Source organism: Drosophila hydei, unplaced genomic scaffold, assembly GCF_003285905.1.
Source record: "Drosophila hydei strain 15085-1641.00,03,60 unplaced genomic scaffold, DhydRS2 tig00008130-arrow-arrow-pilon, whole genome shotgun sequence".
Classification (NCBI taxonomy): Eukaryota; Metazoa; Arthropoda; class Insecta; order Diptera; family Drosophilidae; genus Drosophila; species Drosophila hydei.
The window spans coordinates 1,137,826-1,277,945 of NW_022045839.1; the positions used below are offsets into that span (position 1 = coordinate 1,137,826).

A 140,120-nucleotide genomic window follows, 5' to 3' on the forward strand; every position below is an offset into this window, starting at 1 on the left:
GGCAAGTGCAGTGTGCCCGACTAGCCGCTACCCTGACTTGTTAGTATATACAAGATTAAGTCGTTTTGGTTTGACTTTTTAACAATCATAAAAATTAAATTAATTTAAATATTTTCTAAATATTTTCTTCATTGAGTTTTGGCTTCAAGCTTTGCTCTATATTTACGTTTTGCTTGGAGTTCCCAGTTTTTCGGCTTATAAACAAAATTTTTATTATATTTTAAAAATTCTTAAAATAATTTTATATACAAAATAATTCAAAATGTATACTAATAATTCACAATTGCTTTGAAATCAAGATTTTGTAGTCCCTTGACTGAAGCTACTTGAACTAAATCATTTTTTTTAAGCTTATATTATCTAGATTGATTTTGCATTTGTTTTTATTTAAATTTATTTATCTATGTTTAAATTTCACTAGATTTTATATTTGATTTTTATTTTCTTTATTTAAATTAATTTATTCTTATAAAAAAGTCATATTTTTATATAATTTTCAGGCTATTTGTATGCCAATATATATTTCAATACTTTTCTTAAATGAATGGAAATAAGAATTTGTGCATTCACTAAGTAACCAATATACCCCATTTAATGCACATTCATGTGCTCAGTGTATAAAGAAATGAACAACGGCTTCATGAAAGAAAATCAATTGAATGTAATTTAATACACACTCCACGCATATTAGGGTCTTCCTCTTCGCATGTGTGTGCGAGCTCTAACGAGCTATATTTGACTTGAGAACTGGCTGTGAACTTCTGTATGCCTATTCAAAAACATGAAATTATCGTGACAATCAACAGGGCTGCTCCATGAAGCGGAACGAACTACCCGAACGCAGCGTGAGAGAGAGAGAGAGAGAGAGAGAGAGAGAGGAAGAGTGTGAGAGCTAGAGCGAAGGAGTTCCTAAAGACTCCTAATTATGATCGCAAATTGGCTGTCAATATAACAGGCACACAGCAGCACTTGACAGTAGCTGACAACTTCATTAAGATTCTTAAAATACTATAAATTTCAGATCGCGTCCACAAGTAACTGTAACTCTATTACCATTGCTGTTCACCTGGTAATCTAACGTCACTTGGCGTGAAAAATTCTCACGCTCATTTTTGTGTGTGTTTTGTTTGTTGTAACCGCGCAGCTGGGCCTAGATTCAGCTGGCTCTAAGGCAGGCCCTACCTACACACAGACACACAGAGTCCGTTACATTCCGCCCATTTCCGTTAAACATAGCCAGCAAACATGTCGAGGATCAGCTAAAGAATCTTCATCGTGGGAATTTAGCTCTACAATTTTATCTGTTCGCCTGTTGAGAATTTCAGATTGTTTCATCAAAATTCCCACAGAAACCAAAAAGTTCACATGGTTATTATGCTGGGAACAAACCTATTTGATGCCTGCACAGATCCTTACCTGCAGCAGCTCTTAGAGAAAATACATTTCTTTTTATTTGCGTTCTTTCATTGATCTTCAAATCGCTTTTTTCACACGCTCATCATAATTAGGAAGAAAACAAAGTGCGTTGGTCGTGCCTGACTAGGAGATACCATGCAATGGCTGATTATGATGATAATGATAATTATGATGGGTATGATATTAATAAAGATGATGGGAGGGAATGATAATGATGTAATAATGATGCTGATGTCATTAAACAGGAAAGGTCATGATGATGATGATGGTGATGATAATGATGATAGTAATGATGATGATAATGATGATGGTGATGATAATGATAATGATGATGATAATGATAATGATGATGATAATGATGATAGTAATGATGATGATAATGATAGCGAAAATAATTGTGATGATAATTATCATAATCTATGATGATGATGCCAATTAAAAGATGCTAATAATGATAATGATGATAATTCTCATAATGATCGTATTCATACTAATGAAAACTATGATAATGTACTAATATTGATGAAGATGATGATGATAATTATAATGAAAAATATATTAAGAATAATAATGAAAATAATGATAATGATGATATGGAAAAGGTAATGATAATGATGACAGGGAACATGATTATAGTTTAAGTAGTAGCTCAGAGGACGTGAATTTCTCATACCCTCTGCCTAGTATACCCTGTTGAGCATACTCACTGGAGTCAAGGTATGAAAAGAAATTATACCTGTGATCGCTTGCTCCTACCTTTACCTTATGACATTCCAGTCCATTGGTTATACGGCTTCAACTGTTTTTTTTTAACTATTCGGATGAAGACACTTTCATCCCTTCTTTGCCCTGGTTTTGTGGCTTCTTGAGATGTTTCTTAGCACTCCAACTGGCAATGCTGTTCGCCTGCTACCAATGAAGACGTTGCAAAGCAGATTGTATCTTGTAAGGAAGCCAACCAAAAGGTGGTTGCTGGTTGCCAGGTGTGGAGTAACGTGGCAGTAGCTGCTGCTGTTGCTGTTGCCCTAGTAACCACCAAGACATTTTTGTGCTTGAACAATACCTCAAAGGAGGGTTGAAATTTTCATTGGGTTTCTTAAGAGAAGCACTTCCAACTCAACAGATGGTGGTGGTTTTTATCTATCAGGTATATCAGTTAATACAGGTAAATATCCTGGCTGGGTAGCAACCTGCTGGCCCTGCTGTTCGCCTGTGGTTGTGTTTAATTATATTATTGATGCTTTTCTGATTTCATTTGCATATAAACGATCGAAAATTATAGCAATTATATGTTTGCCTTAGCCTTGCTGCTTACCTGTTATCAATATATACATAACTTTGGTATGTTTTCAGCTCGTTTCCCACGCTATGCAGCCTGAAGAAAAAAATCTCCGATCTGTTAAGATCTTCCTTGAAGACATGATTCTAATATCATGGTATTGGTGCCTTCTGCTCACCTAGTAGATAATTGCTCGTGTGTGAAACAACCCTAATTTGGGCTCTGTGATAAAGAATACTGTAAATTTAGAAGACATTGTTTAGTTTAGTTTAGTTTAGTTTAGTTTAGTTTAGTTTAGTTTACTATTTAGACATCCTTAATTCTTGAACCTAAATGCAGGCATCGATTGATAGAAGACTACTTAAGTTAAGAATTCTTTCAGTATTAAGTATTAAAATCATTTAATTTTTGTTAAATGTATTTCAATTCAATACAAAAAATATAAAATAAAAATATTTATTTAATAACAATTTAAAACACATGACTCAGCTGACTAAACAATATATTAATTTTTAGATTAAATGAGTACGCGCTTGCTGCCTAAGAATAAAAGCATATAAATAGTACTTACATAAATAAACATGAATAACAAGCAGAAAAGATAAGCGTGAGCTAAGCCTTCAAAGAAAAGAAGTTGAGAATTATCACATATATTTCAATTAAATTATCAACTTGATCACCTGATGGCAACAGCATCCAAAAGCAAGTGAGAAATTTCTAGTCAGAGGTACCTAACCAAACCAAGTTCCCTGGGCAAGGTTGCAAGCCTCAACTAAAGTAGCAGCTGAGAATTTAAACAAAATTCCATCGCAATTGAGATTCTTTAAATAGACTTGTTTAATAACAATGTTTCACTTAACGGACTTTAATTAAATTTAAAGCATATAATCTACATATTCTATTGGAGTACTTGTCCGTCTAGTTGAAATGCAAACTCTTTCACATATTGACTCTATATCCAATAGAAATGGAATTTAAAGAATTTGGGCTAATTTGAAGCCGCTTTTCCTGGACTCTACTACTCTAGCTTTTAAGACGTATGTCCTGATTTCCCATTTTCTCAAAGTGTTCAGGCCATAAGAGGGCAATACTCTTTAGTCAACAAAAGCTTTTTATATACTTTATATACTTCTATAAACTATATACATGTGTTAATCTCTGGGTGTTATACCCGAGCATAAGTTCATAAATTCCAAGTCTTAAGCTACAATAACGACTCAGATAAAAGCATTTACTTCTTATTATATGTAGTAATTTCCACGCTTAACTGAGATTTTACCATATCTACAATGTTCATAGCTCTTGCGCTATGCCTTGCTTTAATGCTGACATTGCCAGCAACCAATATACTCTGTTCTTTCCATCGTGAACGAGAATAAACATCATTTTGCAATCATATTACTTTATTATTTAGGCAAAATTGTTGTAGTACAATATTATATATATTTATATATATTATATACATTTATATATATATATATATAAATATATATATATATATATATATATATATATATTAGTTAATTAAGATATTTCTCAAGCCAGCTTCACATATTACATCCTTAATTCTTGAACTTCATCTCCATGCATCCGATCTTACTATCCAAGCCGAAGAAGGGATTCTTGATGGTGGCGTTAAGAAAGTCGTTTTGGGTGAAGTTGATGACCATGTGATTTCTGCAACTGGTGGTGCAGGCCACTGAGGCGCAGGTCAGTTGATTTTGAATGCAATCATCGATGACACGCAAAGCTGCGCCCACTTTAGCCGCAGAATCATAGATCGTGCCAAATGCACACTCCCATGCCTGGTTAATGCGTATGTCCGCAGCGCACTTTGCCTGTTGTATATACGTGTTGAAATTCTTCTGATTGCTTATGGTATAGGTGTTAACTGTATCTATCTGTAAGTTAAAGTGAAAGTACCAAGTCATAAATTTAAACATATAGATATGTACATATGTATTGCATATGGGCATGCATACGTAATTTTGCATGTGTGTGACGAGCAAAAGAAACAGATGGCAAAATATACCAAGGATCATTACATAATATATAAGTTAGAGCGAGATGACGATAGGTCAGCTGTATTTACAAGTTATTTATAGCTTAATCGGTTTAGCTAACACAGTGAAGTGAGAACAAGAAGCTTATTGGGAGTTATGTTAGTTAGAGTGAGATGGCACAATAATAGTGCAAGGAGGTGAATATTGCAACCCACCATGGTCAGTTGTAAATGCATTGCAGTCGCAAAGTTAGCAAATTGAAAAACTTTGTTAATTACACAATCGTATTATAGCATTCAACTCACCGCTTGTTTAATACAAACTGTATAGTTCGTTAGCGAATCGGGATATCGTTTTAGACAGTCGGCCAGTAAATTCTTTAAGCTGTTAGCATAGTAGCTCTTTAGAGAGTTATAAGTGTTTTGTGCATTCGTCAAAATGCTGTTGATGTTGCTTTCAGCTGTACTCGCGCAAGCGTTGAGGGTCTTTCGCACTGTGGCTATGTCTGGAATGTTTTTGCTTTGATTCTGTACACATTCCTTGTGCCACGAGTCGATTAACTCAATTGGAGTTAGACGCTCTTTCGCCTCCGTCAGCCTCACTTCCAACTGATCTGTCTGGATGCTAATTGCGCGCAGGCTGCCTGTGTAGACTAATCGAATGTTGGCCAATTCAGTCTCACACTGTTTAAGCTTAGCATCATATTGCCTCTGGTTTCCCACTATATAGTCCTCCAGGTAGACCGTAAGGTTCGTCGCAGACAAGGCACCATAAGGACCAAGGCAGACCAGTAATGTGAACAGCAGTACAGCGTTTTGCATCTTCTCGGCAGTTGAACTTAATACTGAGTGTAGCTTGGGGATTTCTGTGTGCTTTTATTATAAAGATGTAGAAAGCGCGCTGCTTTTATCAGGGATGTCGAGTGCTTCCCCAACAACAGACGCAATCAGTGGAACTTTAACATTTCTCAAAATTAGTTTGCAAATTATCAGTATTTGCTTAATTTTACTTTCTGTTTATATACATAATATATTTTCATGAATGCACTTTGAAAACATTAAAAAGATTCGTATATGAACCATATATAAATATTTGCATTTTGGCTTTAATTGGGTTTCCAGTTAAAAGCACACAATTTGGACTTTAAATAGAAGGAAAAAGCTTTTGCACATAAAATTATAAACTAAAGTCAATAATGTAATTAAAGAGATCTGGCGGCAAGCTGGCGTTATTTAGTATAAATGCGAGCATATGATAACGCTGTCGTAGCAGATGTGCTGAATCTTTGGGCTGTCGGTTGCGCGTGAAGACGCCTTTTTTATTGCCACCTACGCGCGTATAGGCTAAAGAGTAGAACATAGTGTTGTTATTTATATAATTCACTTACTATTTAAGAGAATAACTTACTCTGCTCCGTCTTGAAGTCCGCAAAATTCCAGACAAATTCGCCGATGAACCATTTCAGCTTGCGCAATTTGTCAAACGCCTGGAAATGCTTTGATAACATCGTCTTCTGATATTCCTCCGACCAAATAAATGTTGGCAGCTGTTTAGAAAATATCAGTAAACTTCCACTCCTCTATGCTGTGTATTCTTATGTGTGCTTACCGTATGATAGCCCTCAAGGGTATCGGCGCCATACTCGAACAAAATGACTGGCTTTTCATACAGATTTCGCCAGCTCACGGCCTCGTCCACTATTGGCCTTATGATCATGTCAGTGCGTCCAGGATTGTGATACCAGGAATTGTAACGATTAAAGCCAATAATATCCAAAAATTCAGACATCATGCACATAGATGGTTCAGCCACATTGGAAGCAGCAGTTATTGGACGCCCTTGTGCGATGCTACGTGTATAGTTTGCCAATTCACTATCAAGAGAGGGAAGTTTATAACTCAAGTGTACTAGATTATGCAAAATTTAGGCATAGACTTACTCGAAATATTTTTTAGCTATTGGCTTCTGTGTACGTGGCTCGTTGGCTATAGACCAGGCAACTACTGACGCATGATTGCGATCGCGATGTATAAGCTGCTCCAAATAAGACATGTGGTTCTGCAACAGCGGGAGCCCGAATAAATCTGTATTAACACTGGCGCACTCATCAATGATCATAATGCCATGTTCATCAGCAAATTGCATTGATTCCTCCGAGTAGGGATAGTGGGACGTGCGATAGGCATTCGCTCCTACCCACTGAAGCAGACTAAAGTCTCGCGTAAGCAAGGCGTTGTCCAGGCCCTTACCGCGAATCTGAGAGGTTATTATTACCACTAAGATATTACAAGTAAATTTTAAAAGTATCTTACATCGGAGTCTTCGTGTTTTCCAAAACCACGAAAGTAAACCGGTTGGTTATTAATGTATATTCCGTCTTTGTCCCAGCTGAGACTACGAATACCAACTGGTAGCTGATAGCTATCTAACAGCAGCCCACTCTCTGCCAACAGATTGAGTTGCAGAGTATACATATAGCCGGGCTCCGGATGCATTAGATAGGGCCACCAAGGCTTTACGTTTGGTATTAGCAAAGTGCCATTGAGGTAATTCCGATTTAGCTGGTGGGCTACAACATTGTGATCTCTATCAAGCAGTTGGACTAATATGGTGCTCTTGAAGTCCTGCTCATGCTCATTACCAATCCACAATTTATAGTCAATGCGACCCATTTGCTTGTTCACCTGTGTTTTCAGCTCAATGTCTCTGATGTAATTTTGTGGCGTTGTATACAGCTGTACAGAGCGATGTATGCCGGCGTAGTTGAAAAAGTCAAATGTGTATGTTTGTATAAGGACGTGGCCAGTGTCATCCGACTGCTTAATCACTTCACCCTGGGGTATGCTGGAGTTGTTGAGTCGATTGTCAACCATGATTGTAATGCGATTCTCCTTGCCATATTTGACCAATCCTCCGATTTCCACTTCAAAGGGCAAATGGCCAAAGCTGTGGTTCAACGCTCGCTGACCATTGATCCAAACGAAACACCCGTAGTGAATGCTACCAAAGCGCAACCAGGTGCGTGTCCCGTTTGTATTCCAACGGCTGGGCACAAAGAAGTGACGCTCATACCAAACTGTACCCACATGGTCGCGCAGTTCTTCGTCTACGGTCACATCGTTATATGATGCCGGCACAGGTACTTTGATTATTTTATAACCCGTAGATTGGAGATTTCGACTATACCACCTTTCGTATATGCCCTGCAGTGGATCGCTGGAATTGCTGCGAACCAGTTGCCATATACCATCCAGAGAGTTTACCTCTCGCGTCTCAGATGCTCGGGGAAAAAGCAATCCCACTGTGGGTGTCGGTCGAAGTACTTCGGAATAGGAATAAACCTCCTCATCGTATAGCTCGTATCCAAATTCCAACTGGCTTTTTAGATTATCATCAGGCTGAGACAATATCGTATCCAAGATGCACACGCAGAGTAATGTTATAACAATACTTAATATTTTTTTTTGCATTGTGATGTAAATTATGTTTGCCGTCGTATAATTGAATATCTAACACCCGCATTGCCTCATCACTCTGTGTTTTTTGTGTATAAACGCCCTCTTTTAAGCGATAACAAACTTTCCAATAGGTGGCAATGCCTGGGTTACAAACAACGAAAGTTAACGAAAAAGTTTAAATGAAACAAATAAAAACATACCATATAACTGTGAATGATTCACATTTTGGCTGACAGTGTTTAATTGCTCGATAACAAACGATGATTTTCATTTGAATACATATCGTCCATGTTAACAGCCGGCCTATCGAAAACAAACGAAATTCATCGATAAAATTTACCAAATGATTGCAAAAATCAGCTGTTCCTGTTTACAAATTATGATTTGCAAATAAAAGCAATCAAACTAATTAATCTGAGACAAAAACAAAAACTGTTTATTACAAAAATTATAAGGCTTATGCTACTGAAATGCGTTTAAGTTCAGTTCCAGGAAAACATTAATTACAAAATCGGTATAAATAGCTAAAATACTTATTTTTTCCATGGACTTAAATATATGTATATAAAATATTGTACTGTCTTGTTGTCTTGTCAGCTTAAGTGTCTTATAGTCGACGATGATGTACTCATAAATCTGTTGAATCATGCTTGAAATTGGACCCACCAACGTCAACAATGTAGGTGAACAGGTCACTTGGTATATTGCACTGATCCACCTCGCGCCCCAAAGCAAAGTATCGCTGACGTAACAGGTGAGCCGCCGCTTTTGGCTGCCGGGCACGAGTGAAGACGCCTTTCTTATTGCCGCCGACACGCGTGTAGGCTGAAAAGATAGTCAAACTTTTAATATGGCACTACCATGGTAATCCTTGGTAACTGCTACCCACATTGCGCTGTCTTAAAGTCGGCAAAGTTCCAGACGAACTCTCCAATAAACCATTTTTTGCGCCGCAAAGCATCGAAGGCTTTGAAGTGGCGCGATAAAACCTCTGTCTGGAACTCCTCAGACCAAACATAGGCCGGTTGCTGAAAGCACATAAATTAAGTTTGCAAATTCGCATTCATCAATCATTTCTCTATATTACCAGATGCAGACCCTCCAGTGTATCGGCTCCGTATTCCGACATAATAACCGGCTTGCCATACTTCTTATTCCATCCAGTTGCTTCACTAATCACACGCTCTGTGACCATATCCAATCGACCTGTGTTGCTATACCACGCGTTGTAGCGATTAAAGCTAATTATGTCTAAATGGCGGCCCTGCTTATGACATTAGCATGAAACAAATGTAATTCAATCATTGTGCTTAGCCCACTTACCGCTTTGTCGTCATTCGAGGGCACTGCGATAGCGGCTGTAATTGGTCTTGTACTATCCAAGGAACGTGTGTAGTTGGCCACGAATCTATAGACAGCGCACAGGTTATAGATCTATAGATCAACTAATTGCTAGAATTCATTCACTCACTGGAAATATGTATCGGCATTCACTTGGCCTGTGCGCGGCTCATTGGCAATGGACCACATCACGACACTGGGATGATTGCGATCGCGATGTACCAGCTGCTCCAGCGAGGATTTGTGGCGGTCTAGCAAAGCCTGATTGAAGTTCCTGCAGAAGTTCAATTAATCATTATTATATATTCCAGAATAGTTCTTATAATAATTACTCTGTATCGACGCTGGGGCATTCGTCGATAATCATGATGCCATGCTGATCGGCGAACTGCATGGACTCCTCCGAGTAAGGGTAATGCGAGGTGCGATAAGCATTGGCGCCAATCCATTTAAGCAAATTAAAGTCACGCGCCATCAGCGCATTGTCCAGACCCTTTCCACGCACATCCGCATCCTCGTGCCGTCCAAAGCCGCGGAAATAAATCGGCTTGCCATTGATGAGAAACGACGTATTGGTCCAGCTGAGCGTACGTATGCCCACATTCAGACGATAGACATCCAGCAGCTGCTCCTTGGCTGCATACAGTTGAATCTCCAGCTCGTATAGATAGCCCGGACTCGAATGCATCAGATATGGCCACCAGGGCTTCACATTCTCCACTTGCAACGAGCCCACCAGCTTGCTGTCCGACGTCACATTGGCAACCTGCACGCCCTCTCGATTGTAGATCTGCAGTCGTGCGAAGAGGGTATTCTCCGCTTCATTGGCAGCTGTACCATTCACTGTGATGCTGTAGTCCACGGTGCCCACTGAAAAACAAAAATATTATCGTTTTCACGAGTCTATATTTTAACTTGATAACAGGATACCAAACCATCTTCAATTCAGTGACTTATCTGCCAGAATTAAGGATGTTTTCTAGCTGAGCATTCGCTAATGGATATCAGATCATTGCTCAGGCATATAGAACATAATTCACTCTATCTAACTCTTTATCTAACAAAGTGTGGGGTATATCCTAGTCGGATACTCTCAGTTGCTTTTAGTTTTCTTACCGCTGTTATTCGGGGACAGATTCGTTTTGATCTCCACTTCCTCAATGAACGTTTTGGGCGTCGTATACAGATGGACGGATCGATGTATACCCGCATAATTGAAGAAATCAAATGTATAGCTTTGTATGATAGCAACGCCACCATCGTTGGCCACCTCCGAGATTTTGCCCTGCGGCACCGTCGTCTGTATCAACGCATTGTCGCACATAACCGTGATGCGATTCTCTGCGCCATATTTAAGTAAGTGCGTGACCTCCGTCTCAAAGGGCAAATGTCCCATCTCATGCTTAACAGCCATCCGTCCATTGACCCACTGCCGATATATATATACAGATACATATATAGAGTATATTTATTTAGCGCTTGACTTACCACGAAGGCTTCATAGTGCACACTGCCGAAGCGCAACCAAACCCGTTGATCCTGTCCCCAGGAGCGTGGCACGAAAAACTTTCGGTCATACCAAACGGTGCCCACATGATCGCGTAATGCCTGCTCCGTGGTGATATCGTTGTACGAAGCCGGCACTGGCATGGGAATGGTGGGCATACTTTTGCTCAGGTCATCCTTGAACCAGCCATCACGTACACCCTGCGTCGGATTCGTCTCATCCGAGCGCACAAAGTTCCAGATGCCATCGAGCGTGCGCACTTCCCGCGTCTCCGACTCACGTGGATAAAGCATGCCTCGCGATGTTTCGATCTCCTTGTTTAGTATGATGAGTGCTAAAGTGAATTTCAGAATATAACAGACGAGAAACAGTGAGGACAGTGAAAAAGCTGAAAGTAAAGAGGAAGACACCCAGAACGATTAATCATTGCCAAAGAGTACAACAACAACAAAAGAAGATAAGCAGAATATGCCATACACTTTTATTCTCGTCATTGATAAGATATATCCGTTTCGACTAATAGCCTAAAAATGTTCCACATAATTATATATGGAATATACAGACATATGAGACCAACTTGCTAGCAAGTTCGTTCCAATGCCAATGCCAATGACAACTTTTAGCTTTGTTTCATTCTTCATTTCTTACAGTCAAATATACTCACATTTGCATTTGTTATGTTGAAAATCAGTGGGCGAAACGTAACGGAAATTAAATGGAATCCAATATTAATTGTCAAGTCTTATAAGAATGTAAATGAATGCATTGAATGTGCGTGTCCATGTGGCGTATACTTAACAAAAGCCAAACAGAATGTTGCAAACAATGCAAATTGAAGAGCGCATTAAAGCCAAGCCGCTGAAAGCTTTTAAAACATTTCAACAGGTGTAGCCAGAGAACAGCTGTTCGCTCTCTCTCTCTCTCTGTCTCTCCTCCACACGCACACACACACTCACACACGCTCGCATTCACGCTCTTGCACACATTTGATTATTTTCTTTTTAATAACAGCAGAATTTGCATTTGGAGCATTTTGTTGAAGACAATTGAAGCACGTGCAGCATAACAACAACATTAAATTAGTCAAAACAAACATTTAAATATTTTCCTCAAGCCCATAATAGTACAACTGTTCTATGCCGATGATCTGATTTATGCGAGCTTTGTTTTTGCTGCCCTCGCGCTCGCTCGCCCGCCAGAAGCAAACTGACAAGCTCAGTCATGAGTCCCAACGTTGGCGGCGTGCACTTCTTTTATTTTTATCTTCTCTAATATGCTTATCGGCGGACAAACACAAAAGCACAAAACTATTGGAAAAAAAGCTGCGCTGGAAAGCGTGCAGCAATTTGACAGTTAATTTTTTGAAAACATGGCGCTAGAAGACTGGAAAGCATAAAATGATTTACCAGTTTATTTTGCCAGTTTATTTATATCTCATATCACTTATAAGAATTTTTTCTTATTGCTTAACTTGATATTAGTTTAATTTAGCTCCAGTATTGTTTCTATAAGTTAAGTTTCGTGACCTACTAGGGTATTCGCTAGCCTACTATACACTTACACATGTCTTAAGTTCTGTGAGCTTAGTAAGCCGCAACTTCGGCCAGCTAACTGCAGCTCGAGCTCCACTGCAACTCCTTTTTAAAGACAGAGTCGTCACTGCTTAAAATGCATGGCATTCCCAAATAATTTGCATACGCTATAAAATGCTTGGCACAAGCAATTCACTTTTGCATGCCAGCCTTATCTTTTTGAGGGCTCTAAGTTAATTAAACCAGCAAAGGCAACAACAACTTACCCCAGATTTCAAATTTGCGACACTTTAGGTTTATCGTCAAATGCATTGTTCTACTGAACTGCAGCGTGTGATTGGTCAATGCGAACTGAATTTAAATAAGTTGTGCGCCCGGTAAATGTTGGATGGTCAGCTGTTTGATGGACTGACTGACTGCGTACGGATCACAAATGCCCATAGCCGTAGTCGTTGGCGTAGCCATAGCCGTAGCTCGACGTGAGCCAGTTTCTTGCGGCTTCTATAATAAGTTAGTCAAACAAATCCGCCGAAACGCTCAACGGATGTCATTAAGCAAGGTAATTGTGGGACACAGTGCAGCTACATAAAGGTCGCCCTCAGTGCTCCCGCTTTACCGGTGCTCACTAGGTTTAGGCGCATAGACGGGAAGCTCACGCACGGCACACACACACTCACACACACGCACACAGCCTGCTGAGTCGCAGTCGGAGCGACAGTTCTCAATGCATTGAATGTGCCCCTAATAAGGCCTCACACACATACAGACGATAAGCTGTTCGCTCCAAATCCCAAAGTGTGTTCGCCATGCGGGGGGGTCAACGACAAAGAAATCCACGATAACAATCGAAACATGAAACAAGTAAGAAAGCGCTAGTTGGCGTGCCCGACTAGGAGATATCCTGGTTACATTCTAAAAAAAAAAAACAAATAAAAACCGTCATTAGGCTACCAAGATTAGAACCAACATCGCCCAAGTAACGCGCATAAAGTCTACCAACAGCGCCAGAATTTAGAAAAATTTGGAGCTGGTATCCAAAATTTAACAAAAATCAAAATTGCATAAAATATACATAAAACTAAATACACAATTTGGAGGCTCTAGCGCTTAAGCCGTATGAGATATAATTTAATACTGCATTTCGATCCTGTTTTTGATTATTATTTGAAACAAACTTGATTTACGCATGCTATACACAAAAATTTGAAGTTTATAGCTCTTATAGAAGCTGACACCGATGCGTTCAGACATACGGACAGACACACGGACAGGCCTCAATCGACTCAGCTTGTCGTCCTGATCAAGCATAATTACTTTATGAGGTCTGCCACGCCTGTTTCTGCCTGTTGCACACATTTTAACCAAACCTTTATACCCAGATTTCCCATCTTCAATGGGATCAGGGTATAAAAAGTGTAAAGAAATCACGCTTAAGACTGGAACTATAAAGTTATAATTAATATAAGTAATTAAAATTTTACATTGTCATTAATCATGAGCAAAACTTCTTGAAGAACCTTTCACATTATTTGCAAGATTATTCACAATTATCTAACGTCATTGTTCTAAAGAAATGAATATGCAAATGTGTAAATATATCTAAAAATGTATAAATAAATATGTATGTATATTTATATTAAAATGCTTTGATTATAGATTAGTTAATTATTATATGTGTTTATTTTGTTGTTTGTTTGTCAAATATTTATTGAAAAAAATAGTTAAACAGGTCTAGCTAACAACGCTTGAATATCAAATATTAATATTGACTATGATACTTTACCCATTTTCACTTTTATTGCTCGGGTGCTTTCTAAAACTTTGGGCTTTCGTCAAGTTTCTTGCAATGTAATGTTATAATTTCCGTTACAACTTCAATTTACTTATGTGACTTCTCATTATTGGTCTAATTAGGTTTGATCACAACGCATTTAATTAGTTTAACACTTTGTCACAGATCCCCCGCCGGTCAAATACGAAAGAAACTACGCACATATAAACAATCAGGCAATCACTCCCGCACGCACACACACACGCACGCGCGCTCACGCATACGCAGCAAATTGAGCACTACGATAACGACAAGCGAGGCTAGCGTACGCAGACCGACTGATTTAAGAGCTTGGATTTGACTTGCGATGATGGGCTTACGCCTCTTGTCATTCTAAGCTCTCTACGCGCATATGCATGTGCACGTATTGCATGGCGTACGACTATGTTTAGTGTTGCATTTCACGGCCATAGCTAACAAAAACAAATATTTAATTTTTTTTAAAGTGAACTACTTAATGCTAAAACGAACATTTAAAAGTTTTTATTTTTCTTTCATTTAAATAAGCCTAACACCAAAATCTAGTTAAGCAACGGCTTACATTTTAAATACGTAAACAGGGCTGTATGCAAAAACAATAACAATAAAATGTAAACAAAATCAGCTGGTGGCTCTTGGTCTAGCAACAACATACCATAATTATCGAAGAAATCGATATATTGGCGCAGCTTACATATTCAAAAAAATTCAAGACAGTGGTGGCAATACTATTGCAGTATGTAAGAAAAATCAGCTGTATGGATTAGTGGTTTTTGGGTCTGGCAGCTCGATATATCGCAAGATTATAATTATCGATGACATCGATATATTTATTCAATACTTTTAATAAATCATGTATTGCTCAATGTATGGATAAAAGCAGAACAACTTAATAATTATAGAAGTGAAGCAAGGCTGCAACATGTCCCTGGCGTTTGACGTGGGCAATACTAGCGGCAGTACTGCTTATCAAAGCTTATCACAAGATTCAAGCGATAAATTAAAATCCTTACCAGCGCCAGCATCCACACATCTGAGAAGCAACATGAGCATGGCTTGGATGCGACAATGTCGCCTTTATAAGTTTATAATGCTTATATTGTTGCTCTTGATACTACTACCCTTGCTGGCGCATCGCAAGTTGCTTAATGTGAGTTTAAATTCAATTTGATTAAAATGAAGTAACTAAACAATAACTGAGCAGGCCGAACTGGATGCGCCGCCAACAGATGTGCATCGCTCTCGACCTCTGCTGGATGCTTATGAGGATTTCAATGCGATGCGGGCCAGTGATCTGAAGATGCGCATCGAAGAAATGCTCAGAATCAAGGTAAGTACAAGACAGCAATAGACAACTCGATAAACATATCAAACCCGTTGTAGAGCACCGTGTCCGTGGAGCTGCGCGAATTGGAATCTCGACGTCAAAAGCTGCAGTCGGACATCAGTCAGTACAATCAGAAGCTTGAGGAACTCAAGCAGGAGTTGTTACGCGAGCAAACAGAACTCGAGCGCCTAAAGATCTCTGTGGAGCAGGCGCAAGTGGCGCAACGGGAAGCCGTACAACGTAACACTCCAGAATTGGCTCTGCCACGCACTTTGACGCCCAGTTCGCTGCCTCGCAAAATGAATGGGATAAGCGAGGGAGTTGCAGCTGCCTGCGAGATGCATAATTGCTTCGATCACTCACGATGTAGCCTTACGTCCGGTTTTCCCGTCTATCTATACGATCCGGATATTTACAATGTGCAGCGACCCGGTTACGATATCGATGGATTTTTAAAGACGACCATAAAACAGACTTTAGGCTACAATGCGCATATTGTGCGCGATGCAAAACAGGCCTGCATCTACCTTGTCCTGGTGGGCGAGGCTCTCTTAGAGCAGGATTTGCTGCGCAACAATCGATACGCTGCTCAGGAGGAGATCGCGCAACAGCCTCAGATTCTGTCCAATTCGTTGGCTGCCAACAGTTCACCCATCGAATTGGAAAAACTATACAAGTTGCCCTATTGGGGCGGCGATGGAAGGAATCACGTGCTATTGAATCTGGCGCGTCGCGATTTGAATTCGGCGCGTACCAATCCGCTGCTGCAGCAAAATACGATGCGAGCGATTATCGTGCAGAGCTCGTTTGAACGGGATCAGTTTCGGCCCAATTATGATCTGATTGTGCCACCTATTCTTGGTCCGCCGGGTGGCGATGTTTGGCAGGAGTGTGCCAGCATGGTGCCGGCGCGTCGCAAATACTTGCTCACTTTTCAGGGTGAGCTGCGACCCACACAATCAGCGCTTCAGCCATTAGATGACTTTATAATGGAGCACCTTAAGGATATGTCACGAAGCTCAACACAGGATCAGTTTTTGCTGCAATTCCAATGTGTGCCCGCCACAGAGCAACAGGAGTCGGGTTCCTTGGGCGACTGGACCCTGTGTGGGTCCGACAGCTCACGCAAACAGCTGCTCAAGGACTCAACATACGTGCTCATACTTCCGCCATTGGGTCAACGGGTAAGCTCGACGCTAATGCTGGCACGTCTCTATGAAGCATTGCGTTCGGGCGCTGTGCCTGTAATCCTAGGTGCTGATGAATTGCGTCTGCCGTATGCCGAGACCATTGACTGGCGACGTGCTGCTCTGCTGCTGCCAAAAGCTCGCATAACGGAGCTACATTTCCTGTTGCGCGCCGTGCAGGATGCAGATTTGCTGCTATTGCGTCGTCAAGGACGGCTCATTTGGGAGCGATATCTGAGCTCGGTGCAGGCCACAGTAGACACGGTTATAGCCAGCATGCGAGATCGACTGGGCATACCACCACGCCCGGTGCCGCCAATTGTTGCCCAGAGCGTCTTCAATAGCACGTTTATACCGCTGAAATCTGAGCCGCTTGTTGGCATGGACACAGAGCCGGAGGAATCACTGGGTCCGATTGAGCCACCCTATCCCAGTCCATCGTTTCGTCGCAACTATACAATACTGCGCATACAATCGAAAGAAGCGTGGAACGATTGGATGGATCCATTTTTCCTCTATCCGCAACTGCCCTTCGATCCGGCTTTGCCATCTGAAGCAAAGTTCATGGGCTCCCACACAGGCTTTCGGCCCATTGGCAAAGGAATTGGCGGAGCTGGCAAGGAATTTAGTGAAGCACTTGGTGGCAATTATCCACGCGAGCAATTCACCATTGTCATACTCACGTATGAGCGGGAGCAGGTGCTCATGGAGTCACTGGGTCGCCTCTATGGCCTGCCCTATCTGCATAAAGTGGTTGTCGTTTGGAACTCGCCCAAGCTACCGCTGGACGATCTGCGTTGGCCAGACATTGGAGTGCCCGTCGCCGTGGTGCGTGCACCACGCAATTCGCTGAACAATCGCTTTCTGCCCTTTGATGTTATCGAAACAGAGGCGGTACTGTCTGTGGATGACGATGCTCATTTGCGGCACGATGAAATTCTCTTTGGCTTTCGTGTATGGCGAGAGCATCGCGACCGAGTGGTCGGCTTCCCCGGTCGCTACCACGCCTGGGATCTGAGCAGCAACAACATGTGGCACTACAACTCCAACTACAGCTGCGAGCTGAGCATGGTGCTGACAGGAGCTGCGTTCATACACAAGTATTATATGTTCCTGTACTCGTATCAATTGCCGCAGGCCATACGCGACAAGGTGGATGAGTATATGAATTGTGAGGATATCGCTATGAATTTTCTTGTATCCCATTTAACGCGTCGACCGCCTGTAAAAGTCACCTCACGCTGGACCTTCCGGTGTCCCGGCTGCCCGGTCTCCCTTAGCGAGGACGACACCCACTTCCAGGAGCGGCACAAATGCATCAATTTCTTTAGCCAAGTCTTTGGCTATACGCCGCTGCTGAACACCCAATATAGGGCTGACTCCATACTCTTCAAGACGCGTATTCCGCACGATAAGCAGAAGTGCTTTAAGTACATCTAGTTTCAGTTCAGACGCCGCATATCATCATTCAACGGACGTACTTATACAGACTCTTTTCTTTAGCTAGTAAGCATATAGTTGTGGCTAAGATAGCTTAGACCAAATTGTGAGATTATCGAAGTGGTATATGTAAATACGTTTATATAGCTGCCATAATTACAGAATTTTTGAAGCGAACAGAATTTGTCCAGAGAGTTTTCGAAGACTTCTTAATTACGTTAAGTTCATTTGACTTTGTATATAGCATCGTATTAGATTTAATTGCTTATTTTTAGCCAATTTGTTATTGTACAATTTGAGTAACATAAAAATAATTTTATAAACAATTGACACACGTCCGGCGAGAGATCCCAAAACAAAAATCTTTTTATTTGGAGTAAATGCACCCATAATTTATATAGACTTTACTTTTTATATATGTATATAATATATATATATATATATATATATATATATATATATATATATATATTTGAATTTTCACAAATAATTTCAGATAATGCTGATTAGTAAATTAATAGAATAGTTTTAATATGTATAAATAAAAGAGAATGTTAGAAAACCTTTTCTGCTGGCAACCGAAGTTCAACAAAAGATTAGTGATTAGTGATTAGATTAATTAAACCTTCTCTGTTCTTAATTTATATATATATATATGTATATTTAGCAAGAGCTATTACATTAATTAATAGGTATATAATGTGATATACGCGTGTGTATATAATGGAGATGCCGTTAAAACGCGCGAGTTTCCGAGTTGAGACCTTTAAAGCGTTTATGAGGGAAATTATTTCTGTTGTTTTTTTTTTTGAAGGTTTTCGTTTTCTTTTTGTGTTTAGTTTAGTTATATATCACAATACAAATAAGGAGAGCAAAACCAACAAAAACTACAGCGCAACAAAATAAGGTAAGGTTACATTTTAGACTTTACAACATAGGCATAATTTTTACATACTAGAATTACATATAAACTATTCCAATTTTGGTATCGACAAAAATGACTTTCCCTCTCATTTGATTGACGACAGACTTGTAACTGCTGATTGATTGATTGTTTGATTTTGGTTAGATTTGGTTAACTAATTGGTTCGATGGCTAGTTGTCCTGCAGGCTAAGCTTTAGCGCCTGCTCGATCATCTCCTGTTCGCGCTGCCGCTCCAGCTCGTATTTCTGCTGATCCTGCTGGGAGAGACGCATGGCCATGGCCAAATCGGAGTCCATATAACGGAAGCCACCATCATCGTCGTCCTCGGAGACGGGCGAACCGCTCGCATTGCCCCGTGCGCCCATCAGCGATTCGTGCAGCACGCTGTGAACATACAAACAGAGGAGACACACACACACAAAAGCTTGGGTAAAATGATAGCTAGCAATACGTTGAAGGTGGAATGTGGCTGGAATAAGGGAATTCTATTTGAAGATCTTTTTCATATAGCTAAGATCATTTTTGAACTGCGCGCCCGCCGAGGCAGAGCGACTGCGCTGCTGCGGCTCTAAGGTAGGAGCAGGCGGGGCCAGGTGCGAACTGTGCAAAGGTGAAGGTGAGTGGCGACCGTAGAGTTGATTAGGTGCGAGCAAGGTGCGCTTATTTGAACAGGAGCGGGCATTACTAGCATTACGTAACGCTCGTTAAAATCAGACTGTCATAAATCGAAAAAGATGGTTAAGAATCGCTTACCGCTGCAGCTGCTCGTCGTCCTCGGGCAGCAGCTCGGTGCCGACAGCGTTCTGACCGCGTAGCACCTCCCAGATGTCCACCTTGTCGGTATCATTGTCCAGGCCACAGGCGCCGCCGGCGCCGCTCGTCTCGGCCAAGCTCTGCTCGATGGCATACTGCAGCATGTCATCCTCATCAAGGGGTATTTGACGGCGCGAGTCACCGTCACGATTGACATAATTACTAGGTATGTCAAAGCAGCGATCGTCCACCAGGCAGGTGGTGCGATCCTCCTCCTGTAGCGTGGCCACGTACTCCACCGGCGTGGTCATAGCGAACACATTGCCAAACGTAATGCAGGCATTGAGGACATGGAAGAGCGGTATCTCTACCTTGACCGGAAAACCAGAAGGCAGTTGCATTGTTATAAAGTCTTTCAATTTGGACACATGCGGACTGGCCATTGTGGACATGAGATCCAATATGGGAAGCACTTGTTCCTGGAGACGGATGGGATGCTCTTCGGCCAGCCAGAGATTGGCCTTGAAGCGTTGCACCTTTGTGCTTAAGTTTTTTGGTTTGCCTACATCGCGACCCTGCAGATCAACCTCGGCACTAAAGTATTCCTCGGGCGTGACCTGTAGTGAGTGGGGTGTGCTTGCACCCGAACAGCATGCGGAACTACCATTGCTCTCAGCATGAGCTGTAACTGTGGGTGAGGCACGATCACCATTCACACTGGGGGCGATCAAGGGAGCTGCCTCTGATGTCTGCGAAGGAGTTCAAAAATGAATATTTGCTATCTCTTTGTCGTTGGTCTATGTGACTTACGCGATCTTTGATTGCAGCTGGCACATCCGTTGGAGGCACGTAATCTTCATCGGCAATGCCCAATAAGCTGTGAAGTGGCGTGCGCGCCGTTTTATTCTGTATGAAAGGAGATATAATTTCGATATATATATAGTCTACTTGGATACGGAGTTCAGAGTATCTCTTAGTTGGGCACTCCACACTAGAGCACACTTACTTCTTTCATTGTTACCTTGATTTGCTCTTCGCTGAGATGATCCATTCGCGTCTTTGTGACAAACTCCACGTTGCTGGCGCCATACACTTTGCAATTATAGCCATTGATAACCTCCGACTTTTCGCTACGCCAGCCCCAAATGCCTGATTTGTTCCGCTCGAAACTGATCTTTTCCATTTCGATGTTGTTGGTGATGACGGGAGCCGCAAGGCGAGCACGAACGGTGCCAATTGGTGGTGGAATGGCCACAATGTCACCGATATCGCTGCTCATCTGCTCCACCATCACCTCGTGGGTGTCATGATCGATTTCGATCATCGTTGCCGTTTCCTCTACGAAAGCACATAGCGTTAAATATGTATGTAATATAATTATACGATAACATTAGCACTCACTGCCGCCTTTGAATATGTAGGATCGATTGCCACGTTGCCAGGTGTTGTTGTCGAAGCCCAAGAGGGTTGTGTCGATGCGCACGTTAGCGCCCCGTTTGTACACCTTATAGGTGTCGCTTGGACAGAGGCGAGACATCAGCGGCACCCACGACGTAAACTCCCACTTCATTTCTATGTAAAAGTCGGGCGCATCCAGTAGATGCTGCAACAGCTTCGGAACATGCGTCACTCGCTGCACATGACGCTGTAAGTCGCGTACTTCGATAATCGCTGTCAATATGTCCACGTCACCCGTACAAACGGCCTCCTGGACAACTAAGAACATAGGATACACAGTGAGAGGGAGAGGGAGAGAAACACGAATTGTAACGGTACTTACTTGACCAGCCTGCATGCTCATAAGTTGCATTGCATTTAGCTGCTAAAAGGCACTTAACACATTGCAGATTCGCCAGACGGACAGCCAACATCAATGGTGTGCGGCCGCGCGGATCGATTTTTTCCTTATCAATCTGAAAGTTGAGTTATTAACATTCCTATTGTTATTGTTGTTGTTGCAACCGAATCACTAATTCAATTAGCAGTACCGCGCACACACACACTCATAGTCACCCACACTAACACCCACCTGTCCCTGCTCCCATTCTCAACCCAATCAATCACCCAACCGATGACAAACCTGTTCGGTCTGCAACTGCTGTTGCAGCTCCTCAGCGTTGCCATTCCAGATCTGCCAATGCAGCGGATATTCTAACTTAACTTCTTCCAAACTCTTCATTCTCTCTCTCTCTCGTTGCGGCACTGCCGTTGCGTTCAACTAAATTGCTAACTAGAATTGTATCGAATTGCTCGGAATAAGTTCGATCAAACGAATTGCTGAACGTCGTACGAACTGATTCGCTAATTGTCGCTCATTTAGTTCTTAATTGCACTTTCACTGTTTATTTACGGTAGCCGAAAACTTAACATTTGCCATTTGCTATTTGCAGTTCTGTCTTTAACAGTGCTGACAATACTAATCGAATAAACGAGATTAATCGAAACCCGAACAGGGTGGGACATATACAGTTGAAAACAGATTCTGTCAATTTAATTTATTTGTACGCAAGGGAAACGAACTAATAATACGACTATACAAAATTAAACCGTATAGTTTGCAAGGATAAAATAATAGTATTGGAAAAATTTGACGCATCTGTGAAAAATATATTGTCAGCTGTTCCACATGTCGGGTGCACACACTGGCAGCCGTTGTTCTTAATAAAAAGAAAAAATAATCCAATAATTTTTAATTACCAAATATTTGAACTGTGAAATGCACAAGTGAAGCCAAGGCGGCTTCTATTAACAAGTCACTTGGTAAATTTACCATAATTTACAAATTCGTTTGAACAAATGATTGTTTTTACTTGTGTTAGCTATTGGCATAAATTATATAAAGTAATAGAAATCAAACCAAACGCAAATTGTTCATTATTATATCTTTGCTAACAAAAAAAATTTCTTGCAATTTTGCAGATCGGAACCAATAATAAATTATGCCTTAGACGAGAAACATTTGTAGATATTTTTATTGCTGATACTGATTAAACTGATACTTTTATACTTTGTACATTCGCCACTTAAACTGCCTGAGAAAGAAGCCGGTAAGTGACACAAACATTAAGAGATCAACTCAATTAGTGTTAATTGAAGCATTAAGCAACAAGTGCATACAATATTTACTATTCACATTCAATTCAAGTTCAGAAAGAAAAAAACGCCAGTGCAAAAGTTAACAGAAGGCACACGCGATCAGCTGGCCGGCGAGAAAGTGTGAGAGTGGGAAAGGGAGTGGCAGAGATCACCGTCTCGCTCAATCAAAGCTTTTCATTTGTTTGGCTTTGCAGTGCCCAGTCAGTCGTAAATCGAACGCGCGGGCCGCAACGGGTTTTCTTCTTTCCATTTTTTGCTACATCAAAAATTGTTTGTGCATCAGTTAAAATAATTAATAAACTAGCTGAGCAATAGTAAAACTGTTCATTATTCTGTTAACGTTGCAATTGCTTTACAACGTTTTTGTTTGCATCATTCATTCTCTCCACTCTCCGCACTCCACTCTACACACCCTCATTATTCATTAAACGCTTGCTGCCCGTGTTTGTTATTTCAAAAATGTCTAACTAAATGTTTTGTTTCTCTTTCTTCCTCTTGTCGTTTGACTATTTGCAGTTATGCTCTTTGCGCGTAGGCGGCATTTCTTCAAGAGGTGAATTCTAGTGTTTTTTGTACAACTAACGCGTAATTAACCATATAATATAGTCGCTTCTTTAAGGCTGCTTGAATCATAATTCTTTTAAGTTTATAAACCTATTTATATATACATATGTTTTATGCGTAATCTGTCGCTGATTGTGGTAAGTCGGTCGGTCGGTCGGTCGGTCAGCACTCGATTCGTTATCTGTGTCATTATTCATCGATATACGATATATCACGTAATAGTCCACAGATAATGCCGCCTTCCGCCTTATCAGCAACCGAGTACAAAGTTTTTTCACAGTTCACTTGTCAGAGATTTTTTATTTCTGTTAGTTAATTTGTTTGTTTGCTAGTTTTTTTGGGCTTGGGTCATTTCACAGTTGAATGCTTAGATTTTGGGCTTTTGCATGCTTTAATCTATTCCATCTGTATGTATATTAAGCTAATAATCAAGTAACTTTGTTTATTCTCTTCCCTATGTTCGGCTAGACGCTTAGTACGTTTGTAAAACATAAAAAAAAACCGAAACAAAATCCGTGAATATCACTCAGAATAAAAGAAAAGAAAAAGTATTTTGCACAAAAAAAAACAAGAAAACCAAACTAAAAACCAAGCCCATAAATTTAATAACGTTCTCGCTAAAAATTAACCAAAGGCTCGAACGCTCAAGAACGATATATAGTTGATCACAAACAATTACAATTAGCTGTAATCGAAGGGACAATCGATAAGCGTCACAATGTACGAGCTTCATAGTTGTTTAAATTTAGTTTTCTATGCAACGATCATTCCCGGAACGATTCTCATTAGTTGGCTGACTGGGCTGTAAGTATTTATGCTCGATCGCAGCGATCCCTTTAAAAACAAAAGCAATAAACAAATTCAAATTGATGTTCATTTCTAATTCAAGTAATGTAAACTATGAAATTTGCCTGCTCTGACACCCTAAATATGCCATTTATAATTATGATTTGTTCGATTTTTGATTTTTCCCTTCGTTTTCTGCATAAATTTTGCATCGTGGCATAAATATTTAGCATATCACCCATAGCATTCCCAGTGCTATGCTTCACTTCAGCTGTGATTCACTAGAATAACTTGACAAGCTACAAATGTTCAGCTGAATCAAATTTACATTTTTTATATATGTATTCAATGAAATTTCATTTTGTGTGTAGTATTTGGTTATCTATATGTTTATGTTATTAGTATCCTATGTAATGATTCCGTTTGATATTTAATAACAACGAAAACCATGTGCTCCCTCCCCAGAGTTGGCCTGCCCTGCCTGGTGATAGCTTTGCTGCTGTTCCTCCTCTTCTTTGTGCTGCTGCCGTTTGCCTTTCGTACATCTGTGACGCTGCAACGCGGCATTCTGTTCCTCACGTTCAGTAAGTGTTGAGCTTCTTGGCAGCGATGAGTCCTAAAAGTTTTCCTTTGCAGTCACCTATCCGAAAGGACTCGACCTTACCAAACCGGAGAGCATTGGACTTTATGCCACACGCAACTTTTACATCACTGTCAAGAATCATGATGAGGACGAGGACGGCGTACGCATTGGCGTCTGGCATGTGCTGCCCAAGAATGCAGCTCGTCGTTTTAGAAGAGAGCTCAATGTGGCAGCAGATGTGGAGTCGGCAATTGTCAATAACGAACTATCCGGGCCTATTCACGGGAACGACAACAACCGGGAGCTGGAACGGTTGGCGCCGGCGCTGCGAGCTGAATTCCCTGTAATAGTGCCAGAGAATGAGCAGCTCTTTTACGAGCGGTTACTCCGAATGCCAGGCGGCACCGTAGTTCTCTATCTGCATGGCAATACAGCCACTAGAGGCAGTGGTCATCGCTCCGAGGTATACAAGCTCTTGCGGCATCTGAACTATCATGTTTTCTCGTTCGATTATCGTGGCTATGCCGACTCGGATCCTGTGCCGCCGTCAGAGGATGGGGTGGTGCGTGATGCCATGATGGTCTTCGAGTACATTGCCAATTTGACGACGAACCCCATTTACATCTGGGGCCATTCCTTAGGCACGGGTGTGGCCACGCACATGTGTGCCAAACTGGCCAGCATGAAGGAGCGTGGACCTCATGGCGTTATCCTTGAGAGTCCGTTCACCAACATTCGTGACGAGATTCGTCTGCATCCGTTCTCCCGACCGTTCCGACACTTGCCCTGGTTTGACTATATGGTCTCGCAGCCTATGTATGACAACCGACTAAGGTTCGAGTCGGACAAACATATTAGTAAATTTCCTCAGCCAGTTATGATTATGCATGCCGAGGATGATGTGGTTGTACCTTTCCACTTAGGCTACCAGCTCTATCGAACCGGACTGGATACGCGTAGTCGCTCCTGGGGACCAGTGGAATTCCATCGTTTTGATCGAAGTCATGGATACGGCCATAAGTATTTGTGTCGGGCTCCAGAGATGTCAGGACTTGTGGAAAGCTTTATAGAGGGCTATCGTAATACGATCTATTAGACGAATCGGATCAAGTCTTAATTTATTTATTAACAAATAACAGAGTATTTTAATTTAGTTTTATACCGCCGCAATGTTACAAAATTAATCGCACGGTGCATACAAATTAAAATAGTCATATATAGGATACACAAACAATGAACTTTTATTTATTGAAATTAGTCGCGGTGGAAACTGGTGTGTCGTCTCTATTTTCGATTTGATTGACACAAGCTATCGATAAGAGGCACAAGTTCAAATTTAGAAAAAAAAATTAAAATGCTATTCATTCGAGTTTTCCGCGATTGGCTTCAGTGTGTGCACTCTTTTTTCTCTGCAATTTATCGAAATTTAGCATAACAGAAAAATCAATAGAATAGCCCGTTGCGGCTCTATTTCAAAAAATCGATCTGTTATTTGGAGTCAGTTAGCAGCTGTTAAACACGAATATTTATTTTAAGCTAGTCTGATAATTATGTTGCGATTTAAATAATTTTCAATAACATATATTTATACTTTTATACTCACTAAAAATTCTTATATCAGATTTGCTTAAACTAGTTACAGTACTTTAATCGGTAACTCACTGTTAAGACATTATAGAAAATGTAAATAACATTCTCACTGTTAAGCTAACTGTTAGACCAGGGCTGCCCTGGTATATTATTTTTACATCAGATCAAATATGGCGCTGGTGTGTTGTTGTCGCTGTCGCAATTTGGCCAAAATTAATTCGCATTAATCGCGTCGAACGAAACAAAAAATAAATAAAATCGCAGTCGCAAGAAAGCGAACAAAAGCACTATTAATCTGTGCAAAACACAAGTGTAAAGTTCCTTTTAAAGCTGCAACGAAAAAACGGAGTTGCAGTTGAAAACGAAGTAGCCGAAAAAAAATTGTGTCTACTCCTTGAAAAGGAGTTTAGTTGTTCGCTCTTCGTTCATGTTTGTGCGTATGTGTGTTTGTTTGTGTAAGTGCTGTTCAAGTAGAGTGCTGCCGAAAACTAAATAAATTGAATTAAAACAGCGGCTTCTTTTCTGTCGTAAAAAAAGTAAGAAAGAAAACGCTGAAGAAACCAGGAAAAGTATATAATACAAACACTTTTATAGGCGATTCGCTGTGCTGTCTTCGACCGCCGCCGCTCGATTTGAGTGTGTGTGTGTGTGCGTCATTGCCGCTTGCTGCAGCAGCAGCAGGAAAAGGGAGTAGCTGCCAGGCAGCAGACACCAACACCAACGCATTTTCACTCTGGTGTTAAGGAAAATGTTGTGGTAAGTTATTTTTTTTTTGTTTTTGTTATTTTTCTTTTTTGCTTTTCTTCATTTATTTATAATTTGCGTCTGCAGAGATTTAGAGAGGAATCTCTGACTTCGAGTTGGCCCAGTCGGCGGCCGTTGCATTTTCTGCGCATGTTTTTGCCCACGACTTCCGCTTTTTGCTCCCTTTTTAGTGCGGCGGCTGCTGTGGCAGCGCCGACGATAGCTGCTGCTGCTGCTTCATTTCTGCTCCCCTTTTAGCCTCTTCTTCTTTTACACAACACGCCCTTTTTCGCATGCCTCTTCGTATGTGTGTGTGTGTGAGTTGGCGAATAATTATGCTTTATGCTTTGCGCAAATAATTAAAATTCGTGTACAAATTTCGCATTCGCCCAAGTCTGCCTTTTATCTACCTAAACTCATCGGTCACATGAAGACTTTAACAGCTGTCGCGTCTGTAGATTCTAAACCAGTTTTTGCTCTCATTTAGCATATATATAAGTGTGTGTGTGAACGTGTGTGACAGCTGTGTCCTGTGTGCTAGCTTTAATTGTTTTTAATGCATTTCCCCTCGACTGCTCCACCGTGTTGACCAGCTCCTTCTCTTTCTCTTTGGTTGTTCTCAGTTTGGAGGCTTGTTTTTGTGTGTTGCTGGGCGCAGGCTCTCATTCTCTCCCTCTCGCTCGCTCTCTGTCGTATTGAGCTCTCCAACTCCTTTTGAATGTTGCCAAACAAACAAAATCCAGCGTTGCCAATTTAAGAGCGAGGGAGAGGGAGAGAGAGAGAGTGAAAAAGGCGAGAGAGACTGATAAAGAGAGCGAAGCGACGCGGGTGGGGCTATTGATATTTCCACTTCTCTTTCATCTTTATCTTGTTTGTTTGAACTTTAATTTATGCCAGCCAAAGTTGGCTTTGGTTTCTTCTCTTTGCAACTATTTAAATGTCAATGCACCGCAGCGGCCCGATCCGGGCTGCCCCTTCGCTCCTTTGCCACCCACGAAATGACAGCCAAGTTGCATCACTAAACTCGCCACATGACTCACTTTTTTATTTTCTGTTCGTTCCCTGCCAAATGAAGCGGGCCAAAGACCCGCAGTAATCTCACATACATACACACATATTGCTGGACTACAAATAAAAAAAAACAACCCAAAGCCCAATCCAAAACCAGTTTCAAAACAATAGCAAAAGCAAACTAAATCAAAGTACAATTTTTACTATTAAAGTTTGCAAATTTGAATTTATTTTGCGTTTCAATTGCCCTTGTTTTATAACTGTGAATGCCAGTGTTGCATAGCTGCTGTTGCTACTCCTTTGATGACTATTATGTTTTTTTGTTGTTGCAGTGATTGCCAGTGTTGCATAGCAGATCCTGCTACTATTTTCATATTTTTTAATAATTCTTTGTGATAGAAAAAAGTATTCAATTTCTACAAAAATTTAAGTAAGCTTAGTTTTCATACCTAGTCAGCAGCAGAAGCAGCAGCTGCAATTGGGGTCGCGCCACCAATAGATAAGATAAGAAATAAAACTGAAATACTTATGTATGTGTGTGCGTGTATGTGTATATGTGTATACGAACTTCTTGTTTTTATCAGTCCCCCTTTGGTATCTTTTCTCCCTATCTGCGTGCGTAGTAGTTGTGTTTACGTTCAGTTCGCTTCTTATTTTTCTTTTTTGGATATTTTAACGATGACTAAAACTTTGAATAGGAAAAAAAATCAAAATTCAAGAAATTGCTACAAAATTTTCCAAGTATTCGTATATTCACATTGTGGTTTACCTCCGCTCTTGTTTACGTTTTGTTTATGCGTTCGTAGCGTCGACGACGACGACTGCACTGAATCATAAACTTGCTTCGCTTGGTTGTGACTAAACTTTAATGCGTGTCATAGCAACCAGCCAGTGCTGCAGATCAATGCATTGAACTCGGCCTGTGTCGCACAAATCTAATTAACATTTCCGCTTTGCTGGCCGCCAGTGTGACCCCCCTCCTCCTCTTCCTCCTCCTACGCAGCATCCAATAAAACTACATTCCATGTTATTTTGTGTGCATCTGTGCTCTTTGACAATGCGGGTAAACCAAAATAAAACCCATAACCTTCTATAGACAGTCTTATCCATCTGTAAAATGATGCTGGGTGGTCAGTTACGTCTAGATTCCAGTCGAAGCACTTTATTAAACAACCAGAAAAAGAGCAATTGCACTTACTTACAATATATATAGAATATATATATTTATTGTCAATTTTATGGTGCGCCTAACGTCACCTGCATAATTCATAGGCCTCCATAAGTCTTTTGCCTGCCTTCGCCTTTGCTCATCGGATGCATGGAACGTGTTTTGAGTTTCATTACAGCGCGTAGCCATATAATCGCTTTTAGCTAAATAATTTCTTTATGATTTTATTTATTATTTGGATTTTTGTTAAATTTCTTTGTTTAATTGAACAAAGTGAGGAAATGACTTCTCCTCACGATCGTATTTCAAACGGGTTTGATATCAGCTATCGACATGGAATGTTAGCTTCATATATTTCGATAGGCTAATAATATATTCCCGTTTCAAGTTGACGAACAAAGCAATAGCTCCAGCCACATCCATATCAAGCGCAAATTGTGTGGCCTAAAGTATTGAGGAAAAACTGTTTGCCTTTTTTAGTGCGCATTAACCACAGAAGAGAGAAGGAAAGCAGCGTAGATTATGCACTGTGCACATGAATACCGATGAGTCTAGAGAGTCTACAGAGTCTATAGAGTCTGACTGTATATATATATATATATAATATATTCATATGCGTGATAAATATGTACCGCTCATATGGCATAAATTGTAGATACAAATATATGAACGAACTGCACAGATAAGCAGAACGGAGAACGAAATTCGCTTAAGTGGCAGCTTTTCAGGCGTTTCGTTCCATTGTCTTGGCTATGCATTGGAGGCCATCGCAATGGCTCAAGTACGGACAAACACAGCACGCACACACATACACTATATATATATATATCAAGAAAATCATCATTCACAATCCTAAACACTGCAAACCGTATGCCGTGAAATTTGAGTTAAAAATAAAAGCAATGTGCAGTACACTTAGCAAAATTCTCGAGTAACATTTAAAAAGTAGCATTCTTAAATGCTTAGAATTCTAAATAAATGGGTAAATATTTATGACTGAAATGTCAGTACAGTGAAATCGACTTAGAATATTGGAAGAACGAAAGTTTCTTTTTATTAATATAAATATTTAATAAATATTTTCAATTCAAGAGATTATTGTCTAAAATATATACTCTTAATATTTCTATTTTTGCACAACACAAATCTTTTGTTCACAATGAGTTGCATTTAAAAGCAAACCAACGTTTTTTACGGCCTAAAAATTTTACCACAACAAACGGGCTTTATCATACAGCTTGATTCTACGTGCCGACCGCCTTCTGGTTCCTTTTCAGTAACTTTTCGGTCTAACGCTTGGTAAAGCACAGCTCTATATATATATATATAAAGCATTCAGATATGGCCGTGTAATTTGCTGCCAGATTCGGTTTAATTAAATCGAAATATTTTTATGTTAGCGGCTAATTTCAAACTCTTCATGCCCAGAATCTGGCATATGTAATTGATTAATGAAATATTTATTAAGTAATGAATAAACATGGCCAGATGATTGTGTAACTGGCTTAAAAGAAAGTATAAACATTCGAAATGTGAGCAGCGTGTCTGCATCGCACTCCTGGTCAGTGCTCGCACTTGCAAACTCTTATATAGTCGATGACATATAACTGTGGCAGCATATAGTATAGTTCCTTTCTAAATCTTTAATATATCCACAGACGACATATTGTTTTCCTCCCGTTCATTTGTCAGAGCGGGAAGTGCCCCATATGCTGATTAAATATAAATCTTTAGAGTGGACAGAAATTGTAAAAAAAAAATTGACGGAGACTGATATGAAGTCAATATCTGCCTGATTCACATAATCCATTCCCCTTTGGGTCCCTTGATCTCCATTTAAAGTTCTTCAGTTCGCATTGCGCTACAAAGAGGAATTGCAAGCACTTGAAGTGCTTCCGCTGGGGCTGGTGCTGGGGCTGGGGCTGGGACTGGGGCTGTAGTCTGAATTTTCACAGCCATCCAACGGGTTTCGTTTTATTTTTACTTGCTAAAAGCTGACGTTGAAGTTTTCATCTTGTTTTGATTGCATACAAATACTCGGCTGTAATTTAGCCCCTGACACACTCACACACACACAAGCACAACTAAGTTGTCGACTCTTTGCAGAAACGTTGGCTAAGTGCCGGGACTTTTGGGAGCGATTTCCTACCCAATACTTGAGACGAACATCAGCAAATTGCTTGCAGGTTGCCTGACTAAGGCCGAATACGAATGGGTGTATACCCTGCAATATGGATTGAGTGCATGAGGTATTTTGCACACGCATCGTTTGTTTTGCGACAAAATATATCAATTTTGACTCATGACACAACATATCAATATTTGACTCACACTATTAAGATTACTTTTTATCAGTTTTTAAACATTTCCGCTTTGCTGCGAATATCACACTCTTTTTCGATTATGATTGCGTGTCATAGCAGCCAGCATGCAGATCGATGCATTCAACATTTGTCTGTCCCGCAAAATCGAATTAACATTTCCGCTTTGCTTGCCAGTGTGACCCTACTGCTCTTGCACTAAATCAACTGGCTTAATATAACTCTGGTACGTTTTTTCAATATTTTAATAATATTAAATCAATCTGCATTCCGTGGAATTTCACTAACTATTTACGATATTTCGAAATCAATTCGCTTGAACCTAAGTTAACTCTAAACTAACTTTAAACTTTCAATCTGGGTCGCTTCGCCTTAAGTTATTTCGCGCTAAATTGATGTTTGTCGCTGCTGAGCACTTTTCTGCTTTCCTAACACCCGTCTCTCCTTGAGCGAGCTGATTATGTTATGATTGAGATAGTTTTATGTCCGCTTCTTAGTTTAACTCCATGGACAAGCTTAGAGGCGATAGTTATGCTACGGGAAGTTGTTGTTGTTGTTGTTGTTGTCGTCGTTGAGCCCCATTGTCGTGTGTGTAATGTAATAATAGATCTTTTAGGTCTATTGTTGCGCCCTAATTCGTTTCATTTTTTGTTATTGAAATTTTTGTTGTATCTGCATTCGTGAGTGAAGACTGCGTATCGTATGTGTGTGCGTGCGTGGAAAGTATTATTCAATAATTATCGAAGAGTTTCGGTTCGAGTTGCTGCGACTCTCAAAACATTTGCCCCCGCTTCATTTAATTGACGCGCTGTCCGCCAGTGAAGCAAAACAACAACTGCAACATGTTGAACATGTAGTTTAATAATAAATGTGTACACACACACATAAATCACAGACTGGCCAGAGATCGGGCACGAAATGGAGCGTGCCACAGAAAATTCATATGCGTGGTTGGGGTCAACTTCAGCCACAGTCGAAAAAGAAACAAAAGCAGGCAAAGTTCAGGCTGAAAGTGAAGATGTGATTACAAATTAATTGCTTATAGATGCAAAACATTGTTTATATTGGCAGCTGAGAAGCCCCAACCCAACCTCAGCCTCAGCCACAGCCCCAGCCCCAGTCATGGTAAAATGCAAAAAGTCTTGACGCTTGGCTGACGATTTCAATATTTTGATACGCCTGGGAGTGTGTTTTAGAGTTCCTGAATGATTCGCCTAATTGTTTTGGGTCATTCGACAAGAAAAACAGCACAGATCGACAGCTTCACTGGCATTTAGCCAGACCTCACACAAACCCGGCTTTATAAACAAGCATAAGCACATCTGTGGCCTTTGTTACAAAGTTCATCCAATTGTTAATCACGCTGAGCTATAAAAAGGCGACAGAAACCTTCCGGAAAAGGTTAAATTGGCAGCACGGGTTCAATTAGCGGTTCTGTAGCAAGCAGCTATGGCACTTACAATTCAAATACCGCGTCGAAGTTAAAGTTGAAGCCCTGACGGCGACTTTGAAGTTGCGACCCAAATTCAGTCGCAATTCAAATTAAAGCACAATTTTGGCCAGCTCAAAAGCGAGTGAGCCAAAGTCAGACAGAGACAGAGTGAAAGACAAAAGGGTCCGCATGCGCTAGCTTAAAAAACCCGTTTAGGAATCTAGCCGACCATGGCAACTGCGACACAGTCGCCTTGGCCAAAACGAGTGCTAAAAAGATAAATGGATGGCGGCGACAAACAAGAAATTTAAGTGGGATTTGTTTAGAGGCGATTCGCTGTCTGCTGGAAAGCAGGGATTATGCTCTTTAGTAAGTTACGTTGATTCGATGTTTGTTTTGAACCTGCTGAATTACAAATCCAACCAAGTCACGCGAACAACCACAGCCAAACGAAAATGGGGCGGAAATTTCCATGTGCAATATGCGACCAAACAATTTGTTTTTGTTTTTCTTGTTGTATGCAAACATTTTGTTGTCCTTTGCGAAAGCGTAAAATGGGAACTGAAGTTGGAATCGGAATATGGGGTTAAAATTGTGACATCATTCTTGTATAAACGCCACGTAGTAGTCATGAAAATTCCTGGAAATTTGCTTTTCGCATGAATGACAAAAACGTGTCTAAACCCGTCAGGCGATGAGTGTTTTATACCCGATTAGAGATGAGTGTGTAACTAGCTAGAGATGATCCAGTTGCATATATTCACTGGTAAAGCTTAGTCTTATACGTGCGATGGATGTCTTATACCTGGTTGGAGAGCAGTGTAGAGTGTTTATATGCGGCTAGAGATGAGTGACTTACGTCAGATTAGAGATGAGCGTGTCTGCCCCAGCTAGAGATGAGTGTAGAGCTAGAGTTTAAAGTCTTATACTGTGCTAGAGATGAGTGTCTTATACCTGATTAGTGAGCAGTGAAGGTTGTTTGTACTCGACTAGAGATCCGATTAGAGATGAGTGTCTTATATACGCCGGATGAGCGGTAGATGTTTTGTAACTGATTAGAGAGCAGCGCAGAGATGAGCGCCTTATATGCCATTAAAGATGAATATCTACCCAGTTAAAGATGAGTGTTTACCCAACTATAGATGAGTGTCTTACATGCACTTAAATTCCCCAGCTAGAGTTTAAAGTCTTATACCCGCCTTGATTTGAGTGCAGGGTATAAGAAATGGCTGACCCTTGCGGCGTCTATTCATTGCTTTCAGGTTAAATGCGAATGCAGTCTGTATTGTCTGTCTGTCTGTCTGTCTGCCATCCCACCCCCAGAAGGGAAGTGCAAAGTGTGAAGCAACTTAACCAGGGTACGGGAAATGACAACGACCGGCTTCAAGGGGTGTTTGGTGGAAACCCTCTTGAGTGTATATTTCACGAAATTGAACTTTTTAATTGCCCACCAGGCGAAGGGAGGATACCGGGAAGCAGCACATGTGCCTTAACGAGCTCTTCAATGGCTTTGTGCGAATTGTTTGTTTAGCCAACACCAAGAATTATTCATTTGTGAAAATTAACTGGTGAAACATTTATCCTGTCAATTTGGGTATTGGTCTTAGTTGCTGCAATTCGTAATCTAACTAAAACCTATTCACATGAATCGTTCAATATTTGACTAAGCAAAGAGCTAACAATGGAACGATGACTGCCTGGTGCCTCGCATTGAGTTTCATTCCTATGACAATTGTCGAATTTCAGTTAAAATTCTCATGATAAATCCAACGTCGTCACATTTTTATTACACAGAAATTGATTAAAGGATAAAGCGCAAAGAATTTCAAAACAAATCAATAAGAGCTGACAGTTGGGGTTAGTCACACAGTGAAGACTTCTTTAACGTACAACGAACGTCTTCATCGAAAGAGCTAGCTGCATTTGAAGTCATGCGCAAATATGCTCCACTTTCCTGTCAACTATAAAAAAGGCGAATGAATGTGGGAGTTCGTCAAGTGTTTCCACTGTAGTTGAATAATGATTTTCGCGAATGTGGTCACTGTGCTGATTATTCTGAATGAATTCAACGGAAACAAAACGCACGTTGTAGTAACCAAAGGGCAGATTTTTAGCCAGAGCAAGTGATGCTTCATGCTCCATGCTCCATAGACAATTAGAGAGGGGGCGCAGAGACATGGCCGAAAAGTAGGTCAAAAATCTTTTTAAGCAGCGTGACACAAATTTCGCACAGCTCTGTCTACTTAGTTCTTAGTTCTACATTTATTATGTAAATGGGCTTAGCTTTCCGCAGAGTTCATGTCACAAAAGATATGGAAGGGGCCGAACGAAAGAAAAAGTAAATAGGCCACGAAAGAGAAGCTTCATTGTTTATCGATGCTAATATATATATATATAGAATTTTTGATATGGTTTGAGGTTTCTGTTTTTGTATTGTTTCTGGTTTTCAATCATTCATTCAGCAGCTGTTTTCACTAGTTTTTTTTTTAGTAAGTTGATTCGGTTAGCTTTACAGTCAAGGTCTCTTTTCATTGATTCACCAACAGCTATATATAACTTACTTAATCTATGTGGGTCAGCTTCCTGTATAACTAATAATTCTAACTGGAATTTTGTTTTTTTTCTATACACTTCACTTGCAGATCTCATTATTATAATTAACAACGTAACATATTGGAGACGGCGCAACACGTTCCCGGAGGAAAGCAAGGGAAATTCAACGGAAACCTCTCTCCTTACTTCAAAATATTACACAAACAGCTTTTCGCCCTTAAGCGACAGCAACAACAACAAACCAGAACGAAATGACGTAAGTGGCAAATTGAATTTCAAGTCTGACTTTACATGAATACATACCCACATATATATTGTACAGTGAATATATTCTGATATGTTACACTGTCGCTAAGTTGCTGTAATTCATCAAGAGTTGAGTTTTTTGTTTTCGATTTGATTGAAGGACATTTCAATTATGACGCTTGACTCTGACTCTTATTCAAATTGCTTTCGGTTAACTCAATTGACAATCAATAGATGCTGCTTGGCCGGTCCGTCCTTCAATTGATGTGCACATCGACGTTCCGTTTGTCGTCTACTTTCGCTCTGCGGAACACCTGTACAGCCAAAAATAGTGGAAAATGGAGCATTTATGGGTCATCAGCAGAATTTATGTATAGCCCAGCCCTTCAGAGGCCTCGGCGCGACTTCTCTCTTGTTTAATGCCCATAATTTGTTTGGTTTGTTTGACATTTTACTTCAACGGGGAGTGGCCTATCCGTCCGCTTCCTGACAAGTCGCCAAAGTTTGCTTAGTCAGGGCTTTTGTGCCCGGTCGGTCGGTCCGAGCGACTGACGGATAACTGATTCATAAGCACAAAACGCAGTCAGTTTTCGGTGTTAATTTTCTGGGTGTGTCATCACATAACATACATATAGAAAACTCGCCGTTGCCGCATTGTCTCCGAGGGAATTCGGCACGCTTTAAAGCTGAAAAGCCAAATGTTCTGGCCCAGCTCGACTCCAGTTTGGCCCAGTTTAGCTTGCGAAGCTCAATGGGTAACATTTGTCCGGCCACTGTAGCAGACGCGCCGCACTTGGAGCTGCTGCACTTGAAGTTTCAGCTAGTGAGGTATATATGCCTCAAAGTAGGCTACACATGATCTGCATCTCTGACTCACTCGCTCCACACTTTGAGGGCCTATTTTAATAGTTTAATTGATTTGAAGTGCGCTCGAAGATCGTTCAGTCTAATTGAAATGCATTAATCTAATATCTGAGTAATGTTAAAAGGTGAAGAGTTTGGGCTGGCTGCATTCTGACTCGCACTGCTGAATCATATGTCTATGTGAACCTTATCGAAATCAATATTTCGTATCTATGTGACTGAGCCACTGTGTGTGAAAAGTTCTTCCATGATTCCATACAGAACGTTTCGTAAGCTTTCTCAATTTGTTGCTGTCCGTGAGTGATCGAGCCAAAATGTAGCTAAAAAAATTGCCAAATCATTTAAGCCACGGCATGATCTATAGAGAGTTCAACTCGAATCGTAGCCCGTTCTTACAAAGCCATTAAAGCCGCACAATAATCGCCGCTCAAATCAGACAGCATTAAAGGCCAGACGCGCGCTTTATAACGAGCTGTAACAGCAAACAGCAAACAGCAACAATATTCTCAATAGACAAATACCATGTTAATTGGAAATGTACGCTTAAGAATTATAGTAGAAAAAAAAAGAATTCAAACTGATTCAGTCAGCTCACAGCTCAGCTCAACTAAACAGACTTAGACTTACGTATATGTAGTTATATGAATTTTTCATGGCATGCCACAAGCTCTATGTCTATGCCTGCCCCTCCTGCCCTCACTTGCTTGAAAAATAACTAAAAGAGAGAGAGAGAAATATATATATAGAGAGAGAGAGAGAAAACACACTTAATAGACGCAGTGCCGGGGGGAAATATAAATTATTGAGCTCGTTTCTTAAGTAATTATCGCACAGCAGTGCAGGAGTGAGCGACTGACAGAATGGACAATTGAGGAACGTGAACATGGCCTGTGAAGGGTTCTGCTGTCTACAGCTGAGCCGGGCTGAGCTGAGTCTAAGCTGCGTTGCGAGCGCGTTTTTAATTGCGACGTCAAGTGGGAAACCGAATAATTCAGTTCTGTTGAGGCAGACTAAACGCTGTTGAGGTCTCGACCGGGTCTTCTTCGTAGCACACATCTCATTATTTTATTGCCTTGAAGTGTAATTATTTAGCTTTTAGCCCAATTCGAAACTGCAGACACTCGCAAGTAAAAGAACGCCGGAAGATCGGCTCGTTCGGCTTGCTCTCGCTCTCTTTGATACCCATCGAAAGTGAACAGGGTATATGATGATCATGTTTATATGAGTGACTGAAGTAGGTGTGGTTGATACTGAAAGGTATATAGAGTGTGTATATATTGTGTATATACCTAAATTGTATCAATTTTCAAGTCGATCAATATCAAACTTCACTTTTCACAAAGTCAACTGAATTAACATATTACAACTTCAGTTAGTTGATCATATTTGGCACATTTCAATAGCTATTTTTTTAAAGGGCATCTGCTAGTCGTGCACTCACAACTTTGCACTCTTGTTTGCTGTTACTTCATTGTCTTTGACACACACCGCTCGAGTCAAGTCGAGTCGAGTCGGTCTGTGAGTGGTTCACAAGACTCCGCGCGCTCTCCCTCTCTTCTCTTCTCTTCTCTCTCTCTCTCTGTCGATCTTTTTCTCTCGGTGGGTCCAAGTCTCGAGCGAGACTCGTTTGGCGCGTTCAGTCTGAATTGAGGTTCGATTTCGATCAGCCGCAAGTAGCAGTTGCCGCAGCTGCATACACGAGAGTTTTTCTGAGCCAAGCGACCCTAGACAAACATAAATTCCATTTACTTATTTAGTGCTGTGATCGTGTGACCGAACACTTGTGTGTGGGATCGCTTTTTAGCGTGTTGTGTGCGCGCCCGTGTGTGTGTGTGTGTGTGTGTGTGGCCGCCTCTGCAAATGTTTGCTATTAGCTAATGGCCATGAAGAAACTCTATGCCAAAACCTCGTTCACCAGCAATAAGAAGTCCAATGCAAGCGTTGTCGCGGCTGGGCCCATACTGGCCTATCATCAGCCCGCCAATGCGATGCTCGCCATGTGCGAGTTCCAGGCAAATCAGGAACAACAGCAGCCGGACTCACAGCTGCTGATGATCAAGCGCTCGCAGAGTCTGTGCAGCAAGGCAGCGCCCAAGGGTCGCGCACTGCCGGCTACTGTGGGCGAATACTACAGCATTGAGGAGCTGCAGGAATTGGATTTGCTGGATTATCGCCATCCCATGTACCACCATTACCAGCACCAGCAACAGCAGCAGCAGCAGCAGCGCATTGCAACCGCCTATCATGAGCATGAGCAACTGGTGCTGCAGTTGCCCATGGCGCATGCCACGCCTACGAGCACAGCCATCTATGACGCGCCCACCTGGACACAATCGCAACTCAATGACCAGTCCTTGTACGTAACATCCAAGGGCGTAGGTAGCAGACATGTCGATGCTTCATTATCATCATCAACATCAACATCATCATCATCATCATCATCATTATGCACAACAGCCACAAGCTCTGTCTCGACAACTAGTCCAGCTGCTGCCTCTGTCCCCTCCACTCTGTCCACCTCCAGTGCTATATTTTCCACTTTACGCAAGTGCGTACCTTTGCCCCAGTCCCAGTCCCAGCAACAGCCACAGCCGCAGTCCCCGCCTCCGATCACTTCCAACTCCGGCCCGGCTTCTACTTCCAATTGTTCCACTGTTCCGTCTAGACTTACCAGTTCCATGTCCTTTTCAATTGGAGCGCCAACAGCAACAACAACAACGACGACAGCAGCAGCTGCAGCTACAAATCAGCATCTCTATAGCAATATACATCATTTTCTTCTACTGCAACAACATAGACATAAAACACAGCAGCAACAACATCAACAACAACAGCAACAACACATACAGCGCATTCCTCAACGTCGTCATAACTCGGTCAAAGATAAATTAACAACACCAAGTTTAACGTATGTTTCGTTTTTTCCCCCAGTTTACGCTTTAGTTTTAGCTTTTATTCTAGTTGGATTCCATTTTGCAATCCGAAAACGTCCTTCAGCTACAGATCACAGATCTGAAATGATGCTATCTCGAGTTGAATTGAATACAGATTGAGCAATATGAAACCTTCAGGAAATAATTGACCTGTGCAAGCTCACAGATCGCTGTCCATCACGTATCACCTGGCGAGATTACATTTGCCCTAAAAGCATCGTATGCGGATCGCTGCATTGTGCAGGGCTTTCCCATGTCAATGTGCGCGTCAAGCTGTGGCTAATTTAACGCCAATTAGAAACTGAAAAAGAAAATTGAGCTTCGTGTTGGCAATGTGCATTCAACTTAACGCACGAATTAATCCTCAACACGAGCGAAATGAAAACACAAAATTTCACCTGCAATCGTCGTAATGAAGTCTTTGTAAACAAAAGACCCATATGCAATGTTGGAATGCAATTTGCATTATAGCTCATTAGCTGACCACATGCTCATTTCTAAGCCACTGAGTAAGCGTAGCCAATCTCCAGAGAAAGAGAGAGGGACAGAGACAGAGACAGAGACAGAGCGAGAAAGAGAGAGAGAGAGAGAGAGAGCCAACCCAGTTGTAGTAGCGCATGATCAATCCTCGTCGTCTCCTTGCTGCGGGTACTTAACAAATTACACGTATCTCATAGATAAACTTCACTTTCGTTCCACGAAACACATTACATTGTCAGCCTGGTCAAGTTATATAAGTCGGCACAGCTGTGTCTATGGACTTGCTGCCGCCCGCTGCCCACTGCGTCCCTCGCTGCTGATGTCGGGCTCCATTTAAGTGCAAAACTAGTCAACTTTTAAGCCAGCTCGAGCCGAGAATTCTGCGCTTTGTCTCTACCAAGCAGCAAAAGGCAAACAAACAGCGAGCACAACTCGTTTTGCTGCTGCTGCTGCTGTTGGCTTTGGCTTTGGCTGTCATTAACTCTTGGCCAGTAGCACACAGCGACTACAATCTGAGCTAAACTCCAAGTTCTTGTCATCAGCGTCATGTTCGCAACATAGCTCAAGATTTTTCTATTGCAACGTGTGTTTACTTTTCTCTTCGCTTTAATTGTCAACGCTGGAAAAAATATGTTAAAGGTTGCATAGAAGATCATTAGAATTATTTAATGACAATGACAACTGCATGACAGGTGTGCACTTTTTTTGTCTCAGCTGCACGATATACTACGCAATGCGTTTCCTGTCCAGTTCCCAGCTTCAAAAGATCACTGCACTCGACGCAATCGTGTGAAACTGTGTGTGAAAGCCAAGACCACGACTGAGACCGAGACCGAGATCGAGAACAAGAAAACATAGCTGTGGTCGGGGAAGTCAAGTCGAGTCAAGTTGTTCTTTGAATAAATGAACATCTAATGCTTTTCTGATTAATCGTTAAGTCAGTCCGGCATCTTTATAGGCTTCCCAGTTCGAATTGTAATTGCTGTGTCGCAGTGCACTAATTTCGTATATGTTTCTTTTACTTTCCCGTTTTTGCTGGCAGTGAGCAAAGCATTATTGGCGCACGCGCCTCTGTGATGGTGTACGATGACAACCAGAAGAAGTGGGTGCCATCGGGCAGCTCGTCGGGATTGAGCAAGGTGCAGATCTACCATCATCAGCAGAACAACACATTCCGTGTGGTGGGACGCAAGTTGCAGGATCATGAGGTGGTCATCAACTGTTCCATTTTGAAGGGTCTCAAATACAATCAGGCTACGGCTACGTTCCATCAATGGCGCGACTCCAAATATGTATATGGTCTCAACTTTTCCAGCCAGAGCGATGCCGAGAATTTTGCGCGTGCTATGATGCATGCCCTGGAGGTAAGTGTTGGCAATGCCAACCAAATCAGCTATCGACAATGGCTAACTCACTTTTTTGCTGTTAACCATTTGCGATCAGGTCCTGAGCGGTCGCGTGATCAACAATCCTGCCGGCCAGCCAACCAACGGCAATGGCTACGAGGAAGATATGGGCTATCGTACAATGACCAGCGAGGATGCGGCCATATTGCGGCAGAACAACGGCATCGGTGGCCACATAACGCCCTCGGCCCAGACGCCCACCTCGCAGACGAATCAGAACAATATACCACAGAGTCCACCAACGCCGCAGGGACATCATCGCACTAGCAGGTGGGTCGCGCGAGCAATCGCAGCTTCATTGCAGTATCATCAATTCAATCAGTCGTCGACATGTGATTTTTGATTTCGTTCATTTCTCTTCTCTCTTTCACACACACCAACACACACCCACACTCTGTAACTGTAACATGCACACCGTTCTGTTTGTTGTCGTCGTACTCGATACTTGATACTTAATACTCGTTATTCGACACTTTATCTCTCACACACACACACTCACATACTCACTCACTCACTCACACTCACACATATACATACCTTCATCGATCTCTCGACGTATCACATCACAAATTGCTCAAAAAATAAAGGAATTCCCTCAGCGCACCACCGGCTCCACAGCCGCAGCAGCAGCAGCAACAACAACAACAGCAGCAGCAGCAGCAGCAACTGGCACCACAACCAGGCTCACACTACGGACCCACTGGAAACGGGCCAACGTCCAATGGCCTGCCACAGCAGCAGGGCAATCCACAAATGCAAATACCACCAGCACCCGGTCAGACACAACAGCAGCAGCAGCAACAGTACCAACAGCAACAGCAGCAGCAGCCCGTCTACACAACTGCGCAGCAACAACAGCAACAGATGGTCCAAGCTGGCTATGCGCCCCCACAGGTAGGTGTGCTTGACTCTAGAGCCAGCAGCATGACTTTCCGCTTATGTCGCTACGTTTACCTACCCTATTTCTGTTTCATTTCATTCCAAACATTCGTACGTCCGCAATTGGCTTGAAATATTCCCAAAAAAACCCACTACCAAACAACCAACCACCACCACCACCACCACCACCATCGCTACCACCGTTACCAAACGCTACAACCACCCGCCAGCAGTACCAGCAGCCCCACTATGTGCTCTCAAACTCTAATCCCAATCTCAATCTACATCAATACCCGACACAGCCACAGCCGCCGATGCCAATGCCGCCGGTGCATCAGAACGGAGGCGGGCCCATATACGGTGCCACACAGCCAGCCCATATACCGAGCTCGGCCAGTTCCAACAGCGTTGTCTACTCCAGTCAACAGCAGTTGATAGCGCCACAGCCACCGCAGGCGCCTGGCATGCCCGCTGCTGGCTATGTGCAACACAATGGCCAGCAGTCGCAACAGCAGCCGGAGAATCCGTATGGCCAAGTGCCGCTGGCACCGCCAATGATGCAGCAGCAACAGCCGGGCGGTGGTGTGCCAATGCCGCCGCCACTCAATCGCATGAGCAGCACAGGAGCAGGACAAGTGGCTGCGCCAGCGCCACCACCACCGCCACCCACATTCGGCGGTGCACCGCCAGCGCCGCCACAGATGTTTAATGGGGCTCCAGCGCCGCCGCAGCCACCCGCACCCCCAGCGCCACCAGCTATGGGTGGACCACCAGGGGGACCGGGCGGACCAGGCGGTCCTGGCGCACCACCACCACCGCCGCCGCCTCCAGGCTTAGGCGCAGGCGGTGCAGGCAAGAAGGATGATCCGCAGGCTGATCTAATGGGTTCACTGGCCTCCCAGCTGCAGCAGTTCAAGCTCAAGAAGAACAAGGTAAACTAAAATTGTAGAATCTCAGTGAATTCATCTTATTGACAACTCGCTTAATCTTTTAATTGCTGTAGTCCACCACATCTGCTCCTGAGAACAGCGGCAGCAGCACCTCCAGCGCCGGTAGCGGCAACTATGGCACCATTGGACGCAGCTCCAATGGCATGGCATCCATGATGGACGAGATGGCCAAGACACTGGCTAGACGTCGCGCGCAGGCCGAGAAGAAGGAGGTGAGCCACTCGAAACGTGACAATCTAAATTGATCTAATTAATATTCATGCCTTCCGTGCAGCCTGACCCTGAACCGGAAGTCAAACAACGGCCGTGGGAAAAGTCAAATACGCTGCCACACAAGCTGAGCAGTGGCGGCGGCAGCAGCACCAACACATCAGCCGCATCTAATGCACAATGTGGTGCCAATGGCAACAATACATCGAACAGTGGCGGTGAATCGCCCCGTCCCATGCGCAAGCGTTTCGGCAGTGCCAGCGAGGAGACCATACTCAAGGTGAGTTCGAGTTGGTTCATTTGAGAAACTTAGGATTATAATCAAACTGCCGCTTTGCATAGCAGGTCAATGGCGATGGTCTGTCGCTGGCGCTGTCCAACAGCGATCTGGACACCCTGAAAGCAGAGATAGTGCGCGAGATGCGACTTGAGATACAGAAAGTGAAAAACGAGATCATAGACGGTAAGCTCTCCAACTGTATGCTCTGAGATGTACACTAAACCACCTTTTGTTACCTTGCAGCTATCAAATCGGAGTTCAATCGTAGATAGATCACAAAATATACTTAGCCTCAAAGCAGCCTCTTATTACTGTCTACTGCCTACATCATCAAGAGTATATCATGAGAAAGTTTAACAGCAACTAGAAGATACACTGTCCTACAAGTGAGCCTGTCCATGTGGGCGGGAGGGCATGTCTCTGGCAAAAACTAGCACACGAATCACGAACTGAGTTATATATTGCATGTAAACAGAAATCGCGTCAAATATTTAAATGTGTAATTTTTAAATATTTTAATTGTATTTAATTCAAATATTCTAATGGCGCCCAACATAATGGGCATATATACAAGCATATACAAATTTATATATATATATATATATCTATATAGATATATAGACTTAAATATATATACAGATATGTATAACTAAGTATATATATATATATATATATATATATATACGCATACATATACAAGTATGCGATTATGATGTATCAGCTTTTTACAAAAAGAAAATTTAGTCAAAAAATAATTGTAATTCTAATCGATTTCTAAGTTACGCAAAGGAGAAAAAACTGTAAACAAATTTTGTGCGATGAAACAAATTGTAGTGTGTAAATTTACAACTGTACAATATTTTTACATAAGGATAAACAATTTAAAAATGTGAACAACAACAACAACAGCATCAACAACAAAATGCAATGTATACTATTGCTCTGTGTTTAACCTTTCGCCTCCCCTTGACCTCTTACCCAACCGGCCTCTGAGCACTTATTTCAAATGCATTTCGTTTTCGCTTTTCTAAAATACCAAAAACAAAAAATCAAAATCTCGTAAATATTAACATATAAACATAAGCCAAAAATAAACCCACAAAGGAGAAAAAACGCAAAAAAAAAAAAGAATTTTAACAAGCATCTATCTATTCTACATATACGTATACCAACACAGACACAAAGACAGACACAGCAATACACACACACACACACACACATGCATACAAGTTTAGATACACGCATTGTAAGCAGTATAGTATTAAAGAAAGGAAACGAAGAATTCTGGCTCCAAAATTTGCAAATGCAAATTATGAAAGTCACAATTCCATGGATGCGCTCCATAAAGTAATCAAATTAATCACAACTATGGATACAATCGTTGCATTTGAGAACTTTGATAGAACTCTACAACATTTCCCCAGTCGATAAACTGACAACACGAAAAAAACATTTTCCTAAGTAACGATCTCATAAAAAACGAAAAGAAAAACACAAGAAATTTGTGTGAATCAAACTCAAAAATCCGAAATTCACTCGAACAACAAGCTAAAAGTCTTCAAAAACATTTCAAAGCGGAATTGAGTGTGGTGTTCAGCATTAGCGTTAAATACATACATAACAATACACATACAATACAACTAGACAAAACAGATATCGATAATCTATCTATCTATTAAAAGGCTCCACTTGAAGACTTGAAGAGTTGGCGCAAGTATTACCTAAAACGTTCATAAATACCAATTAGCAATTAACTTGGATACACACCTGCTCCACTCCTCCCTCTCCATTATATAGAGACCCAAATTGTTTTCCTAGTTGATTAAATTCTGAACATATTTCAACTTCCATATACAATTAAGACTAAATAGTGAAATTTATACAACAACTTGACGAGACGTAAAGCAAAAAACATACGAAATATGAAATACGTTTGGAGATGATGATGATGAATTTAGTTCTTAAGACATATGAATATATATGTATAACGAAGTGAAATTGTTTATTAAGTGAAACATTTATTTATACAACAATGCGGAGGGACATTAATTTTAAATAATAATAATTTTTGATATTGATTGTGCAAGGTCGATTTAGAGATATTTAATCCTAGTTCTATATGTATTGTATATGGGGCGGTGTATATGAAAATGTTATGATTTTTTGTATTTTTATATATGATCTTTGCATTGGCTAAAAAACTGCAACAAAAACAACAAAAACAAAAACAACTATTTTAAAAGAAAACAAGATGATTATAAAGTGAATCAGGCTTGTGCAGTGGTAAGCGCGTAATTTTTATGTATTAAATTAAATATATATATATATATATTATACACTTATATATACAACAAATATTCAATATACAAGCATATAACAAGAGAAGCCTCGAAAAGTCGAAAGCGGCAGCAATAGCAGCAGCAGCAGTAAAATAAAATCTGGACTTGAGATCAAAATAAAAATCAGCAACGGATTCATTTAGACCTCTAAGTGGCATAAGTTATAAGCAGATATCGTATCGGAAGCGAATGGAATAGAATGCATAATAAGCAAAATTTAAAAGAACGTCAAGTGAAATAAACAAGCGTTTGTATGTATAAAAAAGCATAACTTTTATTTTAAATTGGGCATGGCTAACGGAAAATAATGGGAATTTCTAAAGGTATTTTTTGAATTGCTGTTAACACACTGCACTTTTGTAGCAGTTAGCTTATGAATGTCATCAAAAGCTTTTCTGAATTTTGTTAGAGCTGCGCATGCGGTGTGGCACTTAACGATTATAAATGCACGTTTGAGAACTTAAGCAAATATATTTATTTTCTAGGTAGTCATAATAACTAATACAGCACAAAGAACAATATTTAGTTTACGTGCTAAAATAACGTTACCTTTGCAGTAAGTAGTTCGTAAACATTTGTGCACAGAACTATGTTCGTGTTGGCACAGAACTGGTTCAATGTGGAGCAAGTCATCGTTATCGAACTTTTTGACTTGCAAGCAGTTAGTCTTATTGGACAGCTGAGCGCGAACGGGTGGTACGAGCGCACGAATTTTATTTTACCTATTTTAAACCACAAACTGAAATCCATGAAAATTACAGTGAAAAATTCGAATTAATTAACGCATTATATATATTTAGTGCTGCATAATTTACAATTATCTCTCTCTATCCAATTGAAACTAAGCTCAGCCGCGCTGTGTTGCGTGCGTGTGTGTGTGTGCGTGTGCGTGCGTGTGTTTATGCTTGGGGCTACAGTAAAACAGCGGCAAATCTTGTTGTTGCTTGCACCTATTAGAGAATCACCCACAAAATACGATGCAAAAAGGAAAGAGCAAGAACTGGCAGTAACAACAACAACAAGAACCCGTATGTGTGAGCGTGTGTGTGTGTGTATCGCTTGCGGTTGAAATTTGGCAGCTAGCGACAAAATATGTAGAAAATAAATATATATATATATATTTGAAAGCTTTGCAAAAATTAAATACAATTTGTACATATTCTGTCTGTAAATACCGAAATGCGGTAAACAATAATCTGAGCAACAATGCACACATACAAATGCATGTATGCTGGCATGTACTTATGCATGTGTGTGTGTGTAGACAATCAGTTGTCAATGAAGCTGTGCATTTCGCTGCTCCCGGCGCTTGGCTGTTGTTTATGTTGTTCCGCTCTAACAACGGCTCAAAGCCTATGCGTACATATGTGTGTGCGTGTTTCTGTGTGTGTGTGTGTGTTTGTATGGCTTAGTTGTGCTGGCAAGAGTCTAGTCAACATTTCGATCTAAGGGCAACCTAATTTGTATTTCGTTTGTCGAACTTATCAGCGCGACATTGAAAACACCAACAATATGTTAAAAGCTAGAGTTGGGCGCTTGCTTTGATTCTTATAAGACTTTTATGTTGGTCTGGCCTCGATACTAATAAGAATTTTTAATGTTGGACTAAGCTGCAAAGAATTTAAACATTACTTTATCTACAGTTTTTGTTTTGATGTATTGAAATGTGGGCTTAGCTAACAAACTTAGTGTGAATATATGTGTATGTGTGTATGTGCTTATGATTAATTTAAAAATATACTATTATTATTAAAAGATTCGATGATTCGTGCAGTGAACACGCGCCCATCTCTAGCCTGCAACCGCCTCTGGGCCAAGCCAAGTTCAATTTAAACCAAAATGTGTATTTCTTTCAGTTAATTTTACGACTTTTGTAAAGTTCATCACACGTCTAGTCGACTAATGGAACAGCAACGAAATAAAAAACAATAATAATAACACAATATACACAATTTGTCCACAAAAGAAACAATAAACAATATATAATAATAATAACAAATACTAAACGGCTATATTTTTATATGTTTGGAAAATAAGCGACTGTGTTTTAGTTAATTGAAACGTAGCTAGAAATTGGTTCGTGTTTTCTGTGTTTTTTTTTATGTAATTTGTAGCAAGTGTTAAAATAAAAAAACAAATACAAAATTGACTTTTTTAACTACTTAAAAGTGCGCTAAAACATTTGCGGCTCAAGTGTGAGTAGACTGAAGTTTCAACTTTCGCCAATCTGCTTTAAGTATATATATATATATCTACATATATATTATATATTTATATATATACATTCCACATTTTGCTTAAGCAATGCCCAAGCTACTTTCCTAACCGCCCACTCCTGCCAACCACTTCTACAATTTTTTTGTATTTATTTTTTGCTAAACACCCACACACACATACATAAGAGTAGCATACACTCAGCTGCACTGCACACACACACACACACAGACACACACATTTGCTTGACTGCCACTAACCAATCCTCAAGCTGCAAGCAAAACTTTCTGCTTTATTTATAATAATAAATAATAATAAATGTGTTCTATTTCTTGTTCCAAAAAAAAACTCTAAAAAAAAACTGCGCATCGTGTTCAAATATTCAAAATTACAACGCAAATTGCTGCAAACAAAAACAACAAAAACAACAACATTTGGATTTTTATGGTGAGTAAATGAAGCAACCCCTAGACAAATTGTAGTTACCCCACTTACAGTTAACTGGGCACGGCATTTGGGCGTGTGCAGAAGAACTGGCCTTAGCTATTTATGTTTTTATTTGCGGCGTTTTTCGACTTCAAAGACAAGATAAATTTGAGTACAGGATAGCAGCCAAGTCGACCCCATTTTGGCGAGACACAAAAGTTGTTTAGCTATTTGGCTGCGTGCGTTAACACATTAAACGCGTGACGCTACCCTACTCTTGAGACAACAGTTGCCACGCCTCGCATCTGGTTAACAGCTAAGCATTTGCTCATTCACTAGAGCAACCCCACTTTTCAATGGAAGTCCTCACTCTCTGCTCACACACCCTCTCCTGCTCGCTCTCTCTCTTTGGGCAAAAGTGTGTCACGGCATTTGCTTTAAGAGTCTGGAGTGTGTCTCCTCAGCTGAAAATATTGAGTTATGCTTATGCATAAGTAAATGTTTCTTAATAAATCAATTCGCCCTTTCGTTGCCCTGACAACGCGGTCAAAACATTTAACTCACAGTTCAAATACCTTTCTTGGAGCTAGTATTTCGGTAGGCAGCCAAACAAATTGCTGGCAAACAAACAAACAAACAGACACACAAGCGACACACAAACACAAAACACCAGCTGTTTGGCAAATATTTTCGACTGATGTCAGCTTGGGGCTTGACGCGAGCTCTCGCTTTTTGGGGCTAGCCTTGTGTGTCGCCAAAGCCAAAAATCAATATTAAAACAGCAATCGAATATCGAAAACAACAAAAGATATGCTTGAATACTAAATACTCTGGCCATATAAATATATAAATATATATATATATACATAAATAAAGAAAAAAGTATCTTCCAAGTCGCTACTATTTCTATGAACACAACTGTATAGCCAACATTGTCAACTTGCAGCTACTTCAAAGTCTATCCTGGCAATCGATAAACAGAGACAACAGCGAAAACTAGCTGCGAAAGCTGTGTGAACTTTGCAGCTGAACTTTGCTCGCAAGCAAACGAGCAGCAGCAGCAGCAGCAGCAGCAACTTGAACTTTGCTTACACAACAATTGTGCGACTGGGTCATTGGGTGGCTCATAACTTGGCCAAAATAAAGACATACTTTCATAATAATTAGCCATTTCCCAATTATGCGGCAACAGTGCGTATGCGTAATGCACGACTCATTAGCTGTGGGCACGCAATGCGCATACGCCATGTGGGACACAGCTATATATGCGCCATTTCCGTTGCTGCTGATAATGATGACGAGATCTAACCAAACTTGAAGATTTCAAGCTCCAATGGCCATGAGAGAGAGAGCGCGGGAACGGGAGAGTGAGCGAGCTAAAGGTCAGCTTGATTTGTTTATAAATAAAGCTCGCATGCCGCTAATTATTGCCAGTTTTAGAGTTGAATTGAACAGCAATTGCGGCTAGTATTTATGACTGCCGCAGCCGTCAATCAACTTTAATACTTGTACTAGACATATTTGCGAAATGCGCTGATAAGCAGACCTATTGAGAAGCCTCTTCGTGGCATTGAATCACAACTCAGGCACTCGCCGTGCTCTTCAGCTCTGTCTGTGTGAGATTTCACATTCTTTGCAGCTAGACAACACCCATTTGTTTACGATGACGTCCTCTCAATTGAAAACAAATATTCAAAGCTCGTTCAAATGACATCAGCACGTGTGCTTCGGCTACAATTCATATGAATTTTGTTGACCCATTCGGTAAAAGAACGCTAATGGCGCTAACGTTTACTGATAAACTTTCGCAGATAAGATAGAGTCTGGCAGAGTCTTTAGTGTATGATATCAGGCCTAGTTCTTTTAGATATTGGCTGGATTGTCATCTGTAAGGCACTTACCATTCGCATCACGTTATTGGCTAATCAATTAATATAAATTGCTAACACTTTGAGCACTTCACTCTGGGGTGGCCTTGCCGGTTGGCTCTGCGGTCAGCCATATCGTCTTACTGAATCTCTATTTTTAGAGGCCAAAGAATTCGCAGTTCGCAATTCGCAATTCGCTTGTGCACTTAATGAGCTAAAGTAGCTAAAGGGCTCTGCAATGAATTTGCTGCACTCGCTAGACCTTAACGGGCCAGATCAGCAGCTGTTCTTGTTCTCATTATTTAATTACTGCGCCATATTCAGATGGCGTAATGAGTGATCGCAACTCCATGAGAGCTCCAGCCCCAGCTGCAGCCCATTAAAACAGTTGCTTATGACCTGCCTAGCGGTTTTTCGCGCAATTAAAAACGGGAAACACGAACCATGGAGCTCGTGTCTCTTGCCAACTTGTTGCAGATCCTCAACTGTTCATAAAACATTTCATTTAATTAAAATTGCAAGAAATTTTATTATGTCAATTTCAGGTTCGTGAACATATCTAAAATTGAAATTATTAAATTTGCCACAATTTGTACATTATTTATATTATATTATATGAAATTATAATTCATTTATTAAATGTGTTCAGGAGTTTTTTGGTTTCGTTTTTAATTTTTTAAAATGATTTTTATTCTAAAGCTGCTTAAACCTTACTTATACAACTGTTTTTGACCCTCTAAAAATTTGCAAACATTTTTAAAATTTATTTATTCATATTTATCAAACATTTTTAAAATTTATTTATTCATATTTATCAAACATTTTTAAAATTTATTTATTCATATATATCAAACATTTTTAAAATTTATTTATTAATATTTATCTATTTGAAACCTACAATTTGCTATTTTATTTAATGTAATTAATTAGCAAACGTTTATTAAATTCCAATTCATCTACAAGATATTTTCTACCCTTTAAAATTGTCAAAATTAGTTTTATTTTAATTTATGCCAATTAATTAATATTTACATAAATATTTAAAATTTATTAAATTATAAATTTACAAATTATATAAATTATTAAATTATTTATACTCAATTTATTTAAGATTTTTTTTCTTGTTTTTCTTTTTTTTTTTTAATTTGGCAAAAAAGTTTAACAATTTAGCATTCATTCATGCATTCTCTCATTGAATCCCAAATGTTTATATATAATTTAATTAAATGTAAATCTAATGCATATTAGTTCTGTTTAAGAATTGCCTTTTTGTTTTTAAAATTTGACAAAAATGCATAAAATGTAATTATTTTGCCATTTACCTATTCATTCTCTTTTACAAACTTAACTCTATTCACATTTCTCTGTTTAAATGTTCATTTCTGGGCTGTATATTTATATAATATATATATATATATATACTTATATTTACATATATATGTTGCTGATGAATTGGGAAAAATCTGGTGGCATCGCACCGCCGGCGTTTCCCTAACAAACAATGAAGAACATTTGTTCATTGTTAACACTTGTAAATTCTGTTGGCAGCAGTTTGCGCGAGCAGCGGCACAGTGGGCCGCACAGCTCCGTTGTTGTTGTTAAAAAATTTGATAATTGCTGAGTAAACTTATTTAATATATTTTTTTATTATTTTTAATTTAAAAAATAATATATAAAAATATATAAAATTAAGAGTAAAACAAATAAAAATATAAAAATTGATATTTCTGTCAGTGCTTTGCCCCACTGTGCTACAACGCTCAGCAGCGAAAGATGCGTTCGGTATTTTCATTCTTCACTTGTTTGGCGTTGCCTTTTTTCTGTTTTGCTTTTGTTCTATGCTTAAAATATCCACGAATACTTGTTGCTCTCGCAAGAGCTGCCCGCCCCTCGTGGCACAGTGGGGTCAATAGACGAGCCGTTAAGTCAAAGTCAACGGCGCAGTAAGAGCAGCCAAGCAGACGTATATGCAAGTGTACACATACGTGTGTACAGCGGTGTATTTATATTGCACATATATATGGTTCTATATGTATGCAAAAGTATCTCTGATTTTCCATTCGGAAGCTATTCGCAAATGACATGAATCAGATTCCAGGCGCAGCTATAGATATATATCTTTGTGGCACTTGCCGAACAAACAGCTAATGGCCAATGGGTCGATTCGTTAGCCAAGATATTCAACAACTGGCAATTGTTTAAACATTAACTGCAACGTGTGCCAAATAAGCGCTCAGCTTGCGCCAGCCTCGGCCTGCCTGGGCTTGAATTGAATTTGCATTTCACAATATTATTAATTGATTATTTGATTCAATGTTGCAGCTTTAATAGAAAGCGCCTTAAAGGGCTGGCAATTAGGAATTGCTGCTTTGCTTTGCTACCAAAGAAGTCTTACGTCATTTCTTTTTGTGTTTGCCGAATGTGAACTTATGTATGTATTTATTTATTTACATACAATAGGCGCATGCTAATTCTACTCCTTTAAGAGCATTATGATTTTGTCATTCATTTTGTGACGCAGAAAAATTTGAGCGAAAAAAGATTTTTTCTTTTTCCATAAATTTTTATTTGACCCATTAAGAGCAAGCGCAAAAGAAATGGCAGTAAGTGAGAAACTTGATGAGATATTCTATTGATTATGATTTCATGTGGAAGCTGCATTAATGCCATTTTGTATGATATATGCAGATTTTCCAATAGTCTTTTCAGCATTGCTCTTAGCGCTTCAGACTCAATGCTGCATGACTCTGTGCCAGATTGACTTGACAGGGTTTTTTTGAAGACTGATTATAGAAGACACAAATGTTTATAGCAAAACTCTATCTGTATGTTAGCTTAAGTTACAAAAGACTTCTGAGACTGTCAACGCTTTTAGCTGTGCAACGCACTGAAGTCAAATTGATAATCGAAATTTATATCAAATTTGGTTCAACCAAACATTAATATTTATTAAATATTTACACATGCTGAGCAAACATAAAACAATACTCAATCAAATGGCAAATACAACTTAACATTTCCACAGCTAAATGTTATCGATAACTTAAACAGTTGCCGAAATATCGTTATCTCAAATGTTATCGCTCTTGTTTGGTCAGCTTATGTGGCTGTTAGCGCATTCAGCATTCGGCGCTTTGCAGCTAAACTTGTTTTATTTTTCTTAATTTTTGTTTTGTTTTGTTGTTTCCTTCGTTCTTCGAGCACGTCGCGACCTCAAAAAGTTATGACGTCAATAGTTGCCTGCCTTCTGCTCCAGTGCGAGGCATTCTCTGTGTCTCTGCATCTCTCTCTCGCTCTCTTCCTTTCTCTCTCTCTCTCTCTCTCTCTCTCTCTCTGTCTCGCTGGCTAGCTCTGTGCGTCGGCGCATTAATAGCTTTGCCACCTTAATTCCCGATGTGGGATACACACGTTGGGGGCCTGCGAATTGTGTTCAGTTTCATTTCGGTTCGGTTTTAGAACAAAACGTTTTTCATTTGAGTTTTCTTCCTCCTTATTTGACGTGCTTTTTGCCTTATTCTTTTTGCCAAATATATAAAATTGATATACAAATAAATAAAAAATAAATATTTTGCTTAATTTTTATTCAGTTTCGAGTGCGTTTTTGTGAAACATTTAAATAATTTTCCGTTTTAGCTGTGAGTGGAAAGCTTTTTCATATTTTCTAATGAAAAAATGTTGAAAGTTCTATAAATAGAACATGGCTATACTGGCTATAGAGATCGCCGAGATCGTCGAGATCCCCGAGCCAGTGGCGCTTGTTGTTGCATACACAAACACACGCACACACACACACACACACTTGTGTGTATATAGCCAACTATACATATGTGGGCCAACTGTTTCGAATTACTAACTGATCCACTTCGAATTTCAGACTGTGTAATCATAACGATGCCGTCGACCCGCTGGACCTGCGCCATGCTCTGCTAAACTATGGACCTAGCAGATCAAATCGATGACTATATTTGTTCATTCGAGGGACTTGGCGACTTAACAATGGACTCCTTAGCAATGTTCATATTCTTGTGGGCCGTGCTGGCCCTCTTCTCCGTTTGGCTGTGCAAGCTGCTCTACCACAAGTATCTCAATAAGGGCGCCAATGCCGCCGCCGTCTCCAGTGCCGGCAACAGTCGGCAGAGCAGCGTTGCTCCAGGCGGCGCCGCGAAGACGGAGAAGCGACTGTCTGAGCCACGCGATCTGCTGGCCACCAAGAGTAAAGTAGAAGATTTATCCAAGCCACTGACCGGCGGCGGCGGCGCTGGGTCAGCGGGACGCGGACGTTCCACAGCCTCGCCGATGGGCGGCGCTGCAGCCGGACCGCGTCGCCGTGTCGTGCGCCAGAGCTCCACGGGGCCAGAGAATCGCAAAAAGCGCTACGTGCCGCCGCCCTCAAATGTGGTTGGACCAGAAACGGTAGGTGAAGTCACGGCTGCCGCTGATCTCAGACGCCATTCAAATGTTTCCCTTGCAGAGCTCCGTCACATGGACCAGCCAAGTGTTCCGCTGGCTGTACAGCGATCTAGTTATAGTCAACGAACTGCTCATGTCCTGGGTGATAGCGATAAACGACACGCTGCGCAAATCCGTCGAGGAGGTGAGTACAGTGACATCAGCCGCGCCAGCTTTGACATCATCGACGTCGTCGCGCTGTGATGTCATTGGGATGGCTTTGCTCTCCCCCAGTTTGAGAGCGTGCATTGAACCCTGTTCTGGTTACGTGGCCTCGACTTTCAACTTGAAATCACAAAAAAAAAAACAAACTTTGTTTAGCCTTTTACTTGGCTAAGCTCAGTCGCTCAGCCAGTCAGCCGTAACCGGCGTAGAAACGCGTTTTGAGCGCACAGCTTGCGTCGCTTTTTGTTTTCTTTATCGACGTCGCTCCCCGAACGTAGGCCAAGGTCAGCATTTTATTTGTGAGTTGTGCGTTTTATAATGTTAGTCACTCACTCGCAGCCTTATGACTGCTCTGCCTCTGCTGTATTCCGCTCACATTCGCCTGAGCTACTTCTTTAAAAGCGTCGCTTACGTAATGTCGCTAAAACCAGAAACAGCCTGAAACAGGTTTCCAGAGCGCGGGGCAGCCGCTAAGGTTAGCATTAACAGCACATCAAGGCTGCATCCTTCGGGCTTCAGATTGCGAGTGATTATTATATGCTCCCATAAAACATTAAATATGATTATATCTTATACTATATTTCAGTATAATAATCATATATTGCTTCTTTTAACTTATCGATAACGGCAACTTTTGAAAGTCCATTAATATTTATAGTAGTCATCTATTTTAAGACCTTTTATTAGCCGACTTTTTACTTGTAGGCTATAAAGTTATATGAGTAAACTGAGTAAACTGTGGCATATTGATTAGATACCCAACAAACCGATAAATATTGACAAGCGTCATCGATTCTATGGCAAGATTACATTGCTTATTGCTACATTATATCTTTCAAGCTGTATTTAAGTTGACACAGTTAAATTTTCATTTAAAGTTATCGATAACAAGTAAGCATCGATCAATATCGATATGCATTATATGTTCTATAAGTATACATAGCTAGATTATAGCTTGAGATGATACAATTATTTATAATATATCGATAAAAATATCGATAAATGTAGATAAATATCGATACATAGCAAGAGTTTTATGAAAATATCTGCTAAAGCAGAGCCTTGTGCTCTAATACAGCTAGTGCAGATTCTTTTACATATAAAGTTATCGATTAAAGTCTAATCGATAATCGATTAATTAAACAAGCAAAAATAGTTGCATAAAAGTGTTTAAGTTTTACAAGGAAATACAACCGTTAAGCTTATCAAGTCGTGTAAGAAATCGATAGACATTGTTGTAACTGTGATATTCAAAGTTATCGATAACATTCCATTTCCATTTCCAGCATGGCGTAGCAGTTGAGGTGGTGCGCGTACTGCCCGACAGTCCAGCGCCGGCCCTAAACAACATATTTTGCAATTGCGAGGAGCAGAATCCCGCTGAAATGGTGAGTGGAGGGCGCATAATAAATTGTCTGTCCATGCTAATTGGGGTCTTACTCCTTGCAGCTCATCACCTTCGACTGCGATGCGATGCCTGTGCTGCAGGTGAAGACGTTCAGGCAGAAGTCGGGCAAGGTGGAGACCTCGCATTACAAGGTCACCGTGTCGCGATTCCGTGCACGCATGTCCATACCCATCAACTACAATACGCTGAAGGGTGAGATGCGTGTCGACGGCTATCCGGACGTAAGTGCTATATGAAGATATATATATATATATATATAACTGTATTGTGTTTTGGCAACGTTGAACTAACTTTGATTGCATTCTGTACAGGTGCGCATTGCCATGAACAGTGTGGGCGCCATCAAGGCCATGGATCAGGATGAGCAGCAGCTGCAGACGGTCATCAGTGACATATTGACGACGGCGCTGCGTGACACCGTCTATCCGGTTGACTTCTCCATCTACTCGACCTGCCCGCGCGCCGAAGTGGAGCCCTTGGACTTGCCCGTAATCTATCCCGTGCACTATGATTCGCTGGCGGTGAGAGCGTGTAGAGGGCAGTGAGAAGCGTGTTCTGTGTTGCGTGTTCTTCTCGTCTATTCAGTTTCCTCTAGCGCATTACACAGACGACTGACTGTACAGTGTTGTCTCCCACTAAACTCTCCAACACCACACAGACAATGAAAGACAACACTTCTCATTGTTCTAACGCCAACACCAAAGAACACACAATCTTGTATCTATCCACAAGTTACCCGATTGTCCACTGTTCACGTTCTGTTTATGAAATTCGCCTTTTCTGTCTCTGTTGACCATTCACGCGGGCTCAAGTTAAAGTTTTCTCTCTCTCTCTCTCTCTCTCTTTTGCGCTCTCTCTTTTCAGGGCAATCAATACTTTCAATATTATTACAATTACTAAATATATATATATATATAAATCCCTTAAGTTCCCCTCCGATTCGATCAAAGGCGAATTTCATAAGCTTCAGCTTCAGCTCTAAGTTTCTCTCTCTCTCTTTCTCTTTGAGTCAATTCAAGTCTGTTAATTCATTCATTATCACTCGCTCACTTGCATGCTCGGCCCACACACAGCACAACATGGAGCATCTGGGCTCTGGCATGCTGCGCGACTCCCAGCACATGGTATCCGGTCGTCGACTGCTCGTGAAGATCGTCAAAGGCGACGGACTAAAAGATGCCCACGAGCCATACGTGGTCATCGAGATGGATGAGCCGGCGCAGAAGAACCAGACGGGCACTCAGCGAGGCAGCAAACCCTACTGGGATGAGCATTTCCTATTGTAGGTCCATCATGCTGATCTTCAAATATGTTCCTTACTTATTCCTCTGCTCGTCTTTTCAGCGAACTCTCCCCGCAGTCGGCTGAAATACTCTTTGAAGTCTATGACCATCCAGTGATTGCATCGGATCCGCCCAAGTTCCTTGGCCTCGGCCTCGTCGGCATTGACGAGCTGGCCGTGGGGCCCGCCTCCAGCCAGGTGCTGCAACTGCAGCCACGCCCCTACGAAACGCAGCCCGTTGCGGGCGCCATAACCGTCGACTTTGTCTTCATCGAGGGCGCCGAGATTCCAGCCAACGCGCGTCCCAACCGCCTGAAGGAAGCCCTGCGCCTGAGCACGCCTGCCATCAACGAGCACATACGCAACGGCGCCGATCTGGCTGATGCAGCGGTCCGTGCTCTGCAGGATGGCACACTCGCCGGCTCCAGCGCCGGCGGCCAGCCCAGCAAGAGCACCCTGATCATACACAGCGTGCAACGGGTGAGTCATCGCCTTTCGCAGCTCCGCCCAGATCTGTCATTTCTTTAGTTCTCTCTTTTCCTTTTATAATTTATAACTTTTCCGTTTTGGCCATTTCTTTTCTTTTCATTTCATTTCCCGCAGAACTCGACCAATCCACATGCATTTAAGGTAACTTCTGCGCCCGTCTTCAGCCCGGTTTTTAAGTTTCTTTTGCTCTATTTTTTTTTTTTTTTTGAGTTGAGACTTTCCATCTCTTAATTATGTGCTAATCAGCCATCCAGAGGCGTACATCCATTCATACATATGTAGCGTCCAAGTTGAGCTAATCTGAAAAAATGTTTCTCGTTCTGTTTATTGATCGTTTTGCCTAACCCCGCGCTTATCTAACCCAACACCAAATCGCCGCCGGTCGCCAGGTCGAGTTGAACAAAGATGGCCAGCTCGAGGTGACCGAAAAAGCATCGCCCACTGAGCTCGACCAGGCCGTGGCCCAGGCATTCGAGCGGGCTGCCAATGAGGCGGCCAGCTCGACCTCGATCGATCTGGTGGATAGTCCAGCCAGCGAGTCGCCCAATACGTCAGGTAACACAGGTAACACCAACGAGGAGTCCACAGCCGAGGTGAGTAGCACGTGAGAGTTGACCAAAGTCATTTCTATTTGCAAAAGGCATGGCATGCGCACCTTAGTTCAGTTCAGCCTTCTCGTCGGGGCCAGCTTCAATTCTAAACACGCTTCCTTCCGCAGTTTGGCCAGCCGAATGCCGCCTCCTCGCCGAATGGCAGCGGCTATCACAACAACTACAGCTTAAATGGCACAAACAATCTCACCGGCCAGTCCAATGGCAGCGGCAGCGCCTACAACTCGAACAGTTTGCCTCGCAATGGCGCCTCTACGCCGTACTCGAGCGTGCAGCAGCAGCAGCAGCAGCAGTCGGGCTTGGATCTGGATGATCGTGGTCGCAGCAAAAAACGTAATTTCTTTGGCACCCTCAAGAAGCGTCTCAGTCGTTCTAAAACCCGCACCCTATCGGCCGATCAGCCCAATAACAACAACCATAATTCACAATCAGCCAACAATACAACAACAAGAGCCACAGGACTCACTCGAACAGCCACTGGAACCCTCAATGGTGAATCTTCCCGTTCATTATCTGTCGATCGTGCCACTCTGTCTAAAAGCAATTCACTTGGTAATTACCCCAAAGTCCATTTCACAACATCACGCACACACACACATGCATATACACACCCACGCACACACACACTCAGCTCACTAATGAACATTGACATTAGATCGTATCTAACTTTGGCACTAAAGCATGTTTATCAAGTGTGGAAAAACGTTTGAAAATGTTTTCAAAAATTCCATAAAGCATGTATATGATTTAAATATTTTTAAACTTAGTGTAGGCTTAATTAATGAGCCAAATCGCATAAAAAACCTATAGAAAAGTAACAAAATTTTAAAATTTTAAACACAAAAAATATATTTAAAATATATAAAAATAATTAATGATGAAACGGCATAGAAAATGCAAGAAAAACTAAATTGAATATTTAAAAAATTTAAAAAATAAATAATTGAAAGTAAACACAGTTAAATAAATATTAAAATATTATTGGTTAAATATATGTGATATTAATTATTATCTTATTTAAATATTTTTATCAATTTTGCATTTTGAGTCATTTGCAAATTTTTAGCAAAATAACAATGAAAGCATTTTTTTATAATAAATAGAAAATAAAAACAAAATCTTATAAAATATTAAAAAAATGTCATAGTTATTAGTAAAGTATTCAATTAATTTATTCAAAAAGGAAATACTAAAAAATACTTCTAAATGTATATAAAATAATAGTAATATTATCAAGCTATAGAATCAATGTATATATGGTTTCTCATGAGCATAAAAAGACTTTTAGTAATATATATAATATAATAATAATAATATCTTTAATATATAATATTATATTATGTGTATTACTAGCAGACAAAATATAGTTAGATTTTCAGTAGAGTTTCGCCTCATCTGATATTAATTTCGTAGCATATTCAAAGACTCTAAGTATCATCTATATATCTCATATCTATCTATCACATATCATATATATATATATCTCCTAGTCGTTATTATGTTATGTCCTTTAACTGTACTTTATTCTACTTCTCTCTCCCTTTTTCGAATAACGCTAACGCAAACTGTTTCCCGCACCTTAACATAAAAATTTGTATGTATCTTGTCTTCAATACCTTCAATGTATCTAATATGTGTCTTACACACACACACACACACACACACACACACACACACACCTGTTTATTTATAAATTATTTCCCTTATTTAAAATTTTTTGTTCACTTGGTTTAAATTATGTTTTTTTATATTTATTTATTTTCATATATATTTGGGTGTATTCGGGTGTTTGGTGTGTGTGGATCTCATTATATCTATAAATATATATAACCGCAACAATAACAACACAACAACAACAACAACAACAACTTGCAATTGAAGGACCCCGCATGGGCATTGGCACCTCCATCACCGACCACTCACGACGCTCTTCAATTTCAGAATCCTCAGCCATCTCCGGGTTCTCCTCGGCAAGCAACAAGACCTACGTGCACGAGGCATCCACCTTGGTCCTGGAAACTGTGGAGAATGGCGTTAAGCGGTTAGCATTAACACAATTCTAGATTTAACTAGAGAATCTATGTAGAAGGCCGATTTGTCCATTCGTCCTTTGGCGTGAATACAACAAACTCAAAAAGAAGAATAGTTTACTCAGTTTCTGTTCTATAATGCGCAAATCAAGCCTTCAAATTATCGATAGCTTTTTAAGTACCCTTACCTCGATTAAAATCGATTTTATGCTCAAGAGCATTTGCTTTCTGGATTCTGCTCAAGTATCAGCATATCTCCAAGTCGGATACTCCCGACTAAAGTTCATTTCCTAATTGTGATTGATTTATTAATTGTTTTAAATCTGCTTCCAGGCATTTCATTGTGCCACTGGCCATTGCACAGAGGCCTCGCTGGCGTCGCAAGGGCACCAAACTGCACATCTACAACGATCACACCTTCATAGCCAAGCATCTGAGCGGGTAAGTCAAGGAGAGAGTGAGAGAGGAGTGCGTATCGGAGTGGAGTAAGCGAGATAGTGTGAAAGGAGAGAGAGGGAAAGATGAGTATAAAAGAGCGGTCTAATAACGGGAAGTGATAAAAGACAGAGGCAGAGAGATAGAGAGAGTACTTTTACTCTAAATAAAGTAAATAAAGTAGTGGGAGAGCGGAGCAAAAAAGAGAGAGACGAATTAGGAAGACAAAAGTGGGAGGGAGAGAGTAGACAATTAAAGACTAGCGAAAACAGTGATTAGAGTTAAAAAGAGAGCGGAATGAGAGAGATTAAAGTGAGAGAGTAACAGAGATGACTTAGAGAGTATCCATCTGTAAGCTTCCTGCTCTGACGTAACATCTTTTCCTTTTGATCTGCAGAGGTGGCTTACAGTGCTCGATCTGTATGAAGTCCATACCCAGGCGGCCGGGCAAGCAAGGCTACGAGTGTCGCGACTGCCAATTGATATGTCACAAGCAATGTCACGTCCGTGCTCCACAGGCGTGTCCCAATCCCACGGTGCTCTCTATGGAACTGTAAGTTTATCATTTCAATTTCCGATCGCTGACATTTCACTCTAATATATCAATATATCAATATATCAATATTTATATATATATATCGTTTATATACGGTGGTTGGCTTTAGTAATTGAAATACTAATTTATTGTTTTTCGTTCTTTATTTCTCTCTTCTTTTAAATACACACACACACACAAACACACGCGAACAAACGTTTCCTTGACCTGCTCAATTGACAATTTAGAACCTCATATCCGGTACTCACAGAGCGAGATTTGACTCTATAGTTAACATAACTTACACTTAAATAGCCAATATGAAATACTTAACATCGAATAATATTCTTTATCTGTTTCTATCTCTATATCTATTGTAATTGTCCGCTTAATTGCTCTTGAATATTTATAACATTTTATTTGCAATTCTGTCATTATAAATTTGCGTTTCTTTTACTTAATTTTTATATTTTTTTCTTTTTGAGTTTTGACGTCAAAATTTGATTTAATTCGAAATTACGACTTTATTTTATTATAGCAGAGTTCCTTAGTCTGAATTCGAATATATTTATACATTATTCAGCGGCTTTAATATATTTACTATTATTGCGCATCCTTTTTACGCGTGTCCTACTCTAATGCCGTCGCTTTCTTACTATAGATTAAGCAATACACACATATACACACATATACACGCACACACATGTATGTATCGTCTACTGCATTTGCAGTTTACTCAGCTTTCTTTACATGCATCGATCACACACACTTACACAAACCCACAAACAGCCGCTTGTGTGCGTGTAGCACACATTCACAAGCATCAAAGCACACGTATCACAAACACACACACACATATAAGCAAGCATGCATGCAAATGCTCACATGGACACCATGAAACACAGCCGTTGAAGCTCACACACATAAACTACCATTAACTAAAGCAAACACACACATGCATAAATCTTACTTCATTTTTGTTTTCACACAGTTTTCTAACATAATTTCACACATTTTTCTATTTCACTCGAAACATGGACACAGGATGTTGATTGATCAGTAAGATTTTAAGCGCACAATTATATAAAAATAATGTTTCACAATAAGAAGAGCAGCAGCAGCAGCATCAGCATAAGTAACTAATAAAACACAATATATTTTGACGTCAATATCAGTTTATGTTCAACATTCAAGCGAAATATTTAGAGAGCAGAAAGAATATTTTTTAGGCCAATTATTCAGAACTTCCGTTACCGTTCACTAATTTTGGACAATGGGTAAGAACTGCAGCTGCACGCATGCTAACGTTCCAGTTAACAGTTAACAATTTACAGTAACAGCTTTTTAAATAACAGCCCAAAAAACCAATTTTACTTTCTGTTTATCGATAAATTTATCACTCGATTTGTTTCGACTTTTCGCTTGAAAAACGATTTTTCATATTAACGAGAATGGTTAATTTTTAAATAGTTTATTTTTACTGTTAAATGAAATATTTTTGTTATTTTATTTTTTTTTTTAATTAACTTTAATTTCGTTTACGGTTTCCATTAAATTTTTTATTTAGCTGCCGCCTGTAGTTCGTTGTGTTCTAGTTATCAATTAGTTTATTTGTTGTTTAACGTTAGTTAAAATGTTCTAAATAATAATTGTATTATTCGTGTCTAATGTATTTTTTTCCTTTCACAGAACGAAACTAAATCTAACTGCTGCGGATCTTAGCAGGAAATTATAAAGAAATTTACAATAAAAATACGAATCGAAATAATATATATATTTAAAACTAGTTTGCAATTTATACACATTGAGCGAAAGAGAAGTCGTCTAGAAATATTGAAATCCTAAACTCTCAGAACAGAAACAAAACAATTTGTAAACCTATAATCTATATATACTTAATTATGTTATTTATTTTATATTCGAGTGCAATAATTTGGGTTTATTTTTAAACTGTTTTCCTACCTTAACTAAAATTATTACAGAGAACTTGAATATTTTGTATTTTTACCATTACGAATAATAATTGTACAAATCTGAAAACATTTTTGAATAAAAATTGAATGGCAAAAAGCAAAGTAGCAATTTCATTGGTCACACTTAACTTTACACTTACCACTCAATTCAGTTGGCAACGCTAAGAGCTGAACAGCTGCTTAGGCAATAATCGAGCAAGTGTTAAGGTTGCTTACGCATATCGATTGCTGCTAACATTCCCAACTGAGCATAACAGCGGCTTTTGTTAACATTTTGAATGCCAATAAGCATTTGAACTAGCAACATTTTAAGGCAGCAAAAGTATTTGCTAGCATAGTTATCATATAATACCGTTTGATTTGAAACATATGCCAATGGGAAGCAAAGACAAAATTGGTTTATAGAATAAAAAACTCGCAAGCAACAATGTTCAGTAAGCAACATGTGCCCAAACATTACTCATAATTTGGCAACATTTTCTCAACATGCCATTTAACAGCGCCATTTGAGTACAAGAAACCTGGTTAAAAAATGTAGGTGCGCGCATTGTATTTGTATTTGTTCTTGCGCTGCACTCGTCGGTCGGTCGGTCGCGTATATTATTTGCGTTCTGTACGAGTGTGTTCAATTGTAGTGCGTAAAAATTATTCATAAAATTGAAAAAAAAATTAATCGAGTAAGCACGTGTGGATTTCAGTGCATTGATCGCATAGTGCTAATACCAGCTAATATTGGGCTGGCATCAACAACAGCAACAACAAATATCGCGTGCGTGCCGTGTTAGTAGCCAACAGAACGTCAGACACGCCTCGCGACTGCGACTGCGACGCGACGCGACATGGAATCAAAATCATACGGCCGAAAAGCAGCAGCAGCACAAAAAGCTGAAGCTGAAGAGAAGAGAAGCAAGCCGCAGTAGACTTTGCTGTCGCCGTTGCCGTTGCCGTTGCCGTTGCCTTGTTTTTGTGTTGTTGTCGCGTCGTCTGTGTGTGCGTTGTCTGCATGTGTGTCGGTCTATGATTACGTGTGTGTGTGTGCTTGCCAACGCCGCCGTGTCTGTCGCGTGTGTTAGTGCGATATATATTTCCAATTGGCATCTGTTTATATTTTTATATATGTATATATAAAATATATAAATGTTGAAATTTATAAGGCGACACACAAAAGTGGCCAGCAAATAATAATGTTAAAAAACAAATAAAATTAAAAATATTAAACGAACAATTTTTGGTCGTTTTCGCTGCCACTGGCCGTCGTCGTCGCCGTCGCCGCCGCTGCTACTGCCACTTGTTTTTCCACTTTTGCGACCGCGACGCCGATGTTGACGCCTCTGCCGCCGCTCTCGCTTTCTCTCACAGTGCAACGCCAACGCTGACGCCGTCGCGTTTATCATTATTTTGACTATCATTGTTGTTGTCGCTGTGGTTATTGTTGTTGTTGCTGTTGTTGCCGTGAACGCTTTAATTTCGCTTCGATTCTGTTCTATTCCGTTTTGTTACGAGCATTTCATGATTATTTCTGCGTGCAAAGAGATGACCAATATATTGTTATTTGTGTGCATGTGTGCATGCATGTGTGTGTTAAAAGCTAATTCTCGATATTAATTGAAATTCTAGTTCTATAAATACGGCCATTGTTAACGGTTACGCAACTTTCCATATAAAGCGCACAATATTTAACTTCGAAGAAGTTTTCAAATACCCAAGAGCCGATAACGGCCTCCCTCTATCCACGCCAACAACAAAAATGCAACAAATTCATAAATTTTACGATATTTGAAATTGATACAACATTTACCAACAACAAAAACAGCAGCAGCAGCAGAAACAGCAGCGGCAACGCCACTAACTAAAAGAACAACAAAATAAAAACTGAAAGAGCTGACAGAGACAGAGAGGCACAGAGAAAGAGATAGACACAGCAAAAAGCCAGCAGGCAGACAGGCAGGCAGGCAGCGAGCGCTGCTGCCTAGTGAATCGCTCTCGTCATGGCCGCTGCTCACAGTCACCACAATGCCAATTTGCTCAGCTCGGACATATCCCGGCGCAATCCGCAGGACGAGTACGATCTCATACAGAAAATTGGCTCCGGCACCTATGGCGACGTTTACAAGGTAAGTTTTTGCTCATATGTAATGCTCTGGGCTGCCAATTTGCCAGTTGTAGCACACAACCACACCCACACACACGCACACATGCACATGCACAGTGACTAAGCGCCACTTTGTTTAAAAGAATGAATTCCTCTCTATCTCCCTCTCTCTTTCACACACACACACATATAGACGCATAAAGACATTGCCAGAAGAACCAAATGAAAGCATGCTTGCAATTTAAAATGCATATGTATATGAATAACATATTAGTATCTATGTGTGCGTTAGTGTGTATTTGTGTGTGAACTCCACTTTGCCATACATCGACTTTTGTTTTGCTTCGCATTCCTTCTGTATTCGCTGCTGCTATTCCGTCTGCATGAGTGCACGTGCAGCAACCGCTTTTGGTATTCCTCTCTGCCTGTCCCGCTCCCTCCCCCAGTCATGCTCATTTGTACATCTGTTCATCGCATATCTAACCCCTTTGCTCCACTGTTCTTCCTCTAGCTTTGAGGCAAAATATGTGCAATATTTTCTGGCTCTTATTTTAAATTGTTTTTTTCTTCATATTTTGTTTATTTTGGTGCTCGTCGACATCGACACTGCACAAAATATGATAAATGCTGCTGTCAGAGCGAACTGTCCTTGCACTTTCAATAGGAAAGGTCGCTGGGGACACGCACACACACTCAGAGGGTGTGGCCATAATGCATTTCTGGCATAAGCCGCGCGTAATCCTCGCCAAGCGCAACGTATTCAAAATTGAAATTAGAATTTTGTTGAATCGCTTCGCCCTATCGCACTCTCTCTCCCACTCTTTCTCTCTTCTTTCGCTTTGAACTGCTAAAGTTGAAGCCACGCGCGCGCATTGATTATGCGGATTAATTTCCATATGGAATATATGTATATGTATGCATGTATTTATGTAAATACATGTGTATGTGTCAGTATGTTGATTTATATTTATATTTACTCATCTGCCTTGTACTGTGTACTCAAATGTCTGTGCGGGCTTGTATAGATATGTGCGTGTGTGTGGCTTGCATTTGCCTGCTCTGTTTTGCATGCGTCATGCGCCAAAGCCAACGGCGCATGCTTCCAATGCTCGCCGCCATTTTCCAGTCTTGACACATTTATTTATTTCCCCATGCGGAATTTGTTGTGCTCATGCTGGAATTTATGATGCGACACACACACACACACTATCTCCCCCTCTCTGTCTCTGTCTCGCTCTGTTGTCTGTGTTTCTTCAACTCAGTCTTCACTCTGTTTACAAGCAGATGTTCGTATAGCTCAGAAGCATTTGGAAAAACGTATGTTCTCTGTTTTGAGCTTTTATTGTTTAAGTAAAGTTTAAATGCACAACACATAAACAATGATGATCTAATGCAAAACAATTGTTTTTATTTTGAAAAGACTATTCAATAAAGCCCACAATTGATTCATACTGTTAGGTTGATCTGGCCCTATTTCACTCCTGGTTTGTCTATTTCCTTGTGGATTCAATTCTTGTTAAAAGTTTCTTCAAAGAATAAATAAAATTTAAATTCTTTTCAAATCAATTGAAATGGAAATGCACATTCTAATGTCTTCTAATTTCTATGTGGCCATTAGTCGCACAATAAGTAGGAAATTAATGCTATGGCAACAAGAAAAATCTTGGCCACCAAGCAAACAACGAAGCTGTTGGCCAAGAGGCAGCTTTTCATTATCGCAGCAAAATGGAAAAGCGAATAAATAAAACAAAGTCTACTTTAAGGCGTGAATACTCGATAACAAAACGGAAGCTGAAGTTATAGCAGGAAAACAAGAATAAGAAGAAGAAGCAGAAACAGAAGCATAAGAAGTGGAAGCAAGTGCCTACTACAGTTATGTAATGAAATATGGCACACACACACATACACATAGATGATTGCCTTAGCCAGGCACTTGACTTCGCACATTGTTGCCATTGTTTTTGTTGCTGTTGTTGTTTTTCCGCCACACATTTTTACAATCAGCGTCGTCATTGTTGAGCTTGTTGTTGTTGTATAAGGATTTGCTGAATTGTACTATGCGTAAACGTGGTTATACCAAAGGGGTATATTGAGCGCTCTGTTAATGCATAAGTAACTTATGAAGCAAATATATGATTATAAGCTCAAATAAGACTTACCTTGATTCAGATATATTTATTTATTTACATTATTTACCTATTTCAACTAAATCATAGTATGGCCAAGTATCTGGCAACTTTTGCTGCATACAGGGTATATAATTGTACGTCTGCTCTCAGCTAGTGCAACTAGTTTTTGTTCCGCACACGCAACACGCATGAAAACATGAAAAAAAATTGGCGCAAACCACTCAGCGAGAGAGGGAGAGAGTAACTGAGTGTTTGGCGGAGCAGGGATGAAGCGTAAATTACTAGAGAAAAGAATCAAGTGGTAAAGGGAATTGAAGACGATGAAGAGTGAAGAGTGCGAAGTAACGTAGTCTGCGGTGTGAGAGAGAGTTAAAGCAAGAATGCTAGATGACACAGCGAGTCACATAACATTACATAGAAATGTGTGTGAGTGCGAAAGAAATGCAGTGTGGGCATACCTACAGATTTATAAAAAATGCATTTGTTTTGATGCAAAAACATTTCCTACACTTTCCCTTTCTCCCCCTCTGGCTCTCTGCTGAAATTTGGACTCATTTGCCCAATGGCAACAAACAACTTTATTAAGTCAAATTTATAATGAGTAAAGAAATTGGGGGAGAAGCGAACAGAGAATCTGATTTAATGGGACGAAAATCAAACCAAAACAAACAAGCAGATGAGAAAACGTTTTACCCTCAACTATGGTTGGCTAAGGGCTGCTTTATGCAAATGGCCACATAACGTGTTTCCAGTTCAGCAATTGAACTAAGCAAGACGCTAGATTTAAATATTTAATGAAAAATCCTAGAATCCAGTTTACCCCGTCTCCAGCCACGTGTAGGCTGGCAAAAGAGCCACCCTCCACGCTCCACCCTCCACCCTCGTTTGCTTTATGAACAACAATAACAAACAGACGTAACAATCAACAACAATGGAGCACGGGGCAAACCCGACTGACCCAATTCTAAGTCGCAATAATTTGCACGTTTTCTTTGTTAAAGGGTTGAACGGGGCTTCAGCTGCTCCCCTCAGTCGGATGGGCTGTTGAGTAGTGAGCTAGGGACTGGGGTTGGCCCTCAGCATGAGAGCAATTAAAGCCACAGATTGCAACTGACTTCGGTCGAAGTGAATTCGTTCAAACTTCTCAGGTGTGCGTGCAGTCGTTTACGATTTAATTTCAACTCTATTTGGCCCCAACTAATTTACTTGCCGAATCAGCTTAAATAAACGAAATTTAAATAAAATACCCAAAGTCCCCAATTCTCTTTTCTCTTTTTTGTGCGCAAATCTCAAATCCCAGTTGTGTAAATATTGGGCTGCCCTGTCTGGTGCTGGTTGGAAAGGCCTGTCTTGACCGAGTGTGGGCTAGTCCCTTGTCTGCTCTTTGTCTTTCTCTCTCCCTCTCCCTTTGCCACTCTCTTTGTCTCTGTTCCAAGTTTAGCGCATATCAGAAATATTACACAGTTTGTGTCAAGCCCTTTGGTTGCTTCGCTCTTCGCCGACATCAGTGACTGTCCCCAAAGGCAAATAAAAAAGGTAATCTAAGCTCTTTTTTATACCCTAGAACGATCCATTGAAATTAGCAACAAGGCTATTTGGCTCTCTACGGGCAGAGGCTTTATCTCTGATTCCATATTTGATCAGGTGGCTATAAGGAAACATATCAGATGCACAGTGAATCTTCAGGATAATTCAGAATGAGAATAGAACTGATATATGTGAATCTATCTATTAAATTCATAAATGTGGTTTGTTTAAAATGTAAAATCGTGCAGATCAGGGTATCTGCTAGTCGGGCACTCTCAACTAAAGCATTCTCACATGCTTTTTGTGCCGCTTCTCGTGTTTAAAGTTGTTTAGAAGGCAACTAGCGAGAGAAGGCGCCAAAGTGGGGCTAGGCGGCAGGGGGCCAAACACATCCTTTGTATGTCATTTGCCTGTCGGCAACTGTTCGTTTTGAGTGGGCGTGGTCAAGGCTTGTTTTTTATGCGAATTCTTTAGTTTTTTATTTTATCAGTTTAGGCGTATTTGATTTACTAAAGCAGCAGCTTCAGCTCGTTGCGCCTAATGCTTGACAAGCTTTTGTTGTTGTTGCTGTAGCTGTTGTTGTCATCCTGGAGCTCTTGGGGTTCTTTCAATTTCGTCTTTGACCCATCACATTCATCATTATTGTCTTTCCTTGGCTGGCTAAGCAGGCGATTTCCATGGCAGCTGCTGAGGCTGTCCGGTCGTCCCATGTCCTTTGATTTCCTTGCCTATTCCAATTGCCTCTGCTTCTGTTTCTATTTCCGCTTGGCAAGGCGAAGGTTATTCGAATTTGGCATAAAAATTGGATATGTGCCAGTGCCGGAGCCAGTGCCAGTGTCGCAGCCGCAGTCGCAGTCGCAGTCGCAGCAACGCCTCCCCTGACGCTAGCTTGGGTTGCCGCTCTGTCCTTTTGGCAAAAAGGAAGTGTTTACAGTTGTTCGGCTCTTCAAATGTTTTGCTCTTAAGTTTGTTATTTGGCCAATTTCGCCATGTCATTTGCCGCGTACTGTCTGGAATTTCCCTTACATATGACGCTGCCAAAAACTTTGCCCTTTGCATAAGCAGCCAAGCCTTTTGGGAATCCTTCCTGGCCCCCACTCGTCTGCCTCTTTCCCATCCGTTCGGCCGCTGTTATTACGCAGTTGGCAAAAGTTTGCCGCGGATTACGATGTCTGCATGTTTCGTCTTTGGCCAAAGAATTCGCCTTATTAAAACCGTCAAAAACTTGAAAGGCTAAAAGGCACATATTTTCTATATGCTGTCGAGAGGGCGTGGCAAACGCCTGCGTTTCCTGCGAAAAAGTCAACGTTGCGCATGCGCATCGACTCAAAGTTCAGCGAACTACGAAATAAATGCCATTGAAGGGAGAGAGGAAGAGAGACGGACGGAGCTCCTTGCATTTCAATATATCAGAGCAGGACGGAAGAGCGGAGGAAGCTGCGACCACTGCACAGAAGTCAAATTGACCGCGCGCTGATGCCTCTGGGCTAGTTGATTAAAAACTTGTAAAATATGCAAGTAAAATGAGCTCTCTCTCCCTCCCTTTCTCTTCCTCTCTCTCTCTCTCTTTGCGAGAGGAGCATTAAAACGGGAGCAGAAAGTTTTTCGTTTTGTTTGTTGCCTGGCCATAATTTCATTAGTCGCAGAGTTGAGCGAGCTCAAAAAAGTTTGCGAGCTGCAAACAAATTCGCATTAAAATATGTAATTCCAATTCCCAAGGGAGATGGGGGCAAATGAGTTGAGTATTAGGTGTTGTTTTCCCGTGTGTAAGCAGAAAAACTTTGGCTAGTAAATTCATTTGCAGCAGCTGCGGCTAATTACGTTGTGAACTATGGCCAAAAATGTTGAAGCTGCAGTAACAACAGCAACAGCAACAGCAACAGCGGCAGCATCATCCACATTAATCTCAACAATTCAACAACTCAACTCAACTTGTCAGCCCGAACATCATGATTGGGTTAAGCAAAGCCCACAAGGCTGCTAACCATAAGCTCGAAATACTTGTGAAAATAGTGATTAACCCTTGAAGCGATTCTCGCATAAATTATAAGCACTGCCAGAGATGGCGTAGACAAAGCGTCAAAAGTACTAAGCCGACTTTAATTGAAGCAGACATGACGAAATTATTAAAATCGGGCGAAGTTCTGGGGGTTATAAAGTGACTAAATTAATGGAAAAGCTGTTGCCGAAGGAGAACGGGCAAAGAGATAGAGAGAGAGAGAGAGAGAGAGAGTGAGAGAGCAATTCAATTAAAGGAATTACGTTTGAAGTTCAATCTGTTATACGATACTCAGTTGGGCAGGAAGTGAAAATAATTATAATTTTTAATAGGCAATTAAAAAATTAAGCTGCCATTGAATAAAAAAAATAATATTTTCAATAGAAAATGCGAAAGGAGAGCATGAAGTGAAGAACATTAAAGCAGCGCAAAGAAAAGCAGAGAAAAACTTGCAAAACCGAGATATTGTGTAAAATGTAATAAAAATGAAGTAAAAACAGCAACAAGGAGAAAAAGATGAAGAAGCAGCAGCAGCAGAGCGAAAAAAAGAGCAAAGCGAAAACGCCTCGAGACGAAAGTCAAATAAAAAGTCTTTGCGCGCCCGGCCCCTGCTAATAATTAATGTGTCTTTGTCTCTTTTACTCACGCATATAAAAATATGTACATGTAAATACTAGTGTGTGAGTGTATGTGTGTACAACTTGTGTTCCGCCTTTGTCCAAGTTCAATGTTTGCAGGGAAATGTGCTTCATTAGAGTTGAGTAGTTGCGTAGTTGAGTTGAGTTGAGTTGAGATGAGTTGAGTTGCGTTGAGTTGAGTTGATGAACGGTTAGGTCAACTCTCTCTCTTTCTCTGTCTATCTCTTCAAGCCTGCAGCTCTATCGTTTTTGTCAGCTGCTGATGACGAGAATTGGCGCTGCTACGTTTTCTTTTGGTCCTATCAAAGGCTGGGTATTTGACCTTGAGCCGCCAAGACAAATGTGTGAACAGCAGAAACCACGGAATGACTGATGAGCTAGCCAAGCTGATGATGATGATAATGATCGTCATCATACCGATGCTGATGAGGTAGTAGAGCAAAGCCTCGAGCCTTGATTTATGTTACTGCACAAAAAGTTAATCAAGTTTGCGTGCAGTGGAAACGCGCGTAAGTTTTCTCTGCAGATAAGTCAGGAGTTTTTCCGAGGCATTACTTTGCATTTGCTAACTGTGTCAATATTTTACATGCAACGCCCACAACGTTGCCAGCCAGAGCCAGAGAGAGTGCCTCTCCAGCCGTTGGCATTTGCTGTTGCCCAAACCGCTGACCAATATTTCACAAACAATGCCAAAAGGCGGATGCACCAGCAGCAGCGGCAGCCACAGAAGCCAGCTCTGAATTTTCATAAAACTGCTGCCGGCTGTGCACCCTCTCCCTGCCCCACCCTCACACCCTGCTGTGAATGTGTGTGGGTGTTTGGCTACTCCCCAGACGCAGATCCTTCAATTATGCAATTTTCTATTTGTGCACAAAATTGAAACTGAAGTTGAGCCAAGGCGCTATGGGCGTGTATACCTGCCGTGCCAGGCTCGACCTATTTGTGTAAAAGTCTATTGTGGAGGTCCTTCCCCCTAACCGCATTCCCAACCCTCCTACCTCCATTTCACTCCTTCTATTCACATTTTTGATTAGGTTTTTGTTATCAGACTACGCCTACTCTGCCTCCGCTATCTCCCTGGCCCTCCCTCTGCTGTCACTTGCAATTGGATCGCAGACAATGGCAACGTTCTCATTTTTGTGTCTATTGTTGCACAACTTCAAATGCTCAGCCAAAATATGTACGTCTATATATATATATTTATATATATATATATAATGTATATCTATACCAATCTCCTGGTCCTCTTTGATTGCCACTTGTGTCACAGTTCGGTTTCTCTTATCGCTTGTTATCAATTGAACAAGAGGCACTCGAAACTGGGAATAACATCGAATAATTGCCTTCGCTTCAAGTATTTCGCCTGCCTTCACTGCCGACAGCCAAGAAAATCATCAATTTAAACATTCTAATCGATCGATATATGCAAATTTATGTAGAGAAATAACCATTGGTAACATTTGCCAACCTTTTTGGCCCATTCAAAATAAATATGCAATTAAAAGTAATAACAATAATTGGGAAAATAAAGGACCAATTGATGTCTGCATATGAATTTAGCCATATTATTAATTCCAAGTGCCACACAAAATGCTTGAAAAAGAGATTTAGCCTACATCAAGTTGTTTTCTCTGCTGAGTTTTCTTAGATTTGAAAATGAGGAAAAACAGATTGCAAATTATGTGCAAATTGTGCTAAGTAGTTGCCACTTTTCCATGTACTTAGAGTTTTATGTATATATATCTTATATATTGTCTAAATGATTCACAAATTTGATGGCGGGTGTGGGCGGTAATCAAATGTATTTGTGATATGTTTTTCTCTTTTTTTTTTGTTGTCTCTGACAATGCTCAATGCACGTTGTCTAAATGGTCACGTTTCAATTTGGAAAGCCAGCCAAATTCCAGTTGGAATAGCAACGGCTGTTGCTGTCATTGTTGCACACAAAGCAGCGCGAGGTGTGACAAAGGAGAGGCAGAGCGAGACAGAAATATCGAAATATCGAATATTGAGTGCAGAACATAATAGAGAAATTTGATGTGAAAACGAATAGTGACGACTCGAGGATATCTTGTATTTGTGTATGATTTACCTGATAAATTTTAAGTGCAATAACATAATACAAAACAATTATAAAAATGTATTTGTTGAACTAGACACAAATTGTATTGTCTTGAGCAGACAAAGAAATAATATTAACGAAACAAAAGAATTAGATAATGTATACAAAGAAGAATAAAAGAGAGAGATGGGGAGACGGCAACACTGAAATTGAAAAAAAGCTGTTTAATTTAATGCGCAGCGGGTTATAGACTCAGCGCTTGATACAAGAGAACATGCGTACGAAATTCAATATATGTTGCTTGAAATATGCACGCATACATATAAACATGCCTACCATGCATACATGCACTCCTCCTTTTTTGAGCGCCATCAACACGAAGCTATTGCTGTGAATATGCCGTATATTCCTTTTGCTCATGGCTCGTTTTCTTTGCTCGCTTCTATTCAACTGCCTGCTTATCCTTTCTTCTTTTACTATCCCTTTCACGCGTGCTTCCACTCATCATGTATGCTTACATAAATTCATATATGCATACAAGTACACTCTCAAACTTACATATTCTACTATTTTTAGCTCTAGCAGACAATGCGATAAGTTCATTTTATTCATTTCTGTTCATTTTATTCACACACTTCATTTTATTTAAGTTCATTTGTTTTAAGTAAGTTACGGCAGTTGACACCTTCCTTGAACTATAGTTTCTTTAACAATTACATAAGTCACTGTTGTTGTTGCTATCCAGTAGTGATAAAATATTGCTAAATTCTATATAACTAGGCGTATTTGCTCTAACCTTGAATGTTATCTTCTATTTTAAATGCTTAAAGTTTGTTGGTGTTTGATAAAGACAAAGTGTTTGTTATCGCTGCAAAACTTGAAGGGAAGGAGGGAGCGAAAGAAAGAAAAAGTAACGGGTTGACACGTGCTAATTCATTGCACTCGCTTCATTCATTGATAGGCCATCTCGTTCGCTCGCTCACTCGCATTCTAGTCTACTCACATCCACACGCACGCCAATAGCCACATGAACCATGGAAATTAGCATACGCCTTTGACAAAGGCATTAGGCGAGGGGCAGATGACGCACAGTGGGACGGAAATTGTGGCAAAATACAAAAGATAAAATACATTTTCAACGTATGATTAAAGTTATATAATGTGAATATTTCTGTGCTGTCTTTGCAAATTATATTCTATGGAAAACTATTTTTTTTTTAATGTGACAGAAATTTATCGTAGTGGCCCCACTGTGCAACGAACGAATTGCGTTTGCCATTTATGCAAAGTTCTGGGCGTGGCATCCACGCCCTTGATAGACATGTTTGGGTTTGATAGAGGTATGCACACACACTCGAGCCAATTCAAACGCACACACACACACACGCAAAGTCTGGCATAGAGAACATGACGTGAATGTAGATATTTATTGCATTTTAAGTTCAAGCAGGCGGCTTAATGAGCAGCTTTGTTTTATGTTGTTGTTGGTGAAACAAAAACATTGTTTAAGCTTAAATAGCTACGTTAATGCTACTGCTGCTGTTGCTGCTGCTGTTGCGGTTGCAATTTCAGTTTGCATCTGCAATGGCATCATTGCAGCCATTGGCATTGGCATTTGGTCTGTTTGCTAATTGATCCAAGCTAGTGAAATGTTTGACCCCAAACACTGACTCTGACTCTGACTCTGGCTCTGTCTCTGGCTCTGGTGCAATCCGATAGCTACATTTGATCTCTGACATTCTGTCGAATGTAGTTCGCTCAGCAGCTTAAGTTGCAAGAAGCCAGCACTGCCGGACTAAAAGCCCATTCACTGCAACTTTGTCACGTGGCTCTCGCCCACGCCCCAACCCACGCCCACTTGCATTCAACACACAAAATTGTGCAATCGTGCGCCTGCCGTAAGAGTTGTTGTCAATCAATGGACATGTTGCCATGTTTGCCATCAGGTCGGGGTCGTCGTTCAAAACAAAGGACAGCCAAATGAAAAACATTTATTGCCCAGGTGCTGCGTAGGGTTGCCTAGGGTGAGCTAACGTAACAAATCCACTTTAAGACTAACTGAATAAAAACAGAAATTAAGTGCCAAAATCCCAATGCTTTGCATACGTTCAAGGCTCGGGCTAGAATAGAATCTGGGCCATTTGCTGCTGCCATGAGCTTGTTTAAGCGTGACAAATTTGGGTCTTAACTGTTTTCTCTCTCGCTCTACGTTAAAGGTATTTAAGTCTCTTGTCAGACTTCCGAGGAAACCGCACCCTTTGCCCCAATCCACTTGACACAAGGGAAGGAACACGCAGATATATGCTACTATTTCTATGAACAGCCATTTCTCAATGCAAAACAAATTAATTCTGAGGGCAAATAAAGTAAGGAAAGTTATTTGCAGTAGAAGAGAATCTATTCTTAACAGAAAGTGAACATATTTTTATTTTTGAATGTAAAACGTCCCGTTTCATTAAGCCTAAGTTTTGTTTAGTGCAGCGCTACTATTTTAATGAACACAGTTATTATGTGCTGTGGGTCTTAGAAATCGTGGTCAAAGGTTAAACACGTTTCTGTTAAATTCTGGATTTCGCTGAATACCTTTCTGACCTCAAACAAAAATTGATCAATGCAAATGCTAATCTCTCGGCTGCGAATACACACATATAACTGTACATATGTTAAAAACAAAATCGAACTATCTCTAAGGAAGAGAGAAAAAGTAATCGCAATAAGTTGGGTCACAGGCCACTTAACAGCGTCCAGAGGGGAACAGAACATTATGAGCTACTGGGAGTAAAAACTTTGCGCAACTCTCGAAACTTTTCTGGCACAGTGAGCGAGAGAGCGTTCATTCCCAGTTCCTGTTCTGATTCCAGGCAACCAGTTCAATTTGGTTAAGTGTGCTAGCCAAGTTGATAGTTTTTAGCTTCCGGCCAGCTTCTGCCTGATATATATATACTCTCGCTATATATATATATGTGAGAAATTGAAGCGAAAAAAAGGCAAAGAGCATGTCAAGGGATTAGTTTTTGCTAATTGAATTGTGCGTTGCCAGGGAAATATATGGAGACGTAGAGAGAGAGAGAGAGAGAGAGTGCGGGAGGAAGAGAGAAGGCTAGACATAATGCAGCCCACACACACGGTAGAGTAAATTGAAACATTCGTCTGGATTAGAGTGGAAGGTTTAAGTCACCTAGGCAACATTTTCTTTCTGGGCCAATGGCTGCCTGCTGCCTGCTGTCTGCCTGTTTGCTGTCTGGGTTTGCATTTTGGCTTTACATTTTGTATAAAATCTGGACAACGTTTCGGTATTTATACACACATATATATATGTGTGTGTGTTGTGTCCTTTAACATAATCGCTTATTTACGAGCTGTGTGCGTAGCGGAAGTCTGGTTGGTCCGCCTGGTCTGCATGGTCTTTGAGCTTGTAATTAATAAAACATGAATTCAATTAGTTTAAAAGGCTCTCACGCTGATCGAAACGCTTTGAGCCCCAAGGTTTGAGACTCGCCATTTCTCACATGAACCGCCCCCGGCCCGGCACCTTATTTCGGTTGGCAGTCCGGAAATTGCCAGCGAGCGCAACGTTGACAAATTGCTCAAATTTTGTGTTGTGGGGTGGGGGCAACTGGGTGTTGCACTCATTAGAGTAGGTGGCTCGCCTTGTAATTTTCTTTCCTCTCGTTGGCAAACAGAGTTTGTCCCTTCGCATGGCTCGCTGCACTTTTCATTCTGTTTTTTCTTTTTGGTTTTTTTTTTCTGTTTTGTATCCCGTCAAACCCTTTGTCCTGTCAAATTAATTTCTTTTCAATTTCATATCCGTTTTTTAGTGGCTTTCTCTTTGTCTCTTTGCCTTTTGCTGGCAGCAAGTGCGAAAATCAACATTCCGTATCTCCGCATTTTCGCATTTTCCATGTGCATTTCCTTTTTACAGCATAATTTAGTGAAATTCGTGTTCCACAAAGTTGTTAACTTTTTTCCTAAATGCTTCACACACTTAATAAGCTTGTTGTTCACAACTGTCTGACCATCTGTGTGTGTGTGTGTATGTTGCTTCGTTTTGTATAATGAAGTTGCGTTGGTAACTGAAGCATACATTAAAGCGCAGTTGATTGCATTTTCAAATTTGATGGAAAAGTTCGTCCGCGCTGCTGTCTCCCTCTCTTTCCGTCTCTCTCTCTCTCTCTGAAAAGTTTGTCCGGCATTTTCGAAGCTTGCAATGAATTTTAAATTAAGTTTAATTAAATTTGGCTTTGCTTGGGCTCCTTTTAATAGGCCGCCTAATCGGCTGAGCCGCAACCTTTGACCTTAATTTGGAAATCAGCCAAAAACTTTTGCCGATAGTCAATTTGATTGGTATGTAGGCGGGGCTGGGGTGGCCTGGGCTGTTGTGGGCGATATTCAAATTTGCTGCGATGTCCGGCATTTCACGCGCTGTAGTTGAAGGCGCCGTAAATCAGACCAAAAGCAAACGGCATAAGCAGATTTGTGGCGCCTTATTATGGGCGCTGCATAATTTATGGCCGAGCGGTACATGACGCCAAAGGTGAATGCACCCACACATGCCTGTCAAGGCAGCTAACAGAAATAGAGACGGGCATAATGGGTAAAACAAAAGAGCGAAAAAGAGGGCGATGGCAAATCTAAAATCAATAAAAGCAGAAACTGTTGTGGTCGCTGCTGGCCGTCGTTTACCGGCTATGGCAGTCCTAACGACCCGCTGCTATGAAATTAATAAAGGGAACCGCTGCTCAGACAAGAAAATAGCACAGGAAACAACTTCAACGTTCGGCCAGGAAAGCAGGAAAGCAATTTTGCACGCAAGCCCAGCAGTAAATGCCAATAACAATAGCGAAATATGTTTCAACATAGCACAAACGGCCTCTGGGAGTTGCCAGCTGCTAGTTGGATAGACAGAGAGAGAGAGAGAGAGGTAGAGAGAGAGAGAGAGAGAGGGAGAAGAGGGAGCTTGAAGGTAAAGCTTTCTAATAAGTGCGCGTCGTTCCTTCGAGTAGATAGTTAGGTAAGTCTACCTAGGCAGGTGTAATGGGCAGGTAGATAGCTGAGCTGAGGTAAATTATTATTTGGGGTCCTAGGGCTTAGCTGCGAGCATAAAAAACTGATTGCGCGACTATACAATGCTCCATTATGTATGTTCTTATTGCATTGGATACACAGATGGGACTGAGCAGAGGCTTAAGCATGTAATGAAAGTGCTCTTTAATACCCTGTAATCAGTTGACTGAAGGAACTTACTATTCATTGAATACCCTGCATGTGGTAGACTGCAGAAAGTTCTTGTTCTCTTTAGTTAATACTGTACTGAGAGTACTGGAGTAAGCTCAGTACTTGGAGTGCTTCGAGCTCTCAATTAAATACCCTGTAATCAGCTGTCAGCAGCAGAGACCCTGCTATCAGTTATCTGAAGCAAGTTGTAGAAGATAAAGAGACATTCCCTACTTAGCGGTCTGCAGTAAGTTAACTCGTTATTCAATACTCTCTAATCAGTTAGCCTCCTATGCAGCTAGCTGTGATTGCCATGCCCCATGTGCCCCTTAATGTATGCTTTCCTATTGCTGGGACTAAACTAACTTAAGAAGGCATTCGGATCCTACTTCTTGTTTGTCTCTCGCGAAAACTCTATGGCTGACTACAGCCCTCTGTCACACTCTTGTAAGTTGACAAACTTTGGCAACTATTCACAATGGCAATGCTCTCTACTGCTTTGCATCACTCAACACTTCGTTTTTTGTCATTTTGAAATGGTATTTTTGCGTAGTTTTCCGCTGAGCGCACAAATTCTATGTGCATTTTTGTTTTCGAGCTCATTTTTCAGAGCGTCAGTTGCACTAATTTCCCCATTGTTTACCAACTCTATGTGCATCACACACACACACACACAGAGAGAGTGAGATAGATGGATAGACAGTGGGACAGTGGGATAGACACTTACACGCACTCACACACACAGCCACAGATAAAAAGTTATTCAAAAGGGATCTCTAACCACAGGCGGCGGCACAGCTTGCCAGCCTGCCCCATTGTGTTGCATATTCTCGTAAAATGGGAAATTTTCGTCAGTTTTTTGTGGCTTGTATATACATATTGAGATTGTGGCTAGTTGCTGTCAGCGTTGTTGCTGTTGTTGTGGGTGTCGTCGCTCCCCGATAAGACAATTTAAAGTTTTTAAGTGGTTTAAGTGGCGATTGACCCCCAGCTCCAGCTACCAAAACTGTGTTGCCCCACAACCGCGAGGGTCTCGTTATTCTCGATTAGGATAATGCGCAGTGGCAGACCTCACAAAGTTGTTGCCAAAAGGGGCTTAGTCTCGATTAGATTAGTAGAATGCTAGCGGTGTGAGTTTATTACGATTCCAATGGCAGCTCGAATTCATATTCGCATTCTGATGGAATCCATGCCGAACGATTGGATCGACTGGAGCCAACATATGGTTGAGAAATGCCAGAAATTCATTGAAACAGCAAACACAAAGAATTCCGAGGCATCGAGATTCGCCCTTCCAGCAGAGCCAATTCGCCCCTTGCCGTCGAGCTCGAAGCGTGCCAAAAATAAAACGCGCACAATGTAAACAAACAGTTGGTTGCCGCTGCTGGTGCCTCTTGCAGCGCCAAATGGAATCTGTTTATACTGCGGCAGTGCCGGGGCAGTCCGAAAGATGCTGAAGGTCTGCATTCGCTTTGGTTTTGGTTTTGTTTTTGATGAATTAAGTACACAACTATTTGCTAGGCCACAAGTGAAATGTAAGCATTTCGTAATGCTACTTCGAGTTAAACAGAAGCTGATAAGCAAGTGGATCACAGTTGCTTATTTTGACCCAAGGGTAGAACTTGCAATAAAGCAAAACTGATTTGCTATATTAAGTTGTTTCGGGCGTTACATTGCAGCTACTTCCTGCGCTGCATCAGCTGAGATCTGTCTGTGAACACCTTGAGTGCAAGGTCGAAGAATGTCTCCATTGAGTGTGTAAGATTCCAGCTATGATGCTGTGCTCGAGCAGCTAAAAAGAGGTTGATTAGATGTTGCAACAGTAAAGATAATCGAGAGTTGTCAAGCGGCCAGCGCTCTCATTGCTGGCTAACTGAGTTGCCAGAAGTTACTTTTGCTGAAATATTTCTCAAAGGGAATTCATTGATTTAATAGCAAAAATACAAACAAAAATTCTTTATTGACAAAGCAAACAACATCTCGCTTATTTCGTTGCCCTTTTTCTAAACCCAAATTGGCTTAAAGGCAACACTCAATTATGCAGTTGAAACGGTTGTTGCGAATAAAATGGCAATTCGATCGTTGAGATTAAATGAAATTGAGCCCTAAACAATTTAAAATCGCTTGTCACAAGGCCAAATGGGCGTTGGCTGGGGGGCAGGTCGAGGCTGGTCGAGCAGCGTAATTAAATTGCAATTGCAATTTCCCTGGCGGCGGCGGCGTCGGCAAAGTCAGCAGGAAATAACAGCAGCAATAGCAGCAACGGGCAATGACAATGTCGCCGGCGGAGTTTTTTCGGCTAACGTTGACAGAAACAGAACCTAGAAAACTAGACGAGAGAGACAGAGAGGGAGGTAGTTAGGTAGGGACGTTGGCCCAGACAGACAGACTGCAGGGGGACAAGTTCATGCCACTGGGGATGGCAGCAACTGCGGCCCTGACAAAAATCGTGCGAAAAAGCGAAAAGCCAAGAACTGAGCCCGAAACCAAAAGCAAAGGCAAAGGCAAATGCAACGGCAGCAACAACTGCAGCAACTGCAATACGAGAGCAACGTGAAAACTCATACTCCAAGCGCAGCAACAGTGAAACGCCATAAAAAAGCAACAAATATGCAAAAACGAGAACAAAATGAGGGGGAAAAAAACAAAATGTTGCAAAAATCTTTTGCTGATGCAAATAAAAAATCTCAGACATTGTTGAAAGACGGAGCAAAGAGTCGAGCCCTGTAACTGAGCCAAGTCTTTGACGCAAAGCCAGAACAAATGGAACCAAAAAAAAGTGTTTAGGGCTCTAAGAGCACTAAAAGCTTTGCTTTAATTTGTTAATTAACTTAGCAGAAATTTGTTTATTTATGATTTAAATATCTCCTCTATAAAGTTGTTAATTTTAAAAGCAATTTCCAGTTGTGCAGCAAATGATATGAAAAGTTATTTAATTCATGGCAATTGGCCTTCTGTTCGACTCTTAGTTTCTAGCCTTTTAGTTAGTTTTTATTATTAGAAACATAATTCTATCAATTGTATAATATATTCCAAGCTTTTTTAAAAGCATAAAAATTTTAAATTTCCCTAGATGCGAGCTGAAAAGAAGTCTAAATTGTTGGCAACAGCTAACCGTGGCCAACTCGCACTCGATGTGAAAAGCCCTCAGCGCAGACTAATTTCCCATGTTCGCTTTGTGCACTCCTCGATTCATGGCTCTGCATATTTGCCACATTTGTGTGGCACGCACGCGGCTTATCGCGTCTACATTTTCTATGCATCAATGTGTGGCATGAAGAGAAGAAGCTGCAAAAATAATTAGACTATGGGCTCAATGGCAGCGATAAACACTGTGCAACAAAATTGAGGCCTATTGTTGCACTTTAAATGAAACTGAAATTCAAATGACTTCATCGCACAAATCTTAAGCAACTGACGTAGATTTTCTGAATCGATGTTGCACAGTGTAATCATTAGCGAGTGACGACGTCGATAATGATTGTATGAAATGATATAAATTGTTTATATGTTGTTGAGCTGGTTTCAGCCGAAGGCTGTAAACAAAGTGAAAAAATCGCTGCCATAAATCAGAAATGATTTTCCTTATGGCTCGAGCCCTGAGATAAGCGCGCTCTAAGCAAACATAAACACAATTCACAATTCAAATGGGTTTTCATATTTTTTCGCTTGCTTCGTTTTTTTTTTTTTGAGCTATATTTATCGTGGCTAATTGCATAGCCATTTCAGATTTCGCTGCTCCTCTGAGTCATCAGCTCTTCGTGGTATCCGCTTTCTGGCGGAAAGTGTGAAAAGCTTCACGGAAAAACTCACATAAATTTCGTCCAAGCAGCGCTCCGCTCAGCTCTGCTTTGCCCCTGCTGCGGCTATGCAGCTGGGAGACAGAAATCTTTCGCTTTAAATATTGGGCGTTCGTGCGAAAATCCTCGTAAAAAGTGCACAAAAAGCAAAAGGCAAATGTGTGTGTGAGAAGAAGAGTGAATGTCTCTGTGTGTGTGCGTCCGTGTCCGGGTCCTTGGTGGAATGGCTCGTAGCTACTTCAATATTTACGTAATAAAAAATTCAATTTAGCGAAAGTTTAAACGCACGCCAAAAACATCGATGCGAATGTCGATTGAGGTCTGATGAGGAAAAGAAAGAGTGTGCAAAAAAAGCGAACCCAAGTCAAGTCCTTCGTTCGTGCGCTTGGGTCGGGCTTTTGGCATATCAGCAGCTGCCGTCAGCTTCATCTTGGCCCAATAAATTCGATTTGCAAGTGCAACGCAAATATCAAATATCCCAAAGGATGACAGGGACAGGCAAAGGGACGTCGCCTCTTCAACAGCATCTTCGCATCTAACCCATTTGCTGTTGCTGCACCACCGCTCTCTGCGCTTCTCAACGATTATCGCTAGTTAGTTTTCGTTGCTATTGGCTGCGACGTTGTTCAATTTTCAGCTTGAAATGTAAAAAGTAAACTACGCAAAAATTTGAAACTGATTACGCTTCAGGCAAACAAACACACAGAGACACACACACACACACACACACACACACACACACACACACACACACACACACACACACACACACACACACACACACACACACACACACACACACACACACACACACACACACACACACACACCCCCATGTTGTTATCTATAGTGTGTATGTACATCACGTCCTGGCTGCCACTTTGACTGAGATTTTTGCTCCTTGTGCGGATGCGTTGTTGAAAACATTCAAGTTGAATGCCCACAGCTTCTTCGTCTTCTTCTTCCACTTTTTGCCTGGCAAATGGCAATATTTGCCGGCTTCACGAACAACTAGCCAGCCTCTACGCCTCATACTCATTCTGACTCTTATTTTTCTCTCGATTGGCCTGCGCAATACGCTGCGTATGCGTAATGCAATATACACTCATATATTGATAAGCTATTATATGATTATATGATTATGACAATGGCTGACAGTTGAGCTGCTCGCTGATTATACGACACGTACAAATTGACCAAAGCCAATTTATTGAAACCCCATCTACAGTACGCTCTATAAAACAGACATGCCAGACGGGTGTGTGTGCGTGTGTGTGGGGAGGTAATCAGCAGATGAGGATGGCAACTAGGCCTGGCCCATTTGCAACTACTTACATGCTGTGGATTGGCTGCCTCCGGACTGACCGTTGGCTCGAATTGCCGCTTGAGCTGTAAATAAATTAAATTTCCGTCGAGCTGTAAACAGAGACGCATATCGATGCTTGGGGCCAGGTGCCGAACGCTTCGCTGAAGGTTGAAGGATGTCGACCCAGGGCGGGGAGTGGAGGAGTGGCATGAATATTTCATAAAGCTATAGTCCAGCTGTAGTCCACAGCACATTTCTCCACCTTTGGATGATTTTCGCTGCACTTTGCTTTATTAGCGGCAAATTTATGGCGCATTTTGTGTTTCCCGCGCGACCAATGCGATGCAAGCAACACCAGCAGCCACACCCGCCTACACAGCAGCTGCAGCAAATTGCTTATCAATTTATGCAAGCGATACAGCGTATAGGGGGGCTCATGGTGATAAATTTTGCCACAGCCTGTGCTGCCAGCTGTTAAACAAGGCGAAACATTTTGCGCTTTTTCAAAACTGAGCTGAACATTGAGAGTGAAGAAGAGGGTATTTAAGTTTTGTTAGAAGCAGAGCAAAGCATAGCTGACATATAACTATCTGAAAGAACAAGTTAGAGACATCTTACACTTTAATTTTAATAGTTAGATAAAGAAATTTCGTTTTAAATCTCTATATACAGAGAATGAATGGTTATCTGCAGCGAATTCATATATGGCTAAAAGCTAGAAAGTTTGAAAATGTTGTCGTTCGGGGTTTCAGTCGAGCACTCCTAGCTATTAGCATACTCACCTGTTTTTTATAGGGCATCTATCAGTCGAGCACTCCCAATATGATGCTTTCTTACAAGATTTTTTCACTTCAGGGTATTTACTAGTCGTGCACTTCCAGCTAGCAATGTTCGTATATATTTTGTTTGTCTTTAGGGCATCTGTGAGTCAAGCACTCCCAGTCTGAAACATGATTACATATTTTTTTACCTTAGGGTATTTGCTAGCCGAGCACTCCCAATATAAAAATTTCTCTTTTCCCTTCAGGTTATCTGTTATTCGAGCACTCTCAACTAGAAACATTCTTACATGTCTTTTTTTCACCTCAGGGTATTTGCTAGTCGAGCACTCCCAACTAGTAACGCGCTTACATGCCTTTTTTTGTGTGAATTCACATGGTGCAGTGCATCAACTGCACTGACCCAATTCTCGACTGGCCCAGGATAGTTTGTGTGTGCGGCTATTTTCGTAACAGGCCCGTTGACCAACAGACCAACAGAGCAGCAGACCAGCCTGTGGCAGCAGCAGCTACGCAGCGGCAGCACATTTAGACGACGGCTGCTGCTGTTGTTGGCGGCATTCCGCGGCTATTTTCGTTAGCCTCTGGCTGGCTATGTTAGCAAATTTGTATGGGAAGAGCCGCAAATGCCTTGGCAGATCGGGCCACTCGGTCTCTCACTCTAATTGGGCAGCCGGCAAGTCGCTTTATTAGCATGATTTTTCTGCACCGCGCAAATGGTCCAAACAAAGCAATTTCCAAATGCCAAAGCAGAAATCATTTTAATTTTATCATCAAAACAAACAGCTGCGGGAGGACGGACATCGGCAAGAGCAAAGAGCAAGACGTAAAGCCCACATATTTACTTTGAATCTCCTGGGCAACAAAAGGGGCTCAAGCACATGACAAGTATTTTCATTAGGCTCGCCTCATCTCAGCCTCAGCTTGTGTGTGGGCTGGAGGCATCAAATTGTGTTGCCACTCACTCACCTGCTAAGGTGTCGCTCGATGGCTGTTGTTGTTGTTTGGTGTTTGGTGTTTGGTCGTGTGTTTGCTGTCGCTAGTGTTGGGTCTTGTACAAATTTGTGGCTTAGTCCCTTGCGATTGTTAGTTTAATATGCATGAAAAGAGCATGATTTAATTTACATTATTATCCTGCGGGAATATTGTCTCTGCCTCTGCCAGCTGTGTCTAGCCAATGTCCTTACAAATTAGGCAAGCGAATCGAAGTGTCCACAATAAATAAGTTCACAAACAGTTTTATTGTGAGAAATGCTGGGCGATAACTTAGAGATGTAGAAATTCTGATATGAAAGTTTCTAAAAACCTCTTTGGCTTAGAAACATTTATAAGCAGTGATTGAAGAGGGCTAAAAAGGAAAAGTATTTATGCGCAAGGCTGTGTAACTGGTAGAATGAAACGTGGCTCATAGCATAAGGTAGATTTGTGTTCAAATGAACGCATTAAAGAAGAAATCGTAGCGAGCTGAGTTGATCTAGCCATGCACGTTTATTATTTAGCAAACAAAAATATTTATAAATTTTATATATATGTATATATACTATATAGATACATGTATACCTCTTGCCATTTTCCTATAAAAGATTATAACCATTATTTAGAGACATTAAGTTGAGTTTGTTGAGATTCTGTAAAGCATACTTCGGGCTATCCCAAAAAGAAACCTGAATTAGATACATTTTTGGCTCTTCAACTTTTGTCAAGAAAAGTCTATGAAGAACGAATTGAAGTTATTTAAAAACTATTTTACTTATTTTATAAACATAGTTATGTACGATCATAAACGTAGCATAACTGAAACAGCAGCTCGCTCTCTCTGTTCCCTTCTGCCTTCTGCCTTCATCTCTCTAGGCACCTTTTAAGCTGGCCAATTCCTAACAAAAGAAATTACTCAATAATATTTTATATAATATAAAAATATAATCACCAAATCTTGATTATACTAATTATATTAGCTCAATAAAGTAGTTCTTAAAAATATATGCTAAAATAGCAAATCCTAATTAAAAGCTGCCTCAAGTCTTGTTTCTAGTGAAAGAGATTTTGCTAGCTTCATAAATTTGCACACTTCAGTTGAGCTCGCGGCGCTGAAACCAGTTTAATTCGCAATATTTATGCTAGTTTTAGTATTGGTCATAAAGAACAAGAAAAATTAGTATGCAGCAAATTAAATTGAGAGAATGTCACGAAAGTTTCCACAAAATCGAAATGGAAAATTCGTAAATAAATTCGCTGAAACAGCTGGTCGTAAAAGCAGCTGCAAATGGCTGGCTAAAACCGAGCTGAGGAACATAATTTCCGACTACAATAAAAGAAAAAGCAGCAGAAAAAAAACCAAAACAAAACAAAACAAAACAGTTTTTATGCAATGTAATTTCAACTACTGCTGAAGAATGTCCTGAATGTCCTGACTGAGGGGAAGCTACGCAGCTTGACAAACTTTAATTCATGCACATTAATTCGCCAGCTTAAAAAAAGTGAAGAAGAAAAGTGTGGCACTTGAAATTCTTTTCAACTGTCGCACTTGGCGACACCTTCTTGCAACAGCGATTGTTGCTGCTGCTGCTGCTGCCACTGCTGCTGCTAAACGTTTGTCTCAACTTTTGCCATGTGGCAGCGGCACTTGGCCAAGCTAAATTAGTTTAGCAGCATGCACAAAATGTGCGAAAACTTTCAACCTGTGACTGACTTAATGAGGGTGAGCCGCCGTAGACGACGAAGGGTTACACCTTTGTGCCCATCGCACACACAGCGTATAGGGAACTCATGCATATATGCAGCGAGTTGAAAGGTGACTGTACACCTGCAACACTTGAGCGGTTGACACACTTTGTTAACAAGACACTTTAACAGCTCCAGCCACAGACCCACCCACGCACATTAAGTAGTTGCCCAAATTAAGCTTCAGGAAAGGGTGCGCGGGCTCCTCTAACTCTATCGCTTTTATCATCCTTTTCTACGCACTTTTTGGCCAAACTCTGCGTCCAGCTCAGGTCAAGCTGTCAAGGTGTTTCTTGAATGAGGTGAAGGCTGTGTGGCTACTACCTTTGCCTCGCCGTTGTGGTCGTTGTCAATGCATAATGTTGTAAAGTAGCTCATGCATAAACCAGTTCGTTAAAAATTTAGCTGCTACCTTTCAGAGGCACTGCCACTGCCACTGGCACTGCCAGCTCGCCTGATAAACTTTTACACTGATAACTAACGGCAGGTGCAAGTGGGCGTAAAAAGGCAAAAACTCTGTCCCTCATATTTACACACACAAACACACACACAGACACATACGTAGCTGCTAGGTGTACGTGATTTGCGTGTGTTATGATCCAGCAACAGATAGATGAGCTCTTTGAGTGCTGGGTCTAAAAAACTGGGCCTGGCTCTCGTTCTGCTCTTAGCTTTGGCCTGAAAAGTTTTCTGTTTTTTTTTTTGTTTTTTTTTTTTGTTTTTTTTTTTTGTTTTTGCATTTACCCTAATGCCAGGGCGAATGGACACTCGAGACTCAGGTTGTTCAGGCCTTGTTCGGCGAACTCATTTAAATGTAAATGATTTTGTATTTTCAATTAGTATTTCATCTGCTAGGGCATACGCATAGAGATGGCTAGAAAGAGAGAGAGAGATAGAGAGAGCGATAGGGGGAGAGGCGCAGACTTTAAACAGTCTCGAAATTGCTTGACCTTTCAAGCACGCCCACACACTGAGCCGCTTTTGGGGGGCTACTGAACCCCGCAGCTTTTAGTTTTATTGAAATTGATGAGCAAAGCGCCCGCGTATTAAAATTAAAGCGCAAAAAATTTTCGACCTAATGAACGCTGCTGGAGTGGCAAAGAGAAACGCCTCAAGGCGTCACTCAAATGCGAAGAGAAAGAACCCAAAAGCGCCGGGACACAAACAAAGAGGGCTGTGTGAAATAAAACACCATGAAAATGAAAATGAAAATGAAAAGCAAATAAGAGCTGAGCTGAGCTGAGCCAGATACATAAAGGCATGAAAAGCGCTTGAGGTGGTCAGTTGAGAGCTGCCGCTGTGCTCAGTGGGTCAGAGGCCGGGCAGCTGTCTAAGTAGCATGAAACGAAGTTTTGTTTGAACACCTGAAGACGAAGTGTGTCACGAATATCAAGCAAACACGTCTGAAATGTGGCGATGGATTGACAACAGATTAACAGATCGCAATTAAGCCTTTGACAATTAGCTCAGCCCTTAAATGCGGGGCAAATTGTGCATGGCAATTGCCACGAATCGAGTGGAGTATTCGTCCTTCAACTAATCGCTGTGAATATCCAGTTTGAATGGACAGCAAATGCCACGAATCATAGGGAAGCACAGTAAATGCCATTGAAATAAATCTAGCTATAGAAACATTCCTGCGGCGTGCAATCGACTGCGGAATACTCTGTTCAAAGCGCGAAACGATTTAGCTTGTTGAGGAATTTATTGCGAATTCATAAGCATTCCAATGGGGTGCAGACAGTTATGAAGAGGAGCACGGAACGGGTCAGTCACATGTTAATAATAATGATAATGACCTCGTCAGAGCACACAGCTAGGGTTCAAAGGACTTCGCCTGCATAGCATTACGAGTGTATTGGCTTCTGGTTTTTTTTTTGTATTTTTTGTTTCATGGAGTGCAAAATGCTTTCCGCGTGACTCCACTGGAGACTCCGCAGCGACGCTTTGTGGGACTCGAAATTTCTTTGTTGTCTGCGCCCTGAGCTGCTGCCTCGCCGTCTCCTGCCACTCTGCTGCCGCCTTTTACTGCAAAGCTTTTAGTTTACTTCCTTCCGCGCTGCGCCATATTTAACTCGTTTTATCTCGCCTCGCGTCCAAGTGCGCGCTCATTATGAATACTGACAGACAACTGAAGCAGGGAGGGAGTGTATCTCTCTCTGTGTGTGTGTCTTGTTTTGTTTTTATATTGCTATCTCTCCTGCACTCACATATTCTTCTACTACTTATTAAGTGCCAGGCGATAAAAATTTGCTTTTAATCGTCGAGCAGCGGGAATTAAATGAATTCACATACACTCACACACACACACACACACACACATGCATAATCACAATTTGTTTATGTGCAATTAACGGCATAATAGTTATAATTATTTTTGTTATCTGCATTTTGCGTTCACAATTTATTCGCTAGTTAAAGCCATCAAATTTATGCCGCATTGAATGCAGATAAAATGAATGTAAATTTATATTTGATAAATTCCAAATTTGCATTTAACATAGTTAGATATGCGGGTTGAGTCGAATGCACTGTGAAAGTACTCAAAAGGTTCACGGAAAGGTCATATTAATGTGCCCGCCACCCATCCCCAACCTCAGACACTCGCTCTCTCTACCAACCACCCACCCACCCACTCTCTCTGTCTGTCTGCCTGTCCGCTTCGTATTTCATTCCATTTACGACACTTTCGTACACGAATAAACAATTTAAAAAGCTGACATAATGCCAGCATTAAAAGACAAAACCGACAGCGAAAAATGGCAAACATTTGTGGTAAAAAGCACGCGTTAAAAACAACACCAACAGCAGCGATAAGAAGAAGCAGCAGAACAGCGAAAATAAATGAATGAATGAGAAAAATGCCATAAATTTGTTTTTGCCTTTGCTTCAAAACAGAACCGAAAATAAAAAAAATAAATGACAATCACAATTTTTGTCAATTGCTTAAGAGATTCATTTGAATATATATAAAATTGTTGCGGTAGGTTGCAATGACCACGCCCACACGCCTCAAAATATATGGCCTGCAAAAAGTTGCCCATTTGTTGGCAAGCAGAATTTATCGATTTAGCTGCTGCTGCTGCTGCTGTTGCTGTCCGCATTGATTGATTATCCATATTTTTTGTGCTTGTTTTTTTTTCTGCTTGACAAATTTGATAAATTTTGCCCCGCTCTCTCTCTGGCAAGTCATGTCGAGTGCTCAATAAAAACAGCAGCCAAGATGTCGTCTCTCTTTTTTTTGTTGTCTTTGAGGCTCATCTTGGCAATGACCCAGACCCCAACCAATTGCTTGGATTGCCTGACACTTGAATACGACCCACCCACTCGCCGCTCAGCTCCACTTCAGTTCGATCGACAAAGATGAATGAAAATTGTTGTTGTGTTCAATTTATCGCTTAGTTTTTCTCATTTGCCACGCGCCAAGGTACTTGAACCGAGGCGAGTCAAGTGTTATGCGAATAGCTGCAAATATCCATTTAATGACTTTGACTACTTCAAACGTGTCATGCGAGCAGGTTTCAGCCACTGCTGCTGCTCCAACTCCTGCTCCTTTTCCTTCTGGTTTCACAGTTACAATTATCATGGCTAATGCATGTGAATGTCATGGCTAATTAAATTAACTTATCCACTGTCAGCGAAATTGAAATGAAATTTTCAATTCTGCTGAATTATGCCGTTCCCGTGGCTAAAAATAATGCATTTATTGTATGTGGTTTATAGTTGACATATTTTCACAGTTCATATGAATATCATGTTTTCAAATGCAATTATGGAACACACACACACTCATACATGCATATAAGTGTATATATAATATTCATAATTATTTGTCAATTGTCAACGTTTTTTATTGCTGCATCTGCATGCTCGTATGAGTTAATGCAAATGTTCCTTTAATGTAATTATTCAGCGCATTTAGCCCACGGCCTAAAAAATAAGAACAACAACAACAATAACAAAGGCAATTAAACAATGTGATTAATGCACGAAAATCCATTATGAAGCAATGAGAACGAGGCATAACCAGCTGCTGAATACGCGCTCACAGTGCAAAAAGTTGATGATTTATGAAAAATGTTCCTATCAAAGAGCATTGCATCATTAGTTTATCAATAGTTTTTATTATTAATTAGTGCAGCTCAAATGTTTATCAATTTAATGGGTTTTTTAAATGGGAAAATCACATCACTTATAAACATTTCTATAGCTGAAGGTCAGCCGTCATTTGAGAGCTCAAAAGCTGTGGTCGATAAGGTTTGTGCGCCAATCTATTCACAGTAAAAACCTCGAATCGCAGCTGTGATAAGTTGTGGTCTTTTCTCAATTTGCCTTGGGCGTAGCTATAGAAATATTAATCTAGACATGCTTTAAACATATATCGAGCATATTGTAGATCTTGAAGTCGTCTTGAAATCTCTCTTAAATTATTATTATAATGCTCCATTTATAACTTAAAAGATGAGCGTATCTAGATTCCACATATTGAATTATATTCCACATTTCCACGCTGTAGTTTCAAGTTACAAGCGTTCCAGCTGACAAACGTACATTGCACCAAACCAATATGCTCAGCTTTCAGTTTGGAAAAGAGCTATAAATATATTGAAAGCTGGTTGCCAACGCAACATCAGTCAAGGGGCCGAACGGCAAACCTTTTTGTTGTTGGGGTCAACCACGAAATATATATATATATATATATATATGTATATATATATACAGATATATATACATATATATGTATACAGACATGTATATAACAATATTGCTTACATATCGATGTGTAAGGGTTGTTGGGCACACAAGGCGTATGGTTGTTATTGTAGCTGCTGCTGCTGCTGTGGCTGTTGTTGCTTATTCATGCATATGCATATGTCGGAAATTGTAACGATTATACGCCGGACACACACAGGAAACGGCGTAAATCCCCCCTTTAACACAGTTAACCATTTGAGCCATAGACACGCGTTCTCTCCTTAGAGCCATCGAACATTATTAGCGTTTATTGGTGCTCTGCTCATCAGCTGCCGTGGCATGGCGTGACAAAGCGTGTCGCAATATTTAATGTTGTTTCGATGTCGTTAGCTCTTTAATGAAATTTGCAATGCTCAATCTGAAGTCGCGTCTTGCTTGGCGCTGTTGGCTGTAATGCATTTTTAATTAAAACAAATATGAAGAAGATAGATTGCAGACATAAATCAGTTGTTAGCGAATACTCTCAGAGCGGCGGGCGTTGCAAAATTGAAGCCAAACAAAGTCATTAAAAGTTTGCCGTGACTTTTGCAGTTGCGTATAGAAAACTTCGCCTTCAAAACTGATGCAGTCGAGTGAGTGATAGGAAAATACAGAGACAGACAGTGAACTATATATATATATATTAAAAAGAGATAGGTAGAGCGAGAGGCAGGGGAGCTGGTCTTATTTGCATCTGAAGGTAACTCCACCCACCTGCGTTTTCGAGCTGAGAAAGCAGCTCATTATAAATTTGTTGATGCTGCATATCTCTGGCGCTGGCTGTGGCTCTGGCTGGCTTCACTGCCTGGCAGGATGTGCTGCAGCTCGTTTCCTGCCAGCTGCTTCTGCACGAAGTCCTGCTGCCTTGGCCATATCTGTAGCATTTTATGCAGCAGCAGCAGCAGCAGCAGCACCAACAGCGGTAACAGCAGCATCAGCAGAAGCGAAAGCCATCTCTTTGGCATTTCATTCTCGTCGTCGTCGTCGTCGGTTTTAGCTATGATGTGGGTTTACGAGCGCCAGGAACTTGTCTAAAAATCACGCATAATTTATTTACCATAAACAAGATGAAGAAACAAGCAAAGTCAAAAGTGAGGGCGGCCGCAGCGGAGCTGTCCTTGGGCCACCCAGAGGGACGATGGACGGATGGTTGGTTGGAGCTCGTTAATGTTGCGAAAAGTTGTTGCCTGTCATCGTTTCACTTTGCCACACATGTGCTGCTGCAATATTACGTATACGCAGAGATTGGCTAGCTCGCATTGCTGTTCAAATTATGATGATGATGCTGCTGCTGTTGCTGCCATAGACTGTGCAACATTGTAATACGACATACAAAATGCAAGCGTTGTGAAAAATTGGACGCAAAAAATAACAACAACAGCAGCAGGGCAGAGCAGGAGGTAGGTAAACGAGCTGAAACTAAAAAGCGAGCGCAGCAATAAAAATCGTTTTATCTTCATTAGAGGCTAGCAAAGATATCACAGCTAGCAAACATGCAGAGCCCTGCCTAAAGGGATTGTAGCTCGGATAACTGAAGTCTGATCAACGAATGGTATACCTTTCTGCAAGACAAGCTCATAGGGATCACTATTACAGAAATTGGGTCACACAGAGGGAGAGGAACTCAAGCAACTCACCGAAACAAGTCAAGCCAAGCCAAGCCACCAGCCCACTCAGACAACAAGCTAAACAACATGAAGTCTCTGCATGCATTGAATAATAAATGCAATGAAAATAAAATAAAAACTCGCAGAAGAATACTGAAACAGCGCTTGAGCTTGAGTCAGCAGCGAGAGCGAAAATAAAAATGGAAATAAAAATAGAAATAAAAAAGAAAAGATAAAGCGCTTGATGCTGGGATAAATGGCAGATGCATGTAGACACGAACAGGAACTGCAGCACCTCAAGGATAAACAGTTGAGCCACCAAGTGGATACATGCAGGTGCTGCATGTGGGTGGGTGGGCAAACAAGTTAAGGGGGCTGCAACTACCCCAAAGCAAACGAAGCGCAGCTCGGCTTTTAACTGAAATGCAATAGCAGTTAGAGCAGACCAAACCAGACCAGGCCTGGCGTGGGCTGGCCAGGCGCTGCTGGCATAATACGCATGAATCCCCACGGCATCGTAGATATATAGCTAGATAGATATAGACGATTAGGCTAGTGGCAGAGTACATCAATGTAAACACATACCAGTTAGCCTTCGCTTGCCCGTTTGCCGTTTACGATTCATTGACGGAGGGCAAAGGTTAAACCCATTTAAGCGACAATTGAGCGCAATTAAGGCGAGCGAAAACACTGAAATCATTTTAAATGTTAACTGGCACATACACCAGCCACAAGCTATGATTATGATTTAATCATGAGGATATCGTAGATATAGAAACATCAATAATACTGCGCTGAAATTAGGAATGTATGAAGCAATGTTAAGGCTGACCAAATTGGAGCTATATCAAAAATAATTGACATAAGACAAAAATGGTTTATTATTTCATCTGATCTGATCTGATCTCTGTTATCTGATTTCAGTTTGAAGGAATGTTCAGTGCATGAAGTAGAAAATCCTTTAAATCCTTGCCTTGGCTGCTTTGCCTTTGTTGAAGTTCGGGATTTCTAATTCTTATTCAATAGATTTTCATTTTTTTAAAGCCAACTGAAATCAACTCTTGACTGATGTTTCTAATGCCGATCGAATGGTTTAACACTTGCACTTTGCTTATTGACAACTAAGTAAATAATTCATTAATTGTTTTCAATTATTTGCAAACGTTCGACAGATGTTAGATGATTCATGATCTAATGACAAATTATATTAAATATATATCAACAGCTGCGCATGTTAGCGATAAGTCAAATGGTTGCGGAGCTATGATTTTCGTACCTTGTTGTGCAGACTTTAATATATGAGTAAATGCTGTCTTAAATTTACTTTTATTATTATTAATTAATGAAAAACATGTCTAGTTGAATTTATGAAATAAAAAATCGATTTTGCTGTCCACTCGAATCAGAAAAGCAATTAAATTCGATTGAAGGTCTGTGCGAAAAGTATTTTAATATACTTGATAGACTTACGCAGCAAGCATTACCTTTTATAAAATACATATATATATATATATAGACTATATACATACTACACATATTGTTTTATGTGGCTGCAGTTTTGATGTGCGAGCGCAAAACTGAAAGAAAGAAAAAAAAAGGGAAAAATTTATTGAAAAATATTTGCATGAATGAAGTTGTACAATGGGCGCCCACACATATACGCACAGGTGTGTGCAAATATGCAGATGCGCAGTTAAAGGTAGAGTATTGAAAAACGGGGAGTGGCTGGGCGCAAGGAGAGACGAGTAACTTAACGAGCCGCTGCACACAGATTGATTCTGTTTCTTGCGCATTTGCGAATGCACATTTTGATTAATGCTTGCGTTGTTTTATTTTTATCTTGCTTTTGCTTTTGCAGGCGAAACGCATACAGAGCAATGAGCTGGCCGCCATCAAAGTTATTAAGCTGGAGCCATCCGATGACATACAGATCATCCAGCAGGAGATTTTCATGATGCGCGACTGCAGGCACCCGAACATCATTGCCTACTACGGCTCCTATCTGCGGCGCGACAAATTGTGGATCTGCATGGAGTTCTGCGGCGGTGGCAGCCTGCAGGACATCTATCAAGTGACCGGGCCACTAACTGAACTGCAAATCGCCTACATGTGCCGCGAAACGCTGAAGGGCCTGGAGTATCTGCATCAGAAAGGCAAAATGCATCGCGACATCAAAGGCGCAAATATTTTGCTAACCGAAAACGGCGACGTGAAGCTAGCCGACTTTGGTGTCTCGGCGCAGATAACAGCCACGATTAACAAGCGAAAGAGTTTCATAGGTGAGTGCAAACGAAACCATATATGATATAGTATAAGGATTCAGCTATATTTCTAGCAATTTGTGTATCTATTCTGGCTTAAGCTGCGTATGCTTAATGTAGTTGCTTTTCTACAGCCGTTTAACTGCTTGCATGCGTTTATAATAATAATCCCAAGAGCTTCAAGATAATGTGCAAATTTATTGAGGTTTTATTAGTGCAGCGTCCACACTGCGTATGCGTAATATAGTTGAATTTCTATTGCATTGAATTGAATAATATATTTAACAACTTAAATGAAATGTGTTTATGTTTGTCCAAATAGATAAATTAAATAATAATCTTATAAAGCAGATCAAATAATAATTTGTGTGAAAATATTCAATTAGTCTACGCTGCGTATGAGCGATGTCGTTTGTTTGTCTGCACGCATATATGAAATACTTGTTGCCGACAGAGCTGCATTCCATAATTCACTTAAGAACTTTATCAATTTATAATTTCTTTGTAAATATTCAAATTGTATTTGTGCGGCGCTTACGCTGCGTATGCGTGATATTGCTATTTTAGCCAGCAGCTGCGACTGGCCCGAGTTGTTTTGGCAACGTTTTACTTATTTATACGCTTAAATAGAAATTTTCACAGGACACAGGCTTGGGCTTTGGCTGTGGCCTGCTCTTGTTGTTGTCTGTTGTCTGCTGTCTGCTGCCTGGTTGCAAATATTGGCTGCTAACGAATGCGCAAACTGTTGCAACAGCTGCGCTAGCTGCGATTTATGCAAATGGCATAGAGCGCTTTTTATGACTATGTACAAGTGTGGAAATGTATCTGAATAATATTTTGGCATTCTTTCCACAACAAATATGAGCGATGGAGCGAAACCAACAAACTGACAGACAGACAAGCAGTCAGACATAGAGACAGCCAGCATCGATTTGGCTTAAGTGTTTATCATTGTGTATAAATGCAGAAACAGACACGCTAGCTGACACACACTAGCACACCCGCACACAGAGAAGTGCTAAGAAAAGGACTCTTTGACAGGATTCTGACAGTAACCGCAATTGCTTTTCACGCTTTTAAACTCTTGCACAACAGCAGTCACAAAATAAACAGAAAAAAAACAAATAAGCAGAACGAAAAAAAGAGAACTGAAAGAAAGAAAGAAAGAAATTTCCGTGTACTGCAAAGTGATAGACTAGAAAATACCACCTAAACAGAAAGTTAGACAGAAATACATTTGCGGCACTAGTTGCTTACAGGGTATCGGAGAGAGTGCCAACAGCGTGTAGAACAAGCAATGGAAAATTAAATAAATTGCCAAGCAAAATAAAGAACTCAACTGAGCTGAAGTAATAAGCATAGCAATGCAGTTTAGAAGAAACAATAATCACTTGAGTAAAAAAGTGCCAAACGAACGACACAAATTGAGCATGATTTAGAAAACAAAACGAGAGACAGACAGAGAGAGAGAGAGAGAGAGAGAGGGGTAGTGAATAATTTAAAGGCATGTGAAAGAATTGAATTTAAAAGGAAAATATCAAATGCAGACATGGCACAGGCAGACGAACAACCGAGGCGCAGGTAGCAAGGTACTTAGGCAGGTGGTCGAGCTGGACAGTTACCGATTCAGGCATTGTTGGCTGCCCGCTGTGTGGCGCGGCTTCAGCTCCCACAGAGCTTTCATTCTGTTGCCAAACTCAGTGGGAAAAGAAAGTAATTTCTTAAAAATGTCCCTTTTGGGGCTTGCCTGCCGGCTGGCCGTCTTATTTGTGCGACTTCTTCTTTTGTTGAACATTCGAGTCTTGCATGACTGCCACCACCAACATGTGCCGCCCCGTGCCACCGGCTCTCATATCAGCACTAATAGATTCTTTTTGCGGGACTGCGCTAAGCAGCTTTTGGCTCAAGGCAGGGCTTCGCTTTAAGGTTGAAGCAACCAACGGGTTGTATACGTAATTTATATGTAAATGTTTACTTATCAGGCAAGCGTGCAGCAGAGGTGGCAGGCCGTAAGCCTTGTCAATCTTATTATAATTCCGAATTTAATAGAATATTTTTTTTACACAACTTCAACTGCGCAAGTCTAAAGCGGAATTCAGATCAAGAGCATTTTGGCTATTGGGAAACTATGTGCCGAGCCCAAGTATGCGAAATGGATGAGTAGGCTTTTGTTTGGTCATTTTAAATCTGTGTTGACTGTGCGCTGAGCTCAACAGTTAATTAAGTTCTCAAACTCTCCCGGCGAGTGCACTTAATGAAAACTTTTTTGACTTCTGACCGTTTTAACAGAGGCTAAGAGGGGCGTTAATTAAATTATGACAGCTGCCTCGACGACACGCGCGCGCGCCTCTGCTAGCCCCGCCCCTTTATTATTTGCTTACTTTGCGGCTCTAAGAAGTCAATAAAGCGGGAGCGCAAGCGGGGCGGGGCGGGGCAGTGCGTCGTGGGCGTGACATTTGAGTTGTGATTGCAATAAAGACGAAGACATCGACGAAGAAGGTTTTATGTCAGCTGGGATTTATGCAGAGCTTTGCCTGCTCTTGCTGCCTGGGCCAAGGATGGGTTTAGTTTTTAATGCGTTCGTTCGTTGATGTCGTAAAAATCTCAACGCTTGCGCATAAATTTCGAGATTTGACAGCATTTGAGCTCGTTTCATCCAAACAATTTGTCGCTAATTGTGAGCGCACGATTTGATTTATGCTGTCTATAAAATGTCCTGGCAAAGTCATTAATAAAATTGAGTAATGCCTGAAGATGGACGCTAATCGTTGTTCCTCCTCCCGTCCATCCATTCCCATGCTTGCTGCACTTTCTGTGCGAATTACTGATGCCGTTTACCCAGCGAAAAAAAAGTCCCTCACATGTCAATAGCTGTGGCAGCGACCCAATGAGTGCCAGGATGCTGCCAATGACAGCCAGACAGACAGCAGCGGGTTGGGTAAGCAGCTGCTGCAAAGAGCATATGTAAGCGAGATGCAGACGATTGTCTCCCGAGTGTCTCTGTATTTGTAGTTGTGTCTGCAGTTGGCAAACAATGTTACTGTCGCTTACTGTTATCATTTCGAGTGCTCCTTCAATACACGACATTGTCGCTGTGACAAATGTGTTGATAAATACACACACACGCAATCCCTGTCTGTGTCTGCTGCTCTGTCTATCATTGTGTCTGCATATGAAACCGCAAACAGAGCAAATAAAGCACAAACACACACACACGCACACTCTCTATAGCAGACGGTGTAGCGGCTGCTGCAGGACAACGACTACAGCTCCCTGCTGATGTCTTATCATTTAATAAAAATAATCAAAAAGTGTGCTTATGTTTGTGTTTAGTATCACTTAAAAGTCAGCTGCAACAAACGACACTCAGCGCCATCAACGCCATCATCGGGGCCATTGTCAGCCTCGTTGTCACCTACTGCAGTGGCTGTCAGGCTCAGCTGACAACAGGCTGGCAACAGCCGTGTCTACATGCAATAAAGCCAAATGTGATTCTCGCCTCGACTCAACTTGACTCGACTCTCTTGCTCTTTCTCTCTTTCCCTATCGTTGTTTTGTGTCTTGAGTATTGGCGTAAGAGCTTCTAGAGCTGAAACTATTTTCGCTGTTCCTTTATTTAATGCAGAGTAACGAACATCTTAATTCCGCAATGCTTCTATTGACTAGAGAGTAAAGAGTAAGGAGTCTCTCTCTTCACTTTCTTTCGTTCTTACTCTATCTAAATCTAACTCTATCTAAATCTAAATCTAAATCTAACTCTATCTGCCTCTATCTCTATCTGACTCTATCTCTATCTGACTCTATCTCTATCTGCCTCTATCTCTATCTCTATCTCTATCTCTATCTCTATCTCTATCTCTATCTCTATCTCTATCTCTATCTCTATCTCTATCTCTATCTCTATCTCTATCTCTATCTCTATCTCTATCTCTATCTCTATCTCTATCTCTATCTCTATCTCTATCTCTATCTCTATCTCTATCTCTATCTCTATCTCTATCTCTATCTCTATCTCTAACTCTAACTCTAACTCTAACTCTAACTCTATCTCTATCTCTCTCTCTCTCTCTCTCTCTCTCTCTCTCTCTCTCTCTCTCTCTCTCTCTGTCTCCCTCTGTCTCACTCTCTCTCGCTCTCTCTCTCTCTCTCTCTATATATATATATATAACTCTCGCTCTCTCATCTAAATCTCTTCTTCTATATTTGTATCATCCCTTCCCCGTCTCTCCCTTTATGTGTTAGAGAGTATCTATTAATTGTGCAATGCCCACAGCAGACATTCAATTAACAGAATTGCTGTCACTTTTGTGTCCTCATCGCTCACTTTTTAATTAAATTGTGCGCCAACTGTGGCCACTGTTGTCACGTGTAGTCAGAGCATTTAATTCTGACTGTGGAATGTGCAATGTGGCATGCCCCAATCTCAATTAAGGCATTTCATAATTTTTTACCTTTTGTGGTGTTCTTGAATAATGATTTTATGCAAGCGTGTGTTATAGTAAAATGAATAAGCATGACTGCATAATACTCGTTCATGGCGCCAGCTCCGCTTTGAGTGTATCTGTAGAACAGATAAAACAAAGATTTTTCCTTCATTGTGGAATTTAAATAAAAAGAGAACTTATTGTTTAGTCCTAACATAGTTTAGGGCATATCCTAGTCGGGCATACCCGAGTATACCCGAATATTGGACTAGCTTATATTTTTATATGATTTATCTAACGTAACTCATCTGTATTTCTTCTGCAGGCACACCCTATTGGATGGCGCCTGAGGTGGCCGCCGTGGAGCGAAAGGGCGGCTACAATCAACTCTGTGATATTTGGGCCTGCGGCATTACGGCAATTGGTGAGCATTCATCTAGAGGAAATTGATTGCAATTGATTAAATGCTGCATTTCCTTTTCGTTTTCCTTTTCTTTTGCAGAACTGGCTGAACTGCAGCCGCCCATGTTCGACTTGCATCCGATGCGCGCCCTGTTCTTGATGTCGAAGAGCGGCTTTAAGCCGCCGGCATTGAGTAACAAAGACAAGTGGAGCCAAACGTTTCACAGCTTCATCAAGACCGCACTGACAAAGAATCCAAAGAAGCGACCAACCGCCGAGCGGCTGCTCCAGCATCCCTTTGTGCAGAGCGAGATGCCGCTCCGTGTGCCCAAGGAGCTGCTCCAAAAATACCAGAGTCCCAATCAGCAATACTACTATCTCGATGGCGACGAGGAGGTGAGTATATGCCACATGCCCCACGGACTGCCGGCGACTCTGCCCCGCAAGCCACTTGCCACCTTATTTCATTTTTTTTCTTACGTAATTTATTTGCGCTTTTAGCGCTGCTTCGCTGGCTATGCTTGCCCCAGTTATATTTACTTAGTTCGCCTTGTGCGCTGCCACAATGGCAGCAAGTCTTGAAGATTTAGTGGCCCATTAGACACCTTGAATCCTAATTTAAGGGCTCGGCTACCCAAGGCAGTTGCCTTAATCATTTTCGCTAGGCCACAAAATCAATACACGCAGCCTGCGCAGAGAGCAAGTGAAAAACTCGTTGATAAGCTAGGTTAAGGACTATGTTCTTAACATGGGTCAAGAGTTCTTAGAAGTGCTGCGATACAGTGTAATTGACGTGATCTATAGATCGATAAAGCTGCCAAAACATAAACATTATACACGACTGTGGCTTGGATTCTAGACTGCAAACTGAGTTGAGTAATTTTGGAGTAGCACAAATGGCACAGCTGCAATATACCCTAACTTTTATGAGCACGATTTGCAGCTGAAACTGAAACTAACTTCCATATTGCTGTCCAGGCTCAGTTGATCTAGAAACCGCGCAGCTGCCCGAACAACTTGCACAACTGCAATATACCCTAACTTTTATTCATTTTCATAAAAATGTAAACTAATTTGCAAATTTTTGAAGGGCAGTTGCGGCTAACTCGATTGAGATAGCTGGTAGCTTCCCGAGATTAAATTTGAAATTTAAATGAATTTTTTTAATTTTGAAGACATTTGGTTTATGCACTCAATGTCCTCGTCGTCGTTGTCGTCTAGACGTCCAAGTCCGTCTAGCAGCCGATGGGGTCTCCACACAGCCATGTCTAACAAATGCAAATTTAATGAAGGACCAATTTAAAAAGTCATTTTGTGTGAGGCTGTGCGAAGGATGTGCCTGGATGCGGCATGTCAATTCATAAATCTTCAATTTGTTTGGATGTTTTGCAAAAACTTTTCGCTGCCAGTCGCTGTCCGCGTTGCGTGGCGCTTTGCAGTCAACGTGCATTATACGTATATACATATAATCGTTATATATATATGCAAATTTTACTTAGTGCCAAGTTGTATTATGGCCAGGCGTAACGCATGGCTCAGCTCTGCTGGCAGCTTAGCTCTTTCAGAGAGAGACGCATATGATTTTGATTTATGAGATTTTATCGTAAGCTGAAAACTTTGTCACCACCGACTGTCCGTCCGTCCAGCTGGCTGTCATTAAAACTAACTTTGGCTTACTCCATTCTCTCCCTCTCGTAGACGGTGGCCGGCGTACCGCAGCGGATTCCCAGCAAAATGACGTCGCGTGCCAATGGGGTTCCGGCTCAGAACCACACGCTCAAGACAGGCAAGTAAAAAGACCCGATCTGAAATGATTAAGTGTGCGCAGTTAATAACATTTGCCCAATACAATCCACAATCCACATTCCACATTCTACAGGCATGACGACGAATTCGACGTGGTATGAGCGTTCTTCTAGTCCCGAAACGTTGCCCAGCGACATGTAAGTTGGCCCAATGCAAATCCCTAACTAAATCTTTCTACATATCTATCTGAATCGATCCAATATCAATATCGCGTTGCCTGAAACTTTGCTACAGATTTTTAGTTTTTCATTTTACATCTCTTATTTAGCAAGATTCGCATTTGCTAGCTTCTCGTTTGTTAACTGCTTCAGTTTGGATTACGTCTATAATTCACATACACACACACACACACATATATATATATATATACATATACATATTTATACAGATATTATTGTATTTAAATTGATTTTTCTCTCTATCGGGTTTTTCACACTTTTCCTTGAAATTATCTTTCCAAAAGCTGTTTAGCTGGAACAACAATTGAATTGTGCAATAAAATTTGATAAAAATTTGTTCAGCTGCATACAAAATGCATTTTTCGGCTCAATTTGAGATCATTTAATATTTAGGCACATTTTGTTCTATAAAATATTGTTTTCGTATATGAGAATTGTTGAGAGTTCATCTTAAAAGTCTTTCAAAATTTTAAATAATAATTGATTTAGTTATTAAAAACAGTTTTAGTAAAGTGCTAAAACAAACAAAAGAAAACGCAGCCACATTTTGAGTAAAGGCTGCAACTCTGAAAACTCTTTTGCCCCTATCACAATTAAGAGAAACTAAAAGTATTAAAAACTCCTTTTTCTGGCACTTTTTGTAGCATCATAAAAAACTAATTACATGTCTGTCAGTAATCTGCAATTAGGCTTAAACCTTAAGGCTATCTAATACATTTTACACATGTGTTCAACTTAATCGGATCAGATGCAGCAATTTTATTACTTTAATCGACTTTGCTGTGATGACAATGCACAATGGTGCTATTATTTATTTCGCACGTACTTATCCTTTCCCCTCTCTTTCTCACACTGCTTCTCTCTCTCTCTCTCTCTTTGTGTATTCTCATATAGTCAAAGCACAGAGCGACCAAGATGCAGCGGCACTTTTATTATGAACATGTCCTTAAGGTTAGATTAGCTTCCGTGGCGTGCCTGGCCGCAACTGCTGCTGTTGCTGTAATCATATTTATGCCTGCCACATTTTGTGGCATTGCTGTTGCGCCCTCTTCTTCTTCTTTCTACTGGCACTGCGCGCATAATGTCATTTAGCTGGCACCAGACGCCGTTTGGCCTTGACTGTGCGCTTGGCTGCTTGCTTACTGCAACTGCAACTGCAGCTTGAAATATTTTGGCTGCACGATTTCTGGCCAAGCACGCGCCTCCTGCAATTTGCTACTGCCACACACACACACACACACACACTGGGACACACTCAATTTTCTGTCGTCTCCCTTGTGCTCTGCTTTACACACGCACACGCACACGCACTGCGAGTTGAAAGTTTTTCGCGTTCGCGCTTTGTTAACTCTACGTGCTGGCAACTACTTCATGAAAACTAATTACTATTACCTGAGCTGCCTGAGCTACCTGGCTTGATGAATGCACGTTTACCAGGGCGCAGCTGCGTGTGTGCTCAAAAGTATGCTATGAAATCGTAATAGGCAGCAATCGAAGCCAGAGTTCAAAAGAACTTAACTTCTTATTGGTCAATATATATGCCTCACGGCGTGACTAATGTCTGTCATCTTTCTCGCCTTACAAATCTGCATCAGAGACACGAAATCAATAAGAAATTAATATACATTACACATACGCCCCGTGGCAGCCGCCAGGTGGCATGGCTGCCATTTGTCATTTATAAAATGATTACATTGACGACTCGCAGCTTTTGTCGAGGTGGGCGAGTTGTCATCTATGCAGATACAGCTTGGCCTTTACCACAAAGCCCTTCGCCACTCGCTCGGCTCTTTTATTGATGGCCATAAAAAGCGACAGCGTCAACTTTTATGTACTGAGAATGCTTTGAGTGCGCCAAGTGTATTGGCTGTGTGCCACGCCAACGCGATGGCTCGAATGGCGCCCGAAAAGTTTTCAACAGCCTTTTGCGACACATTTCCAAATTTTGTTTTTCTTTCTGTTGACTTTTCATGTTGTCGCGCTGAAAGCAAGCCAAGAGTAAACAACAAAGGCTCAAAAAAAAAAATACCAAAAACAATAAACATCATTAAAGCTGAAAGCGAACCGAAAAATATTAGCCCATATATTTTTTTTTTTTTGCCTTCCTTTGTTTGGTGCCTTTGCTGCTTTTTAATAAGCCAATTTAATTTTTTGTATTTTTTTTTACTTTTTTGGGTAATCCTTGAATGAAGTGCTGGAAAATGTGTTATTAAAACAAATTATGGCCCTTTGAAAATTGGCTAATGCGTTTAATTGGCCGTAACAGCATTCCCTTGCCCTTTGTGTTGTTGTCTGCCAGCTTTACAGTTACAACGGCCATTGCTACAGTTATACAAGAATCACACAAAACACCTGAAAACTAAACCAAAATTTTCAAAATTTATTCACAAATTGTTTCGAGTTTAACTTTTCTGTTTCTTCAGCCATTCTTGAGGGTGCAAATTTAATTTGATTTTTATTAAAACTGTTTCTTAACTGTTTTTTACTCTCGTTAATAATTTTTCTTTGTGTGTTATTTACTTATTTATTGTTTTTGTTTTTCTTTCCACTGGAAACTTAACAACGATTTTTCTTTTATTTTTCATTTTCTTTTTTCGTATATTTTTCGTGTTTGATTTTTGTAGGAGCCTCTTACAATATATTGATGAGGAGCTAAAGTTAAGGTAACTACACCAATAATTTCTTTTGCGCAACGAAATATAAAATAAAACCTAGATTTAGTTGGGTAACTTAGCTAAGAAAACACCGCAACACTTAACACAAACCCCCAACAAATCCCCCAAGTAACACACATACCTATACACATATATATATATATATACTAGACTTAAATATATACAGCTCAACTAACGGATAAAGTTTTGTACACTCACACATATACACTGAGTCTCTCTTTAGAGTTCAATTACTCTCTTCTTGCCACTCTCGCCCTCCCTCCCCCTTTCTGTCTCATTATTAACTGTGGCTGAGCATTTTCCTCACCTGTTTTTGTTCAACTTTCATTTTGTTCTATTAATTTACTGTTTGTTTTCTTTACAACTTTCTACAGTCTTCAGCGTTGTCGTCTCTCTCTCTCCCCCTGTCTCCCTGTCTCCCTCTACCTTTTGTTCCTTCTTTATTATGTGCACTCGCTTTTGTTTGGCCATTGTCTATTGCTAAAAGTTCTTCAGTGCGTATACGTAATATTTCTGCGCCTTTGTCTATGCTGCATATTACGCATACGCACCGCATTCGCTTGAAATTCGAAAAGACGACAACAAATCTTAACTAATCCGGGGCAACATGCGATCACTTGGCAGTCGAAAGGTCACACGCACATGGACCCTTTTTAGTGTTTATTTATGTGAAGCGTGTGCAAATGTTTGTCCGCACATTGCTTTTATAGTTATTATTATTGTTATTGCCTACTTACCAATGCCAAAGTCCAGTGCCCAGTGCCCCTGTTCATATATTTTGATTGCGCGATATTACGAAATTCAATTTCTATTGTTATTTTCTATTTGCGAAAGAAAGAAGAAAACCAAACTCACATTCGTTAACGTAATTATGCTTGGGCAGATATACTCCCTCTCTCTTACTCTCTCGCTGTCTGTCTTGCTCTGCCATTAGACGGCAAAGCTTGTTAAAATATGCGCACAAGCGTAAATTTGCCGTTTGGTAAATAACAACGAAATTCCAAATATAAAAAATAAAACATGCCAAGCTCGACCCATTGCTAACTAATTGAAGAATTGATGAATTGAGCTGTTGAGCATGCTTCAGTCGAAGCCTTTAACTGCAACAAATTGGACAGGAAAACCTTTTACCAAAAACTAATTTCAAAATGAACAGAGCAGAGTTTTCACACACACACAGAGAGAGAGGTGGAGAGGGAGAGAGCAGCAGCAGCAGCAGCAGCTGTTGCTGAGATTTTTCACTTCCTTTTGCTGCTCACTGTTTTGTGTTTGGCTTTGCTGCTTTCTTTTCTTGTGCTGCATTTGCTGCTTGCATACAAAATTCGTTTTATTTGGAAAATTGTTTGAAATTTGTTTTTTTTTTTTCTGTTTAAGAATTCAAGAATTAATTTTCTGCCATTTGCTGCATGCAGTGTGTGAGTGGATGGGTGGGTGTATGTGTGTGTGCGAGTGTGTGTGTGTGGTGCTAGTCTACTCTCTCTTTCTCTCTCTCACTCTCCCACTCTTTCTCTTGTTACGTATTTTGATATTTTTCTATTTGCTGCGCTCTCTTGTGCAAGGCAATTTTCTATGTGTGCGTGTGCGTGTGTGTGTGTGTGTGTGTGTGTGCATGGCATGTATGCGTATTTGTTTTTGTAAACAGCTTTGCAGCTCATGCATAATTTATGGCCATTGCATTAATTTATTTATTTATATGGCGGCAGGAGGCGTGGTCGCGGCCAATTCATCAATTATCTGGGAAAGCAAGTCAAGTCCTATTTTCGTCCTTCCTTTTCGCGCTGTCAACTTATCGCGCACAGCTTCTAATGCATGTTTTGCACACTAACAACAACAGCAAGCAGCAGAAGCGCCAATATTTATACACACCCACACACACGCACACGATTAACTTGTCTGGGTATGGGGCATGCAACCATTCTAACGCAACCACACAGACACATAGCGCCCACCCACCCACTCGTCCAGTTTTGAGCTGCACGCACAAACAACAAGAACAAGAACACTGCCAAAACCCTACCCCCACCCCAAGACAACACCCCCAGCCACCCACAAGCACACAAACGAGCAGCCACTCCATGGAGTGGGTGGCCACACAGTGAACGATGTTGTGCGTGTTATCAACAAAGAAGCTCAAACACTTTGGCTTTCTTTTTCTTTCTCTTCCAACGCCTCTCTCTCTCTCTTTCTCTCTCTCTCGCTCGCTGTCTATTTCTCTCGCTGGTCGCTGGGTCGCTGCTCTTAGAGCAACTTTGCCATTAAACGACACCAAAGATTCGGCACTCAGTGCCGAGTATAGCTGCAGCGCTGGAGGCGGCGGCGGGGGCATTGCATCAACAAATGGGGGCTGCTGCGGTGCAAGCGGAGGCGGAGGCGGAGCCGGTGGCGGCGGCAGCATCATCAGCAGCGGTGCTGGCGGCGGCGGCGGCAACGGCGGGAACTGTGGAGGGCATCATTACCACCACCATCATCACCATCAGCATCATCATCATACAAACCATGCAACTGGCAACGGCACCACTCAGCACAACCACCACAACCACATCCAGAATCAGAACCAGAACCAGAACCAGAACCACAACCACAACCACCATCAGCACCTAAACCAGCAAACAAGCAACGCACTGACCACCACGTCCAACAGCACCAGCAGCGCCAACTGCAACTCCAATCAGAATATGAATTCAAATTCAAATTTGAATGCCATGAGCATGTCCGCCTCGCTGGCCTCCATGCCAGGACTGAGTGCCTATCTGGGCATGTCCAATTTGCGCACCACCAGCATTGGCGATGACGACGATGGCGACATCAATCTGGACGTTGACATTGCCATGAATAATGCATCGGCTACTTCTGCTGCTGCTGCTGCTGCTGCTGGCGGCTGTGCCTCTGGCTCAGCATCTGCAGCTGCATCGACTTCGGCGTTGGCGTCGGCGTCGGCATCAGGCGCTGGTTGCTCCGCCTCCGCTGCGCATTATTTGCGACACAGCAGCAACTATCGTTCGGCGGCGGCGGCAGTTTCTTCTGCCGCACAAGCATTGCATGGCGCTGACCATGGCTTGCTTTCATCATCATCGCTCGCATCCAGCAGCACAACAGCAGCAACGTCATCCGCATCCTTTTATAATCGCTTCCTACTCCTCGATAATTCCAGCGGCGATGCAGTCGGCTGCGGCGGCGGTGGCGGCGGCAAAGGCAGCAACGGCCTGGATATGAGGCATGAGACAGCTGCCACGCCACCGGCTAGCGCACACTCTGTCGGCGATGGCTTCTCGCATTCCAACAGCGCCTCGACCAGCTCAGCAGCAGCAGCAGCAGCAGCGGCGGCGGCGGCGGCGGCAGGGCAAGCTACACAAGCAGCCACTGCGGCTGCTGCTGCTGCTGGCATCGCAGCCAACAGTACGGCGCATATTTACCTAAATCTGTTGCGAAGCAGCAGCTCGGACGTTCTGGAGCTTGCCCAAGCAGACGCGGCCAGCGGCGAGAACAGCAACAACTGTGATTACCGAAGCGAGAGCAACCAGGTGAGCAGCTGCCGTGTGCACAGTGTTACCCACCTAACCACATCTGCATCTATTAACAGAATGGCATAGAGGATTCGCCAAGACGTCACAGCTCAATGGACCAGCTAATTGGTCTGATCAATGACTTGGGCAAAACGTCGCGCACGCGCAGCCTCAGCGATGGCGGTACCCAGGACGACGATGAAGGTGAGCAGCGCAATTGCAATTGATTCCTTTTCAAATGTCTACCTTATTGCTATCCTCCTGCGCCCGTTACAGTGGAAAAGGAGGCGCAACCGGATCTGCTAAACAATACGCCACCTGTGCCACCGAAGCGTTCGCATCGACGTCGACACACGCCGCCGCGGCCCATTTCGAACGGGCTGCCACCGACGCCCAAGGTGCACATGGGCGCATGCTTTTCCAAAATCTTCAACGGGTGTCCGCTGCGCGTCCACTGCACCGCCTCGTGGATACATCCGGAGACGCGGGATCAGCATCTGCTGATCGGCGCAGAGGAGGGCATCTACAACCTCAATATGAACGAGCTGCACGATGCGGCCATCGATCAGCTGTTTCCGCGTCGCACCACCTGGCTGTATGTGATCAAGGACGTGCTGATGAGCCTGTCCGGCAAGTCGTGCCAGCTGTATCGGCACGACCTGGTCGCTCTGCACTCCAAGCAGACGGTGCGCTTCTCGCTGCACATGAACAAGATACCGGAGCGGCTGGTGCCGCGTAAATTTGCGCTAACCACCAAAGTGCCAGACACGAAGGGCTGCACCCAGTGCTGCGTCACACGCAATCCCTACAATGGCTACAAATATCTGTGCGGCGCAACGCCGAGCGGCATCTTTCTGATGCAGTGGTACGATCCGCTGAACAAGTTCATGCTGCTCAAGCAGTGCGAGTGGCCGGCCACCAGCATTCTGGGCCAGGGCTGCGTCCAGAACGGCCATACGCCCATCTTTGAGATGATCATCACGCCCGAGCTGGAGTATCCAATTGTGTGCACAGGCGTGCGCAAGGCCCTCAATGGCTGCCTCAAGCTGGATCTGATCAACATGAACAGTGGAAGTTGGCCTCGATTGTGGCTTTCAATCGCAATTGACTAATCTTTGTTGTTGCCTTCTTGCAGGTGCCAGCTGGTTCCATTCAGAGGACTTGGAGTATGATGCCATGGCCACTATGGTGCCACGCCGCGATCTGCTCAAGGTGGTGCGCGTCCATCAGGTGGAGAAGGATGCCATACTCGTCTGCTATGGCAATGTCATGCAGGTGGTTACGCTCCAAGGCAATCCCAAGCAGCACAAGAAAATGGTTGCTCAACTCAATTTTGACTTTAACGTGGACAGTATTGGTAGGCCAAGGACTTTGGGAGTCGCCTCCCCTCCTTCTCTCTGTGCTTTTACTAATTGTTGCCTTCTCTTACTTTCTCTTATATAGTTTGTCTACCGGACAGTGTATTAGCATTCCACAAGCACGGCATGCAGGGCAAGTCTCTGCGCAATGGCGAGGTGACGCAGGAGATCAAGGACATGAGTCGCACCTATCGGCTGCTGGGCAGCGATAAGTAAGTGCCCATAGCTACAGCTTGCAATTGCCAGCCAAGTTTGACATATTCCAAGTGTTATGCGAGGGGTGATCTGAGATCAAATTGATCAGACCACCCTCGTCTATAGACATATATAAATACATATGAATCTTTATAACTCAAACTTCTCTCTTCTTACCAGGGTCGTCGCATTGGAGAGTCAACTTTTGCGCACCGGCTCGCTGGGCAGCGAGGAGGGGCACGATCTGTACATCTTGGCCGGACACGAGGCCAGCTACTAGGCGGGCGCTACTTGATATAGATATTATAAATATATATACACAGCTATATATATACGTATATGCATATATATATTTCTCTTTATATATATACATATACATATATATATATATATGCCAGATAAACACACGCACTCAATAAATTTGAAATTCAAGCGCGCAGCCGTCGCCACAGTCGGCGTCAACTACTAAATGTAATTGAATTACTCGTAGGCCGTAAGCTACATTAAATTCGATTCAAGCATTACATTAGGAAATTACAAAGCAACTTAGAGCGCATTTGATTCTAAAACGAGATTCTTAGTCTCCCCCTTTGTCCACACAATTTTTCCATTCTTTGCCAAATCCCCTTTAGCAGTGTAATTAAATGTATTTAACGAGTTAAGCTGCACAGTCTATCGTCTACCCGATTCCGTTGTAATTATATTTTTGTATTACAAATAGAAGAAGAAGAAACACACACATACACAGAAATGCTTTAAATTATATGCCTAACGTTTTTTAATTATGCATAAATAATTAATGTTAATAAGACAGAGAGGGAGAGAGAGCGCGCGCACGAGAGCAGTGGAACAAGAGAGACGAAGATTTGTGTAAGGCTCACAAAGCAAATAAATTAGTCCGAGAAAAAGATTGAAAGTGAAGCTGGAGAGCGAAAGTCAAAGCAGAGGCGAAACGCATAAATTATAATCGTAATTAAACATTATTAGAAACTAACTGAAATTTCATAGTTTTAGCAATTGTAAATCGCAAGTGTTTTTGTAGTTTGGTAAATGATGAATGGCAAGGAACTGCATTAAAAAAAACGGAGAAAAAAAAAACAAAATAATTTCAATAATTTGTGAAAATATTGATTGAATGAGTGTGAGAGCGAAAAAATGGTTTGTTGGGAAACAAAGTAGATTAAGCATTTTCTAAAAATAACAAATAAATCTATTTGAAACACGATTGCATTGTAAAGACGTTCGAAAACTGATTGTCATAATTACGATTTTAGCCTAAGAGAACAATATTTCCCAGCAGCACATTTTTCTTCAGTTGTAAAAAAAAATTATATATATATATGTTTTAAGTTAATTAGTTGTACGTGAATAGCGAGAAACCGAAAATTATAAATTAATACAAAAACTTGTTGAACTTTAGTTTAGTGCAAAAATAAAAGTATTTAAAACAAAAGATTTGAATTATAGCGAAATGCGCGCTTGCTTAACAATAAGTTGGCAGCACTTTTAGTAGCTGTTGCCAGACTGGCTGTAGTGGAGTGTGTTTTGTGACATTGTCAGCTGAGCGCCAGACGGTCACACTGACAATAACACAATTCAATTTCACGTGTCGCTCTGTGATTTGATTTTATGTTGAAAAAAGTTGAGTGAAATATAATAAAAATGGCATTTGAAGTGCCGCCATGGGACAAGGGAGCTGAAGTGATCAAATTCAAGCCAATTCATGTAGTGAGCACTGGAGCTGCTGCCACAAAGAAAGCCAAAAAGCTGAAGAAGAAAAAACCAAAGGCGAAGAACCACGCCGACCATGAAAATTCCACAAAAGCAACTGCAACGGGCTACAGATTGGGCAGGGGACCGCTAGCACCGCCACCGGAGTCATCGGACGACGAGGCGGATGATGGAATGCGTGCCATGCACAAGATTAGAAGCGGTCGCATTGAAAAACCGCGCCCAATCCTTCAAGTGGCCAAAGATAACAAAAAGAAGCAACTGAAATTGAAGCCCGAAATGATCGAAGCTGCAGTCGAGGCCATGGAAACCTCCGCCTCCTCCTTGGGTGAAAGCGCGCCTGTCGGGCTGGCAAACAAATTGCAATCCGAGTTGCTTGGCGGACGTTTTCGCTATATTAACGAGCAGCTCTACACAATGAACAGCCAGAAGGCTGAGAAGCTTTTCAACAAGGACGCCGAAGCCTTTGAAGCTTATCATGCAGGATATCGCCAGCAGGTGGACAAATGGCCTGCAAATCCGTTGGCGCGCATCATCAAGACCATCAAGAGATTGTCCAAGACACTGATCATTGGGGACTTTGGCTGCGGTGAGGGTAAGCTGGCACAATCGGTGCCCAACAAGGTCTACTCCATGGATTTGGTCTCCACTCGCGCGGACATCGTTGCCTGCAACATAACGAATACTCCGCTGCAAGATCAATCTCTGGACGTGGCTGTCTACTGCTTGTCACTAATGGGTACCAACCTCAATGATTATCTGCTCGAGGCGAATCGAGTGCTGAAGCTGCATGGCAATGTTTACATAGCTGAGATTCAATCCCGTTTCGATGATGTGCGCGAATTCGTGCGGTTTATGGGAAGCTGTGGATTCGACCTGGTCAAAAAAGATGTTGCTGTAAATTATTTCTACTTCTTTCAATTTCGCAAAATGCGCCATGTGGACAAACAGGTGAAGCTGAAGCCCTTCTCTCTAAAGCCCTGCCTTTATCGTAAACGATAATACTAGATTGTACATTAAATAAATGTAGTTCACAGTTAAACAAACTAAATTTTTTTGATCGTTAAACAGTTGGGCGTTGCCACTTAGGTAAAAAATGAAGCGTCAAATGGGCTTCCACTCTATTCAATTCGTAGGGCAGACAAAAGCTCATTGGTTTGAAATACATTTTGTAGCTGTGACGTCGTACGCTCTGTATTTCTCTCTGTCTCTCTCTTCCGCTGGCTGACAATCCATGGGGCAGTGGTTGTTTTGTCGACTCTGCCGCTTAAATACAAAATAAATATCTCTCAGTACCAGTTTGCTCTTCGTGCGTAGCATTTCGAATACGGTACGTTGGCTGAAAATACCCCGTCGCAGGCCAATAGGAAAACAATATAAAAAAATACACACATATATATAAGAGAAAAACAGGCAAGAGAATTGCTAGCAAAAACAAAATCAAAGCATCTGTGTGCCAGTTGCAGAAATTCGCGCGCAAATTTGTGTTTTTATAAATAAAACAAGAAAAGTTTCTCAATTTTTCATTTACGCTTTTATGCAGTTTTCACACGCCCACGCCCACGCCTAGTTTTACACCCCGCGCTGTCATTGCGCTCACTCTCAATTTTACTATTCTCTATTACTCACTCAACGTCAATTTTCAACAGGTATTCAACGACGACGACAACAACAACAACAACAAATTGTCTTTTTTCGTGTTCAATAGAAAAAAGTGGCCAAGAATTTGTTTATATGTATTTGCTGTATAGCTGCGCGTGTATGTGTCTGTGAGTGTCTGTGACTGTGTTTGCGAAGTCAACTAGAATATTTGCGAAGCGATTTGTGTGAAAAGTGAAAACAAGTGGGAAAAGCGCCGCAAAGTATTCAACGCTTCCAGTGGATTACCAACTGAATATCAAAGCAGAGCTTACTCGTAAGTAACGGCAACTTTAACTACAATTTAATTTGGTTCTCAATCTGAATCTGCTGCAGCCATTGCCCGTTGTTTAGGTCTTTTTCTGTTCATTTTTGGGCTGTGGTCAGACTTTTCGGTTGTATGCTCCGTCTTCGAATTATTTTATGCTTTTAACATGCACACACACTCACACCAAGAACAGTATGACTTCATAGCACACAAACACACACAGATACGCACATACATATATACGGACACGCACATTAAAGCTAAACGCTCTCTCAGCACTCGCCACTCTCTCAATACAGTGTGTGCCAGATAGAGCGAGAGAGAGTGAGTGAGAGCGAGAACGTCGACGTTGTCGCTTTTTGGCCAAGCTTTAGCTGTATCTTTTTATACGTTTTCTTTGATTTTCTTTTGTGCTGCCTTTGAAACTTTACGAGTTTATGTTGTTGTGGCTGTTGCTATTTCACTCTTTTGTCGCATTTTGTGTTTTTCTCAGTTGCTTCGCATTTTGTTTTTTGAGCAGGGGCTGAAAGTTGAGAAATTCTTATTGGCAACCGGAATGGCGCGTAGTCAAGGAGACACATTCAAAACATTCAACACATGCCGTATCAGATACAAATACAGTAAGGGCTCTCTAGCATGAACTTTTATTATTCCAATTTATGCTAATACTTTGTCAAAGTATGATTAAACCCATTGTTAAGCAAATTTAGAGAAGGAAAATTACATTTTACTAAATTTGAATCATTTTCCAAATTGTGAATACTCAATTTACGCTTAGCTCTCTTGTCGCACGTTCACTGTATGCAATTGTGTGCGTGCTTAAATAGTAGCTGCCTGCTGTATTCATGCCACCTTCCCCATTAAACTTATTACGATTGAAATTACGAAATGCGACACAGTCAGTCAAGTATTTTCGGTCTGGATAAAAGTTCATATACCATGTGGCAAGAAGAAGAATGGAAATGCGCAGCGAGTGTAAGATTGGCGACAACGACGTCACTGGCACAAAAATAAACCTAGAGCAGCAGCTGCTGCCTTGGAAAGTGATCGCGTTGAGCAGGTTATTTCCTTATCAAAATTTAGCTGCTCTGTGCTTTTTGCGCTGTATTGGCATTTGGTTCTGATATCAAGGCTAGGCACAAAGGAAGTCCATGGAGCTTGCTGGCCATTGTACTATGTACAAATGTTAGCCACTGATAAGGTTCGAATTACTCACACACAGATAAGATTCGGCGCGAATAGTCGAGGGTAACTGTAAGTTATGAATGGGGCAGGTGACTCTTCACAGCAGTCAGTAGCTGCCCGCCATGCGTCATTTGCAGCCAAATGGATTTTCACAATCAATGGAAAATCTGCTAGAAAGCAGACGCGGACGTGGCTTGGCTTAGCTTGAGTTGGCTTGGCTTGGCTTGGATCTGGAACAGAGCATTTGACCCAAATAGTCTAACGAGCCACACTGCAATGCATTTCCAAGAGTCTCTGTCTTCAAAGAGAGCTGTAGACAGAGCAAGAAGTTGCATTAGAAACCGGTTATTGCTTGGCCAAGAAATTGGCTACACAACAGACAAACAAATAAAGGAAACGAGCAAAGCAAATGCTAATAACTGTACAACGGACCAAACTGTGCGAGTCGAACGAAAAAAATTGTACAAAATTATAATAAACTGTGGCGAGCCACAGCCAGAGCCCGAGCCAAAGCCAAACGACTAAGCCACATGCAAGCACAAACGTGAAAAACAGTGTGAAAAACCTGAATTCAAAAAGAGAGCCAACACAGCCAGAGTCTGAGGCAAGTTTAGCTCCCCTCCCACTCCGCACAACAGAGCGGCAGAACAAGGTGTGTCGCATTAGAAGAGAGAGCGAGAGAGAGAGAGAGGGAGCAAGAGCAAGAGAGCAATTTGTAATCGGCTCTCTTAGCCAAAGTCGAGCTCGTAGCGTAAACTGGAAATTTGGGCCACAGCAGAACACGCTGCCAGATCGTTTAAAGTTTCTACACTCAATTTCCTAGCGGGCACTACGTTTGGCATTTCAAATCGTTTGATTTGCATTACGATTTGAGGCTCAGTATCCCATCTCCCTTGATTTGTTAGCTTCCGCCTGAGAGTTTAATTATTGAAATCTATTTGATCGACCCGCTAACGCCCTCTGCTAGACAACAAAGCTCCAGGCACAGTTGCCACACAATTTTCCAGTGGGTCTAGTCGAGATCTCTTGATTTGCGACAATGATCCCCAAGTTTCCGCTTTTGACTTCTACAGATTCGGGTCTATTTTCGAGTTGTTAACGCCCTCTGCGCGGGGCAACCGACAGAAAACAGCTTTTACACACACACAGGGCAACACTCACACACACACACATTCAGGCACTCATACATTTTCGCATTGAATTTTCTATTTATATTTGTTGTCACATCGATTTTTATTGTTGTCGAGGGGGGCGCTATGATTTATGTGGATAAAGAGCCAGCTGTGTATTTTGGTTTGTTTACTAGTTCAGTGGAGCCACCCCAGTTGGCATCTATTTGTGGGTGGGTCTTGGGTTCGACAACACTCTCGAGTTCGTTGGCCATCGCGAGAGACTCGCGACTGGAAGGCGTTCGGAATACTTTAAATAGCGAATTGCTGAGGCGTTGCTCTGGCTGCAGCACAATAGCAGGAAATATATACAGATATATGTATATAAATATATATATATATATATATATATTCCCAATAAATACATACGTAGAGTATATCGCAGTCTGTAATTCGTCAAACGCCATTGAGCAAAGCCAAGTAGAGAAGCCATGCCATGCCGCCGAGTGCTCAATTCACTTTTTGCACTGGTCAACAAGTGCGAACGATTTCTGTAGTGCTTGACGTGGGCGATTAGAACTCAAACAAGAATTGCAACTGGAGCGGATCTGGCTTATCGCAGCGCGAATTTTGCTATTTATATATGCTTAGAAGTATAAATAAATATTAATGTGGGCTTTTATAAATAAAAACAATGTTTGCTGCTTTTGATAACAGCGAAAAATGCGTGTGGATACCCCTAATGCAGGCCAGGCAACTAAATTATCGATTGACCCATTTATACACATGCCAAGGCAAACCAACAAACAACTTATTCTTCTTCTTCTGCTGCTCCTTCTTTCGCACGCACACCCAAAAAAAAAAAAACAAATTCACATCAGATTGTGCGACTTGATATATAGTTCATAAATATGTTGCATAACATATATATATATATACCTTTATATCTATATATATTTGTATATGGAATGCCATCATTCGTTTCATAAAATGAGAAAAGCATTTCTTGCGGAAGTGGCCCGCAACGTGTCTGGCTGGTTATTAACGGATGTGAGCCAAGCTGTCCGCCCGCAACTCTTTCGCATTTGGCTATAGAAAACAAACATTTTGTTGAATAGAATTTATGGGCAACGCTTCGTTGGCCAGCCAAGCACACAGGTGAACAGTCACTCGCCATGAACGAACTCCCTCTCTGTCAGCATTGTTAACTGAACTTTAATAACAGTTGCAAATATATGCACTTACACACCTTTCGAACTGACGTCACGCCAGCAGCCCAACTCCAACAGATGACCTAATGGCATGACGGAATATTCACTGCTATATCTATTCATATTATTATATATATATATAGATCGGGTCTGAGGTTGAGGTTCAGGTTCATATTCATCGAGTTTGACGTTGTTTGTGTTGTGTTGTGTGCGAGTAAATTGAATTTGATTTAAGTTGTATTAAATTAAACTTAATTACGGCTTCCCCTTAACTCAATTGGATTGACCGCCTGTGCACAGGCCGAGCGAATCTTTAGCAAACATTCCAGTTCATTATACACGCACACACACACTGAAACTTCTTTCGAGTCGCAGCTCTTAACTCAAGACAACATTTGTAATGTCTTCAAAAGCTCTTCAATATTTTATATGTTCATATGTTAATAGAAGACTTGGCTTAAGCTAAAAGTACTTTGCCCAAAACTTTGCATACTTGAAGAAAAACTCTTAAGTTTTTTAGTGTTTTTTTTTAAAGAATTCACGAAATTTTTCTTCAAGTAAAATTGTTTTTTAAAGCTCAAGTATTTGTTGAGAATTGTTTAAAGTACAACTTCAGCTTCGACACATAGTTTCTTAGGACAAGATTTATACTAGCTTCAAGCATATTTTTTATATATTTTTTTTTTAATTTTCGAAAGCTGAAATTTTAATATTTGCCTGCAGTAAAGAAACATTTTAAGTATTTGCTTAAGTTTAACACATTCCTTATACTTTAGTCTACAACTAAGTTTAAAGAGAAAAGATGAGTTTTTCAAGCAAAGTTTTCGCTTCTACTTGGCTAGAGTTGTACTCGATTTCAGTAAAAATATTTCGAGTTTGAGCTTTTCTCGTACTGTTCACATATGTGTGCAGCCAAGTCGGCTTACCGGTCACGTCTTTGTTTGTCTCTGCATAAGCTTAAGTATGTAGATACATTCCTGCTCACGCCCCAAGCCCAAGTGGTGTACAGTGAGGCAGCATTGCCATGATTAGAAGCACACCCAGATGTCAGTTTATGTATATATATATATATACTTCATGTGTGTATTTCAGCTACTTGATGAATTTCACCTCGACCTCCTTCAATTGAAGCATTCATTCTTTAGTTTTTTTGTTATTTTTTTTTTTTTTTTGGGTGTCGGCAGCATCTTGCAAAATATTGCGCATGCTGTTTGCTGCTGCTTGTTGATTGTTGCAGCAATAGAACAACAATTTCAATGATGATGTCATCGTTAATGTGGTACAAAAATAGCAATATATTGCCAACCATTCTAGAGCAACAGACTAAATAATATATAAATATATATATGTCTTATGTGTTTATAGTAAACAGAGATTCGCAGCAAATGCAATCGCGCTGCAAGCCAATCACCTTTATCTCTCCCTCTCTCTGTCTAACTATGTGTGTCTCTCTCTCTCTCTGTGTGTGATTCATGCGTCAATCAATGAAGTGTGCCAGCGAACACGAAACATTTCACTGTCAAATTGCCTAGAATGCGATACACGAATTGTAATTAGATCACGATCCGAAGTACTTAACAATTATCCCGGTGACTTAATGTGGATGATGTCAACTGGGAACTAAACAGATTGCCCAAAATATTAAGGCTACTGTAGCTGTTTGCAATTAATGGATGAAAATAAACACACACCAACACACACCAGCACACACGCATGATATTATAAAAATGAAATGTCTGCCTTCTGCTTTTTGGATTCTCAACATTTGAAACAGTTTAGCGGGCACGATGACGCCATCAGCTGCCGAAACTGTGACGCGCTGTTCTGTTGCTTCATTTTCGGTTTTATTTGAGAGGATTTTGAATCTAGTTTTTGCAGCTTTATTTGCTCGTTTTGCCGCCGGCCTCAGATCAAACAGAAACTGGTTCAGCCTGTCCAGCGTTGCTGCCTGCCTCACATGTAACTGGCGATCGCGATAGAGAAATTAAAGAGTGCAAGAAATTTAAAATCAATTAAACATTCAATTGATCAATTGCCCCCAAACTATATTGCACTCGCTCGCAGTCAACATCTCTGTCTGCCTCGCTTGCGCTCTATCTATCTCTCTCCCTCTCTCTTGCTCTGTGTCTTTAAGGCGTGTGCTAATATTCGTTAGCTCTAAGACCACATGCTAGATTCACACAAATAGGTTAATAATTGTTATACTATATATTATATAGGGAATATATATATATATGTTTGAGTTCTCTAGAAGTCATACGGGCGACTGCGGCTTCAATGCTTTAATAGTATACAGCAACAAATGAAAAACAAATTGTTATTCAAAGTTTAGCGAGGGTAGTGAGAAAAGGTACTCAATCGTGCAGGCCGAGCAGCATAGTTTACAAATATAAAATAAGAACTGAAAAACAATACAAAGCATCATAATTTATCCAATAAAGGAAGTTCAACAGGGAAAGCTCCTCATGATTTGGTTGGGTTAGCTTTAAGACTGTGGAAGTTACAGTTAATCTGAATTGCCTCGCCCATATTAGACATATATATCATATCGATTATGGTAATCTAATTTAATGTCATTTAGAAGGATCCCCAAAAGTTGTAGCTCTAAAACCTTGATAGTTATTCTGATCATATTTATGAAAATAATTTGAGTTTTCATTGATGACATTTCTGCTGTGTAACCTTTAGTAACTCTCAATTTGCTATTCTTCTAGTTTTTGCAGCCAAAAAATATAAATAAATAAAATGCATCAAATGAAGCTGAAATATATGCCCTAAAAACCAATATACCCCTTTTCATTTGTTGAAGCAGTATTCAAATGAAATTATTGACCAGGAAAATATGTTTTTCTGTTAGATTACAAAGTGATCAGACCTGCTCTAATGGTGTCTTTGGCCAATCGGTTTGGCCTTCGTCTTGCCAGCAGCGTCAACTTCCACTTCTGCCATGTGAGAATAGTTTGACGAGCTGCAGCGAAAGTTCTGCAAACTTTCTTTGAGCAACAGGAGCTGGCTAAGGAGCGCGAAGGGGCGGGGCTCATGTTGGCTGTCTAATTAGAGCCGGCAGGTTTTTCACATAAATTCCAGCTGGCATAGACACAAGCTCAAACTACATATCTATGAGCTCAATATGCTGTTGCTTCTTTTATGGCTGTGTTGGTCAGCATCTAGTTTTATAGCTCTGGCCCGGGATTGTGTTGCGGTTGTGTTGTGGCTTTCGCTAGTTAAACTTTAATTTCAGTTTGAATTTACCGCGGCCCAAGCATTTAATGGTACACTTTTATATTCACAGCTCGCCAGGCAGCAACTGCGGTCAGCAGCAACTAGAACAAGGCACAGTTCACGTAAGTATGACTACGAGTATGAGTGTGAATGGGAATGTGAATGTGACTATGACTGTAAATAGGAATGCGAATAATCGTATGAATAATGTCATCGCATGACATCACGGTCCAGGCAACCCTTAGGGGTTTAGGGGTGCCTCACAGCGACTGCTTGCAATCTTTCGCGCACTTGAAGTAATTTTATAGCCCTGTCCCAGTTCGCTGGCGCCAGGCAAACGCTCAGACACAGAGACTGGAGTCAGACGAACGGCGACGCATTCGCTCGCTTGCAGTGAGCACATCCGGTCGCATAGCCTTCCTTTCTTCCACAAGTTGTTGACTGTTTTTTTCGCTTTATTTGCAGCTCCAATTTTCTAATCGATTGCATTCAGCAAACTGAGTGCGTAGCGATGCCGGCGGAAACTAAAGCATCCGCGCCAGCGGAACCGGAAACACCGACCAAGAGCAAAGGGAAGAGCAGCTCATCGACCTTTTCAAAGGCCGCATTGGCGCGCGTCACACTGCTCGATGGCTCCATACTGGACGTAACCATTGACGTGAGTAACTTTTACCCAATCTCTAACTAAATCTCATTACTTTGCTATGCATTCAACGACGCAGCGCAAAGCCAAAGGTCGCGACCTGGTCAACTCCATTTGTGCCGGCCTAAACATCATTGAGAAGGACTACTTTGGCCTGACCTATGAAACGCCCACCGATCCGCGTGTGTGGCTGGACTTGGAGAAACCCGTTGCGAAGTTCTTTCGCACGGATCCCTGGCCACTCGCATTCGCCGTCAAGTTCTATCCACCGGAGCCCTCGCAGCTCCAGGAGGACATCACGCGCTACCATCTGTGCCTGCAAGTGCGCAATGACATCCTGGAGGGTCGTCTGCCCTGCACCTTTGTCACGCACGCCCTGCTCGGCTCGTACCTAGTGCAGTCGGAGATGGGCGACTACGATCCCAAGGAAATGCCAACTCGTGCCTATCTGAAGGACTTTAAAATCGCACCCAATCAGACCTCAGAGCTCGAGGAGAAGGTCATGGATCTGCACAAGACTCACAAGTAAGTTTTGCCAGCCATTAAAAGCTATATCTGAGCCGATATCATCTGATCTTTGGTTTTTCCTTCACTCAGAGGTCAATCGCCCGCAGAGGCCGAGCTCCACTATCTGGAGAATGCCAAGAAGCTGGCCATGTATGGCGTGGACCTGCATCCCGCCAAGGACTCTGAGGGCGTGGACATTATGCTGGGTGTGTGTGCGTCCGGCTTGTTGGTTTATCGCGATAAGTAAGTAGAACTAGGAATATTTCCACATCGATGGGCACTCACAAAAAGTTAAAATTTCCTACAGATTGCGCATCAACCGTTTCGCTTGGCCAAAGATCTTGAAGATCTCGTATAAGCGTCATCATTTCTACATCAAGATACGACCGGGCGAATTCGAGCAATACGAATCCACCATCGGTTTTAAGCTTGCTAACCATCGTGCCGCCAAGAAGCTGTGGAAGTCCTGCGTGGAGCATCACACCTTCTTCCGTCTAATGACGCCAGAGCCCAACACCAGGTCCACTCTATTTCCACGTTTCGGCTCCAAGTACCGCTTCTCGGGTCGCACCCACTACGAGAGCAAGGCCACACCCGTCGACCGTACGGCGCCCAAGTTCGATCGGGCTCTGTCCGGGGCACGTCTCTCCTCTCGCAGCATGGATGGTGAGTGCAGTAAATGAAAGTACGAAAATATATGCCAAACTCTAATGATAAATCATATTGGCGCTTAGCTCTGGCCATGGCTGAAAAGGAGAAGGTGGCCCGCAAGAGCAACACCTTGGATCACCGTGGAGATCGCAGCTTGGACACGGATCCGCTCAGCCGCAGCCCCATCAAGAACAAGAAGGACAAGGTAACTAGAAGGTCTAGCCGCTGAGCCCGACTCGAGAGGCATTTGTTCAATGATTAATGGGAGTTGTTAACCAGATACTTATTGACTTGATTTTTTTCTCGGTTTGTTACTAACTCTCACTCACAAACCAAACCAAACCAAATCAAACACACACATGCACACACGCCCACACACACGCGCACAAATCGTGTGTCCGTGCTCGTTAACCTGCTGCTCGTTGCTCGTTCTAACAACATTGTTAACCCCAAATCACATATGATAACAAACCAATCAGTTAATACGCGAATCGAGCACCGGTACAGCCTCAGCCTCCTCGCAGAGCTCACTCGAGGGAGACTATGAGACCAACATCGCTGCCGAAGCGGCGTCCGCTCTTGGCGATTTTCCGTCTCTCGCTCAGGTTACTGTTTTTTTTTTCAACACTCTATGCTAAAAGTATTCGTATCAAGAATTCGATTCTCTTTCCCAAAACCTTAACAATCCCGTCAACAATTTTTTTACTCTGGCTTGATGAAATCTGCTTTTTTAATCGTTGTGAGCTTCTTCCTAGATAAAAACATATAAAAAATATTGTGTATATTCTCTTCCGATCAGCGCATATGAGTTGAACCTTATATTTTTTATTATCATATCGTATTTATTCACTAATTTTTGTTAACTGACAATTTTTATTTTGATTACATAATTGAACTTTCCCTAAACCTGGTAGCCCATGATCGAGGACTTCCAATTTATGGTAAATTTTTGTACAAACCAAACGATCTCATATAACTCTACTCTCTACAGATTGTAAATGTTTCGTCTAACTCACATTGGCATACAACTCTATACTATCCTGATTTATATATAAATATATATATTTGCAATTTATACTTTAACTGTTTAGTTTGATTTGAACCCTCATTTGCGCTACATTACCGTAAATACCGCCCTCATATTGTATAATATTGTCTGTCTAAAAGCATCTAAACAAAAATTGGCAAAGAAGAAAATTTAAAAAATGAAAAGTGAACGAAAATCGTTCACTGAAAACTGCATTCACTTTGTACAGCTTAAACACCTTAATTTTTGGCGCTTGAACAACACGTTTGATCCATCCTCTGTCATTTTTGTTGCATGAAATCCTAAGCTTTTTCACTAAAACTTCCTTGTCTTTACTGTCCTTTGGCAAGACTTTGCGAAATCAGTTGTTAAATATGGCTATTAATAAATTCACAGGATGAGGAGAAGGAGGCCAAGTTGCGCGAGAAAAAGCAGCGAGAGAAAGAGGAAAAGGAGCGCAAAGAGAGGGAGAAGCGCGAACAAAAAGAACGCGAAAAGGCCGAGAAGGCGGCTAAGGCAGCAGCTGCCGCTGCCGCTGCCGCTGCCGCAGCTGGCATCAATGGTAATATCTATATAGATATATATATACCTACTCTATATAGTAATGCTTCGATTTCCTTGACAGGCAATGAGGATCCCAATGACTCTAAAAAGTCAGATACATCTGGCAGGCGTGTAAGTATCCTAATTTATAGACGTTTGCTAGTTATAGAGAAATATTCTTAAGGATTTACCCAGAGTCTAGTGTTAAGTTAATATAAAACCCTGCGTAAGAGCTCTTCGCACCATTTGTACATATACAACCAAGTTAGTCCCATCCCATGTCCACTCACAGCTTAAGTTCAGCTCCTAAGTAATGTTAGTTTGTATTTTAGTACGTTAGTTGATCCAAAGTTCTTATAATTTCCATCCGAGTTTTTAATTTTAATTTCTTTCTGTATTCCCATCCTCCGATTCGTTTCGTTTTATGTTTCAACTTTTGATTTGTTGGCGCTGCCTGAAATGGGTAAACAAAACAGGGTGTTGGTATATTCTCGTCGGGTCGCAAGAGCAAGAGCGGTTCACCGTCCAAGGATGGCAAGGATAAGTCCGGCAAGGACAAGGATAAGGAAATGGGAACTCTCGGTTTGGTCGTTACCTCGGGTCTGGGCGAGCAGGAGCAAGACGATGCCAATCGAGGGGCGAACAAGAACCGTGGCTCCACCACACCCGGCGTTACCCGTCCCTACGAGTACGCCGTGGATGCTGAGGGCAATGCCAGTAGCCCAACGCGTAAATCATACACGCCTGGCGGCTTCCGCTACGACCAGGATCCGAATAGTGGCAAGCAACTAGGTCCCGATGGTCAAGAGCAGCTGTCGCCGACGTCGCAGCAAAAGAAGATCGGCCTGGCCTTCAACTATGCGCCAGGCAATGACAATGCTCTCAAGGAGACGGCCGAGAAGATCAAGTCCGGTCAACTGTCTCCTCGCACTCGGGATAAGCTAAACCGTGGCCAACTCTCGCCCAAGTCCAGAGCGAAGCTGCTGCAGGATGGCAGCCTCTCGCCCACCACTCGCGCCAAGCTGCAAGGCAGCGCTGTGGATGCCGCTGCAGTGCCACTGAGCGATGGCCAGAAACGCTCCTACTCCCCCACCAAGGGTCAGCAGGGCCAGCAAGGCTATGCATCGGGTGCGCCCGGCAGCTACAAGCCCATCATTGATCCCACTGCCGAGTTCCTTGAATCACAGCGCTATAATAAGGAGCCCGCATATGTGGGCGTTGCAGCTGGTGCTGCTGCAGCTGGTGCTAAGCCTGGTTCGCCCAAGAAAGCTGCAACGGGAGCTCGTGCTAGTGCAGGTCCTGGTGCAGCTGGTGCAGCGGCTGCAGCTGCTGCTGCCAAGCCCAAGAAGAAGCGCGTTAAGATTATGGTCATTACCTCCAAGTTCGATCCAACGACCAAGCGCATTGATGCCGAGAATGGCACAATTGAGCACTCGACGGGCATCCTTGACCCTGCCACAGGTCGCATTGATACTAAGTACGGCGTAATTGATCCGCAGAACGGCACTTTGGAGGCTTTGAATACACAGACAGGCAAAAAGGAGCTGTACCAGGGCGATGTGGATCCAAAGACGGGCAATTTGCATTTGATAACCGGTGTCTCAGATCCTAAGACCGGCCGCATCGATAGCTCGTTGGGTCAGATTGTGTGCATAACGCCACAGGATAATCCAGTCGTTGAGCTGACGGTCATTACAAGCCGCATTGATCCTGCAACGGGCAAGATCGATACCGTTAATGGTGAGGTCGAACGCTCGCTGGGCGTCTTGAACTTGAACACTGGCTTGCTGGATACGAAATACGGTGAGATTGACACACGCAAGGGTGAGCTGAAGGCCTACGATCCGAAGCATGGCAAAATTGTGGTCACCAAGAATGTCAAGGTTGACCCTGGCACTGGTCAAATCACCATCTTGGGCGTAATTGATCCGAAAACCAATAAGATTGATCCCAATCAGGGTCGCATCATTGAGGTTGGCCAGCAAATTGATCCAATCGTTGAGGTTACATCTCTGGCTGGCAAATTCGATTCCAAGAAGAACATTATCGATCCCAAGACAGCTCAAGTGGAGACATCTGGCGGCCAGTTCGATCCAAAGGCGGGCAAGATTGACACCAAGTACGGTCAAATCGATTTGGTTAAGCACACAATCACCTTCACCGATCCCAAGTCCGGCAAGTCGGTGACGCGAGACATTAAAATCGAGCCGACCACCGGACAAATCGTGCTTAAGAACCAAGTCAACCCCAAGAACAACAAGCCAGACAAGGATTATGCACGCATCATTTCGCTGCGCATTGTCCAGCAACGCGTGGACCCGGTGACAAAGGCACCCATCACAGAGGTCAGCGCCGCCAAGGACAAGGACATTGTCGTTGATCCCAAATCGAACCAGATCTGGGTGCCGACCGGGGCCAATGATCCCAGCACTAAGGAACTGCAATATATTTCCAGCAGCGTGGATCCCAAGACGGGCTATGTCATCACCATCTATGGCTATCTCGATCCCAAGACCCACGAGGTCAAGAAACAGACCAAACTCGATCCCAACACCATCAAAATCGAGCCGACGTCCGGCAAGATCTACACGGCTACAGGTGAAACGGACACGGCAACCGGTGAACCGCTTTACGCTGCCACTCAAGTGGATCCGGAGTCCGGCGAGGTTTACACCAAGCTGGCTCGCGTCGATCCCAAGACTGGCAAAATTGTTATTGTACGCATTTTGCTGATGACCAAGACAGACGAACGCGGTCGCCCCGAGGAAGTTGATCCAGAGAATTGCGAAATCGATCCGGTTTCGGGTCGTGTTCTTAAGTTCTTCAACAAAACCGTTTATGTTTATAATATGATTGATCCGATAACTGGTGAAACTGTGCAGGTTGATCCCAATGATCCACGCTTCGCGGGCGCCCGGACCACAGTGACCCACACGATGACGCTGACTGGAGAGATTGATCCGGTGACGGGACGCATCAAGAGCGAGTACGGCGACATAGATCCCAACACGGGCGACATAGATCCCGCCACAGCTGTCACCGATCCGGTCACCGGCAAGCTGATACTCAACTACTCACAGATCAATCCCGCACACTTTGGCAAACAGGCCCAGGTGCAGACAACCACAGAGACGGTGCCGATCACACGCCAGCAGTTCTTCGATGGGGTCAAGCACATTGGCAAGAGTGCACTGCGTCGCGACTCCGAGGGCAGCTCCGACGACGACATGACCCAGCAGTATGGCACTGATAATGTCAACGACATCGTGCTGAGCTCACCGAACCAAGCTGGCGCCACCGGCGGCAAGCTGGGCAAGCAAGTGAGCACACCCACGGTGGTGAAGACGACAACGAAGCAGGTGCTGACCAAGAACGACGGCGGCGTCACACACAACGTAGAGGAGGAGGTGCGCAATCTGGGCACCGGCGAGGTGACCTACTCGACGCAGGAACACAAGGTTAGCTCCAGTTCTGACTCTGTTGTGGCTCTTTCACAAGCTCTCGCGCTCTCTTCTTCTGCTACTGATTGAAGACGCTTTCGCAACGCCTCAATTAATTTGAGTATTTCTCTTTTTATTTTGTTTTTAATTTCCTGTGCCTCTTTGCTAACTGCTTTCGCTGTTCTCGTTGCTATTGATGTAACCGTTGTTCAATGCGCACTAACCACACCAACAACCACACAACCAAACCACCCACCTAGGCTGATGCAACACCTACCGATCTGAGTGGCGCCTATGTCACGGCCACTGCAGTCACCACCCGCACAGCAACCACGCACGAGGATCTGGGCAAGAACGCGAAGACGGAGCAGCTGGAAGAGAAGACCGTAGCTACCACCCGCACCCTAGATCCCAACAACCAGCAGCAGCGCGTCGTCACCCAGGAGGTGAAGACGACGGCAACGGTAACCAGCGGCGATCAGGTAAGAGAATCGATTCCAATTCGGCTCGCATGGCTGCACCTTTCGATCTGCATGATTTGTGATGTTTGTTATTTGTTTCGTTTTATTTTATTTTTTTATTGGATTTCGAATTCGATTTCGATTTCGATTTGTTGTTGTAAATGTTGCACAACTAGTATCAGAGGCGCGACAGTGTGTCATCGACCAGCTCCGGCGACTCCGGCACACCCATCGATGGGCCATACGATGGTTCCAGCGTGGTGCGCACTGACACTCAGGTTTGTACGAGTCTGAAGCTTGGTATTTAGTTGACTTAGTGTCTGTACTACTAATGTCCAGTTCCGTTCTGTGCCGAACGCCTTTAATGTTCTTCTTCTGCTAACCAACCCCATAGAAATCTCCGCTATATGCAAGCTCGGCAACCGCCTCCACTGGCCCGCACGTTGAAAGCACCCGAGTGGTGCTCGGCGAGGATTCGCCCGGCTACTCAGGACATGGCGAGATCATCTCTACGCAAACCGTGAGCAGTAAAACCCGCACCGTCGAAACGATTACCGTAAGTAAACCGAAAGAGTTCGCACGACTCTGGCCACTGACCAAGCGTGAGTAAGTAGAGCCGGAGGTAGGATTTCAATTTGACCAATTTCTACCAAATTACAAATTCCAAATTTCCTGTATTCGTATGCGCCTCCACTGTACATTTAAATACATTAGTCTCTTGTGTCGAACTGGTAATACGGTGTGCATTATATATATATTCATACATCGATCATCAAATCAAGTGAAAACTTGGTAAGCGGCAAATCTTTAACTCTTGATTGATGGAGCCAGGCCAGAAGAATATTTCTAAAATTTTGATTGATGAATCTGGAGAGTTTCTGACTATTCAGTATTGCACTCTAACTAAAAGAGCCGCTTACCGAGTGCCGTTATTCGATAACTAATCTGAACTCTCCCTTGCCCACAGTACAAAACCGAACGCGATGGCATTGTTGAAACCCGTGTGGAGCAGAAGATAACCATTCAATCCGATGGCGACCCAATCGATCATGACAAAGCCCTGGCTGAGGCAATACAAGTAGGTTCACTTACTATGTCTATATACAAACAATATTATATATCTTTTTTTATGCCATCCTTTGCAGGAAGCGACGGCCATGAATCCAGACATGACAGTCGAGAAGATTGAAATTCAACAGCAAACGCAGTAGATTTTATAATTACTTTTAAACAATTACGATGTAAAACCCGCACAGCTTCAATTCACACACCCACACACACGCACACCACCACCACCACCAACAACAACAACACAACATAAACAATCAACAAATCAAAATACACGCAGCACATCCAGTACACCTTTTATACAACCTACCTATACATATACAAATAGGATTATAGAAACTGAATTCAATATTTTCTATATATACATAGAGAGACAGAGGGAGCTATCCATAACAATTCAAGCCCATATATTGTATGTTTATAATTTTTTTAATTACAAAAAACTGTTGTTTATAACTACCTTTTATTATTATGTATGTCTAACAGAGTGTAATGCTTCGAAGCATCATTAAAGTATATTGAATGTGCAAACGCGAAAAACGTTAAAAGAGAAAATTATATATATACATAAATCTATATATAAATGTAAACATTATATTTGTAAACCACAATTGCATTCAAATAAAATGAAAACCTAAATGTACACACTAAACCCAAGCGCTTTTCACTTAACAGCTGAACGCGAAAGACTCTTTGATTATTCATTGAATGCACGCGCGGCCGGCGATAGACATCAGTAATGCATTGCTCTAGAAACAAACGCCAAATTGTTGGCGAAAAAACCCCAAGCACCCCCACCCGAGCGGTGGCAAAAACTGCGCCACATCATCGCAATTAACAAATGCAATAAAAAGCCGTGAAAGCGTGCTGCATGTGGGCACTGCCTGACTAGGAAATACCCTTCATGCCAGGGCGAGCAGCTATAGCAAATATTTGAATGGAAGTAACCTAGGGTGGAGGTATCTAAAGCTGGGAATATTGAACATATTCTAGAACTCAACATGTTCCTAACATGTTTTCTAGTTTCCTGATTAATACTTTTATATAGCGCACAACCAGTTAAAGCTGGATTAATCGACTCGACTTTTGCTTCTGCTTAAAAATAAATATATCCTTCCACGCCTCCGGCTGCCCCTTTATACCCTATTCAGAAACTTTCAATACACAATTTCATGGCAAAACGAAAACAAATGAATCCATTTGGCTCTGCAGCTCTCCCCGTGCACTTGCTCTAGCCGCCAGCTGGACACGTTGAGCGATAAGGACATTGCATTAACATGAAATCCAATTCGCAACTTCTGATGCCAGCCCAGCGACAACGAGGCAAATTATTGTAATGCAATATTTATGCAGTTCATGGCAGCAGAAAGCACAGCGAAGCTTGGGTAGGGGACGCTGGCGAGACTTGCTAATAATATTACGTTCCATGGCAGGAATTTCAATTGGACCTTAAGCCCTATGAATGCGGTTAAACAGGGTATCAACTGCTAGAGCTTGTTACGAACTGAGTCGAGGTTGAGGTAGAGAGGTCTTAGCTGTGACCAGCAGTAGGCTAACATTCAATTAAAGGACTACGATCTGAAAGATTGTCGAGTCATTAGAACGGGTTTAGATATGGAATTGAATAAATAAATACTTTAGGGTATCTCTTGGTCGACTCGACTTCTTTTCTTCTACTTTCTGCGTTTTGCTGTTCTATGCAATTTTTAAATTGTGGCCACAACATGCAAAAAAATGTCAGCAAACGATTATATTCAATGTGGAGAGAGCTGCAATGGGGGCGGCCTGTTGGGGGACAGCATAAAAAAGCAGTAATTAAAGTGGAGCATACAAGGTGACTGACTAATGCATTGATTCATTGTTTAGATATAAAGCGTTCCATGGCCGATAAAACTTCAAATGCGAGGCGTTGAAATTCTGCACCCTTGCCTGCGGTCAATGCATCAGTCAAAGAGGTGGAGTCCCTCCCCCACCCGGGTGTCAGGTGGGTCGCTCGATTGGTGGTTCGGTTGAGCCTGCCAAGAATTGCAATGCCAGTGACCACACACACACGCGCACACCCTCAGCTATTGTCCGGTCATGTGTCCACGGACACGATAACCGCTGCCTGAGCTCTGAGCTCTGAGTGCTTTCTGCTCATGAATTTTTAAATGCGCGTGGAAATATCCTCTTGCGAATATTTCGTTTTTTGTTATTGTTTTCCAAACTCCTGCATATTGCATGTTGCTGAGGTCAGGCAACAAAATTTCTAAAAGCCACCAAAGTTCTGCCCGACTATTGCATCAAATTTTCAAACTATTTCGCATGTGTGTTATTAGCTCCTCCCCCTCCCACCCCGTCCACAGCAAGCCAGCAAGCAATGCCTATAGACAAAGTTCCTTGACAACTTATGAAGAACTCATATATATTCTGTTGAACCATATAGGAAAGTCTTATCAGTACTTGAAGTCAGGTGACTTTAAAAGAGGATTAAACGAGAGATAATAACTTGGCCAAGACTGTGTATATAGCTGAGCCTCCCTGCCTCTACACTTTTGACCCATTGCAAACGAAATCAATGCAAAAAATCTAAAAAAAAAACTTTGCCCCTACAATTTCAGACTCGGACATTGTCGCGACATTGCCAATTAGATTTGATGGCAATTTGCGCTAAAATGTTATAAAACAAAAGCCCAGAGATGGGGGCGTTGGGGGCGCGCATTGGTAAAGCGAAAAAGAATGTTAAGCGGCACAGCTCCTCCACCCCGGCGCCCCTTGCAACATGTCACGCTTGAAAACGTGGCAGGCAACTGAGAGAGAGCGAGAGAGGAAGAGGCAGAGAGAGAGAGAGGGCTGCGTGGAGGCGTGACAGGACGTACGCTTATTTCAGTTTCATGAAACAGCAATTTGCATGTCTGTCTGTGCACTTTTCTACTTTTGTTTTAGTTGCTGTTCGTCCGCCCACGGGACTAAGTAATTGCCACATGCACCACATGCTGCCCGCATCCAGCAACAAGTGGAGCCAAGCAATTGGCAAGCATTTGCATGCCCACAATAGTGCAACAGCAGCAGCAGCAGCAGCAGCGAATGAGCGAGCGAGCGAGTGGGTGAGTGGGTGAGTGAGTGGATGAGAAAATGCCCCGTGCTCTTTGGCCTGCTTTCAATTGTTTGTAAACAAATGCTCCCCCAAAAGCGTGCTCCACCACAGTCGGCGGTCGCATTGGAAATTTGCGCTCTCGCTTTGACCCACGCATGCGTCTTAGCAAAGCGCCAAAAACTGTTATACGGCCCACATTTCCCCTTGCTGGCGGCAAAGCCAAACAGATAATCCATCTCCACATGATCGACAGAGCTAAGCTATTGGACTACAGTGAAATCTGCGTTCACGCACAGCATCATCAAGCCTACAGCTCCATTTAGCAGAGGTTTCTTAGTGGAAAAATTGCTAATTCACTTTTAGATCAAGCCTAAAATCAAAATATAAGAATTAGGCTAGAGAATACATTTTAGAACACATTTGTCAAATACATTTAAGAGATATGCAGATATATAGAACAATTTTAGAGGGGTTTAGAACATTTTTAGATCAGCTTCAGATGTCTTAGAGCAACTGCAGGGTATTTTAGATCATTAGAGCAACTACTGAAATAACTTTTTAGTACAGATTTTAGAGGGAATTCACACATTCATTTTGGAACTGATTCTCAAAAGAATTTTCAGAAGCAATTTTAGAACAGCTATTAGAACCACTTAGAAAACATATATAAAATGTTTGAATATCAACATTTAGTACAGCTTAGCAAATAAGATTATCTTTAGCAAACAATTTATTACAACAAAATTCTAGATAATATTCGTTGATCACAATTTAAAAATATTGTTTTAGAACAAATTTGAACATTCCTAGACCAAAATTTCAATACAATATTTTAGAGTCAATTTTTTTCTTCAAATTTATAAATGAAATATTTAGAAAGATTTTTAGAGCTGCTAAGTCAGTGTAAAATAAATATCTAGAAAAATTGTTGATCAAATTTTTAGTACATATATGGCAATCCCATGCATAAGACGCTCAAAACACCTTCTTAGGCTCTCAATTGTCTGTTCTTGGCCCATTTGACTGTAGTTTGGTTAAGAGTCCACTCGAACCTCTGCGCCTGCTGAGGAACATTTTTGGCTAATTACTTGACCATATTTTAATGGAGGTTTGTGCCGGCCAAATGAGTGTGGGCAAATGGAATTGTTGGTCAATCGCTTAAGAAAATTATCATTAGGTGCAGCGGGTGGGAGGCGCGTTTGATTGACAGTGAAAGTGCTCTAAGGAGGACGCGTGTACGGCATGTGGAGAATATTTGATTTGAGTTCAAGTCAACGCAAACGTCTCCTCGACAAATATTGAAAAAGGCGTAATTAACTGCCTAACTGGCACATAATTAGGCCCGACATTCATTAGTCTTAGCACTCGCTCAACTCCAACTTCAATTTGCAGCTAGCTTTTCCTACGATTTCCATTTCGATTTCAAAGTCAGCCTGAGGACAACGCTCTCTCTCCCTCTCCCTCTCTCTCTCTCTCTCTCTCACGTATGCTCCGCACGCATTTCGCATAAAAGAAATCAACTTAACAAAAAATGATTTTGCAATCAAATTGAGAGGCCCAAACACTGACCGTAGCAAATCGAATGGAACTCCATTTCGGTTTATAGCCTGCATCCAAAATGTTGAAAATATTGAAAACAAATTTGCGCTAAACACTTCAATTGCCAAAGATGATATTCGTTCATATAAAAATGGCAATAAATGCAAATGAAAAGCAATAAACACATAAAAACAAATCCACACACATCGGCCTTTCGATGACCTCTGCAACCCCCGCGCCCCACCGCCCCCGCTCTGCCCGCTGCCCGCTGCTCTGGCTATTGTTAAAAGTCAATTTTCAACGCCCATGGCCGTTCAAGGGTTGAAATCGAGGCAGTTTCACGAATCGAAACGCATTTTCAATAAATTCCAATTATGTTCGATACCAAATTTGAATTTGGGCATGCGAATTATTGGGCCACAGATGAAGGCTTAGACATATGGTCAGGAGTCAAGAGTCAGGTGAAGACTTTCATGGCCCATTTATGGAATTATGCCACACAATCTATAAAACTTTGATGACCTTTAAAAACCTGCAAGTGCTAGCGGACTCTGTATTTCTCACAAAAAAATAACCAAGGGTGCTCTTGCCAGTAAATGCACAGCTAACAGATACCCTGTAGTAAGTGAAAAATGGCTGATGTTTCCTGAATAGATTAGCAAAGTGTAAACCAAACTTTATGACAGAAAAAGAGAGACAGAGAGAGTGTGAGAGAGAGAGATAGAGAGAGAGATACAGACAGACAAAAAGAGAGAGAGAGAGAGAGAGACTCTGAGCAGTCCTAAGCACGTCCTAAGCACTCATAGCTAAAGCTAAAGATCTTAGCGTCTAGGCTTTAAAGTAACTAAAATATATAAAATTTCTAAACCATTTCTTAGAAATAAAAAAGTATCCATGACAAAGACTCTTGAGAGATAAACTATAATAACAAAGTAAAATTCTGATATTCTAAGAGGCTAAGCAAATTCAACTTGTCGCTAAGTTCTCTATGGCTTATCAGACAGCTCGACTCGATTCTTGTCTACATGAATATAAATAATATATATTATATATATATATATATATATATCTTTGATCAAACATTCCCTTTTCTGCCTGTTACATACATTTGAGCAGAACCAATATACCCTCTTAGCGCGCCTTGCAACAGATTCAGGCAAGCAATGGAAAAGTTTAGGACACATTCGATGCGTGTATTGGCTACGATCTATATATATATATATATCTCACATATATCGCATATAAAAAAGTTATAGTTGCATGACTTTGGCATAGGGAAGCATGAAATATTCATGGCCAGACTGGACTAAGCGGGACTGGGCTGGACTGGGCTGGACTGGAGTCCTGTGCATTGTCTCCCCCACATAATTAGGTTGACGCTGCCAAAAAAAAAAAAAGTTAAAACGAAATAGAGCAAGTGGAGGGCAGCTACTGCTCCCACTGCTGCCACCCAATTGCCGTGACGCAGTCGAAACGATTAGTTTTGTATTGGCCAATATATACATATATGTGTGTGTATAAACAATGGAGAAAATGCCATGTGGTAATCGTTAGATTTCTCGCTAAGATTGCGTTGAGTGCGCTCGGAATTTGCGCGCGCTTAGGTCTAGTCCTGGCCATAAGATAGGACATCGCATACACCGAGCACACTCCCTTCCGATTATTTCCATTTCGCATAATAAAGGTCATTGTGTTACGAGTATTATTACCGCTGCCCCGTCCACGCCAAAGAGGTTATGGCCGTACAATTTATATTATTAATGCTTTGCATGTGCCCCACACACTCACACACACACACACACACACAGGCACACACACAATGTAAACGCTGAAAATGCTTTTAGTTTAACAAATAGTCTAGCAAAAAGAGTTTTGCATTCAAAGCAATGTCAATTGAATTCAATGGCAACAATAATTTTGTTATATTTGATGCATACGAGGGCAGTTTCAGCAGTAATCTGCCTAACAAGACAGAACTTTTGCAACACTCTCAGCTGTGCTTGATGTTAATGACTATTGTAATAGCTACAAATTGGAGTTAATAAAGAGAACTGTCTAGACTGCTCTCAACTGTTCTCAAGCTGCTTGATAACTGCAGTTGCAACGGCTTCATTCTAATCTAGGGGCATGTGAATACCTGGATTGATGACCACTTTCTTAAGTGCCATGAGTATGCAGTGCTTAGTTCATTTCGTTTAATTTATCACACATCTAACTAGATCCCTAGCGTACAGCTTACAGCATAATTGAAGCAGCAGCTTTAGTCTGGAGTCAAGGTATCTGCTCGTCAGGCAATTCCGACAGAATCACTCCCTCTAGCGCTTGACAGCTAGAAAGTTATAAATAATAAATATATATTGATGGATTTATTGAATAAACTTATTGTAGATCATTTTTAGATAATGTATTGAATATGCTACAGTCTCGGTTCCACAATTGTACAATTGGAATTTCAAAATTTGGCATTTAGTTTGCTGCTGACCTCAGCTACAGCTCGCCCATAAGTGGCAAGGCATAACGAATCGCCATGGATGCAGTTAAGAAATGAATCTATTACTGATATGATATGAGATACGATATGATATGAGCAGCTCTTTTGGGCTGTGACAAGTCAGAAAAATAGAGTTTTGATATTTAATGAATGAAAGAGTATTATGCAGTCGGATATTATAGTCACATTTGCTTCGGTAAGCCATAGAGTGCAGAGCTAGCTGAAAACCTTGCTTATATTAAGATGGAAATACATTCAATTCAAAGAAAGTCTTAATTCTAGCTGGAAATTCGTTAAAATGGAAAATTGAAAGAGCATTTGCCATCAATCTCAGTTGAGTAGGCGCGCACCTGTTAAATTTGCCTCGAACTTTGCATCTTACAAAGCAAAAAATAGATATCTAAATATAAAAAGTTATTTTTAAGGTCTACAGCTCGTTAAGTTAGAGCTGCAAACCAAAATTTGACTATATCATTTAAATGTCATAAGGATTTTGACTCGTGGCGCTTTAGCAATTAGTTCGAAGGATAACAATGACGTATTGCAGGTGACACTCAGTGTGTGCGTGTGTGTGTGTTAAAAATAGTTAAAGGCTCGTCACGGCAGTCTATCGAGTGGCAAAGGACGTCTAGTTAGCCATGAAGCTTAACTCAAATTATGCGTTTTAGCGCAATAGGAACTCCCATTCTGGGGGTGTACTTAACAAATTGCTTGGCCAGCAGTTGCATAATGTATGAAGAGCAAACTGACTGTGTATACAACCAACTGCTGAGTCCTTGTTTCCCATTTCAGTTTTTTTTGTTTTTTTTTGGTGCTTTTTGCTAGCCTAAATCAAATAATACCCGAGCCTCGCGACCAGGGCCAATATGGCTAATACTAATGGGCCGCAGCAGAACAATGCCAATAGCAATTCGAGTCGAGCCTTTGTCGGCTGACAGACAATTGACGGCATATGCACGCATGGTCGGCTACAGATTTCGATCCGGATCCACACACACACACTGACTATATATATATATATATATATTCGTGATATTGCGCATATTAGCTTTGCACTTGACCAAGCGACTACGTTGAACCACCCAACGAGCACGCCCACCCATCAAGAGATAATTTAATAGCTCCCCATACACACACACACACGCACACACACACACATATCGATCGTGTGAAGCTCGAAATGCTTTTCCGAATTGCGTGTCCGACTGGTCAATTTTCCGAGCTGCCGCAAATGAACAAACGAAACCGCAAATGAGAAACCAAACCAAACATTTGAGCCACTTGGCTGGGCGAGGTAGGGGGTGCGGGGGCGTGTCCATGGCATGTGTGTACCGCGCACATGAATTATTAATTGACAATTGCCGAAAATGTCCATTATCAGGTGGAAGAAGTAACGCAAAAGTAGGCGGAGAATTGGTAAAGGGAAAGGGCAAGGGGAAAGGGAAGTGGACAGGGAAAGGGGCGCGAGGAACGAGGTCAGTCTTAGCTGTATTAGGAAAATTTCAATTTCGTTCTAATGAAAATTGTGTGGCAAATGCTAGTTTCCCGTGCCCCCACTCTGCCACACAGAGACAATCCTCATAATGGGGTTAGTTGGTTACATTTTTTTTTTTTTTGTGTTTTTGGACAAAGTTTTTGGTCTAGGTGCAGGTGTTTCCATTGCGGCCAATTGCAAATTACAACTTCCGTCAACCCTGTCCTGGCCCTGTCACACACACGCACACGCACACACACACATGTGCAACTCTAATGACATTCAGCAATGACAGCATTGAAATTACGCACCACAAATTTTTGTGGAACGCTCGATTGGCCAAAGTCTGATGGCTAATCAGTGGGGACAACTGAAGCAGAACTGAAATCATTTTGCCAAATGGCTTGTCCAATCTATCTGGCTTGCTTAAATAAACCTCGTAGTTGATTCATTATGCATTTGCTTTGTTGTTTCAGCTGGCATTACATAAGATCGACTTGAGGGCATCCAAACAAGCTGAGCACACAGAACCAAAAAGCAGAAGCCGAAGGCAAGCGTTAGCCGGTTTTTTCGTGCTGGCCTAAAGAAAGAGAACCCAACCAGCTAGCGGCTTATACTGACGTGTTCAAAAGTCGTTCAACTCGATCGAGAGAGAGAACCATAGAGTGAGAGAGAGCGTCAAGCCAGGTGAGAGAGCAAGCCGCGTGGCTATAGCAACCAAACACTTCTGTTGACTTCAGCGAAAAGTCGCGAGCTGTGAGCTCTCGCTCTTAACTTTGTTCTTCTGTTTTTGTCAACAGTCGACACACAGCAACACCCAGAGTAGGGTCAAGGTTTTGTTGTGCAAAAAGAAGCAAAAAAACAGAGTACAGAAAAATATGATGAAACTGTTGCTGACGCTGCTGCTGGCAGCTTTGCTGGCTCGGCATACTTTTGCCATCTCGTGCGGCGGCTGCGTGGACTTGGATGAGATCAACTTTGACAAGACCATAGTGCGCTTTCCCTATGCCTTGGTGAAGTTCGACATTGCCTTTCCGTACGGCGAGAAGCACGAGGCCTTTGCGGGATTCTCGATGGCGGCGCATAAGGTAACAGGCGAGCTGCTGGTGGCCACCGTTGGCATCAAG

General features: G+C 41.6%; 12 protein-coding genes across 47 annotated transcripts in view; 8 read left to right on the top strand and 4 right to left on the bottom strand.

Moving 5' to 3' along the window:
• Positions 1-4,238: 4,238 nt before the first annotated feature.
• LOC111594328 lies at positions 4,239-5,755 on the bottom strand. Its single transcript, XM_023307571.2, has 2 exons — positions 5,004-5,755; positions 4,239-4,596 (listed from the first exon to the last, which is right to left on the bottom strand). Exons 1-2 carry the CDS (start codon positions 5,517-5,519, stop codon positions 4,258-4,260), a joined length of 855 nt encoding a protein of 284 aa, XP_023163339.2. The 5' UTR covers positions 5,520-5,755; the 3' UTR covers positions 4,239-4,257.
• Positions 5,756-5,793: 38 nt separating this feature from the next.
• Positions 5,794-8,417, bottom strand: LOC111594326 (beta-glucuronidase-like). 2 transcript variants are annotated; one of them, XM_023307570.2, is made up of 6 exons: positions 8,357-8,417; positions 7,011-8,297; positions 6,638-6,954; positions 6,307-6,571; positions 6,106-6,244; positions 5,794-6,041 (listed from the first exon to the last, which is right to left on the bottom strand). In XM_023307570.2, exons 2-6 carry the CDS (start codon positions 8,166-8,168, stop codon positions 5,875-5,877), a joined length of 2,046 nt encoding a protein of 681 aa, XP_023163338.2. In that variant the 5' UTR covers positions 8,169-8,297; positions 8,357-8,417; the 3' UTR covers positions 5,794-5,874. The 2 variants fall into 2 exon arrangements, with proteins under 2 accessions (XP_023163338.2, XP_023163337.2); XM_023307569.2 differs by having other exon boundaries at positions 7,011-8,360.
• Positions 8,418-8,583: 166 nt separating this feature from the next.
• LOC111594329 (beta-glucuronidase-like) lies at positions 8,584-12,527 on the bottom strand. 2 transcript variants are annotated; one of them, XM_023307572.2, is made up of 10 exons: positions 12,448-12,527; positions 12,099-12,387; positions 10,986-11,338; positions 10,614-10,926; positions 9,830-10,367; positions 9,628-9,771; positions 9,480-9,564; positions 9,244-9,420; positions 9,046-9,184; positions 8,584-8,981 (listed from the first exon to the last, which is right to left on the bottom strand). In XM_023307572.2, the coding sequence occupies exons 2-10, from the start codon at positions 12,121-12,123 to the stop codon at positions 8,785-8,787; spliced, it is 1,971 nt and encodes a 656-aa protein (XP_023163340.2). In that variant the 5' UTR covers positions 12,124-12,387; positions 12,448-12,527; the 3' UTR covers positions 8,584-8,784. The 2 variants fall into 2 exon arrangements, with proteins under 2 accessions (XP_023163340.2, XP_023163341.2); XM_023307573.2 differs by having other exon boundaries at positions 10,986-11,392; positions 11,669-12,387.
• A 2,634-nt stretch (positions 12,528-15,161) lies between these two features.
• Positions 15,162-18,656, top strand: LOC111594305 (exostosin-3). Its single transcript, XM_023307544.2, has 3 exons — positions 15,162-15,496; positions 15,551-15,676; positions 15,730-18,656. Exons 1-3 carry the CDS (start codon positions 15,269-15,271, stop codon positions 18,298-18,300), a joined length of 2,925 nt encoding a protein of 974 aa, XP_023163312.2. The 5' UTR covers positions 15,162-15,268; the 3' UTR covers positions 18,301-18,656.
• A 216-nt stretch (positions 18,657-18,872) lies between these two features.
• On the bottom strand, positions 18,873-22,392 carry LOC111594308 (ankyrin repeat domain-containing protein 13D). 4 transcript variants are annotated; one of them, XM_023307547.2, is made up of 7 exons: positions 22,059-22,388; positions 21,759-21,891; positions 21,380-21,694; positions 21,000-21,316; positions 20,789-20,884; positions 19,979-20,727; positions 18,873-19,609 (listed from the first exon to the last, which is right to left on the bottom strand). In XM_023307547.2, exons 1-7 carry the CDS (start codon positions 22,155-22,157, stop codon positions 19,396-19,398), a joined length of 1,923 nt encoding a protein of 640 aa, XP_023163315.2. In that variant the 5' UTR covers positions 22,158-22,388; the 3' UTR covers positions 18,873-19,395. The 4 variants fall into 4 exon arrangements, with proteins under 4 accessions (XP_023163315.2, XP_030081230.1, XP_030081231.1 ...); XM_030225370.1 differs by having other exon boundaries at positions 20,985-21,316; XM_030225371.1 differs by lacking the exon at positions 18,873-19,609 and adding an exon at positions 19,643-19,909 and having other exon boundaries at positions 20,985-21,316; positions 22,059-22,392.
• A 153-nt stretch (positions 22,393-22,545) lies between these two features.
• On the top strand, positions 22,546-26,255 carry LOC111594309 (lysophosphatidylserine lipase ABHD12). Of its 3 annotated transcripts, XM_023312906.2 has the most exons (5): positions 22,546-22,738; positions 22,898-23,025; positions 23,591-23,627; positions 24,890-25,008; positions 25,061-26,255. In XM_023312906.2, exons 3-5 carry the CDS (start codon positions 23,593-23,595, stop codon positions 26,101-26,103), a joined length of 1,197 nt encoding a protein of 398 aa, XP_023168674.2. In that variant the 5' UTR covers positions 22,546-22,738; positions 22,898-23,025; positions 23,591-23,592; the 3' UTR covers positions 26,104-26,255. The 3 variants fall into 3 exon arrangements, with proteins under 3 accessions (XP_023168674.2, XP_023168675.2, XP_023168673.2); XM_023312907.2 differs by lacking the exons at positions 22,546-22,738; positions 22,898-23,025 and adding an exon at positions 23,306-23,344; XM_023312905.2 differs by lacking the exons at positions 22,546-22,738; positions 22,898-23,025; positions 23,591-23,627 and adding an exon at positions 24,132-24,442.
• Positions 26,256-26,756: 501 nt separating this feature from the next.
• LOC111597962 (protein enabled) lies at positions 26,757-44,644 on the top strand. Of its 7 annotated transcripts, XM_023312934.2 has the most exons (11): positions 26,757-27,133; positions 27,192-27,353; positions 35,916-36,082; positions 41,392-41,713; positions 41,793-42,025; positions 42,343-42,649; positions 42,865-43,566; positions 43,638-43,796; positions 43,859-44,074; positions 44,137-44,257; positions 44,318-44,644. In XM_023312934.2, exons 3-11 carry the CDS (start codon positions 36,078-36,080, stop codon positions 44,344-44,346), a joined length of 2,094 nt encoding a protein of 697 aa, XP_023168702.2. In that variant the 5' UTR covers positions 26,757-27,133; positions 27,192-27,353; positions 35,916-36,077; the 3' UTR covers positions 44,347-44,644. The 7 variants fall into 7 exon arrangements, with proteins under 7 accessions (XP_023168702.2, XP_023168695.2, XP_023168696.2 ...); XM_023312927.2 differs by lacking the exons at positions 26,757-27,133; positions 27,192-27,353; positions 35,916-36,082 and adding an exon at positions 38,799-39,292 and having other exon boundaries at positions 44,140-44,257; XM_023312928.2 differs by lacking the exons at positions 26,757-27,133; positions 27,192-27,353; positions 35,916-36,082 and adding an exon at positions 38,799-39,292 and having other exon boundaries at positions 42,868-43,566.
• Positions 44,645-48,515: 3,871 nt separating this feature from the next.
• On the top strand, positions 48,516-64,212 carry LOC111597922. 19 transcript variants are annotated; one of them, XR_003944350.1, is made up of 16 exons: positions 54,868-55,334; positions 55,393-55,515; positions 56,822-56,923; positions 56,985-57,164; positions 57,255-57,464; positions 58,017-58,225; positions 58,288-58,705; positions 58,829-58,855; positions 59,104-59,307; positions 59,433-59,877; positions 61,267-61,366; positions 61,689-61,796; positions 62,188-62,343; positions 62,574-62,586; positions 63,370-63,602; positions 64,015-64,212. XR_003944350.1 is itself a non-coding variant. In XM_030225346.1 (15 exons), exons 2-15 carry the CDS (start codon positions 54,918-54,920, stop codon positions 62,614-62,616), a joined length of 2,802 nt encoding a protein of 933 aa, XP_030081206.1. In that variant the 5' UTR covers positions 48,516-48,608; positions 54,868-54,917; the 3' UTR covers positions 62,617-62,715. The 19 variants fall into 19 exon arrangements, 18 of the variants coding, with proteins under 18 accessions (XP_030081206.1, XP_023168643.2, XP_030081204.1 ...); XM_030225346.1 differs by lacking the exons at positions 63,370-63,602; positions 64,015-64,212 and adding an exon at positions 48,516-48,608 and having other exon boundaries at positions 61,207-61,366; positions 62,574-62,715; XM_023312868.2 differs by lacking the exon at positions 63,370-63,602 and having other exon boundaries at positions 64,015-64,211.
• Positions 64,213-66,189: 1,977 nt separating this feature from the next.
• On the top strand, positions 66,190-112,055 carry LOC111597940 (mitogen-activated protein kinase kinase kinase kinase 5). 2 transcript variants are annotated; one of them, XM_023312896.2, is made up of 13 exons: positions 66,190-66,412; positions 96,765-97,185; positions 101,917-102,015; positions 102,094-102,389; positions 103,692-103,779; positions 103,873-103,936; positions 106,603-106,641; positions 109,805-110,174; positions 110,234-110,360; positions 110,433-111,224; positions 111,292-111,513; positions 111,600-111,726; positions 111,890-112,055. In XM_023312896.2, exons 1-13 carry the CDS (start codon positions 66,287-66,289, stop codon positions 111,987-111,989), a joined length of 2,871 nt encoding a protein of 956 aa, XP_023168664.2. In that variant the 5' UTR covers positions 66,190-66,286; the 3' UTR covers positions 111,990-112,055. The 2 variants fall into 2 exon arrangements, with proteins under 2 accessions (XP_023168664.2, XP_023168665.2); XM_023312897.2 differs by lacking the exon at positions 106,603-106,641.
• A 1,212-nt stretch (positions 112,056-113,267) lies between these two features.
• LOC111597990 (ribosomal RNA-processing protein 8) lies at positions 113,268-114,442 on the top strand. Its single transcript, XM_023312969.2, has one exon. It carries the CDS (start codon positions 113,372-113,374, stop codon positions 114,440-114,442), a length of 1,071 nt encoding a protein of 356 aa, XP_023168737.2. The 5' UTR covers positions 113,268-113,371.
• Positions 114,443-115,060: 618 nt separating this feature from the next.
• On the top strand, positions 115,061-130,969 carry LOC111597916 (protein 4.1 homolog). Of its 4 annotated transcripts, none has more exons than XM_030225328.1 (15): positions 115,063-115,355; positions 122,144-122,195; positions 122,539-122,731; positions 122,796-123,241; positions 123,314-123,466; positions 123,531-123,889; positions 123,958-124,079; positions 125,298-125,463; positions 125,527-125,576; positions 125,921-128,902; positions 129,145-129,366; positions 129,522-129,623; positions 129,740-129,901; positions 130,313-130,423; positions 130,491-130,968. In XM_030225328.1, exons 3-15 carry the CDS (start codon positions 122,585-122,587, stop codon positions 130,554-130,556), a joined length of 5,088 nt encoding a protein of 1,695 aa, XP_030081188.1. In that variant the 5' UTR covers positions 115,063-115,355; positions 122,144-122,195; positions 122,539-122,584; the 3' UTR covers positions 130,557-130,968. The 4 variants fall into 4 exon arrangements, with proteins under 4 accessions (XP_030081190.1, XP_030081188.1, XP_030081189.1 ...); XM_030225331.1 differs by having other exon boundaries at positions 115,067-115,355; positions 128,327-128,902; positions 130,491-130,966; XM_030225330.1 differs by lacking the exons at positions 129,145-129,366; positions 129,522-129,623 and adding an exon at positions 124,789-124,815 and having other exon boundaries at positions 115,061-115,355; positions 130,491-130,969.
• An 8,440-nt stretch (positions 130,970-139,409) lies between these two features.
• Positions 139,410-140,120, top strand: part of LOC111597987 (protein windbeutel) — a 1,351-nt gene continuing 640 nt past the window's right edge. Inside the window, exons 1-2 of the mRNA XM_023312965.2 lie at positions 139,410-139,680; positions 139,794-140,120. The exon at positions 139,794-140,120 is cut by the window's right edge and continues 640 nt beyond it. Of these exons, the coding sequence (XP_023168733.1) occupies positions 139,872-140,120 (249 nt within the window). The 5' untranslated portion in view covers positions 139,410-139,680; positions 139,794-139,871. The remainder of the gene's footprint in view (positions 139,681-139,793) is intronic.

Excerpts from the sequence above, each read along its gene's own strand:
- LOC111594328 (XM_023307571.2), bottom strand. The coding sequence starts at position 5,519 with ATGCAAAACGCTGTACTGCTGTTCACATTACTGGTCTGCCTTGGTCCT. Across the intron at positions 4,597-5,003 it reads CAGTTTGTATTAAACAAGCG|ATAGATACAGTTAACACCTA; the intron begins GTGAGTTGAATG and ends TTTAACTTACAG.
- LOC111594326 (XM_023307570.2), bottom strand. The coding sequence starts at position 8,168 with ATGCAAAAAAAAATATTAAGTATTGTTATAACATTACTCTGCGTGTGC. Across the intron at positions 6,955-7,010 it reads GAAAACACGAAGACTCCGAT|ATTCGCGGTAAGGGCCTGGA; the intron begins GTAAGATACTTT and ends ATAACCTCTCAG. Across the intron at positions 6,572-6,637 it reads ATAGCTAAAAAATATTTCGA|TGAATTGGCAAACTATACAC; the intron begins GTAAGTCTATGC and ends CTCTCTTGATAG.
- LOC111594329 (XM_023307572.2), bottom strand. The coding sequence starts at position 12,123 with ATGGGCTTGAGGAAAATATTTAAAT. Across the intron at positions 9,772-9,829 it reads TGCCCCAGCGTCGATACAGA|GAACTTCAATCAGGCTTTGC; the intron begins GTAATTATTATA and ends GAACTTCTGCAG. Across the intron at positions 9,565-9,627 it reads AATGCCGATACATATTTCCA|ATTCGTGGCCAACTACACAC; the intron begins GTGAGTGAATGA and ends CGCTGTCTATAG.
- LOC111594305 (XM_023307544.2), top strand. The coding sequence starts at position 15,269 with ATGTCCCTGGCGTTTGACGTGGGCAATACTAGCGGCAGTACTGCTTAT. Across the intron at positions 15,497-15,550 it reads CGCATCGCAAGTTGCTTAAT|GCCGAACTGGATGCGCCGCC; the intron begins GTGAGTTTAAAT and ends ATAACTGAGCAG. Across the intron at positions 15,677-15,729 it reads AAGAAATGCTCAGAATCAAG|AGCACCGTGTCCGTGGAGCT; the intron begins GTAAGTACAAGA and ends AACCCGTTGTAG.
- LOC111594308 (XM_030225370.1), bottom strand. The coding sequence starts at position 22,157 with ATGAAGAGTTTGGAAGAAGTTAAGTTAGAATATCCGCTGCATTGGCAG. Across the intron at positions 21,892-22,058 it reads AGCAGTTGCAGACCGAACAG|ATTGATAAGGAAAAAATCGA; the intron begins GTTTGTCATCGG and ends CTCAACTTTCAG. Across the intron at positions 21,317-21,379 it reads CTACATATTCAAAGGCGGCA|AGGAAACGGCAACGATGATC; the intron begins GTGAGTGCTAAT and ends GTGCTTTCGTAG.
- LOC111594309 (XM_023312905.2), top strand. The coding sequence starts at position 24,357 with ATGTACGAGCTTCATAGTTGTTTAAATTTAGTTTTCTATGCAACGATC. Across the intron at positions 24,443-24,889 it reads ATTAGTTGGCTGACTGGGCT|AGTTGGCCTGCCCTGCCTGG; the intron begins GTAAGTATTTAT and ends CTCCCTCCCCAG. Across the intron at positions 25,009-25,060 it reads CATTCTGTTCCTCACGTTCA|TCACCTATCCGAAAGGACTC; the intron begins GTAAGTGTTGAG and ends TTTCCTTTGCAG.
- LOC111597962 (XM_023312926.2), top strand. The coding sequence starts at position 38,814 with ATGGCCATGAAGAAACTCTATGCCAAAACCTCGTTCACCAGCAATAAG. Across the intron at positions 42,026-42,342 it reads GGACATCATCGCACTAGCAG|GAATTCCCTCAGCGCACCAC; the intron begins GTGGGTCGCGCG and ends CAAAAAATAAAG. Across the intron at positions 44,258-44,317 it reads GAAAAACGAGATCATAGACG|CTATCAAATCGGAGTTCAAT; the intron begins GTAAGCTCTCCA and ends GTTACCTTGCAG.
- LOC111597922 (XM_030225343.1), top strand. The coding sequence starts at position 54,855 with ATGGACCTAGCAGATCAAATCGATGACTATATTTGTTCATTCGAGGGA. Across the intron at positions 58,706-58,828 it reads TCATACACAGCGTGCAACGG|AACTCGACCAATCCACATGC; the intron begins GTGAGTCATCGC and ends CATTTCCCGCAG. Across the intron at positions 59,308-59,432 it reads ACGAGGAGTCCACAGCCGAG|TTTGGCCAGCCGAATGCCGC; the intron begins GTGAGTAGCACG and ends TTCCTTCCGCAG.
- LOC111597940 (XM_023312896.2), top strand. The coding sequence starts at position 66,287 with ATGGCCGCTGCTCACAGTCACCACAATGCCAATTTGCTCAGCTCGGAC. Across the intron at positions 97,186-101,916 it reads CAAGCGAAAGAGTTTCATAG|GCACACCCTATTGGATGGCG; the intron begins GTGAGTGCAAAC and ends TTTCTTCTGCAG. Across the intron at positions 110,175-110,233 it reads ACCGAAGCGAGAGCAACCAG|AATGGCATAGAGGATTCGCC; the intron begins GTGAGCAGCTGC and ends ATCTATTAACAG.
- LOC111597990 (XM_023312969.2), top strand. The coding sequence starts at position 113,372 with ATGGCATTTGAAGTGCCGCCATGGGACAAGGGAGCTGAAGTGATCAAA.
- LOC111597916 (XM_030225328.1), top strand. The coding sequence starts at position 122,585 with ATGCCGGCGGAAACTAAAGCATCCGCGCCAGCGGAACCGGAAACACCG. Across the intron at positions 129,367-129,521 it reads CGGTAACCAGCGGCGATCAG|TATCAGAGGCGCGACAGTGT; the intron begins GTAAGAGAATCG and ends TTGCACAACTAG. Across the intron at positions 129,902-130,312 it reads GCACCGTCGAAACGATTACC|TACAAAACCGAACGCGATGG; the intron begins GTAAGTAAACCG and ends CCTTGCCCACAG.